Raw genomic sequence first — 129,010 nt, forward strand, 5'->3', positions numbered from 1 at the left:
CATCTAACAAAATGCATGGAGCCCAACTCGATAGATTTAAGCTTGGATTAGATGCCACTGCACAAGTTAAAACAGGGAAACTTAAAGTAGGTTTTTTTTTTTTTTTTGTGAAAATATAGCAGCATATGGTAGATATAGAAGTAACAAGTTCAGTGGATGAAAGGGAGGGATTGGTGTTGAGCTCTGCCAACCACTTAGTTACAGGCCAAGAAATTATGGGCGGATCAGCCTTAGCTAATCTTGTAATAAAATTGTTCTTGACATGCCAAATATAGTAACAAGTAATAATAAACATCGAGAAAAACCAAACATAAGATTGTTTATCGAAACTTTCGAAGAGATCGAAGAAAGAGGCACAAAGATGGGTCATGGTAGGACTAGAGAAGCTTTGTTCTCAATCGGAGTGGGCCTGTAGCCCAGATACGCTTAGTCCAATCACATGATAGGAAAATATGTGTTAGAAAAAGGGATAAAAAGGAAGATAACAGAAAGATGGCCTGAGTCGAATGAGGTCGTTCTGTCCTTAAGACAGTATTTGCACCCTCCTATACCTGCAAAGGGTTGCAGCAAACCTGCATCCCAAGATAAATAAGGCTGAAACAGACTACTAGTTGCAGAATCAATTACCTCTTGAAGCTATCAGAGAAGTTTTTTAAAACCTGGACTGAATAAATTCGTGGCCCATTTATAGGCCCATAAGGCATGTTTGGATGGGTCACACCCATTGGTTCACAAGGCTTGATCCATGACAGGTCATGTCTATTGGGCTGGGCTTGCACCCCTTCTTTGATCCGCTACCAATCCAATGGTCTGATCGAATCTAAGCACCCTTTGATTAGGTACCGTCGATCCAGAAAAGATTAAGGCGACATACTGCGACGATGCGCAGTGCAAAGTGCAAAGTGCGCCATCAAAGCGCCACATTGCGCATCACGCACGCGTGCGCGTCCTTGCTCGCAAGTGTGCCGTACAATCGTCTCCAAACATAACATGTGATAATAGCACACAACCATATATAAACCAAATGAAACCCTTCTCCCTAACCGATGTGAGACTAAAATCCCACATCTATTATTTTGAAATTTCCAACAATATGCCAGATGGATTCACCACAAGAATCACATAAAACACAAGTAGGCTTAACCGATATCCATTTCGAGAGAATTGTTTTATCTAGCAGTCCTGCAGGTAAAACAAGCCAAAAGAACATTTTAAATTTCAGATGAAGATTTAATTTGGGTTGACAACAAGTATTCTCACTAAATCTCATAGGATCCGACTCTTTTCTAGGGAGCTCAACGCCCAAGGAGTGCTCAGAGAGGCATCCAATAGTTGGGTTGTGCCGCACACATCTCCGTACGTGCCAGAAACACTACAACCAGTTACTTCCTATTTGTTTACCATTTATGAAGGAGAAATCTAAAATTTAATAGAAAAGAGAGGTGAGATAGAAATTATCGCTAAGCAAAAGAAACACCAGCGACGCAAACAGAGGGATTCACTCTCTCTCCAATATGGGTTTAGCCGACCCTCCTCAATGAAAGGTTAAGTCTCTCTCTCTCTCTATCCATGTTGGATTTGAGAATTTTCTTTTAGCTTTTTCAATGTTTCTCTATCAAGTTTGTGTGTATGTTTTGATCTTACTAGAGTGAAATAGTACTTTAGGTTCACAAATGGAGTTATTGCAGGAATATGCTATTTAATGTTTCTATGCTCAGATCAAATAATGTCTAATTTGGATTGGAAAATGTTTGAACCAATGCCTGAAAGAAATGTTATTTCGGACATGGCCTCAAGTTTTTCAATATTTCTTTCTTTTTGGGTAAACAAGTATTTATGTACCATTCTTCAAAGTAAAAAATGCTCATTTTGAGGAGCTCAAACTAAGGTACCTTACATTATAATCTTTTATACCTTTCTCTAACTAACTGATATGATGTTGCATATTTGGTATACCCTCTTGAAGGTTTGGGTAGATTATGAAAATGAAGAAGATCAGAATCTTCAATTTATCATGAGTGGTTTTTTTTTTTTTTTTTTGCATGGCAAAATATCAATTCTCATTTGAACTTTCTTATGACAAGTTGAAATCTAAGTTAATTAATCTTGGGGATTGGTCCAAGAACAACCCCAGTAACAATAGGTGGTGTGCCTAATGGCTCCCTGTTAGAGAAGTCAATGAACCACCACTTGATAAAGGAACAAGACAGAAATTAATAGTGAGGGTGATGCTATGTAGGCCAATCCACACTGGTTTTGATCTGAGCTTTACAATGACTGAGGTGGATCCAATAGCAACATTTTGAGTTTTGACTTCAGTTTCAGTAACTTTAGTTTGAATTTGAAGTTATGAAAGAGTTCTAGATGGAATGGGAGACCTCCATCAACGGCCTTCAAATTTGTGTTAGCCATCTCTAATCGAATCTCAGTATGTAGCCCGTTGATATATCTCATAACTCGTTGTTGATCTGTCTCCTAAACTTGGCATCTTGAAGATAATTTGTGGAAAGCTAGTGTGTAGGTATCTATATCCTTGCTGCCTTGTTGAAAATTGAGCAATTTGTGAAACAATACCTTCTAATAATTAGGAGGAACGAATTTCTCATTCAGAATCTCCTTCAGACCTCCCAATTGGTAATGGGTCCAAGTTGCTTGACAAGCCTCGAGTGTAGTACATCATCCCACCATGAACATGCATACCCGATAAACTTGGTGAGAATAGGTTTACACTTTTTCTCGTCCGAAAAAGATTTATAAGAAAAAAATCCTTTCAACCTTGGTAAGTCAATCAAGAAATTCCTCTGGCAATCCCTATATTAATTGGTTGATGGATGATCTGCTTCCGTTGTTACTCTAGGTGAACATGGTTTACGATTCGAGGTGAAAAGCATTGTTTAGCATTTTTCAGGGGGAGAGGGTTTAGAGAACTATCATTGTTTGAACAGAATCGTTGTCCCATCCGTTAAAGAAAAAAGGGTCTCTCCTCCAATGTTGAGTGAAAAAATTGGAAAATTTATTAGTGTAGTACTAGTGCCACACGAATGTGAACTCTTGATCGGAATAATGTTAAAAAACAATCATTGCTGAACTTTGGAATCTCAACTTTGATGTCATAATCCCTATCAGAAAATTGTTCGTTTGATGTCTTGGGGTATAATTGAATTGCGTTGATGCTTTTGTGGTGTATCTTCGATCCGTAAGGTAAGAACTTGAGGAGGAGGAGGTGTAGGCATTCCTACTTCAACTTGTTTGTCAGTTCTCTTCAAGTCTAGCCTCGAGTTGTTGTTATTCACAACATATGAACCGATTGGAAGAAGTAATCCAGGAGATAATCGCCTTGGGGAAGAGAACCTGTGACTCAAATCTCAGGACCGGTTGACTTATGTTAATGATCCAAAGAAACCCTTTTCTTGAATCTGGTAGTACCGTATAGCAGAGAGACAAAAAAAAAAAAACCTAGTAACCAGTGCTAAACCGTGAACAGTGAAAGAAGAAGAAGATGAAGAATGAGAAGAACTTAGAGGTACTAGGGGAGGTACACACAGCTCATGGCAATCATATATCGGTTAATCTAAGCAATATTTTATTCTAAAACTCTCAAATCTATTTGTACGATGGCAACACAAAAGTATATAAAGAGTTAATAACTCTTACAAAAACTTTGAAATTGACTTCGACTCTACTTTGGACTCTAAAACTGAAAGAATTACTAATTGAAACAAGAATAGAGGTAGACTCTTTTATGAACTCAACTGAACAAACTTCGATTTAAACTCTGCTTCTAACTACAACTGAAATAAAGAAAATAAAATAATTCCTAATTTATCCAACGCCTATCTGCATCACCTTTCACCTTTATAATGCCCCTGTTTTCAATTTTGATGAGAATATATTATCTTAATCAAGATAATGAGAGGATGAATTTGGAGTCATTTGTTATTGCAAGAATTTTTTATTTTATTTTATTTTTTATGCTTTTTTAAGTTTTTCAATTACACATTTTAGTAATATAATCCATTTTTCTGAATTATGCTCTTCTCTTCATGGTCCTACATATGGTAACATGCATATTGCAAGATCGATAATTTGTTATGTTGAAATAGACAGTAATTGGTTAGAGGAGCGGTTAATATTAGTGAGCCAATTTCCCCTTTTAGATAGGAATATTCGTGTTTTTATGCATATACCGAATTTATTGATTGAGAAAATAAAATATTAGAGGGAATTGAAATTGGATCGAGTGATTGCCTCTGTCCTATCATATCTTTCTCGTACTGGGAAATTAAAAGAACAACTGATTGGTTAGCTAATCTGGGTTGTGAATCTGCATCTAACAAGTTGTATCACGTTGGAGATAATTTCTCGGTTGATCTTTGTCGCATTATTTGAGAAGACAAAGCTATTTTACCAATTCTCAGACAGTAGTTGATTTTTGTTTTTTTGATATTGTATTTTCTTTTTGTCAAGGTTAGGGTGCTTGAATGAGTTTGCGAGAGTTCTGTTCTTCTCTTGCGTCAAGGTAAGGTGTAGTACTTCAGTCCCCCCTTGTATGTCAGATCGGGTGATGTATTTAATGCTGGGATGGAGAGTGACAGCACATCGAATGAAAAAGAAAATGATGGTCTTATGGTAATAGTAGTCTGGAAGATGAAGAAAACATTTTTTTCCAAAGTGATGATAAAAACACATCTTCTGAAAATGATTTCGTTGATGAGGTTAACGAGGAAGAAGTCGGTCAATTTGAACTTGGAAGGGATGGCAACATGCCACAAGTGAGAAGATCCATTTATGATTTGGAACCTTTCGTTGTCATGAAATTTTGGACAGATGATGAAGCATATAATCATTCTAACAACTATGTAGGGAACAAGAACAGTCGGAGGCTGCCTTGACTTATACTTCGACATTGGCTTCATACTGGATACAAGCCTAAAGAAAAGTAAAGCCCCAACTAGCTTGAATGGGACTCGACAAGTCGCTTATAGAAGGCCGACAACTACTTTAGTTCAGTAAGGGGGGAGGGAAGCGAAGCAACGCGAGCTTTAGTTGGCCAGAATAATAGGCCTTGCATATCTATCCCGCCCAGCTCACTGTCTGAATAAAGCAAAGATCTTTCTATCCGCCTTCAAGTATAAATTACCAAACCTGCCAATAAGTGGCTCACAACCTTCGCTATAAAGAATGGAAGTACTCTCTTTAAGATTCGCTCTATTATTGCCTCCTATTCTTTAGGGAAGGAAAAAAGATTCATGAAAAGCCAAGGAAATGATCCATGTTACGGAACGGATGTTGGGCCTCCAACGCCTATAAATTGAAGCTTCTTTCAGTAAATGAGATTGATTTTTTCAATCCAAAAATTAGGGTGGAGCACTTAAGGGTTGATAATTGTATTGTAGCAAGATACTATGTATGTTCAGATTAGGGTGGAAAATGTTCAAATGACAAACAAAGATGAATGAATTACAAGCCTTGTGTAACTAAGAAAACTAATTATGAGGCTTTAATGAGGATCATGTATAGGAACGGAATATGCATGGTGAATCTTTTGGAAAAGGAACACAATCATCCATTGGTGGATCAAAATGAGTCATTTAGATTTAGATCGCACCAGAAAACTAATAGAGGCACAATGGAACTTATGGAACAGTTGTATAAATATGGAATAAAACAATCACAAATAATGAAAATTCTTAAAGAATTTGTTGGTGAAGAGTAGTATGCTGGTGGAGAGTAGTATGCTAGCGTAAGTAGGGATTTTGATAGGAATCTATTAAGGTCTAAGGAAAAGAATTACATGCGGTTGACTGTCAACAAACAATTGACTACTTGAACAACATAAGGACCTCAGATACATGATTCTTTTATGCAGTATGTGTCATTAAGGAGCAACAATTTATAAGAATTTTTGGATGAATAGTCATGCATAGGAACATTATAAGAAGTTTTAAGATATAATTGTGTTTGACACAACTTACAAAAAAAATAAATACAAGTTCTCATTTGCTTCTTTCGCTGGTGTTAATCATCATAAATGAAATGAAAAAATCATTTATATGACTATTTCGGACATGACTTCAAACTATGCACAATATCCACCCAAAGACAATCTTAACCAATAAATATCCAGAAATAACAAGAGGAATTAGACATGTATTTCCATTGACTATCCATTAGCTTTGTAGATGGCATTTGGAGAAGCACAAGATCAGTCACATGAGGTCATTGTACAAGAGATATTCGAGCTTGAAGGCCGTGTTTAGGAGTTATATTAATAAATCTAAAACACCCCTTGAATTCGAAGAGAGCTGGGATAACATGATACAAAGTTATAATTTAGAGAACTATAAGCAGCTAAAGAGGAAGTTCAGAATACAACAATGTTGGGTGTCTGGTTATTATGATAACATATTTTTTACTGGTATGAGCATGACACAAAGAGGAGAATCAATGAATTAGTACTTTAAGGGCTTTTCACACCATCAACCCTAGTTAATGAATTTATTACACATGAAGAAGCTATTTGAAAAGGTGAGGAAAAGAAGCCAAGGCAGAAGTCATTTGCATCACCTCAACCCTTGCTTTTGCTATAGGTCATAGGATCAAGCATCACACCGCTAATGTTTATACGTCAAAGGTGTTCAAGGTTTTCTTGGTAAAGTGGTATGCATGTTTTGGTCTTGAGGCCAAGCAATGTGATGACAAAATCATAGTTAAGAAGTACAAGATTTGTTCAAGAGATGGGGATCGAGAGATTAACATGAACTACACGTTAGACAACCAAGAAACTGAAATCACTTTTATATTAAGGATGATGATCGGAATACGAGATTTTACCATACTGTTACCAAATCCAATATTAGAAGACGTCGAATTAATTTTATTTGGGATGAACAGGGAAATAAGGTGGAAGATCCTAAGGCAATGGCTAAGGTGTTTGCCGCCTCTCTTCACGACCTCTTCAAAACATCCAGTCCATTAGAGGCTAGTTTTGTCGAGTGTCTCTTCCCATATGTTTTCCCTTCAGGTGAGCCTGACTCTCTTTGCTTAAGTCCTACTATGGAGGAGGTCTGGCGTGTTGTTTTTTCTATTGGCCCTCTAAAGGCACCAGGTATGGATGGTACGAGTGCTAGTTTCTTTAAAAAATTTTGGGATTTGGTCCAGCATGATATCTTTGGTATGGTGTCGAATTTCTTCTCTTCTGGATCTCTACCCCCTGGAGTTAATCATACTCTTTTAGCCCTTATCCCTAAATTGGAAAACACTTCTAGGGTGGGAGATTTTCAACCAATTAGTTTATGCAACGTTACCTATAAGATTGTGGCCAAACTTGCTGCTTCCCGTTTTAAGACAGTGCTACACTCTTTCATTTCCCCCTACCAGGCGACTTTTGTCCCTGATAGGCAGATCCAAGATAACATTATCCTGGCGCAGGAGATTTTTCATTTTTTGGATCATACCAGAGGTAGGGTGGGGTTTGTAGTCATTAAAATTGACATGTCCAAGGCTTATGACAGAGTTGAATGGAGCCTTCTTCTATCGGTCCTGAGTTTTTTGGGATTTGGGGAAAAATGGTAACATCTTATTAAAAATCCCATTTCCACTCCTTCCTTCTCCATCAAATTGGATGGCAGTCCTTTTGAGTTTTTCCATGCTTCTAGAGGGTTGCGTCAAGGTTGTCCTCTTAGCCCTTATCTCTTTTTAGTTGCTATGGAGGTGTTGTCTAGATTGCTCACTACTTATCATGATTTGAATATGTTTCATGGGATTAAAATTTGTCGTAATGCTCATGAGGTTACTCACCTCCTTTTTGCAGATGACATTTTGATTTTTTGTAAGGTGAGTTCTGAGGATTTTTTTAACTATCAAGGCGATCCTTGATCTTTTCTCTGATCTGTCTGGTCAAGAGATCAATCTGTCAAAGAGCAGTGTACACTTCAGTCGCAACGTTCCTTCTGCACTTCACGCCTCACTTTCCTCTCTGGTGGGTATAAAAGAGATGGTTACTGACGCGATGTATCTGGGAACTAATTTATTCCATGGTAGGTCTAAGGGTAAGGAACTGGACCGGGTGCTCACTAGGATGGAGAGAAAACTTGCGTCTTGGAAAGCTAATCTCTTGTCATATGCTGGACACAGTGTATTTAAATAGGTGCTTGCCTCTACTCCAGCCTATCTGATGCAATGTTTCCGCTTTCCTAATCAAACCTGTCTAAAGATAGATTCTTTATGCTCTAGATTTTGGAAAGCGGGTAATAGTGGTTCAAAAAAGAAACTATCTCTTATCTCTTAGACCAAAATGTGCACTCCAAAGAATCAAGGAGGGTTGGGATTCCGTAAAACTGAGTTTCATAACAAGGCCTTGCTTACGAAGTTAGATTGGGGCCTTCTTACAGAACATGACTCTTTGTGGGCCCAAATACTTCGTGTGAAGTATTTCCACCAGAAATCCTTGTTTGATCCCTCAGTTAGAGCTCGGAGAGGATCGTGGGTTTGGAACAGTATTGCATATATTATCCCAATCCTATAATCCTTGGTTTTCAAAAAAGTAGGTAACGGCTCAACTACCTTTTTCTGGTTTGACAGGTGGGTTCCCAATGGTACAGGTACTCTTTCTGCTATAACCTCTCATGCTTTGTCTCCTTTAGATAAAATGAAAACAGTTAAGTCTTTTATCAATGCTGATTGTTGGAATACTCGTCTTCTGAATGCGTGTGTTTCCCATTCTTTATCTAACCGAATACAATCTATTGCTATTTCTGATTCTCATGATAAATGGTTGTGTTGTAAATCAAAAACTGGTTCGTTAACTACCAAGTTAGTCACCAGGCATCTACAATCCTTCTCTTATACTAATTCACCTATTGAGATTTCTTGGTGGATTTTCTTTTGGAAGTTGAATATTCACCAGAAATTTAAGTTTTTTATGTGGTGTGTTCAATGCAAGCATCCCAACTAGAACTATTCTCTCCAAGTGGATCCAGCTGGACTCCAACTGTGCTCTTTGTGAAACTGGTGCTAAATCATCTTGGCACCTATTCTTTTCTTGTGATTGGGTCAGACATATTTGGATGGCGGGACCGCTAGGGTTGAGAACTGATTTCTTGGCCCTGAATGACATGAGATCGTTTGCCTTTTCTTTTTCCTGCAGCTCAAGTCAGATAAACCGCTACTCAATTGGTTTTTTAGTGTTTTTTCTATCACTTGCTATTTTATTTGGGCAGTTAGAAACAAAGTTGTAGTGGGAATGGAAAAGGCTGACCCTCTTTGGGTTCTTAAGCATGTGCATCAATGGATAGTGGACCTAAACTTATCCCCCCCCCCCCCTTCTTTCATCCTCCCTTGTAATGGATAATTTTCTTTCACTTTCACCATCTTTGTTCAATTATTTAATGCTAGTGCTTAATTATCCTGTTCTCATATGTGCAGGATACTCTAGGTCTGGACTAACAAGGGCTGGATGGACATATTTCTTTTCGATTAACGGAAGATTAAAGTTTTTCGCAACAGGGACGATACCCTATTCGTCAGATCTAGTGATGCTTCATTTTGCTATAAAGCAAGGTTGTGAGTATGCTAAAAGGAAGGGGGTGAAGATACAAGAAATATGGGTGGCTGATTGTTTGATTTAGGCTTCTCTTCCTTCTCCTACTAAATGTGCATGACCATGGTTTCTCTTTAAAGCCTTTCTGTATATATTTGATGTGACCCAAGGTGTACGGTTCCCTCGCTCTGGTGACGGGTTGTGTCTATGTACGGCTAGAAATATAACTAGAAAAATATAACTAGAAGTGTGTACTTTAAAGTTAATGATGTACCCTATTAGTTGTTTAATGTTATTTTATTCCATCAAAAAATAAAAAAACAGAAACCGAAATCACTATTTGTGGTTGCAAGATGTTTTAGTAGAAAGAATACTCCACATACACATACTTAAGATTTATCTGATAATGGATATATCTCAGATTCTCCACTACTATATTATGCCCAAATTGACCAAAGATGCCCAATATGACAATAGTGGGTTTGGACTTGCTGAAGGGTCATCTCCTAAACAACCCAACAACCTATGTTGATTCTTCAGAATATTACAACCAGTTAGCAATTAAAGAATCTCTTTCCCAAGAAATGTATAATATTGATCTTAAATTTTAAATTAAGGTCTAAAGGAGGTGTTGAGATTGCAAGTAACTGTTAGCAACTTTAGTTAGAATTTGGGTCCATAGTGTTGTCCACACGTATCTGATTTGTTAGGTACCTCCTTAACATGAGATAGACCGAACACATCCTTTTTGAGGTTAGTCGCCAATAATTTCAATAAAGAAGGGTCTACCATTGCTCAAGTTGCAATGGTTTAGGGTACAATGTCACGACATGCACTAGGGTAATGGTTTTTTCAATTTCATGATTTCATAATTGAATGTTGTAGTTTATTAATTGTAAAGTATATCTTAGTGTTGATTATTAATTGTAGAGTCTCTTATATATATTTTGTCACCGATATTGAATGCGCCTACTAGGGGATACCAATACGTTGTTTTTAGATAATATGTCTAGTTTTGGTTTTTATACTTTTATCTTTTTTTTTTTTTTTGGGGAACAAGTTATACTTTTATCTTAGTAGAGCATAAGAAACCATCGATTGTGTTGCAAAACCTCCAAGTATTGAATGAGAGTATTCTAGTCCAGTTTCATAGATCTTTAACATGGGTGTTTGTTACCAATTTATTAGAAGGGAGAGAATCTTATAGAAATGATCTGTTTTTAATACTAATGAATACACTTTTGACTGGTTTCATGGTCTGAAATTTTAACTACCTCTTAGGTACCATGTTTTCCTGCCAAAACATAAAAAAAAAACAACTAAATATATAATTTTAACTACTTCCATGAGAGGTGCAACCTTGCTAGTAATATTACTTAATTTTGTTCTTGGGAAGCTTGATGTTGTATTTGGCACAAAATGGAGGGAAGAGGATCTGAAGGATATAATGGTCAAAAGGACGAAATCTGGCTTTCCATTCAGGTAATGTTCAAGATAGCTAATCTGCACGCACAGATGTCAAATTTGAAACCATTTAACTTATTGATTTTCCTGAGACTTTGTGGAACTTCGTTTTTTTGTTGTATAGATGTGGAATAATCTTTTAAGTAAACGTGTAATTCCAATTTTAGGGTTAATTTGCAAGGTTAACAATATTTTTTTTATAGGAGGGGGGGGGGGGGGGTGAGGGGAGTATGAATGGAATAATGGATGCTAAACTGAGTATTGGATATATGAGGTGAGATGCTAATCAAGACTGTGTTTGGTATGAATTTCTAGGTCAATTTTGCATTTTTTGACAATAAAAATTACTATTTTTTATCAACTGAAAATGCAAAATCGACCTAAAATGCATAACAAACGCAGCCCAAATCTTGTTCAGCTATTGTTATGCGTTGCAACTTTAGATACTAAATCAAATTTTCGATCTTCGATTTAAGTATGTACCATTCCTCCATTTACATGCTGAAAAAAAACAGAAAATAAAATGGGTTTAACTTGTAAAACTAAATATAATGATAGGATGCTAATGGAAGCTCCATTTTTAGTATTCTGGATGTCTTCCTGTGCATTTTTCATGTGAGAACAAAATCTTTTCCGATTTCAGCTTCATTCATGTACTCCAGAAATTCTAACTTGAAAAGCACTATTCAGTTCGTAAGTTGCAACATAGAGATGGCTAGTTGCAGATGCTATTTTTTTATAATTTAACTTATTTTTTTCATCCTTAATTTTGGTTATTCTCTATGTAGTCCTGGAAAATACTCCTGGGTTTGGCTCTGGTTGGAAGAGCCATCACAATGGGAACTTCGTATTTGCACCTGTCCTTTCCTGAAATACGAAAGGAATCTCTGAGCAAGCAGGGTACTCTACACCCTCTCACATTAATTTTTTTAATCATTATTTGTCTTTTATTATAAAAACACCACAATAATCCAATGCAACGAGGCGCAGTGTATGCCTTGGGCTCAGAGGCCTGTCCCCAATTCCTAATCCTGCCATGCTGACCCAACCGATTGAGAGTCATTTTCTGATGCCTCCAAGACTGGGAAGTGAGCTAGGTGATAATAAACAACCTTCACTTCAAAGAAGCAAGCTTGCAGTGGAAGGAAATTTTCATGCAAAACTGATGCTACACCATAACAGCAAGCAATAGGATGAGAAGGTTAAAAGTAGTAGAATTGGAGTAACTTCTCCATGCTAGGATTGGCTTTACAATATCTCACAATCCCCCATTCCATTTTTTTTCCTTTCTCTAGGTATTAGCAGAGTCTCCACAGACAAAGAAATAAGAAATCTAAGAATAATACCAGGATACACATACATGGGGAAACTTTATCTGTTTGTATCTACAAGGTTTACGTCATCATCACCGTATTGCCCCAAGCAAATTTGCACCATCAAGCTTTGCCCCCAACAAATGCTGAGTATAACAAACACAAAATAGTATTAGAAATCCAAAACAACTTCGCCACATCGCCACTATAACAATGTGGTTAGGACTTATGAAGCATTTTTGGATTTATCCATATATTAAAATTGTTAATGGACCTACTTCCACCAATCTCAAACGCTTTCCTTCCCTCATTAATCAATTATTTATCAACAGAAGATAAAAAGCAAATCCTTCTGTCTCTCCCTCTCTTTTTTTTTTTTTTTTTTTGGGGGGGGGGGGGGGGGTGGTGGGACGGGGGGTGGAGGCAAGAACCCATACATTGATGTCAGTCCATCAGCAAGATAACTAACCACCTAGGAATATTGACATCACAAAAGCCATCAGACTATGTAGCAACTCAGATGCTCTGCAACAGAACTTGACCCTCACTGATGAGGGCAGAAGTGGAGGAAATGCCCTGGAGTCAAAAGGACTCTTGAGACTGTCACTACAGCAGAGCATACAATAACTCACCTAAGTAACAATCTGTGTATCTCTCCAGAGTGATACACTGAATTTTTTATTTTTTTAATAGAAGAGCATTCAAAAGGTTAAAGGTTACAGTCAATTGCACTGACCCATCAACTATCTTGAGTGAGCCCATAATTTCAATAAGTAATTACTTGACTCTTTTCCCTAGCTTACCTAGACACATGGCAAGTTACTGAGCATCTAGTGTCAATAGCTATCCTAAATCATGGGCCTCCAAGAACTATGTAATGTTGAGCTGGGTCACAAAGGACCTAGCCCCAGGCAGGATCTTGAAAAAAAATTTATGCTGATTTGATATTTCTCAATACTAGGCAACAATTGAAGAACTTGTAGCAGATCAGACAATGAAATTGATTGAAATAGAAACAAAGAAGAAAATACAAGAGGATAAGATTGGATCGAGTATCCCACTCTCTCTTGGGTCTCTCACCGTACTTTGGTCTCTCACCATACTTTTTCTCATAGAGCAAAGCACAAGGCTATGTTTTTTTTTCCTCAATCTCATTAATCAAATTTGTGTACAAGGCTGTAGCTCTTTATGAATTTAGAAGACACAAAAATAGACAATCCTTAACTAATAAGGTAACATAAACTGACTAGGAAACTAAAATAATGAAAGAAATAGACTCAAAACAGGACTCTAACTAAACTAATGAAGTAAACTCTAATACCGACACCTAAAGAAATTCAAGTTATAGATAATGGCTGAACAACATCTCAACTAAACTCAACTCAACCTTATCCCAACTAAATGGATCCTTATCCTCCAATCAGCTCTATTCAAAGCCATACTCGTTACGAGGCGTAAGCTATGCATGTCTTTCCTCACAACTCCTTCCAGAATTTAAGGTCTACTTGGCTCTTTTAGCTCCTTCAATTTGAATCAAATCACTCCTCCATACTGGAAGATATAAAGGCCTCTGTTGTTCATAGCCATGCCACATCAAACAACTTTCTCACAACTTATCATTTATTAGAACTACTCGCAAATCAGCTCTAAATTGTTCATTCCTTATTTTATCCTTCCTAGTTTTACCATATCCATCTTAACATCCTCATCTTAGATACACTAAGTTTATTTATATGATGTTTCTTAACTGTTCAGCATTTCTCACCATACATCATAGCCGGTCGTATGACTGTCCTATAAAATTTTCCTTGAAGTTTTAAAGGATAAGTCTATCACACAACACTGAGGACACCCCTCCACTTCAGCCATCCTATTTTAATTCTGTGTAACATCATCCTCTATTTCTCCTTTATTTATGAATAATGATTCAGCCCAAATACCTAAAATAACCACATTGTGGAATCTCCCTCTCATCAATTTTCACCATCTCATTATTCATCCTATTGTAACTAAAGTTACACACCATATACTGTGTTTTCATTTTCAAAGAATGTGACCCTCTCCAGACCCTGCAATGGCAGGAGCCTCATTCACTGGGTACACCCCTTATCTTAAAACTATTTGATTCAAAAGTTGATCTCCATGATTCCAACTTGGCGTTAATCCCTACTTTTGTCTCATGTGCCAAAACAATATTATCAACAAAAAGTATGCACCAAGGGACTTGATCTTGAATGTCTCTGTTTAATTCAATCTATAATAACTTTAATAAACGCAGGTAAAATAAGGGCTTAAAGCTGATCCTTGATGTAACCAATTGTGATTGGAAATTCACTACTTTGTCCCCCCCCCCCCACAGTTCTTAGATTAGTCACGACCATGGTTCAAAATTTCGGTATATTTCGACACTACCGAGATGAGATGGGCTTCCAAAATAAACAAATGTTCAAAATTCAGAATATTTCAGTAAATTTCAATATATTTCGATAAATTTCGGTATATTTCGTTAAACAATGTATATTTAACTATTTATACATCAGAGTCCGACCATATACTGTCAATCAAGGGTGCAAACCCAAAACACCACTTGGAGTTCATGTTTTTGCAATATGAAGGTTTAAATGTGTTTTATTTAGCTTAAATAAGGGTATACATGAAGTATCAGGCCCTAATATGGCCAAAAAACCACTGAGATGGAGTGTCAAAATATGGCAGAAAAAATACCATATTTTGGCAAAATTTCGGTATATTTCGGAAATTTCAACCAGCCCGAAATGGCGAGACGAGACGAGATTTTAAACCTTGGTCACGACACCATTATACATATCATTAACTATGTCCTACATATTTACTTGAAACCCTTCTCTTCTCTAATACTTGCCAAATTAACTCATTAGGGACTCTATCATAAGCTTTTTCTAAGTCAATAATACCATATGGAGATCCTTCTAGCATTCTCTAAATCTTTCTATGAGTATCCTAAGTAAAAGCTTCTGTCATTGATCTTCTTGGCATTAAACCAAATTGGTTATCCGTAATAATAGTTTCTACTTAATAGATAATGGTTGAACATTCCACCAAATTTGTGCCCCTTTTGAACTGCCACATAGAGGTAATTAAGGGCCAAGGGCATGCTGGAAGGAATTCCAGATATGGGCATGTGGCACCCTATTCCCATTAAAATAAATCTTTTTTTTTTCTGGCAACAAAGAACTTTCACCTTTTCTAATCGACAAGCATTAGAGAAGCATAAATTATAGTGCAAAGCAAATCTGAGGTTGACAATTAAAGAGTTACAAAGTTGAAATACAGGCAATATATTAAAACACACAGATAATCCTCAAGGAAAGGAGAACAGTATGACTTACAGTATCACGTAGATCAACATGCCTTAAGTAAGCCCTCTGAAGATTTGCACTTTGCATATTAGCACCACTCAACTTTGCTCCCTGGGGATTTCCAAGGTAAATAAGAAATTAAAGTATTCTGTTGAACGAGTAGCAAAATGCCCAAGTGACCAACTGATATAAGTAGTATGAATTTGAATCAACATATGAAGAAAACAAAAGCCAGTAATTATCAACTGTAAAAGTAAGTCATCAGAAAAGGAGTTTTGTAATCAAGAACTGACATATGTACAAGGATGAGCAGCATGAGAGCATCAAGGCATGTAAAAGAGTACTGACAAACAATATGTATTAATTAATGACAAATGAATTGTATGATATTATGGAAAGTGGTAATAAAGCATAGCAATTTAATCAAGAGATGGTGTTTATCTTTCTTTTTTATTTAATTATTGGCATAATATAGTAATTTCACTAAATCATGTCAAAGATATACAATCTGGTATAAGCTTTACAATTCCATCCTCGTACCAAAGGTTACAGAAAGCTATACACAAACAATGCAGACCTCACTCTCTCAACCAAAGTTTTTAGTATCCTTATGTATCCGCCAATACTAACCGATATGTATCATATCTTTAAGGTACCGATACGATACGGAACTGATACGATACCTAAAAAAATTTAGCATCAGTATATGTAAGAAACCTCAGCATTTATATATAATCAATTGAATGCACTTATTTCGTCGTACTTTGTTCTCCTTTTTTATGTAGATCAAAACATGAAGAAAAGACAAAAACACTGTTCATATTACTGTTCACGTGAACAGTGTCACAGCCCCATATTTGACTTGGTGAGAATATTCCTAGAAGATTGTGGGGGCCAGATCAGTCTTTAATTATTAGTTACTTCAAGTCTTTAAGTGAAGGGTATTACTGTCAATTTTTATTGACAGAATTTAGACTTCAAGTGCTGGCCGAATCTTAGTGGGGACCACATGACTTAGCCACTGAATTGAAGAACATCAAGTGGGGTCCACATGAAGAAGAACCCAACTGCAGCATATTTAGTTTCTATTCTTATGTAAGATTTAGTTTCTATTTTTATGTAAAGTTTCTATTTCTTTGTTACTTGAGGTGACGCATGGCCCTCTATATATTGTAAAGGCTTTTAGAAGCCTCCCACGATTTGAATAGTTGAATGAAATTGCTTTGAAGCATGAAGATTCTGTTATCCCCTGTGTGGATGAAGGGCTGAGAGGCCTGGCTGGTGAGAGCCAAAACCCCTAGGGCTGAGAGAGCCGAATTTCCTTATCCCCTATTTTCTATCTTCTCTATTCTCCTTTTCCTTGCAATCGATCCCTGTACTGCTGCTGTTCTCTGTTGAGCAATCCCAGTGCTGTAAAGACTCATTCAAAAGCTGCAATCAACCCCAAACACTCCAAGACTGTTGCTGCCATCGATTGAAGCCTGCTGCTGTTCCTACAAGGTGAATTGTTGCTGCAACTCTATAACTTCACATCCCTCCATCAGAACCTGTGGATATTTGGAGCACAGGATCACACCATCAACCACCCCACTCAATCCCAACCTTAGCCTATTCTGATGGCTGGATTGCTCTACACCACTAACCTTCTATTTTCAAGACCAACTCAGATCTCCACTTCTGACCATCAGAACTGAACCAAACTTGCAGCAAAGTTTCATCTCATTAAGGCTGATACTCAATCCACTTGGAGCCCAAGCCCAATGCTGGCTTGCACGATATTCCATAACCTTCCAATTTTGCATTATCTTTGTATCTCAGGTTTTAGCCATCGGAATTGGCTGAAATTTGGAGTGTAGCATAACTTTACCTCCATCTTCACTCGACCTAAGTTTGACAATGTTCTACAGACTGGTTAGATCTCTACCTCCTAAGTTACTAATTCTGGTTTTATTGCTATTATGATGTTCTACTACAACCTGTCATCGATCCTACTGTAGAGTGGTTCTTAGCTAAACCCCATCTACATTACTTTTTATACATGATATATTATGCATATTAGTTGTTTATATTATTTTATGCTTCAAAACTGTATTTTGCATATATCCTAAGCGTTTCCATAAGTTTCTTGACCATTTCCACACATATGTACTGTATCTTGCTATACAATACAATACGCCTCTTAAAACCCTTCCGATACAATACCCGAAACTTTAAACCTTTCTCCCAATGTAGAATAGGAAAATCAATTAGTTTCATATGATGCTTGGTTTCTCAAAATCCCAATTGATGGGAGGGAAACTTTGCAATTCCCATGTAGATTGTTAGATCCTTGTGCTTATCTATAGCAAGGAACATCTCATGTCATTGGAGGACAAGGTATAAAACTTATGATGGAAACCTAAAAGCATAAAGGAAGAGATGTCATTCAGATCTTTTAAGGCTAATATTCTTGTTAGCAGACCAGAACTAGGCTGAATGCTTGGATGGTTAATTCATCCCAAGCATACTCTTATTTATAACAATGATAAAACAATAAAATCTGTACATAGGCGATGTGGGACTAAACCACATACACAAACAATAAAATAACAAGGAAAAGTCCAGAGTACCCCCACGGTATTCTGGCCTATATATCAACACTCCCCCTCAAGTTGGAGCATATATATCATGCATGCCCAACTTGACTAGTATAGGATGAAACAGCTTGCAATTCAGCCCCTTAGTGAACACATCAGCCAGTTGATCAGTAGACTTCACAAAGGGAACACAAATGAGACCAGCTTCAAGCTTTTCCTTGATGAAATGTCTATCAATCTCCACGTGTTTAGTGCGATCATGCTGGACAGGGTTATCAGCAATGCTAATAGCAGCTTTATTGTCACAATAAAGCATCATTGGAAGATGGACAGCAACACCAATATCCTGCAATAATCCTCTAAGCTAAAGAAGTTCACAAATGCCTTGGGCCATCGCACGAAACTCGGCTTCAGCACTGGACCTTGCCACAACATTCTGCTTTTTGCTAAGCCATGTAACAAGGTTCCCACCCACAAAGGAGCAATAGCCAAAGATGGATTTTCTATCAGAAGAACCAGCCCAGTCGGCATCAGTATAAGCTTCAATCTTGAGGTAACCATTGGGAGACAAGAGAATTCCCTTTCCTGGAGCAGACTTCAAATACCTCAAAATACGACGGATTGCATCTATATGAGAGGAATAGGGATCATGCATGAACTGGCTCACCACACTTACAGCAACCGCTATGTCAAGTCTGGTGTAGGGAAGGTAGATTAGTTTGCCCACTAACCGTTTATAGCCACCTTTGTCAACAGGTTCACCCTCTTTCTCCATAAGTTTTGTAGTAGCATCCATAGGAGCATCTGAAGGATGACACCCTAGCAGCCTTATCTCAGTCAATAGATCAAGGACATATTTTCTTTAAGAAAGAAAGATGCCCTTTGAAGAGCAGGCAACTTCTACCCCTAGAAAATATTTTAGAGAGCATAGATCTTTGACCTCAACTCACGGCCAAGGAGAAGCTTTAAATCCCTAATAGCAGCATCATCATTACCAGTCACCACGATATCATCCACATAAACTATGAGAAGAATAACCTTGTCACCAACCCGTCTGATGAACAAAGTGTGATCAGCATTGCTTTGCTTATAACCTGCTGAAATCATAGCCTTATGAAACCTGCCGAACCAAGCCCTAGGTGATTACTTCAACCCATAGAGAGCACGTTTCAACTTGCAAACTTTGCCCCTAGTCCTGTCATCAGAGAAGCCTGGTGGAACGTCCATATACACCTCCTCCTCAAGCTCCCCATGGAGGAAAGTATTCTTTACATCTAACTGCTGAAAATCCCACCCAAGATTTGCAACACAAGATAATAGCACCCTGATAGTGTTGAGCTTTGCCACTGGTGCAAAGGTCTCCTGATAGTCAACTCCATAAGTCTGAGTGAACCCCTTTGCAACCAGACATGCCTTATACCGATCCACTAAACCATCAGCCTTCTATTTGACCACGAAGACTCATTTACATCCCACTGGTTTTTTCCCTGGAGGAAGAGCCACAAGATCCCACATGTTATTTTTGTGTAGTGCTCTCATTTCTTCCAACATTGCAGCCTTCCACTTTCCATCTGTATATGCTTCCTGCCAAGTTTTAGGAATAGAGACAGAAGAAAGAGAGGATACAAAAGCATGGAAAGAAGGAGAAAGAGAACTATACGAAACAAAGCGAGATATGGGATGTAAAGTGCAAGTCCTAGTACCTTTGCGATGAGCAATAGGTATGTTGGAAGGAGAGGGATTACCAGGAGATGAAGGATCCGAGTCTGTAGCTGGCAATTGGATGGGTACTGGTGCTACAGTGGGTTGCAGCTGCCTTCTGTTGGATCTACCCCTTGTATAGGTGATGATGTTGGAGTTGTCGATTCTCTTCTGAAATTCACCAATAGTTCTCTGGACTGGAGTCAGCTCCCCCTGGATAGGAACATTAACAACACTATTTTCAATGGTCTCCCCCTGTACAAGATTCCCATTAGGTGAGGGAGGAACAGCCAAAGGAAGTGGGACATCTAAAGTAGGCTGGGCAGCAACTGTGGGAGGTGGTAAAGTAGGCTGGACAGTAGCCGTGGGTGGTGGTAAAGTAGGCTGGATGGTAGCCTGAGGAACCTTTGGTAGAGGAATCTCAAAAGGCACATCTTCACTAGAACTCTCCCCCTGAAGAGGTGGCAAAGAATAATAAGAAAGGGACTCATGGAAAATAACATCCATACTAACCATGGTACGACGGGAAGGGGGATGGTAATACTTGTAACCTTTCTGGGTCGAAGAATAACCCAAGAAAATATAGCAAAGGCCCCAAGGTTCAAGTTTGCCAAGAGATCTAGTATCCCTAGCATAACACACACAACCAAACACCTTGGGGGGCACAATAAAGGAGGAATTTCCCATGAAAATATCGAAGGGGCTACGAGAGTTAAGAACCCGAGAAGGCAGCCTATTGATGAGATAGGCTACAGTGGGTACCACATCCCCCCATTATTGAGATGGGACATTCCTCGCAAACATCAAAGCCCTGGCTATCTCTAACAAGTGGCAATTCTTACGTTCCGCCACACCATTTTGGGCAGGGGTATCAACACAACTAGTTTGATGAAGGATGCCATCATCAGCAAGATACTTTTGAAATTGGGATTCTGTATACTCCGTTCCATTATCACTTCTCAATACTTTGAGAGTAGCCTGGAACTGAGTTTGAATCATCTTATGAAAATACTGAAAACATGAAAAAAATTGATTTTTTGTGCGCAAAAGATACACCCATGTATTCCTAGAATTAAAATCTATGAAAGAGATAAACCAACGATGGCCAGAAATAGACGGTTTACGACTAGGGCCCCAAACATCAGAATGCACCAAATTAAAACAAAAAGAACTCCTTTTATTAGACATTGGATAATTTGAACGTGTCTGTTTGGCCAGAACACAAGCCTCACAAAAAAATTCATCCTTAGTACGAAGGGTGACCAAACTAGGAAATAAATGAGCTAAAATTCCTAAAGGGGAGTGACCTAACCTAGAGTGCCATTGGTAGAGTTCAGAAGAGACTATGGAGTTTTGGTGTAGCGGAGAAGGCAATGGTGGTGGAGAGAAGCGACCATCATCACGCAGGTACAGCCCACCGTGCACTTTACCCAATCCAATCGTCTTCCCAGATTCCAGATCCTGAAACACACAATAAGATGGAAAGAAAGTGACTTTGTAGTTAAGATCACGAGTAATACTACTAATAGAAAGGTTAGTAGTACAGTTAGGAATGTGTAAAACAGAAGACAAGGGAAGAGAAGAAGTGCAGTTGATGAGTCCTTTTCTAGAAATGGCAGAAAGGGAACCATCAGCCACCTTGACCTTGTCTTTCCCAGAAGTGGGGGGAATATCTATGAAACAAACTAGAAGAACTGGTCATATGATCTGTAGCTCTAGAATCGATGATCCAAGGATGAGAAGCTACAGAAGCATAATGACCCTTAAAAGCAATACCTGACCGGGCAAAGTGTGAACCTGAAGGAGTAGAAGAACTGGCAGGAGCTGTTGTAGTAGAGGCAGCAGCAGCGGAAGACCTAAGCATACGTAGGAGTGCCTGTAGATCATCCTGGGATAGACCAGTGTCAGTAGCAGGGGCTGCAGTAATAGTTTCAGACTGATGGGCCTTGGTCTATTGCTTTGTCTTTGTCTTGGCAGCCCTTTTTGGTTCAAAGTCAGCCGGTTTCCCATGAAGCTTCCAGTACTTCTCCTTGGTGTGAAGGTTTGTGACAGTGCTCACAAACGACAGTCCCTGTGGTAGAATCACCAAGAGAAGCAGTGCTACTAGGTGCAGGAGTAGCAGGGGCAACCGCCTTGAGAGCTGATCTGTCTGTAACAGGGTGGTGCAACATAGCAGCCCGACGGTTCTCCTCAGAGGACACCAAGGCATAAGATTGTTCAAGTGTGGGAAAAGGCTTATGGCCCAACACTTGAACACGAATCTGATCATATTCCACATTTAATCCAGCCAAAAAATCGTAGACTCTAATTTTGTCCACATGCTTCTTATAGGAGGTAATATCAGCAGCGGAACTTGGGTGAAAGTCAGAAAAGTGAACCAACTGCTGCCAAAGGCTACGTAAAGTAGCATAATATTTAGAGGCAGTCAATTCTCCTTGAGTAGTGTGCAGGACCTCTTCCTGAGTTCATAGACCTGGGCATCATTGCCAAGCTGTCCACAGGTTTCCTTGCAAGCAGCCCAAATCTTTGCAGCTGTGTCAAGAAGAAGAAAAGTATGCTACAGTTCTGTAGTCATAGAGCCAATGAGGTAGGACATGAGAACTCCATTGTTGGCCAGCCACCTGTCTCGAGCAGCTGCAATCTCAGTTGGCCCACAGCCAGCAATGGCAAAGGAAGCTGACCGAGACCAAAGCAAGTAGTTAGTGCCATCCAACTTGATTGGATTAGGAGTAAAATTATGATAATCAGATTTGCTGTGTCCATCACCAATAGTAGTAGCAGTCGAATCCACTGAATCACCCATGAAAGCAGTAGAGAAGCCCAATCACAGAGAGAGGCTGTTACGAAGAAAACCCCACAAAAACCTGCAGTTTAAGGGTCGATACTGGAGGAGAACTCTCTGATAATGATATAATATGAACCTCCAAATAGCAGCAACAGCAGCAAAGTGAATCCCTTGGATCGATTCTTACAAAGTTTAAAAAAACCCTGAAAGAGCTGAAATCGATGTAAGGGAAAAGGAGAACAAAAACACTGCAGATAGATCTGAAAATAGGAGACAATAGTCTTCTAATAATGCTGAAACACCCTACCAAAAATCTGCAGCAATAGAAATCTGCAAACCCTAGATCGATATTGGTCAGGGTTTTGAAAAAAACCCTGGAAAGCTGAAATCGATAAAGGGTGGAAGATGCCCAAAAAACTGATCTGTTGCAGTCCCAACCAAGGTCGAGTGTGTCTTTATAAATAGAGAACAAGCCTTCAAAACATCAGAATCAATCGAAGTCACCAGCCCCTAGATCGATAGTTGTCAGGGTTTTAGAAAAAACCCTGTTTTTGTGAAAAAAATCGATCTTAGGGGGTCTTGAACTGATCTGATGATAGGAACAGATGTCGGCCTGCTGCAGTTCTTGGTCTTCAAAAGAAGGAGTGATCCCTTACAGCAGAGATGGAAACAATCCCCAAAAACTGAAGAAGCCAAATATCGCAAACAGGTAATGGTCCCTATCGAGCAGAAAATCAAATCATAAAAAAGAGGTAACGGAGGGCAGCAACTAGATCTTGTAGATCACCTCATTAGTGCTGCCCTAGTGGGAGAATGAAGAGCAAGAGAAGAGAAGGCAGCAACCGAGAAGAAATAGAAAGGAAAAAGGCTGAGATCGAGAATGGAAGAGAAGGAGGGAAAGGGGGGAAGGTCCCTAATTCGAGATCTGCTCTGTTACCATGTTAGTAGACCAGAACTAGGCTGAATGCTTGGATGGTTAATTCATCCCAAGCATACTCTTATCTATAAGAACGATAAAACAATAAAATCTGTACATAGGCGATGTGGGACTAAACCACATACACAAACAGTAAAATAACAAGGAAAAAGTCCAGAATACCCCCACGGTATTCTGGCCTATATATCAACGATTCTTATTTGGCATCACCAAGATGGTTAAGGCCTAGATGAGAACTGGCTTAGAAGTTGAATGGCATACTTACGAAAACAAGTCATTTCAATTTGGTTTTGTTAGTTCTTATTAGCTTTTTTTATTGCTAGAACTATTTTCTTTTTTATGTTTTATTAGCTAGAGTCTAATCAGAGTCCTGTAACTATGCAGAACAGGTCAGGGGGTGTGAAATTTTGAGAATTCACAACAGCTACTGTATGTTGAGCTTTAAGTGCTTCCTTAGGGTGTGATCATAGTTGTCATGGTGTCGCCATGGCGTTGCCATGGTGCCGCCATGGCATCCTGGCGTTGGAGAGGCAGGCATGTCGAGCTTCGCCATGGAGGATGTATAAATATCACCCGATATGGCCTCCATGGCGTCGCCATAGCGCCGCCATGGACGCCATGCCACGATATATGGGCATATCGGTCGATATTAGTGTATAAAACTTAGGTTTTAAATTTTTTTTTTTAAACCATTTAAAAGCTTAAATGCTTTTTCCTTGATTTGTATTGGTCACATTAACATAAAAAATTAAAACTATTAAAGATTAAACAGTACAATTTACTACTATACCCTAAATCCCTAATTGGAATTGAAATTTGGGGGATTTTCGAAATCGCAAAGTTTGTCGAGACAGAGGAGAGACTTCGTGAAATGTCCGGAGATCAAGGAGTCAAGAAGACGAAGAAGTGAGAAGAAGAAGAAGAACTACCAAGCCGCAAGTCCGCAACTCTCGGCAGTTCGAACCCCTCCGGCAACCTCCAGGTAAGTAATTTTTTATTTTTTATTTATTTGGTTCTTCTTCTTCTTCTCCAATCTCCTCCCAGTCCTCCGGCGAGTGCGACTCGATCCTGCTTCTTCTTCTTCTTCTTCAGTTCTTCTCACTTCTTCGTCTTCTTCACTTCCAACAACTCTCTCCGTCAGTTCTTCTTCTTCTCACTTCTTCATCTTCTTAACTCCTTCTTCAGTTCTTCTTCTTGCCTTGCAATTGCGAGCTTACACACGATCACGAGAGACACAGACCCCAGTTTTTTTTTTTTTTCTTCTTCTTGCCTTGCGATTGCAGGCTTGCACACAAGGATGAGACCTCTCGCTTTTTCTTTTTCTTTTTCTTCTTCTTGCCTTGCGATTGCGAGGCTTGCTTTCGCCTGGACCTCTCATTTTTTTTTCTTTTTCTTCTTGTTGCCTTGCAGTTGCAAGCTTGCACACAACCTCTCGGTTTTTTGTTTCTTCTTGCCTTGCTGTTGCCGGCTTCCACATAGACAGAGAAGGTGTTTTTTTTTTTCTTCTTGCCCTGCACACAGCCACACATACACAATTACACACAGAGACAGGGAGAGAGTCGAGAGACAGAGGGGGGAGGAATTTATTACAGCCAGTAGTTCTCTGTTTTTTTTTTTTTCTTTCTTCCCTTGCCTTGCAGTTGCAGGCTTGCACAGTCACAGAGAAGGTGCTTTTTTTAATTTTTTCTTCTTCTTACGTTGCACACAGAGACAGGGAGAGAGTCGAGAGACAGGGGGGAGGGATTTATTACAACCAGTAGTCCATCACTCACAGTCTCACACACAGTCACAGTGTCACACACACAACAGCAGCAAGCTCATATTCAACTCCATAATTTCAATATTTTTTTTCCCTTCAGCTTAATGTTAATCTGCTAAAAACCAGTACTTTGATTTTGTGCTTACATGCCTACCATTTGATTTTTTAACTTTATTATCAGCAAGACTATAGCTTTCAATTATTTGATAGGCTAATCTATGTTTTCATACTTTCATATACACTAATGGATATCACATTTTCATGAATTAAACCATAGTATATTAGTAGTACACTTTCATGTTGATTTTTTATGTTATAGGATATATATTATAACATACTAAATGACATTAAAAATAGAGAAAATAAAAAATAAAACATGGTCGACATGCTCGCCATGGCGGGCAACATGTCGATATATCGACGTGACACCCCTCCACCGACTTGGATCGCCGTGACGCCGTGACAACTATGGGTATGATTGTCTAAGTTTTATTATTTCATTCTCCAAATTTATGGCAGTTCCATAAACCACCACAAATCATCAATATTCTTGACTATCCTTTACAATGCATCACTCCCAGCATCCCAAGTTCCCAACCCGAGCCCATCATCAAATTCCATCTTAAAACCTAATCTCTCACTCAACCCTGATTTTGGGAGATTTCATTTGTTATCTTAGAATCTCCTCAAAATCATAACTTTTTTCCAGCGACCTATGTTTATGTTTTTCTATATTTCCTCGCAGATGAGTCAGCTAGGGTTTGATGAGTGATTCCTGTTTACATTGGACATATTCTACTACGTTTTCTGATCTGTCTCTTTTCTGTGCCATTAATGTTCTGTTTTCTTTTCTTTTCTTCATTTTGTCGAGCAATTGCCTGCTCTCTTCCCTCCTTTGAGGGTTTGTAAATATAAGAAGTTGGTCTCGAGAATTCTGCCTCTTTGGTCTTCATTTCTTGGATCTGAGCTGCAGCTGATCCCTATCAAAAATAAATAAATCTCCATTGATGAAATCTACAACTTATACCAACAAGGGCTACGGTTTTTGGGATGGCCCACTGAGGAAGGCCTTTCTATACGGCCCAAATATCTGTCACATGGCAGTACTGATGTGTGGCTGATAATTTGTCAGATAGGTAGACCAAAAGATCTCCCTGATCACATGTCGAATTTCAGCCCAATCAAAGTTGGTCAAGTGGCGAAATAAAGTTTTGAAAATTTAAAACTACCAAAAGGGTGCATGCCAATACATGGACTACTAACAAGGCCGCATGCAATAAAACAGGACTACAAGAAGGTATATGATTGAATTAGAATCTAAAATTTGGCATGTAGCTAATCTAAATAATGTTCTAATAGTTAGAATTGTCATATCATCCTTCCACATGGCACAACAGTCTTGTATCACCTGCTTTCTCAAGCAGGGCTTCTGGTTTTGATTAATAAAATTCCTGGGTAGCTATGCTGCCCTCCCTTGATCAAAACACAACAAAACAGAAGGCCTGAGAAAGTCGATATCTACATTGACAGCTACAAAGATGCAAAACTCGCTTTTTGTCCTTGAACCGTATAGTAATTGTGTACTCAAAATGTACGAAGATGATGCAAATATTATAAAGAACGAGGTTCAAGATTTCAGTTTCAAGCCTGATTTTGATGATGAAGTTGATGATGGACTGCCTAGTGGGTCCAGTCCAAACATCACACATCACAGCCACTCCATAGCTCTCTCATGTTCCCTTCAATGTATTAGTATACTCTTCCAGCTCCTTTTGTTGGGGCAAATAGACATTCATCAATTCATATGTAGTGGGAAATGTTTATAAATGTAACTCAACATAGCAAAAGCCTGAGAAGAATGGAAACAAGAAATCAGTGCCTACATTGACAGCTACAAAGATGCAAAACTCGTTTTTCATCCTTAAACAATATACTAATTGTGTACTCAAGATGTATGCAGATGGTACAAATACTATAAAGACCAAGGTTCAAGATTTTGGTTTCGAGTCTAGTTTCGACCATGAAGTTGATGATGGACTGTCTAGTGGGTCCAATCCAACCATCACACATCATAGTCACTCCATAGCTCTCCCATGTCCCCTTTAATGTATCAATGTACTCTTCCAACTCCTTTTGTTAAGGCAAATAGACATTCAACAATTCATATGCAGTAGGCTCCTTCACTCCTAGGCCAGCCTTCCCCACAATGTCTAGCATGCTTGGTAGTATGGTCCCTCAGTGGCATTAGCTAGGATGCTACGATAGAAGAAAAACTTCTAAACGGCATTGCCCACTCAACCTTTCCAATCAAACCAGACTTGTTTAAGCTTTCTCTGTCTGATATCTTGTGTCCTGTATATGGCAGGATCCTGCTGAAGGACCTCCATAGGATCATCATCATCTGGTATTGGTGGTGAGGTTGCGCTCACACTCTGTGATCTCCTAAAAGGCAACTCCCCCTGCCTCTTCTTCTCTCTCCTCTCCCCTGCCTCTTCTTCTCTCTCCTCTCCCCTGCCTCTGGTGCAACTTCTCTGGAGCCAGAGCTCCTTTCCCCATCACTGCAGCCCTAACCCTACCCATCTGATATATGACTCAACTCACTACCTGTGCCTGCTATATCTGTCTCCTCTGCCTCTGCCTCTACATCAACAGGCATGTAATCACTATCAGAATCATCAAAGTCAACTCCTGCTGCTAGTGGGTGTCTCTATAGCACTACCTCATCAAACTCCTCTCTTGCCCTTTGCTTTTCCAACTTCCTCCGTCTTCATCCCTTCATCAAGGTTGATATAGACTTTTGTACCTCAATAAGGACCCCGGAGCATTTGTCCGCATCCCTGTAGCCACTGGCCAAATGTCTCACCAGTCTAATGGCCCCCTAAATTTATTATCTTGCCACAACAATTACATTGTGATTTTATCTTATCATTCCCTATAGGAACTCCATACTTCAATAATCCATACTATGCCTCCACTTCCACTGTCAGCCATTATGCAATCTTCTTAGTTCTTACATTGTTGCATCAAAATATGCATACATTATTAGCTAAAGGGCATTACCCAATGCACGAGGCTCTTGCCACTATGGGATTTGAGGAGGGTCATAATGTACACAGCCTTACCCTTGGTTTCGCATAGAGGCTGTTTACAGACTCAAAACCGTGACCACTTGGTAACAATAGAGCAACCTTACCGTTGTACCAAGGCCTGCCCTCATGCATACATTATTAGCTATTCTACATAATTTTAAACAGAATTGTTTTCCTATTTTTCAGAATTTCCATCATCATCTTCAATTGTAAATACAACAACAATACTTCATAACTTTTAAAGAATTTATTCACCCCATAAAAAAAAAAATTTTAAGGAATTTTTTAACCAAAGCAGAATTTTTTTCTTACTTTTTTAAATTTCCTATAATATTTCAAAATAATTTATAAAATCCATAAATTAAAATAATTACTTTTTTGACAAAGTAAAAAAAAACCCGATTCTATGAGGCTCAGCAGGTGCAAAAAACTATGCCTCTGACATCTTTACCCTTAGCCATAAACCTCCTTTCCTTTGGATTTTAGATTAACTATACGCTTTAATTTTTGCTTCGGGTGTAACATATAAAAAATTGAGCTCCAAACACTAGGTATTAATCCTATTTTTTCAAAAAATTCTTGCGAGGGAAATTTTTTTACAGAAAATTTAAAAGTATTTCAAAAACAGAAAATAAATTACGGCTCTATGAAGTCATAGATCGAGTTACGGTGTGTAACATATAAAAAAAATGAAGGTCAACCATCCTGTATTTATCCAATTTTTGCAAAAATTAATTTTTCGGAAAATTGATATACCTCCCCAACTTCGAATCTTGTACAAATCTTCCAACAACACGGTAAATCATCGCTTTCAATGTGCCACTCTACTGCCCAAGTACTTGTTCTAACCTTGTATAGCAGTGATTTAGCCAAGAAATCACAAAAACAAGGTTTTTACCCCTTCCCTGGTGAAACTTGACGAACCCGAAATATTTCACGAGACTTTGCACAATCTCGAACCTTAATACAAACAAGTATTAAATCTCTTTTTGGATGGCCATTTTGGCCAGACCAAAATTTTTGAGAAACCGAAATTTCGCCGAAATATTGTATTTTTTATATGAGTTTTCCTTGACTATTTCTGGGTGTAAAATGCCGAAATGGACCAAAATTTTGATGAAACGGTGCATTTTTTAGACCAAAATGTATGGAATTTCCGAAACGAAATGACTTAAATTTCTGAAAATTCACCGAAATTTCGGAAATATTGCATTTTTTCATTTCGACATAGCGTCTTGTTTCAGCCTGGCTAATATTTCCATGAAATTTCAGCGACATTTTGAACTATGGATACAAACCACTTAGCCCTACAATATAGAAGAGGATATGTAACAAATTCAGAGGGAGTTCATACATAACAACAATGAACAAAAATGATGGATGAGGAACTATTGAACTGAAACAGGCATCTGACTATCTGAGTGTGACAATAGATCACCCCTTCATTTATTTGTAACAAAACTCCCCTGGGCAGCTTAACACAAATAGATTCCATAATGTGTTTTTCTTTTCTTTCTTTTTTTCTCTTCCCCCCCCCCCCCTTCAACCAATATTACATCTAGATTACCATCACTAATAACCAATCAACCTTCTCAGACCATGAAAGTTGAATCCCACAAATGTCCAAGCTCCAAACTAACCTAGCATTGCTTTGTGTTCTCCAAGTAATTCCTAGCAAATAGAAATTTTTTCTATCTAACTAAAGTGTCAAGTAGAGGAGGATATCATATCCATCTTGTCACACCCACAACCCACCCCCTGGGATGATTCGACTAGTGACCCCAATACTCGAAGTATTCGAAGACCTCCAGGATCTAGATGCAGTAAATACACGTCACAAGCACAACACAATATCGAGATAACAAGTGTTACATTGATCAAAGTGCACGGAAAGTAAATATTTACAAGTTTCATATATATTAATTTACATTGAAAGTCTCAATAGCCCGATATCTCTAAGTTCACAACCATTGGGCCCACACACTACTATTCTAAAATGTATACAATGGAAACTCTTCTACCAAAAAGGCTAGTATTAAATAAAAAAAAACAAAAAGATAACACCATGTCATCAGTCCCTGTTCTCCAAGTAATCCTCTCTACCACCATTACATCCACCTGCAAGATCATCTAAAAGAAAATATTCCACAAGAGTAAGCTCCACCTAGCCCAGCAAATAAAGGATGGACCACACACAAGCACATGCACACACAAAGCAAAATCCTAGATATATGGATTCAATTTTAATCTTAATTCCACCTAACAAATAATGCCTAAATCTCTAAGTCTGTGCTACGCCAACAACTCGGGAAACATTCTTGGTTCCTTCTTACTTCCCCGAGACGTAACCTCAATTGTTGTAGGTAGCCCACACCAGTCGTAGCATTTTGTTTATTCTTTAATTTTTTTTTTTTTCCTCCCCATGGGTAGGCCCCAATAATCATAGCCTGGACCCCATCCCGACGTACACCACACTCCTCAGTGACAGGGGGCTATGATCACCCAACACTTGAACCCCTGCTAGTAAGGTTGTAGCACCAAGGAATGACATTCTAAGCCATATGCAGACTAAATGGCATAGTATGAGGTGTAAAGTGTTCCCATATCCCATACTCCGGCTCATCATACCACTCATTTCCAAGCCGACTACAATATCTATTTTAACACAAAGATTCACATTTCAAACCATCACATCATCATCACTCCACATTCCCATATTCATAAACCATAACCATCAGTCAAAAGATCATTTCCGAATAAAGACAACATTCATTCATATGCATAATTCCTAACAAACATTCTAAATGAAATAAACTTTCCCAAAATAAATCAAGTCTATCCCCACTTACCTTGTATTACTTGTGTTTACGAAGCCGGATTAGTTCTCGAGTTAATTGTAGATTGATTCAATGGCCAAAGAGCTATGTCCTATCATTAATCAACCAAACATATGAGTTATGAGGTGTCCTAATGTTACTGGAGCCCTAGGGTTGGTTAGGGTTAAGTTAGACTAAGTTTAGAATCAAGAACACACTTGACAACAGCACTGGTCTGTGTGAGACGTCAACCACTAGCACAGACCAGTGACTGCACAGCAGCCGAAATTAAAAGGAAAAATGGGGGGGGGGGGGGGGAGGTTTGTATGGAAGTTTCGAATTACTTAGAGATAGAATTGGAAAATGGTTTCTCCTAACAAAATGAAGCCCTATAAGTCTAGTTTCTAAAAAAATCAAGAATCAAAGCAAATGAAGTTTGGATGATGGAGTTATGCCCTTCTTACTAAACAGAGGTCAATCTGTCATAATAGAAAACAGAATATGTCCACCAACTTGAAGTGGAATTTCAGCCCATTTAAAGACAGAATTGGACAAATCATATTTCTATACAAATGAAAGCCTTATGAGTATATTTTCTAACAAAATTGGAATCACCCAATTATGAGTTAAAAAGAGGGCAATATCGCTTCTGAAATGCTTAAAGGTCATTCAGCCAGAACAGAGTTGACAACATCTCTAGCCTGTGTGAGGTGTTGACCACTGGTACAGACCAGAGGCTGTACAATACTGGAATTTTATAAAAGAAACAGGGTTTTTAGAGGGGGGGGTTTGGGTTGATTTTCACCAATTGATACCATAGATGATAATTATACATGGAATTGGGTTCTCAAGGCTCAAATTGGGTTAGGGAAATGGGCAATTGGAAGAATTGGAATTGGGATTGGAAGTATGCAAAGGGATTTGGTTCCAAATTCATGGATTCAGCCATGCAAGGCAAAATTGGATTTTCACAAGGCCTCAACACAGCATAAAGGATAGGAATTGGCTACCAGACGGTTTAGAACATGACTAAGCTTGGGTTGATAAGTTTAGATTGGACATGCATGAAAGAACTTGGGTTTGCAACAATCCCCAAAACATATAATTTGGTGAGAAATCATTTTAGATGATCAATCTATGAATTTAATTTAAGAAATTGAAATCCATAAGTTTAGGAATGGTTTAGAAGGGAAGAATTGAGTAAGGTTTAGAGTTTTACCTTTTATTTGAAGATGAAATTCGACTGTAGTTCACTTCATATGGCTGGATAATAGAAGAACAATTATGGTTCAGCTTGGTGTTACAATTTGATGATCTGATTTGCTAAGTGGAAAGGAAAGAGTGTAATCTCCTTACAAGATTTCAGAATTTGGTATGGTTTCATGAGTTTCTCCTCCTTTCTTCTTTCTCTTTTTGCTTGTTTTCTTCTCTGCTTCCAACGTATTGAACAGTAGAGATAGGACTAGTGAAATGAGTTTTAGGTTTAGTTTTGGTTTATATAGACATAGGCTTAAGGCCCTGTTTGGCTAAGGCTTATTAGCCCCAAAACAGATTATAAATCTGATTTCCTGTACAAGGGGTGATACGTGGGTTCCGCGTACCCATAATTGTCGAGGAAATACTTCTACTAGGTAATTGGGACGCGGCGGCGAGATCCCCGACTCGAGACACCGGATCCCGCACTCCTGAGACAGAGAAATGCAATGACAGCAGCACTGGTTTGTGAGAGAGGTCGATCAGTGCCATCAACCAATGGATCATTTTATGCTGTCCAAGCGTCGGGATACCCCGGGCATTGGTGTTTTTGCGTGTTTACACATTCCAAACACTTCCCAAGTTTAAAATATTAAATTTATGACATGGGTTTGCCAGCCAGTGGGATTTATCATGATCTGTACATCTGGTGGTGAATTTCGAAATTGCACGGGGAAGGTATCCATCTAATTACCGGCAAGTGGAATCTCACAATTGGGGTCCTTTCTTGTTGCTCAAGCACCCGGTTAATATTCCACAAGGTACTGGGGGCTATAACCTCAGGTTCCTGATCTACATTTGGATTTTGGTTTGGATTTGGGTTAGGCTCTTACAACTAAAGTACAAATTAGCCCGGGTTTTTGGGCACAGGTGTAACATATCTAATCCTACAAGGCCTCTGAATTCTAAACAGAAAATCTCACCTTTAAATTGGCTCCTTCCAGATTTGCCCCTTCTAAATTAGCATTGGTAAGATCAGCAGTCTGCAAAGTCAAGACAGAAACATAATCTGGAATCAGACCACCACACTACCACCGTTACATCAAGAAATGGATTTCAAAGACAAGAAAGAAATCATAATGTCACTGAAAATAATTAAGAAGGTTTTAATTGCCGCCTGAAAATCAAGATGGTGAATGCATCAATGATCTAAAAAGTCCGAAGCAAAAAAACATAGAAGTTAGCCCAGGCAGATTTCAAAATACCATTGGGGAAAACAAAGTTAACAAGATGAGGAAACTACAAACTATAAGCATAGAGATGTCTCAACCTGAAGGTGTGCTGACCGGAGGTCTGCCCCACAGAAGCTACAGTCTTTCAAACAGGCATCTGTACAATGATAAAGACAAACACGTAAAGGTCCAGTGAAGTTTGCAAAATACACACACGCCCATACACAGGATCAATAAACATAGATTGTTTTTATCCTAACATTTGGCTTCATAAGTTGGATGGTTTGACTATATGACTATATCGAGGCTTTCAATATAACTAATTTAATGACCACCTGACACTTCTTGAAAAAAGTCATTGTGAAATCCATCAAGGCCCAGTGAATTATCCCCACTAAATTCTCCAAGAGTTTTCAATATCTCCTTCTCACCATCTAGGCTGATTAACTGATCCACTATACTCAATGCCATGTTCTTACAAACTTGTTGTCTTGACAGTGTGGAGCCATCAAGGCCCAATGATCGACCCCCACTAAATTCACAAAGAGCTTTCAATACCTTGTACTCGTCAAATAGCCTGATCAAACAATACTACATGCTCAAGCAAAAACCAATGCATTTAACTATGAGGAGAATAGGAAATTTTTTATTCAGAGAAGCTAAATCCATGGTGTCAAGTCTTGAAACAATATGGCCAGTACGGTCCGATACGTTAGCCATGTCGACATGATACAGAACCGATGCACAAAAATATGTATGTGCAAAACTATATCAAACCAATATTACCGATACAGTACCGATATGGACCGATGCGGACCAATACAGTAACTGTTGAAGTATGGCGGAAACTGAGGGGGGTGAATCAGATTATTTAAAATCTTTTCCTTAATTGTTGGCCCCAATGTTCCATCACCTGTTTACTCTGTCACTCACAAACAAGGTTGGCAATTCTCTTCTGGCACTTGCAACACAGACACACACAGTCGTGTAACACACCTTTCCTCTCAACCACAAGCACACACACAACCCTGTGGCAAGGTCTACCCAGTGTGCACACCCATCCTGCAAACAATACACTCCATATCCATACAAGCCATCCACAAGACAAGATATACGTGGTTCAGGACATTGCCTACATCCACGGAGTGATGCCACTATGGGCTTCGTATTTGCCCAATTCTCAACTTTTAGTCAGCTGCAATTGACAAGGAATTACAACTCTTGTTTACCTGACATGTAACTAGGAGGGCGCTACAATGCCGGAGATGGCAACTGTTTTAATACCAAAATCTAGACAATCAGATTAGAGAAAGAAGAAGAAGGAGAAGCAAATCCCAAAGAGAGGGGGGACCTGCGGTAGAACTTAATGTTCTGTCGCAGGTTACCCAATATTATATATATTCATATAACAAAACATAACTTAGGACAAAACTGTCCTTACATAAAACCAAGATGACACAGAACAGAAGAGAAAAAAAAAGAAATGGGATAGAAAGGTAAGTAATAGAAAATGAAAGCATGGTATGCTTCCGCCTGAGCTTTGTTCCGATCCCTGAGATCCGGCCATCTAGGCTGGCGTGAAGCTCTGTCCTCTGTTCTTCTCCTTCCTTCACCTTTACTGGTGGGATGTCTACCACTCCTCGGGCTTCCGCCTCTTCTCTGCCTGACTCCCCCTTGCTCAGTCACCCTTCATCTCCTATTGAACCTCCTCTGTGGAGCTCCATCCTTGGCTCTAACTCTGTTCCTTCTATTGAAGGTCTTCCTCTTCACTTTGTTGCTCCCTCCATCGTTGACTCTGAAAAAGTGGCCCTTTGCCCTGCTGGTTTTTTGGAATCTGAAGCTAAACTTTGGGAGAATTGCTTGGTTGGGCATTTCCTTGGTTCTCGCCCCCCTTTTCCTATCGTCAAGCTCTCCCTCTCTAAGCAATGGAGAGTTAGAGGGAATTTTGAAATCTTTCTTCTGGACAATGGTTTCTTCATTTTCAAGTTCTCTGAGGACCTAAACAAGAATCGTGTCCTTAAAGGAGGTCCATGGCAGGTTGGGAAGAAACCTATTTTTCTCCGGCAATGGCATCGTCAGCTCCAACTCAGAAAAGTCGATCCGACCTTGATCCCGTTGTGGATTTCACTGCCAGATCTTCCTCTCCATTATTGGTGTACCGATGGTCTGAGCTCTATAGGACCTATTGTGGGTAAGCCACTTTTCTTAGATGTTAGAATGATGAAGAAAACTCGTTTGGCTTTCGCCCATATATGCGTCGAGGTCTCAGCAGCTGATCCTCTGCCTGCTTTCATCAGTCATCACTGTTAAAGAAGGCCAAGATTACTCCTTCGAGCAGGAGGTCCATTACGAATGGAAACCTCCTCACTATTAGAAGTCATGTAATAGGGGTAGTTTAGGAACTAGTTCTATTACTAGTTGCCTCATTATGTAATTCTGTTTTTCTTCTTTATTTCCCTTATACCTCCCTAGGGAGGTGGATGTAATTCTCTATTAGTTATGATTGAATGAATATATGGTGTATAGAGAAGCCTCTCCAACACAATCGATTACAACCTAATATTCTCTTCTCTCTTCTCTCTTCTCTTGCTATCTTCTTCCTCCTCCAACTTCTTTCTTCTCCCTTCTTATTTCCTAAACCTAGCTAACTTGGTATCAGACCAAGCTCAAGGTTTGAGAGTTGTGTTCAGTCCCCATTTTCATTCTTTCTCTTCTCTTTGAAATCCTTTGTGTCTAAGGATTCCAAAGAGGAGATTTCTGTGCACAGCTTTGCTTAAAGAATATGGAATAGGCTCATTCTAGCCTCTTTTGATGATTGAAGGATCTACTTGAGACCTTTTGAAGCTTCTTTGGAGATTTGGATCTCCCACAGCTGCTGCTCCAAGTTCCGCCAGTCTCAGTTTCAGGTTGTAGCTGCTGCCATTCTCGGATTCCTTTTGTGTCTTGGTTTGGCCCTTTTGAATCGCCCAAGGACACATATGAGAGTGGATATGATCTCCCTTGCTAATTGAAGAAGCTATATGAGCAGTTTTGCTCCTTGTGCGGGATCCTCTGTTCTACCTAGGTAAACCCAAGAGTGTTTACTTCTTTTTTCTTGCTTCGAGCTACAGTTTGATGCTCCCTTGGTTAAGGGATGTGTATGCATAGCCTTTGTGAGGCTTTTTTACTTGTTTGAAGTTACTACACCTTGCAAGCCTTTGTGAGACCTCTTCTTAGGGACTGCCTGTTGGACTGCTGTTATGCACTAGAAGTGCTTGATTTAAGTCCTCTTAGAGATTTGCTGCTAGGACTGCTTTGGCAGTGTGCTATCCTAGGCTGCTTATTGGATTTTTTGCTTGTTTGGGTTGAGTGTGTACTCCCCACTTGTCTTTGGTGTTCTTGTTTATTGTCTTTGGTAAAGAATGGCTGCTTCAGATGCATCTGTGCTTGGTACTGCTGATTCACAGCCCCCTACTGTTGTCCCTCAGTTGGCTTATGAGAGTACTCACCAACAGATTTCTTTTGTGAAGCTTGATGGTACTAATTACCTAGATTGGTCACATTCAATGAGACTTTCTCTTAGGAGTAAGGGAAAACTTGGATATATGACAGGTGCGATCAAGGCTCCCACAGCTGGTTCACCTACTTTTGATAAATGGGAGACTAAAAAATTCTACAATTATGACATGGCTGATCTTCTCCATGAAGCCCGAGATTGGGAGAAGGTTTATAAAGAAGGAAACAGCCAAAGCTATTTGGGATAGTGTCTCTGTGGCCTTTGACAAAGTAGGTGACACTGCCAAGGTCTATCAGCTCCATCAAAGAATCCACTCATTGAAACAAGGTGACAGCACTATTTCTGAGTACTACAATGCGTTCCTTGTGGAAGAGTATGATTATTACAGAGACCTTCATTTGACCAACCCAGAGGATGAAGCCAAGGTATATCTAACTTTTGAAAAGGAGCATGTCTTCTCTTTGCTTGGTGGTCTGAACTCTGACTATGAGCCAGTTAGACTCCAGCTGTTAGGCCGGTCTCCCCTTCCCTCTCTTAGGGAAGTCTGTAGTTACAGAGTGACGAGATCAGGCGACTTACTATGGCACCACCACCAGCATCATCTGAGAGGTCAGCCCTCAATTCTAGTTCTGTTTGAGACACCCGTGGAGGTGGTAGAGGCCCAGGGCCTAACCGTGAGGAAGCTAGTACTGTGGAGACAATTGGTGCCAGTGGAGTTGGGCAAGACAGATTTAAATGTGATCATTGTGGACGCACTGGACACACCAAGGATAGGTGTTGGTCTCTCCATGGTCGTCCTCCTGGTATGCGTGGTCGTGGTGGCCGTAGAGGGGGAGCTCGAGCTCATTCCGCAGCAGCAACTGATGCTGATGCCCCACAGGATGACTCCACCTTTATGGATGCAATGGTTCGCAAGGTTGTGTCACAGTTGAGCACATCTTCTACATCTAGTATGGCTGGATCCTCATCATCCTCAGCTTTGCAGGTCTCCACCTCAGCTTCCACTGCTGCCCAGTCTTGGGTCATTGACTCGGGTGCCACAAACCACATGATTGGTACGTCTCATTATTATGATTCCTATACCATTTGCTCTGGTAAGGACAAGGTTAGGGTAGCTGATGGCTCCCTTTCCTCCATATCTGGTAAGGGTAATATCCCTGTGACATCATCTATTTCCCTCTTTTCTGTTCTTCATGTCCCTAACCTTACACTGAATCTTTTATCTGTGAGTCATTTGACTAAATCTCTCAACTGTTGTGCATAGTTATCAAGGCGGCAAGGTGACCACGATGTTTGAGGGCCTTCCTAAGCGCCTTGGCGATAGGGCGGCCACAAGGCGTCGCCTTGGCAAACAAGGCGTTCTAGTATTCTTTTTCTTATATAACCATTTTATTTGGTACAAATAGCACATTAAAAATTATATAATTCTACTTTGCTAAATAAATATTAATGATTCAAACCAATGCAAGATGTTCATCAAAAAAACAAATTAACAAACTAAGTTCATCATATTATCATAGAAATATAGCATATAAATGTGGAACAACATTATAAATTATTAAATATAAAGATTAGAGGGTTGCTAATACTTACCTCTATGATGCCAAAATGAGTGCCTAGGCAGTATGCCTTAAGGTAGGAACAGCAACATAAGAATTGCTGGTGGGGGTGGAGAAGCCACACTATCATATCATGATTTCGACAAAATAACAAAATGACGTCTATGATATGTATTCACAGGTCCACATTGTCTCAGGATGAGGATATATCATTCAATTTATTATAGGTAAAAGAAATGAGGATGGAAAAATAAAAAAGAAAAGAACATAGTGCGTCACAGGGAAGAAGGAAGAAAAAAAATTGTAAGGAAAAAAAATCGATTATCAGTAGGCCTAGGCAGTAGGCCCTAAGGTAGGAATCGCCGATAGGGGTGGAGGCTGGAGGAGGAGGAGCAGCACCAGCATAAGAAAAGAAAAAAGGAAAAATCGAGGGGGCAATGGGACATGGAGGCACAGCAGCAGAATAAGAAAAATAGAAGAGAAGAAGAAGAAGAGTAAAAGGTTTCTTACCTTGCTGGAAACATGGTAGTCGGAGGAAGCTTTGTCAGAATCAAAGTGGCTGGCAAGAGAAGACCAATGCTGGAATTGATGGAGACTTGGAGTTGTTCTTTCACCGCAGGTTTTTTCTCCCAAACCCAAATAACGAAGATGAAAAGTCGAGGGTTTCAGTTTTGGACTTTAGTAGAAAAAGAAGAAGAAAAAGTCTTTTATACCCTCGATAAAATGTATCTCAGTTTAGATAATACATGCACCAGCCAATGAAAAGTTAGTAAATAGAATAAAACAATAAAAATAAATAAATGGGGTTTTTATAGTATTGATCCGTTGTATCTCAGTGTAGATACTCCATATACACTTTCAAATAATAAGTTAGGAAACAGAATAAAAAGTAAATACATAAAATAAATTTAACAACAAAAAGCGACCGCCTTGGTCACAAGGCGTCCTAAGGCGTCGCCTTGGTCGCCTTTCTTACATACCATAAGGCGCTCCACCGCCTTGCTCCCATATTTCCGCCTAGACGCCTTAGCGACGCCTTAATAACTATGCTGTTGTGTCACTTTTTTTCCTTCTCACTGTCTTTTTCAGGATTTGGTGACGAAGAGGATTATTGGTAGTGGACGTGAGGAACAAGGCCTCTACTTTTTTTATCCGCTTTTGCCCACAGCTCAGTCCTATGTGTGTGGTCGAAATGATAGTAGTTCTGTGGATTCTGTTATGTTATGGCATTGCCGTCTTGGCCATCCATCTTTTGTAGTAACGAGGAAACAATTGCCTCACTTATTTTCATCTATTGCCTCTTCTCATGTTTTTCAATGTGAACCATGTATGTTTGCCAAACATTATCGGTCTTCATATCCTTATCATGGTAATAGAACTGTTGCTCCTTTTCATATTGTGCATACTGATGTTTAGGGTCCTTCCCCTACTACTTTATTTGGCTTTCGTTACTTTGTGTCCTTTGTTGATGATTTTTCCCGTGCCACATGGACTGTACTTTTGAAGCATAAGAGTGATGTTTGTGATGCCTTTCCGAATTTTTATCAAATGATCCTTATTCAATTTGAGACCCGCATCAAAATTGTGCGATCTGATAAAGGGGGAGAGTACATGTTTGGTGGCCTTCAAACCTTCTTTACTACTCATGGCATTATCCATCAGCAAGCGTGTGTTGACACGCCCCAACAGAATGGGGTTGCTGAGAGAAAAAATCGTCATCTACTGGAGGTCACTCGTAGCCTATTGTTTGGCATGCATGTTCCCAAGACCTTCTGGTCCGCAGCTCTTCTCACTGCCTCCTTTCTCATCAATCGTATGCCTAGCAAGCTTCTTATTTTCAAATCTCCCTTGGACATCTTATCTCCCAAGGCCTCTGCTTTTTCTCTTCCACCTAGAGTCTTTGGCTGTGTTTGTTATGTGCATGTTAACAAATCTGCTCGCACTATACTTGACCCCAAAGCTCTAGAGTGGCTCTTCCTTGGGTACTCTTCTACTACCAAGGGTACAAGTGTTATCATCCTTCTTCCCGCCGATGTATCATTTCCAAGGATGTTACCTTTCTTGAGTCTATCCCTTTCTTTGTCCCTTCTCAGCATCCTCTTCAGGGGGAGAATTGTGGGAGTGAACAGGCTATTGATGATTTCTTTCTTTCTCCTCTACCTACATCTCCTTTTATGCCTGACATTGGGAAACACAGGACTATAGATGTGGTTGAGGTTGATGACCAACCACCAAGGGGGCATACAGATTTGGTTGTTGAAAGTGGTTCTAGTAAGGAGAAGGATTACCACCTTACATACAAAAAAGGTGAAAACTTGCATAATACAAAAAAGATGATCTACCAAGAGTCCTCTTCAGATCCAGATCCACATCCTGAGAATCATCCTCCTCAATCAGGTGACATTTCTTCTCCTCCATCTGATTTGGACCTTCCTATCGCTATTAGGAAAGGGAAAAGAACTTGTACTAATCCTATATCCCAGTTTGTTTCCTATGATGCAATTTCTCCTACAGGCCTTGCCTTTATTACTGCTCTCTCTACTGCTTCCATTCCCAAGAATGTCATTAATGCTATGTCTGACCCAAAGTGGAGACAAGCCATGTCTGAGAAGATGATGGCAATTGAGAAGAATGGTTCTTGGCAATTTGTTAACCTCCCCAAGGGACGTGTCCCAGTTGGATGCAGATGGGTCTATACAATCAAGTATAAATCTGATGGCAGTATTGAGAGATACAAAGCAAGGTCAGTGGCCAAGGGGTATAGTTAAGTCAATGGAATTGACTACCAGGAGACATTTACCCTTGTGGCCAAACATAACTCGATAAGAGTTCTTTTATCCTTGGCTGCCAACAAAGATTGGCCTTTATATCAGTTGAATGTGAAGAATGCCTTAAATCAAGAAGTCCTAGCAGCCTAGGATAGCACATTGCCGAAGCAGTCCTAGCAGTAAATTTCTAAGAGGACTTAAATCAAGCACTTCTAGTACATAACAACAGCAGTCCAGCAGGCAGTCCCTAAGAAGAGGCCTCACAAAGGCTTGCAAGGTGTAGTAATAACTTCAAACAAGTAAAAAAGCCTCACAAAGGCTATGCATACACATCCCTCAACCAAGGGAACATCAAATTGCAGCTCGAAGCAAGAAAAAAGGAAGTAAACACTCTCGGGTTTATCTGGGCAAAACAGAGGATCCCACACAAAGAGCAAAACAGCTCATATAGCTTCTTCAATCAACAAGGGAGATCATATCCACTCTCATAAGTGTCCTTGGGCGATGCAAATGGGTCAAACCAAGACACAAAAGGAATCCGAGAATGGTAGCAGCTGCAACCTGAAACTGAGACTGGCGGAACTTAGAGCAACAGCTGTGGGAGATCCAAATCTTCAAAGAAGCTTCAAAAGGTCTCAAGTAGATCCTCCAATCATCAAAAGAGGCTAGAATGAGCCTATTGCATATTCTTTAAGCAAAGCTGTACACAGAAATCTCCTCTTTGGAATCCTTAGACACAAAGGATTTCAAAGAGAAGAGAAAGAATGAAAACAGGGATTGAACATGACTCTCAAACCTTGAGCCTGCTCTGATACCAAGTTAGATTCTAGGTTTAGGAAATAAGAAGGGAAAAGAAAGAAGTTGGAGGAGGAAGAAGATAGCAAGAGAAGAGAGAAGAGAGAAGAGAATATTAGGCTGTAATCGATTGTATTGGAGAGGCTTCTCCATACATCATATATTCATTCAATCATAACTAATAGAGAATTACATCCACCTCCTTAAGGAGGTATAAGGGAAATAAAAAAGAAAAACAGAATTACATAATAAGGCAACTAGTAATAGAACTAGTTCCTAAACTACCCCTATTACATGACTTCTAACACACAGTCCCTTCTCCTCACCCCTCACACTCGACCTTAAGTTCTGCCCCTAATTATCATTCAAACCCTAGATTCCCCATCATTCATTAATTCCCCAAAACCCTAAAATTCCTGAATCAATACTTCCAGCCATCAAAAACCTCCCATATTTGGATCGAACCTTCCCCTCCCTACCTGGAAAATTCGATCCCAACCCTAGCCCTAAACTCCCATTAAAAACTCTGATTTTGACCTAGATTCTAAAACCCAAAACCCGAAACCCTAACCCTAATTTTCTGAAATTTAATTTTTTAGTTAAACGTCATCCAAACCTACATTATTAGACTCCCTAAAACCTGCCCATTAAAACCTTATAAGAATTACCCCCATTCCCCCAAGTCTAACCCTAGAAATTGGCCTAAAAACCCTACTTCTGCCTATTCGAACCAGCAGCCCCCTTTGAGATCCTGTTGCTTGGCCTCTAATAGAACCCTTCTCCTATTTAGAGCTACATTAATTACTCTAATAGACATTGTGAAAAAGTGACATACCCAGTGCACAAGGCTCCCGCCACTGCGGGGTTTGGGGAGGGTCATAATGTAGGCAGCCTTACCTTTCCAGACTCGAACCTGTGACCACTTGGTCACAATGGAGCAACCTTTACCGTAGCACCCGTGACCTAACAGACATTGTGAATTCTCCCCAATATTGGATCATCTAAACTCAAAGGAACTCTTACTTTTTAATTGCGTATAAGTGCTAATTGCATAGAGGGCGGGCCTTGGTCAATGGTAAGGTTGCTCCATTGTGACCAAGTGGTCACGGGTTTGAGTCTGGAAACAGCAACTCTGTGAAAGTAGGAGTAAGGATGGGTACGCCCTACTTGCATCATTACAAAAAATAATTTTTTACTTTTATGCTAGGAAAATGATTGGGGGTAGGTAGGAAAAACTCTGAAACCCTCTCAGATAGGAGGATCCTCCACTCAGATAGAAACCTGAAAATTGACTGAAAACTCAAACCTCTCAGAATAACACGAAACTCTAGGAAACAGCAGTTAATAGGAAGGATAAGAACCCTTCAAAGATGGGAATGATCTGATGAGCGGTTTAGGAGTAAGTTAGGAAACAGTGATTTCACGGTCAGAGATCTCAGAAATAGTAAAACTGAAATTATATCCAATCTGACCAACAAAGTTGAATGAAACTTGGGATGATTTTCTATTTCAGCAATCTAATCCAAACCCCCAAACAATTAGATCAATCAAGTGCATACGATAAAACTAATTTTGAAAACCAAAATTCTGAGATTGAAAATTTTCAGAAAATATTGATTTTAATCTAACTTAGGTCACAGCCCTCAGAAGGGGGCAATAACCAGGTCGAGTTCTAGTTCTGGTCAGCCTTGAAATCCCCAAAAGATGGGGGAGGGATATGATGGATGGATCCTCCAATAAAGGAAATCTCGTTTTCAGAAAAAAGAGGCTCAAAAACAGGGTAAGAAGGTTCTTGCTGTGATTTAAACCCCAGTATGAACAGCATGTAAACAGTATTCAAAAAGATGAAAATCCCTCAAAATCTCAGGTTAAATTGAATTCCAGCAAACACACAGAGAACAGATGGTAACAGTACTTACTTGAGAAGGAGAAAACAGAGTATGAGAAGAAAGAGAAGGATAACTATGGCTTCCCACCAACAAGGTACAGAACCTCACTGCCCTACAAGGTCGTCCATGAGCCTTGGCTCTTAGAAGTTATATATAGAAAACAAAATAAGAATCTTGAACTGACTAGGAAAATCAAATCCTATTGCTAATTACAAAGCATAGTTGAAAAAGGAATTATAATACTAATAGGAAATCTTAAATAGCTAACTAACTAAGCATAATCCTGTATTCTTACCTTCTACCCATATTTTATGCCCATTGAAGTGTGTCATTACAAAGAAAACACATGGAATCAAGGTCCAAGACATATATAACTCATCCCAAGGCTTATTCCCAATCAAATAAGCCCTTTAGGTGACTTATCTGCATCAGAAAATGGTAGAGCGGAATAGATTTTGTGCACCCAAGGATAAAGATGGATTAGATATTTTGCAACTGATTTGGGAAACTAATGTATGTATACAGATTTCATCCTCTTCTTTTCACTTTTTTGTACATGTTTACATTTATATGGTAAACATTCCTGTTCACTTGATTCTGATGTATATTCCTTTTACATCAGTGAAGTTCTTTTTGTTGCTGCTCACAAAAAAGAAAATTAAGGAATAATAAAAAAAATTAACAACTTGATTTGGACCAATTTCAGATTAGAAGTAGATGCTGAATCCACTCTCTCAATTATCTACCAAGTCCTGTGTTTTCTATTATTGTTTCTGATATTTCATTCTTAGAACATTCTTTACTATTCCTTAGGTTAATCAAATTGCAGTTCCCTGCTTCTCTCAGGCAATTATTCAGCTATTTCATCTAAATTTTTTATATTAAAAAGAAAATTGACACTTGAAGAAGTAAATTTGAGTGTTCATCTCAAGGAAATATACTTGTAAAATTATTTACCCTGTAAATTTGCACTCTGGAGATTTGCACCAGCTAATAAAGCACCACGAAGGTTTGCACCCATAAATTCACACCTTCCCTAGGCAAGACAAAAACATTAGGACGTGATAGGATTTATGAAACATAAAAATAGAATGGAAGATGCCAATTCATAAATGAGGACACATACAAAAAAAAAACATTTAGTTCCTGCAACAGTAAAAGATGAATTTTTTCCCTCTTTTTTTCACTCAAGAAGAAACACAGATTCTTGTGGTTGATCAGCCTTGTCCAAAGCATTGGCATTGAAATGGAAAGTAAAAAAGACATTAATTCTGTATGCCCCTGCATCATTTAGAGCGTCTACCATAAATGGTCATAGCAGCAGAAATTTACACAGTTAACAAAATCTAGTAGTTCTTAGTTAAGAATCTTACTCACGCAAATTTGCATTGTGGAAATTGGATCCCTCAGCCTCCACATCCTGCAAGAGGAATAAATAGGTTTCAATATAACCATTAAAAATAAATGGACACAAAAAAACCAAAGCACCTTTATATCCACAACAAGCCTTTTCCAGACACTCCAACATTGTGTAGGCCTCAAATTTAATATAAAAGGAGAACAGGATACAAGATCCATGGGCATAGAAGCAGCCACTTGCAATATAATGAGACTGCACTGGCAACCTTACGAAAATGAACAGAAAAAACAACATAAAATACCCGAAATTTTGCAGAGTGAAGGTTCGCACGTGAGAAGAACACATTTCGGAGGCATGCAGAGCTGAAGTCAACAAATGAAAGATCCTTGGACATTCCAAAGCAATAGACATCAGAATGATATTCTTTTCCAAAGAAAAACAATGGCAGTTGGAACCATGCAACATGAAATTAGGACCAGGTTGCACAAATCAAGAAAATTAAAATAAGCAACCAGCATGAAAGATCTCTTAAATTATGCCTTCTGTTATCTCTTTTCTCCTCATGACATAAAGGAGAGGCAGTGGGAATATCTTATATCAATATACTAATAGCACAATAACAATATTTAGTACATAAGATTAAGATGGTTATAATAAAAACCAGTATACAAATAAGATGGTTTTTCATAAGCCCTTATTTGTTTGTAGTGATCATAGATGAGTTAACCAGAGACATCCAAGATGAGGTTCCTTGGTGCATGATTTTTGCTGGTGACATTGTTTCAGTCAATGAGACAAAAGCTGGAATTAACGCCAAACTGGAGTAATGGAAGAAATCAAGCTTGGAATCAAAAGGTTTAAGATAAGTAAAACGAAGACGGAGTATATGGTGTATAACTTTAGTAACTCCGGGACAGGTAATGAGGAGGTGAAAGTTGATAAGGTGAAGATTCCGCAAGTGATCATTTTAGGTATCTAGGATCAATCATCAGTAAGGAATGTGATATAGAAGATGATGTCTTACAAAGAATTAAAGTAGGATGGATGAAATGGAGAGGTGCATCCTAAGTGGGATGTGATTGATGGACTCCTTTAAAGCTTACAGGAAAATTTTATAGGACAGTCATAAGACCGGCTATGATGTATGGCGCAGAGTGTTAGGCAGTGAAGAAGCGTCATATAGATAAGCTAAGTGTACCCGAGATGAGGATATTGAGATGAATGAGTGGCAAACCAGGAAGGATAAAATAAGGTATGATCATATTAGAGCTGATATGGGAGTTGCACTGATTAAAGATAAGCTTCGAGAAAATCGTTTAAGGTGGCGTGGCCATGTTCAACAGAGGCCTTCGGATGCTCCAATTCGGAGGATTGACTTGATTCAAATTGAAGGTACTAAAAGAGTTAGGGGTAGGCCTAAAATGACCATAAGAGAAGTGGTGAGGAAAGACATGCATAGTCTAGGTCTTGTTTCAAGTATGATGTCGAATAGAGCTGATTGGAGGGCAAGAATCCATGTAGCTAACTCCAGTTAGTTTGTATAAGACTGAGTAGCAGTTTTAGTTATTGTGTACCTTCTCTTTTTACTTTTATTATGTATATTTTGACTTTGCAAGGATCCATGTAGCCGACCCCATTTAATTGGGAATTGGGATAAGGCTGAGATTTTTTTTGTTGTTTTTTGCATATTAGAATAGAACCTAATTATTTTTTTCTTCAACTATCTGCATTGGAAAAGTGAAGTAGATGCATATTTATCAAAATATAAAATATAAAACCCCCAAAAAAAATTGTTATGTTCAAATTTAGGCAGCATTTTCTGTTAATCATTTTTCTGTGGTGAACCTCAAGGTAACCACAACTAAGGAGGACAAGTAGTTGACATTTGCTACAGGAAATGTAGGTATTTAATCAAAGAATCCATACATACAATAACGGGACTTTCTTATTGCCCTTAAGGTGTCAAATAATTTGTAACCCTACTTTTTTCCCCTTTTAGTATAACACATTTTTTTCAATGAGGGTAAATCATGTCATTTCACATGTGTACTTGAAAAATTGGCAAATACTGACAGCTTTTGATAATATCGTGATGATAAGTTACTTCAAAATTATTTTTCAACAGCTTTTGTTACCCGACTTAAAGAACTTTGGGGAATAAAATAAGGGACAATCAAAAGAAGGTTACAAGTCCTAAATACACCTATAGGTGTCATTTAGACAGTCCCTACAATAAATGTTTGCACTTAAACAAACTAAAGCCCCTTGGAACTAGGAGATCTTACCAGTTTAGAAAGATCAAGGCCAGAAAGATTCACCCCTCTAAATCTGACTCTCTCAAATTGTATACATTTGATGATATCTGTGCGAGTCAATTCAGACACTTCAGTTTTAATATTGGCATCATCATCCTTCCTCCCATTTAAAACTGCATGGATTTCCGTAACTAATCCCTGAAAGTATGTATGCAAGACTTTGTTAACAATAAAGATGACAATGCCCAAACACATCAAGAAACAAAGGTACCCTTTTCTAGCCAGATTGCAAATTTTTTTTCTAATACAAAATATATTTAAAAAAAAAAGATAATTTCATTTCCCATTCTAAGTATGTGCATAAAGATGTTTACATCCCTGAAAGAAACTGCAGTACCAAATGGATTATTGAATAGTGAACTTGGACGATTGAATTCAATGTCATGCACAGCTAGAAAAATCCCAAATGCAATTTCAGCATTCTGCAAACAAAGGGCTCACGAAAGGTGGACCCTGAACTTGGCAGATGGCAAAATCAAACAAAAATATTCTAGATAAGCATTTTCATATTTTCACAGACAATCAAACCATGAAGTCAGCAGCCAGATTGTTGACCACCATGCCCTTAGGGTCGTACTAACAGTAACACCTTAACTGCGTTCACTTGGAAACCCCTGAAAATGTCAACAGACTGTCTTGTTTGAACCAATGTTTATAGTATCTTTCCGTATCCGCCAATACCAACCGATACGTATCGTATCTTTAAGGTACCAATACGATACCTGAAAAAATGGTATTAATACACGTAAGAAACCTCATCCTTTCTATAATCAATTGAATGCACTTTTCTCATCGTACTTTGGTCTTCTTTTTATAAAAACTTTTAAAAAAAAAAGGACCGTACCCTGTGTACGAGGCTCCCACCACTGCGGGGTCTGGGGAGGGTCATAATGTACACAGCCTTACCCCTGTTTTCGTAGAATTTGGTCTCTTTTTATGGATGATATATTTTACATATTATTTATTTATAGTGTTTATGCTTCAAAACTATATTTTGCAGATATCCTAAGCATTTCCACATGTATCTTTAGTGTATCTTGCGTCTCTCTGATACAATACGACACGTCTCTTAAAATCACCCTTTCGATACGATACCGATACTTTAAACCTTGGTATCTTTAGCGTATCTTGCATTTCCATATGACTTCTCAGTGAGGAGCTCTCTATGTGAATAGCAGTAGGTATCCTCCGTCTATGATTTGAGGCAGAGACGCGCTGGAACCTCCTTCACGGCGCCATGGAGGAGATGAGAAAAACCTAGGGTTTCTAGAAGAGGAGTGAAGAAATGAAGAGAGGAAGGAGATTAAATAGAAAAGAGAGTTCTCAAACAAGCTAATTCAAAAGGTTTTGTTTCCCTCCTGATATTCTAATTGAGCGGACTCAAATTATATAGCAGGCATGCAGAAACATACACTGGTTTATGTTGAAAAGACCTCAAACTCATATGGCCTACAGTACAGGACAATAAGATAGAAACGAGAGACCAAAAAAAATTAAAAAGAAATTTCACAATCTCCACCCTGAAATCAACTAACAGACCTTAGAATAACTTGTCGATTATTCTTGACACATGCAAACAATGGACTGTAGCATGATCAAAATCAACTTGCACTAAAATCCACCCATAGCAGGGAACTCAAAAAACATGGTCATAGGTTGCTTCTTTACAGCATTGTATCTATACAAAAACAGTCTCAAACTAGGTTATGCCTGAACTTATGTGGATGCTAAAAGAAGGCCCTCCAGAATCAAGATGAACAAATCTAAAAAAAACATTGCAAGAGGTAAATATTAATTTTATGAAAAAAAAATTGAACAATTAAATCTAACGTTCTAGGGAAACTTTTTGTCTCAACTACCAGCAAGTCTGAATTCTCAAGCTATGCTTCAACAATTTGTTTTCAAGAGCAATCAGACAACGAATCAACAAAAAACTTTTGATTGCGCAGAAGAAATTAAATTCAATGAAAACCAGAAACATTAGAATTGTTCTAAGCATCTCAACTAAACTTTGGGAAGCGATACAATTCAATTAGAAGTTTAATTGTCAATAAATAATTGTTAATAACTTATCCAGAGAGAACCAACAGCACCAACTAAATGATCACTATTTCAAAGGCAAAGAGAAGTGATTTACAAGTAGTTGATAATATTCTGCTTCACGCAGAAGCTCTGGATATTCTGAATCTTTAAGTGTGGGAACAACACCATCCCTCAACCAATTGAGAATATGCCGAAAATGCTTCCCATCCCTATCAACAAAGGCAAACCCCTGCAAGAATTCGGCATGATCAAAGGATACACGCTGATTCAAGTACTTGACAGCACAGAACATACTCAAAAAAAAGAAAAATTGAAACATATGCACATAACTTCAAATTGACAAATTTGTCTTTCAAAACTTCAATCATAATGAAAATACATTGAAGAGTGAAAAACAAGGACTATGGAAAGGCAAATGAAATTGATGCACATTCGTGGGCGAACCCACTTGACCAGTCTGGCTATACAGACCAAGATGAACCGGGTCCCAACCTTGTTCTGGTTCAGTAGCATATTTAGGATATTAGTTTATTAACTATGAATTTATTTCCTTTATCTTGTTGGGTTACTCTGTGAGAGTCCAATTTGTAACAGATTACTCCCATTACAGCATACTTATGGATCCTTAGTTGGGTTAAATTGATTTTCTTAGTTGAGTTAATTTTTGTTTTAGGCCTTTAGTTTCTTATTTATATGGATGTAACGCAATTGAGAATTTTCAGAATTGAAGAATGGAATATTGAGTTTTGTTTGGAAGTAGCTTGCATGGCTAGCATAGTTTGAGGCCTCTGTCTCAGGCCTGATTTTGGCCAGCCCAAAAACTGAGTTGTCTCGCCGAGATACCAAGATCTTGGCCTAGATGATGCTTTTTTTTATTTTGGCCCCTGGTTTTGGTGGCCATATGACTTAATTAGGTCATGAAACTGGCAGGACAGCCTATTTTAGGCCCTATAAACATAGTGGATCCCTTACTTTTTTTTTAAAATCACATCCAAAATGGTAGTTTCACTTAGGGCCCTCGGTTGGTAGTGTCTGCAGTATATATATATATTTATTTATTTATTTATATTTATATATATCGAATTACTGATCAACAACCAAGTTTTGATCATGTTTTTTTGCAAAAATTACTTTTGGAGAAAATTGGGTTACCATCAAGTTCAAATCTCCTTCCAAGGAAGGTTGTTGGGCAGCAAATCTACTCATTGTTGTTGAGCAACATCCTCTTGTTCCAAGCTTTTTTGGGTAAGTGGGTGGGTTTTCTTCAAAAACTGATGAAACCAGTCAAGTTCACCGAGAGGAGGTCAAAATTTTGGGATGGTTATTTATATAAGGTGGCTTTGTAGCATTTCGACCAACACGAAATCTTGGACCGAAATTTCAGCGAGATACCGAAATTTCGGTTGAGATTATGTTGATTTCTTATTTCATGGGTGGTGTCGCCTCAGTACATGAAAATACCAAGATATTTACTGAGATCTCAGCGAGACCTCGAACCTTGGAGGCTAGGGCAGCTTGGCTGTTGACCCTTCATCCGTCCTACCCTCTCTCGATGAGTTCTTCTCCCCTCTCTTCTTCCCTTATTTCTTCTTTGCTTGTTGCTGTTACCCCTGTTCACTGCGATTGGCGGTACAACTGGGCTGAGAAGAAATTGATAGAACTCTGAAATCTCAAATCAGGCTTGATACTTCGGGTGTTGCTTCCTTTCCTTAGGGCAACTCAAGCTCGAGGTTTTATTTCCCAAAATCTTCTTATGCTGTGAGAAACAAGTTGAGGTTCACTGTTGTCCCTGTTCTTACCGCCATCTGCTATTTCAGAAAGTTTCCTTCAACTGGTTGCTTGCTGTTTCGCTGAATTAATACTTGGAGTTTATAGAGGTTGGGAGTGAAACCCTGCCATACAATCTCAGATTCAGCAGTCCCACAACGAAGGAGTAGTCTCCTCCAAACCGAGAATGTCTTCCGCCGCTGGTGCTGTTAGACCAAGGTAGAAGACGATCCCTTTTCTCCACCTTTCTTCAATTGTATTCTATAATTACTAATACCTTTATGTCTTTAGTCCTTTGTTTACCAATCGACCCCTGAAGAATGTGGTTATTATCAGATTGCCACTCGCCCTATACGAACCTCAATTTACTACTGTTTTGCCACTAATGCTCTTGATTTGAGCATTGAATTACTTGAGTGAGCCCATAGCAAACCCAAACAGGATTTCTAAACCCCGGGATCGCATCAGATACTAGACTAAGAGAAGTTGATGAAGATACAGATTTGAGCAACAATGTGAGGATTCTAATGATTACCCTGTCTATGTTTACTAACCTAAAAGAACTAATTTTATTCACTTTAATATTTTCTTAGTAGTAAGCTTAAAGGAAAGTTCTACAAGAGTACAAGACTGTTGTCCAACCTGCTATGATGTATGGGGCGGAATGTTGGCTAGTTAAGAAGTGTCATATAGCGAAGCTGTGTGTTGCAAATATGAGGATGTCAAGATGGATGTGCGGCAAAACTAGAAAGGATAAAGTGAGGAATGAACGTATTAGAGCTGATGTGGGAGTAGCCCCAATCAGCGACAAGCTCCAAGAATGTTGTCTGAGGTGGTTTGGCCATGTGCAATGGAGGCCTGAGGATGCCCCAGTAAGGAAGAGTGATCTGTTTCTGATTGAAGGAGCTAAAAGAGCCAGGGACAGAAGGCCCAAAATAACCATAGGTGAGGTTGGGAAGAATGACATGCATAGTCTAGGTCTTGTGCCAAGTATGACCTCAGATAGAGCCTATTGGAGGGCAAGGATCCACGTTGTTGACACCATGTAGCTGAGATTTTCCTGAATTCCTAGGTTATCCTCTGTCCTCTTACTTTCATGTTTCATTTCCATTTCTCACTTTCCTTATCTCATTTCTTCATTTTTATTTTCCATTCCTCTTACTTTCCTTTCCCTTTGTGATGAACTCAGTTTTCCTTACTTTAGGATCCATGTAGCCGACCCCATTTAGTTGGGATAAGACTGAGTTGTTGTTGTTGTAGTAAGCACCATAGCTATTTATGCCCTCAAACTATTGTTCTTTTTCCCCTCATTTTTCTGACTTTTATCAGGTAATTGGTCAAGCTAAGGTACATAATTTCACCCACACAAAACTGTGACATACAAAATATTTGATAATTATGAATTCATACCAGCTTCTTATAAAATAATTGTAAGATGAATATATGAACATTTTGCAAGCATATTATTCATATTGTTCTATTAAAGGAAGAGATATTTTCTTGAGAAATTAAACTTTTTAGAGGGATATGTAATCAAAAAACAGAATCGGTACAGCTAGCTTCAAATATAATGATGCACAGATCTGAATTGGCCATTGTTTTGAAAGGAAGAAACCTTCCTATTCCTTTTGATGTCTACACACGGCAAGACTCATGCTTTTAGTACAAAATGTGCCCCATAATGGACAAAGATCACCTCTTACAATTGGCAGTCAAAACATGGAATTGAGAACAAAACATTTTATTAGTCATTAGATCAATCACCCCATAATAAGAAAAAAAAAATTTACCAAATATTTCTGTTTCGACCAAGGTCGAAACGAATCGGGCCTCGAGTCACTAACTAGGCTCTGTATGGCAACGTTTCTGTTTCCAAAAACTGGTTCTGAGCCAGAAACAGTTTTTTTTTTCCTACTTTTGGAGTAATGTTGTACCAAAAATGTTGTATAATGAACTTGGAACAAATTTTGTTTCTGCTGTTACAGAAAAACAAAAACATGTATGGAATGCATCTTCACAGAAGTATATCTTCTGGTGCCGGTGGTAGAGATGGTGGTGGCATTGTGGTGGTGGTTGAAGTTGCATTGGAGGTGGTGCCGGTGGTGGTGCTGGTGTGCTGGTGGCGGCGGTGGAGGTGGTGGTGATGGTCGTGTCATGCGCATTTTTGTCCTAGCTTTCTGTTTCTGTTTTTTTGGTCCAACGTTTTTATGTTTCTCAATTCTGTGCCAAAAACTCTTTTTTTTTTTTTTTTTCCAGTCCAATCCAAAAAAATGGACCGGGCGACATAAAGGTTTTGTTCCATTTCTGTTCCAAAAAACAAAAACACCAAAAAAGAGTTTTTTTTAACTTTACCATACAGAGCCTAGGTATGCAAGATTTCAATAGAAACTTACTGATTTCAGTCGAAATCTCAGTTTTAAGTTTCAGTTCGACCGAAACGTTACATTCATGCAATATAAAAACCAAGTTTCAACCGAAATGTTACATTCATGTATTTCGGAAGTTTCGCTTGGTTTCAACCTTGGGTGTCAGAAAACCCCAATTTTTGTGTTCTTTGCCCAAATCACCTACAAATCTTGGTAGAAAACTAGAACTAATATGTTGGAAACTACTAAATTATGTGTAGCATAGGCCATATTTAGATAGTATACAGCAAGGTATGCCATACACTACAAACCTAGGGTATGAAACTGAACTAGCATTTAAGGTATATTTTTTAACAATCTAAATGTTCCATTATGTTTAGAAATGCTTAATTAATGTTGCCCTAAAATTTCGGACCAAAATATGGCCATTTGACCACTGAAATTGTCAAATGAACGCAACCACCGAAACATGCAGGGTATCGGCCAGGTTTCGAACTTTGCCTTTACAACTTCTTCTATAAATAAGCAATACACCACGAACATGCTGGTGCCTTGCTTAATCAAATAGAAAAGTCAAGAATCACTCATGTCACTATCCTAAAGCATTTACATACATTGACACTCCATACCCTTAACCTCACACAGATAGTTTCTTTAGCCACTGAATAGTTGATGAGCGTCATGGGTCCAGTAACTCTTTAGGCAATGCATTAGCCATATAAGGGGTGAGAAGGGAGATAATGTACATTGAGCAGTATCCATTGTGTAATGTGAATTCTATTTTCCTCTTGTGAACAGTGTTCCAATGAAGCGCGGGTTTTTACAGAGACAATACTTGTATAAGTATTCCTGGCTATGTGCCCAATAAAATTCCTTTGTTCTTCAGCCCAGACAGACAGAGAAGACATAAAGAATGAGTTCCACGACAACCAAGTCAAAACAAGTACCTTTTCAGGATCTTGAAGCATCGTCTGGCGGCCACTGAACATCGTTGCCAGCATTGAATCAGGATCACGTTGAGTCAATGTGTCAACTGTAGTACAGAATTTCTTGCCTCCTACAAACAATCAAGGAATGTTAAAAATTGGTAAAGATCATATTATTTAGTGGAAGACATAAGATAGCTATGAGATGTAACAGAAATTAAATAAGACTTTTCCAGTAAAGTAGTAATTTCAGATTCTCTTCACTGAATAGAAATTTTCTGATCAGTCTACGGAGGAAAATAACAACCAAACGGGAAATTTTGAAAAGAGCAGAAGGCCGGGGTTGATATTAACCAAGAAATACGACCACCACTCAAAAGGCGCGCATTTACTCTCGACAATGTAAATTCGAAAAGATTCAGATTTTAGCTTCAACCGACTAAGGAACTCAAATCGAAGATTTTAGGTTTCTACACCCATGAAACTAGACAATCTCAAATATTTGTTCACTGAGACTGAAAAATGAACAAAAGGCAGACTGGCAGAACGCCAAAACGAATATGAAAATCCAACAGAGAACAAAATAAAAGACAACGGAGATTAGATGTTCGAAGTTACCAATATTAAGACGAACCAGGGAATCAGAACCAGAGCTCATTGTCGTAAGAACACAAAAGCGTAACACAGCAAAAAAAGATGACCAGCAGGCGACTTGGAACGACTCTGGCACTTGTAGCAAAGGCAAAAAGGTGTACTTTATTCCGTCCAAATATCTACATAAGACCTCTAATTCAGGGAAATTTTTATCACTTTCCTATATAAACCTATATTTACTCAAACTCCCCTATTCCCGCAAAAGTAAACTTTTCTACCTGTCCTCCTCCCTGGGGTTTTGAAATGGCCAAATTACCCTTCATCTTCATCTTCATCCGTCTATTTTCTCTTTTTTATTGTTTTTCAATTGCTTCTTCTACGGACACAAAGAGCAAACCTTGTCCCTCCCCATTTTTTCCTCCCTCCTCAACCTCACCCTCACCGAAGTTGAGATCCTCACCCTGGCCCTATCCCTATCCCTTCCCTGCTATCTTACATTCACACTTTCAAAGAGAATGAATTGAAACAAGTCAGACTAGAAAATGATTGCTTTCGTAGAGAGGAGAAGCTTCTCTGCGACATACACCAACGGAAGGTCTCATCAGCGGCAACCGCATCATCTATGACAGCAATTGCAATAGGACCAACAGTTTTGCCAAATTCTCCAACAAACTTTGGTGAGAATAGGTCTTCTCCTCGAACACAACACCAACAAAGTTTATTATTGCTTGTCATGTTTCGAGCTGCAACACCAACATCTTGGGTGGTTCAGTCATTAGTTGGCACATTATGAGTTGCAATGTCAACCTCTTGGCGGTTCAGTCATAAGGTGTATTAGGACATTATTTTATCATTATTTGCTTATGTAATGAGTGAGGGAATTGGGGATTGATATTTCTATTGTACAGACCCTACAGTGTTGACTCTGTGGGTGTGGGGAATAAACCTGAGTTATATGGTTTTAGTGAAGAGCGTTGAGCAACGCACAAAACCGTGAGGGGTATTGTTCCATGGGCGTAAGCCATTATGCCGAACCACGTATATGCTTGTCTTGTGATGTGTATACTTTTATATTGAACTACTTTGATTGCAAAGTGGGTTAGGATCATTGATAGACCTCAACTACACTTGTAGTGTGCGGTGGGTGACCATACGCTTGTGTGTGCTTGTTGAATTTGACTGTTGGGAAATGATTTTTAAATATACACAGATTCACCCCCTCTCTATGTCTGGTGTCATTCATCAGTTGCATAAGTAATACCAGTTTCCTTTCTTTTGCACCCCATGAAAACCTCACATCGTATACATCTTCAATACAAAACGAATTTAAATTAAACATATGTTTCATATTTTACCTTTGTATTAATCACTAAAGTTAGTAGACATCATGTGAATATTGCCCACAATTATGCAACCTTGGCTAGACTTATAAAGCTCTTTGATAGTCATACTAATGTAGTCCTCTATGTATTTCCCCTTTTTTTTAATGAATTTAGTTTTCTCATAAAAAAAAATTGGGATACCAATTTTGGCATTAAAAACTAGGGATGTAAATGAATCTAATATGAATTGGATCTGATCCAGATAAGTCTTGATCGGATACGGATACACCTAAACGGATACAGATACGAATCAAATTCAGACTTTCAACCATCCGTTTATATTTTTGACTTGTGTAACCCAGGCTTTCCTCCCCTGTGATACGATTCACTCTCAATCGATGTCTCTCAGTTGAGTTTTAATCTCATGATTCTTTTTTCCTCATTCTCTAGAACTTGCCGAACCTTCAAAAACCCTTAAGATTATTAGCTACTTAATTTTTTTATTTTAGTTGGATATTTATTAGGATCTTACAAACCTTGGAATGACTATAGGTGAGGTTAAGTCAGAGTTATAGATATCGACCTTGGAAACAAGAGGTTTTAAGATTAGTTGATCAAAGATAGAGTATATGATGTGTAACTTAGTCACACTATGACGGATGATAACATGGTGAAAATTAAGGAAAAAGAGATACCACCAAGTGACAATTTCAAATATCTGAGATCTATTATACACAAAGAAGGTGACACAGATGATGTTTCACAAAGAATTAAAGTAGGATGGATGAGGTGGAGAGGTGCGACCAGAGTACTGTGTGACCGATACATTCCTTTAAAGCTTAAAGGAAAGTTCTACAAGACTGTTGTCCGACTTGCTATGATCTATGGGGGTGAAATGTTGGACAGTTAAGAAGTGCCATTTAACGAAGCTATGTGTTGTAGAGATGAGGATGGTAAGATGGATGTGTGGCAAAACTAAAAGGATAAACTGAGGAGTGAACGTATTAGAACTTATGTGGGAGTTGCCCGATCAGTGACAAGCTTCGAGAATGTCGACTGAGGTGCTTGGCCATGTGCAACGGGAGGCCTAGGGACACCCCAGTAAGGAGAAGTGATCTAATACCGATTAAAGGAGCTAAAAGAGCTAGGACATTCCTAAAATGACTATAGATGAGGTTGTGAAGAATGACATGCTTAATCTGAGTCTTGTGTCAAGTATGACCTTAGATAGAGTCTATTGAAGGGCAAGGATCCACGTTATCAATGCCATATAACTGAGATTTTTTTGATTTCCTAGGCTATTCTTTTTCCTCTTACTTTCTTTTTCATCTTCCGTTGCTTACTTTTCTTATCTCATTTCTTCATTCCTCTTACTTTCCTTTCCCTTTGTGAGGAACTCATTTTTTCTCTACTTTATTTTTGAAAGGATTTATGTAGCTGATCCCATTTAGTTGGGATAAGGCTGAGTTACGTAGTTGTTATATATAGATTTTTTTATTTTTCAATTCTCCAAACTCAAATCTGAATAGCCCTTAATGAATTCAAATTTTCGACTATCCACTTACATCCTTATTAAAAACCATGCAAGGGAGATAGAAATTAAAAATAAGGAGAAAAAAAACCGCTACCTGATTGTGTGGCTCTTGCAGATAAACATAGGAGCACATGAATTTAACACCCTGCCCCTATAAAATTAAGAAACATATCCATGTTGATGCTCCTGTGTGCTTTTTTGTCAGTAGGCACTATAGAACTGGACAACGATCTCTTGCACTGGAAAATAAATAATGTTTGAACATAATCAGATAATCGTTTTAAGAGATAAAAAACAATAACCGGTTGTGTAGCCCCTGTACCAATGTGATAGCGAATGAAAACATGCATGGAGGCAATGACTTTACTAGGAGTTGAATGGTCTATGTACGGATCCACATCCTCTACTTCCTCAGCCCTACTTCCATCCTACTTCCATGCGTTCCTAGCGCGCCACGTGTCCTGACAACCATCCAACGGTGGTTATTTCAAAAATTCAAATTTTTTTGAAATCCTTTATGACATCCATTTGAACCACTTTAAACGCTAAACCAACCCCATCTGACCGGTTCGATGAAAAACCAAACCGGTCTTATCTCCATTAAACTAAACCAATCCACATCCCATATCACTCGATTTCCCAAATCTAGACTAGTCCTCTCTTGAAACCCTCTCTTTCTCGCTCATCCCTCTCCCAACTCCTCGGTGGCGACGGCTACTGCGACGGCGACCAGCGAAGGAAGGCTATGAGCTTCGGTCCTCTCTTACTCACTACTGCTCCTACTGCTGCTCCTACTGCTGCTCCGGTCCTCTCTTACTCACCCTTGACGGAGCTTGATCCGAAGAAGCATCGTGTGGGAGGTATCACTGCTTCGCCGAATCACCTTCGCTGTTTCAATCATATTGGTGGGTTGGAGAGAGCTCCAACAGTGGTGGTAAGTCAATTCTCAATTCCTTGATTTTGACTATGAACTGCTCGATTCTTCTCTCCTTTTGGTATGTCTCTGTTTATGGGTATCTCTAATCGATTCTCCGATTAGTTTAGAAATGGGTTTTTAGTTCTTTTTTATGTTGTTAGTGGAGATTATAGTCTGGGAGCTGTGTTGATACTCCTTTTGTTGGGATATACAGGGAATAGAAAAAAGGATTTTGGGTATTTGGTGTGGTTCACTTCTCTAAGATTTCGTTCTTGACTTTCGTCTTCTTCTTTTGGGGGATTTCGATTCTGATAGTGTTTGTGGGAGATCAGTATAGAGCCATGGTTTTTTTCCTATGCTTTTCTAACAGTTGGGTTTTGCGGAATTTGTTGTAACTTAACCGTACAGATTCTGAGTTTATCTTGACAAAGTCTGTTATTCAACCTTCCCACCTGAAGGAAAAATATAACGAATTTCTTCCTAAAATTTCCTGTACCCACCAGGAAGGTAGGGAATGAATTTCTTCCTAAAATTTCTGCATATTAGTTAACTAGTTCTAGATGAAAAAATGCACATCCAGAGTAAACCTTTAGAATCCATAAGAGCTTGGTTTGCTTGAAGCATGTTAGAAGGTGAGGAGCCATTTGATTGTTTGGTAGGACTAGGCTTCCTAGGATCTGACTTAATAGTTAAATAACCTTGCTCACAGTTTTAGGTCTCCTCACTCATAATCAAGTCTACTGATCAACTCATGATAAGAAATTTATATGATCTAAAACACTTCAATTAATATGCAGATGAGTGCACTTGATGATGATAACAAAATATAAATTTTTTTTATTCCAATGCAAAAGCAATCCAGAGCCATTACATCTCATTTGGCCCCCTCTACCTAGCTTTGCCATAGTTCTTTCTTAGAAGGGTTTTGGTTTGTGTAAGATAATACATGTTCTCCTTCTTCTACAGAACCATTGCCCTACTATAGAAAATTATTCAAAAACTGAAAATCTCCATAATCAAATGTTAATTCCAACACCTCTTAAATTATTATAACTTTTGGGCAAAACACATCAGAAATTCTCATTCCAAATGTGATGGTTTGAGATAACTTATCAAATAAGGAGACTAAGAGCTACTCCGTTTTTTTCCTCTCCTTAGTGATACATCTTTCAACATATCTTAATTTGTATACATTCCATTGATTCCCAAGTGTCGTGTAAAGCTACTCGTGTGGACCAGATAAGATAAGATTTCGTTTTCTTTATAACAACTATCACCTCATTCGCCCATTCCTTCCCTTTTTTTGTTTTTTTTTTCCTTTGCCTTCTCTTCTTTGTCTCTCCCTTTTTCCTCTTTACTAAAGAGATGTAATGGGTAGTTGATGGGAATTCATTTTCATCTCATTTTTTTTTTCAAATGCAGAAGTCTTCTACCATCATTAGTTTTTCACATTTCCAATCTTGACCCTTCACTGGTACACTTGTTACCAAAATGTTTTGGCTTTGGTTCTCAGAATTTGCATCTAGTATTTATAATACAGTTGGATAACACAAGACAGATTACATGGCAAATGTGGGTGCTTTTAAGTAAGTGTTGTACAATGGTCTTCAACTCTTGGCATAAGCATTTGCTTTTTCAGTGTTAGATTCCATACAAGAAGTTTGATCTGGAGGTTATTTGCAAAAAATGTGATCCAGGAACACCTATGGCAACTTTTCTTGCAATTAGTAGGAAAAAGACAAAAAATATTATTTGTGTATCACTATGTAGAGATAGGTGTAGAATTGGTTTATGCAACTGGTTTGGATAACACTAGAATCCATGGAACTTTAGCTCACTTTTTGTAACTACACCAGCTAATCCATGGCACTTTAGCTCACTGTTTCAGAATAATCATTTGATGTTTCAAATTAACGTTAACAACAATATCCATTATTCTCTTGAATTCTTGGTTCTTTCTTCCAGGTTCACTTTGGTGTCCTAGTTGAACTATCAAGTGATCTAATCCAATTTTTTTAATTTTACAAGGACAATGAACTCTACAAAGCCTATGTGTTCTTGTGGACAAGGTGAAATGGTATTGAAGCAAGCATATACTCAACGAAACTATGGTAGATGGTTCTATAAATGCTCTGCAAATGAGGATCATCCAAATTCCTTCATGTGGGTGAGCTACTACAAGCCCAATGAATCTGCATCATCCACTCCTGATCGTGATATTGCCCATGCTCGGGCACCAAGATATCAAGCATATCGGGACGATAGTCAAAATTATGTGGTGTGCCATATTAGAAAAATGGATTTAATAGTCCTATGGCGTATATGTGTTTCTGTTGCAATTATGTATCTTTTATTTCGGGGTTAAACTTCTTTTGTATTATTGAAGTTGAAAACATTACCCCCCTATAATCTAACTTGCAAATGGATTTTCAATGTCATCTCCAACATTTCCTATTTTATATGGAAGCATAGGAATCAGGTTGTTATTTTGAATCTTTCTCCTAATCTAATGCAACTCTTGAACAATATCAACAAATGGATTATTGACTTGGAATTATCTCTTTACTCAGTCACATTGGCATATCTAACCCGTCTTATTCAGATCTTAAGACTCTTTCATTAACACAACCTAATTTGATTTGTGTAAGACAATCTAACAACGTTGTTTTTTGGGAAATTTACACATACCCCCCTGAGGTTTAACGAAAGGATATTTTTAACCCCCAGGTTTGGAAAATTCTGCGTACTCCCCTGAGGTTTGTAAACGGTAACAGATAGGTCCATTCCATCAGTTCATGACTAACACTGTTAAAAAATAGACTTGAACTGACGGAAATGCCCTTGCCATTGGGGATTGAAAGTGAACTGACGAAATTGCCCTTTCCATTGGGGATTCACAAATGACTAATTCGTTATGGGATTTTTAGGGTTTGAAATTGAAGAAAATCCCAAATGCAGAGCTGCAACTCTTCTTCCTCCCATTCTTGGCCGAGAACCTGCTTGAGCACTGTGTTGTTCCCTTAATCGAGCCACACCGGAAGAGAAAAGGGGGTTAGAGCACCTGCAACTTCTCCAAGAAGGGGGTTAGAGCACTTGCAACTTCGATAAAGCTCGGGGAAGAGAAAAGGGTTCTAAGACTGCAACTTCTCCATCTTCTCCAACTTCTCCAACCTCGGTTTGACCTTCGACTCCAACATCTGTAAGTATTTCCTTGAATTTCTTCATCCATTCTCAAACCACCCTATCCAGAAATTTGAAAAAAATAGGGGAAGCATTTAAAGTTGAAATTTCTGCCATAAGAAAGTAGAATTTGATAACACGGAATATCAGACCTGCTGACCTTTCTGGTTTGCTCTGAGCTGTAACAGCCTTCAATGTAATTAAAATTCTTCTCTTCACACCTTAGCAGCCCCTTTTCCAATTTAAATGTGTTCTCATGTTAGGTAGTCCTCGAGATGATCGTTCTCCCTCTACCGATTCAATATTTACTTGAAGCAAATCCAATGCTCAACCTAAAACCACAGAATCACAGTACTTCACATATTTCAAAGTTCCAACCAATTTGAAGGATAATTAATCATCCACATGTTTGAAGAGCAATAGACACTCTTAAAGAGATCATTCCCATCATGGAGAAAATTTCAAAACCTTCCTTGGTAAGATTGAAGTCCTATAAAAGAATAATGTGTTATTGGTAAAGCAGGATTTGGGTCCAAAATAGGAGAAAGGCAGTTCCCTAAATGGTCTCAGTAGGAAGAATGCAAAGTAAACATCAACCACAAGCATGAACAAGAAGTGACTTTGATATAAGTACAAAAGAAAATGAGTGCAAAATTATTTAGAAAATCCAAAATAGGAGAAGCCAGCTCTTGACCAAAAAAGGAGTAAAAGGACTTAGATTTTTCAGGAGGGAGGGGGAAATAAAAAAGGCAGAATTCAGAACTGCATGAGAGAGAGAGAGAGAGAGAGCTAAAAATGGTAGAAACATACCATTCAAGCTCAAAATGAGAACTAAACCAGAAATCAAGTTATAAATAAACCTTACGTGAATGATCTCAAGAATAAGTTCAGATAGGATATAATTTAGTTATATGATGTAACAAGAGTTGGAGATAATTTAGAATTATTTCTCCCTTATTTCTTTTATTATTCTTTGGTTTTCTAAGTTGCAGTGTTCTATTGAACCAGTATAGTGATAGAATAGTCAATAAGAATTTGTGACATTGATGCATTATGTTGCAAAATTGTATAAAATATTTGGGTTGTGAATGTAACTTTTGGTGTATGGAATTGTGACCAGTCTCTTGATGTGCATCTATCTTCTTTTTTGCACTAATATGTTGTGTTTATGTATTTTGTACAATGTTGTTGATTGCAGGACAGGATTTGAATAATGGAGAACACTGTATGCAAGTTGATCTATCATTATGTGAAGTCTGAATCCAAAATTGTAGATGTGGACAGATTTGGGTATTTGGACATGATTGGTGACATATATAACTTATTGTTGAGTTATATACCCAAAGGAAGGTCTGTGAGTTTTAATTTGAAATACATAACACCTGATACGGGTGAAAATATAAATTTGGACAGAGATGAAGATGTGTTGAAGATGTTTCATGTCTTGAAGGAGGAACCTGAACTGAACATATATGTTTATGATGTGCAAGTGGGTGATCCAGTGTTATATACTTGTGAATGGACACACACTTGAAGTGATTGGCGGTGATACTGCCATTGATAGACCAGGAAGTGAAGAACCACTACTCACCTGCAGAGCTATTTGGTGGTGATTTACCAAGACAAATTGAGACTGCTCCAACAGAAATTGAGATTTTGCCAAGAGAAATTGAAGAAAGTAGTAGGAGATCTAAAGCAACTGTAAGGAGGGGTGGTGGTACTTTAGGTTTACCCAAGTTAATGAGTGGTGCCATTGGTAGTGCATCCACTGGTACTACATGCATTGGTACTACACCCCTTGGTAATACAGCAACTGCAAGAAGGAATGTTGGTATTAGTAGTACCTCAAAAATGAATCCTGTCGTGAGAAATGAGAATAGTAACACTTGTGTTCTCGAGGCAAGAGATGGAAGTACTGCTGGTGTGACTGTTTACAGCAAGAGTACTGCCAATATGAGTGACTGTGGTATGACATTGCAAGAGGTTGGGATGTCTACTAGATATGTAAGTAGGGGTCGTGGATTTCTTAGGGCATCTTCCACAAGTGGTACCAATATTGCATTTGAACCTGTTGCTTCACCTACCAAGCTGCCTGACAAGGAAGTGGAAGAAAATCAGATCATCAGTGATACATTTGATGATGAATGGAAAGCTGGAGAGTCAGATGAAATAAGTGAGAGTCAAAGCAGTAGTGAAGATGATGTTAGTGAAGAAGAGTTGGAGAAAGAGGATGACAGTAATGATGACCAATCTGAATGTCAATCAGAAGAAGGGGATAATATGGGTGATGGAGAAGGGGGCGTGGACCAAAATGTCACATTTAGAGTTGGTCAAGAATTCAAGAATATGTATCATTTCAGGGAGGTCCTAGAGGATTATGAAGTTCAAGAGGGCTTCAAAGCTTTGAGGCACAAGAATGATAAATCAAGAGTAACTGCAATATGTGCTAGGAATGGGTGTGCATGGAGGATCCATGCTTCAGTACTGCCTAGTGATTGTATCACATTTGTGGTCAAAACACTTATAGACAAGCATACATGTAGGAGAGAAGTTAGCAACTTGAATGTAACTTCAAAATGTATAGCAAAGAAACTTGCTTCCAATCTTAGGGCAGACCCTGCAATGAGCAACAAGGTAATGGAAAATATGTTGAAAGAGAAGTACAATGCGGATACAACTAATATGAGGCTGTATAGAGTAAGATGGAGAGCCAGGGATGAAATTGATGGGAGCCATGCAAAGTCATTTAATAAGTTAGAATCATATGGGGACATGATAAAGGCAAAAAACCCTGGCAATTCATATGTTATCCAATACCATAATGGAAATAAATATGGAGAGGAGGATGCATATGGGGTGGTGAGAGTAAATTCACAGTTCAAACGTATGTATATATGCTTTGATGCATGCATACAAGGATTTTTTAAGGGATGTAGGCCATTCATAGGCCTTGATGGGTGTCATCTTAAAGGTTTATATGGAGGAGTCTTAGTTTCTGCAATTTCAGTTGATGGAAACAATGGGATATTTTCAGTTGCATATGGAGTTGTAGAATCTAAAGGAAAGGACAGTTGGCTATTCTTCCTCCACCATTTACATGAGTCCATTGACAAATGCATAGAAAAGGTTTACAATGGAAGACCAACCCTTCATGATATACTCACATTCATGACTGACAAACAGAAGGTATAATATTTTCCTTAAGATTAAGTTCAAATTCAGAATTTTTTTCTTAACATCCCTCACTTAAACAAGTCCCTTATTAATATTATATAAATCAATATGTTTTGTACAGGGTCTTATTGAAGCAATTTCAACCATTTTCCCAGAAGCAAACCATCAACACTGCAGCAGACATCTATACAACAATTTCAAGAAAGTTTTTGGAGGTGGAGGTGGGCTTGTATTACGAGGTTATTTCTGGGCAGCCAGCAAAGCATACAATGTTTTTGAATTTCAAAGGGCCATGGATGGTATGAAAGTAAAAAAGAATGAGGCATATGTATGGTTGATGAAGAATCCAATTAATATGTGGAGTCGACATGCATTTGATCACAGAGCCAAAAGTGATCAAATAACCAACAATATGACTGAGTCATTCAACCAATGGGTTGGATCATGCAGGGCTAAGCCAATCCTTACCTTAATTGATGTAGTCAGATATAAGTTGATGGGTAGGTTACAGAAAAGGTTTTCAAAGGGTTGTAACTTTGAAGAAGAGCATATCACTCCAAGAATGAAGAAAAAACTTGATGATTTGCAGAGAGGTGTCAGATATTGTAGAGCAACATTTGCTGAAGGAGATAAGTATGAGGTACAGGATAACAGTGGTAGGTATGTGGTGGACATGGCAAATAACTTCTGTGAGTGTGGGATCTACATAGCAACTGGATTGCCATGTAAACATGTGGAAGCATGCATTCAATATAATAGGGTACCTCTTCAGCAATTCTGTGATTTATACTACTCAAAACAGAGGTATATACTAGCTCATGAGGGGATGATTGATCCAATGTCTGATCTAAGCACTTTAGCAGACAGATCCCTACTTCCACCACCAATGAAGAGGTCAATTGGCAGACCAAATAAGTCAAGGAGGAGAGAACAAGATGAGGCACATAAAGAAGACATTAGGAAGAGGTCTAGCACTTTGAGATGTAGCAAATGTAAATCATTTGATCACAATAAGAGGACATGCAAAGGAGGTCCAGTTGCTGAGAAGAGGAAATCTACTTCTAAGAATAAGGTACCTTAACTGATTTTATCATTCTACAATTAAACTCCTTCCCCCTTTTATGCATTAATATTTACCACTACAATTCTTTGTTTTGTTCATGCCAGGGGTCCTCTCAACAGAGGACACCTAAGAAGGGAACCAACTCTTCTCAGCCCAGCTCCACTCAGCAAAGCTCCCCTTAGATGGTAACCAGATCTTCTCAGGCCAGGTCCCCTCAGCAGACCTCCCCTTAGATGGTAACCAGATCCTCCCAGCAGAGATCACCTCAGATGGTAACCAGATCTTCTCAGGCCAGGTCCCCTCAGCAGACCTCCCCTCAGATGGTAACTAGATAATCCCAACAGAGATCCCCTCATATGGTAACCAGATCTTCTCAGGCCAGGTCCCCTCAGTAGACCTCCCCTCAGGTGGTAACTAGATCCTCCCAACAGAGATCCCCTCAGATGATAACCAGATATTCTCAGGCTAGGTTCCCTCAGTTGACCTCCCCTCAAGTGGTAACCAGATCCTCCCAGCAGAGATCACCTCAGATGGTAACCAGAGCTTCTCAGACTAGTTCCCCTCAGGAGGTAACCAAGTCCTCTCAACAGAGGTCTCCTCAGCAGAATGTTGGTGTCAAGGTAGCACTATTAACTGAATTATCATTTTCATGTTAGAGTTTTGTATATAAAACTTAAAATTTTACATATATGTTTTGTTGATGTACATGATTAGCTAGTTTAAATAAATGCCTGAGTTCCTACATTGGTAAACTGATATTTATTTTTGCCATGTACAGTTCAGTTGCTGTCTAGGAGCAGTCCATGGAGCTAATAAGTTACTGTGTTGGAGGTGCAGTGTTTTGGAGCTGAAGGTTGGAGGAGTTGAAGTGGAGTTGCAGTGTTAGAGCTGAAGTGGAGGCTATGGGTTGATTTATGGTTCAACAAGTTCTATTGGATTTAGTTGGAAAACATTTTATAACTTAATGGTTTGACTGGGATTTTTACTGGTTTTACTTGGATTTGGATCAACATTTGGTATTATGTTTGCAAATTCTGTTTTAAATATGATGTATGGACCAATGTGTTTGGAAAACAATTACCAATGTAATGGTTAGAGAATGGTTTGACTTTTTATCCTAAATTTAGGTCATTGAGCATTGTAGATCACTACTTTCCACCCCTACTTTTTATCCTAGATTTTGGTAACTACATATTCATTCTACTCAAACAATAGGAATATTTCTGGAGAGAAGAGGTGGCATTTAGTCCTTGTCTTCTGGTGGATCTTTTCCTGTATTCTCAGTACTTTCCATGCCTTCATCTACCTCCTTACCCAATTGAAATCCAGAACACTTTCCATGCTTAACTGAATTAAAATATGCAGCTTATAGTAATGACTTCTACATCTTCTACTTTTCACTCATTACATTACCAGACAATCTTGTGTATGTGCTCAAGAGTAGGCTTTCAAATTCAAGCATGGCTGAATCAACTACTGCTGTATTAAACCTAACATAAAATCTATTGAAGTTGGGGTTTTTAACCACAACAAAGTAAAGTGTCAAGAACACCAACAACCATAACATTCCAAATATAATACACTAAAATTCCAAATGCATTCATTGAAAGCAAATTGTTCATTCCATGTTTATGAACACCCCCTTCCTATACATTAGGTGAAACTCCCCTTTCCATACATTAAGTGCCCTACCCCATACACTCCATCATATTTTCATAACAATTACAACAAAGTTCAAGACGAATAATGCAACCATCATTTGACAAAACATCTTCATTGCAGCATTTGACTTTTCCAGCTCAATCACTCTATTCTTGAACCTACAAAATTCTTCCTCCTTCTGTTGCTCCATCCTCTGTTGTTCTTCTACATTAATGACACCCATAGTATTTGTTGGACGTGGTTGTGGAGCTGGGACATTGGTGAGGCTACATTGACCTGGTTCACTCATGGTCTAACACCATTGGAAGAAGTTGCAGCCACCATTATTTTTGTCTGCACAGTTATAACATAGCCTATTTGGGTTATCTGTTGAGTTTGAGATCCTCACAGCAACTTTTTTCCTACAAAAACACAGCTTGTTCTCAAACTTAAGGTATCCTGAATAGCTCTCATTGACACTACCAGAAGACATTATACCTGCAAACATAACATCGAATCTAAGCATTAATAATAGTTCCATCAAGGAATCAAATGATCTATTCCATGAAGAACTGAAAATGAATTACTGGAGAACAAGGAGGGAAAAGCATATTAAGCAAGTAGAACCATATCCCTACAATCAAGACTCCAGAACTCCACATATGTTTTAACTAGTCTCTCTTTGAGACCACTATATTTTAACTAGTCTCTTGTTTTGTGTCCTGCAATCCTATCTGCTGGGCAAAATCTGAATCCTATTTCTATGTTAAACCAAATTCTTATACATTCACTAACTGTTTTCTCTAACCCCAACAATAGGGCTGTAGGTATTCATTTGGGGATAAATTAATAGAAGTTCTTGGAAGCATTACACATTTGTTTGACTCAAAGAATTTCCCCTTGGATAGAGAAGAAATCTTTTATACAAGAAGATCTCCCACAAAGCAAAATAGAGTAGGTTATACTGAAATCATTTCAGGATGACAAAGAATTTTGCCTTGAGATCCTTGAAAGCATCACACCACATTTGTTTCAAAGATCAGATTAGCTTCATGGTGGATGAAATGCTTAACAATCTTATTATGAAAAATAATTGAGGTATGGTTTTATGTGCGGTCCAGTTAGGGAGGCCTCCCTGAATGGCTTCAATATCTACCATGTGTCAGATAAAGTGGTGATCAAATTTGGTGACAAATATGGCACCATACCCCGCACTCATATGTCAAATTCCAACCAAACAAAGTTGGCAATATGAACAATCCTTCTAAAATTTATTCGAAAATCAAAATTTTGAAAATTGTTGCAAACAAGGGAACATCAGAAGAGATAAAGAGAAAAATGCCAATATATGGGATACATAATTGAATTTTCTATGATATTACACAGCCTTTTTTCTGCCAGGTGGCAAATTTAGTGGTGTCGAACATTATGGATGGGCAATGGTAAGGTTGCTCCTTCAGTCTATTGTAACCAAGTGCTCACTGAGATGCAGTCACATTTTTGAGTTTAGAAACAGTTTCTCACTAAGACGCAGTCACATTTTTGAGTTTATAAACTTTCAAATTCCAAATTTTTGGATAGGGTAGTTGAGTCTTAAGGAATGGAGCACCTAGTTCCCTTCTAAGGCTGTGACCGAAATATATCGAAGGCTGCAGTTGGGCTTCTCTTAGAGCCTAATGTTGCTTACAGATTAAGAAATACTCCCTTCAAATTTTCAAATTTCTGGATAGGGTGGTTTGAGAATGGATGAAGAAATTCAAGGAAATACTTACAGATGTTGGAGTCGCAGGTCAAACTGAGGTTGGAGAAGATGGAGAAGTTGGAGAAGATGGAGAAGATGGAGAAGTTGCAGTCTTAGAACCCCCTTTTCTCTTCCCCGAGCTTTATCGAAGTTGCAGGTACTCTAACCCCCTTCTCGGAGAAGTTGCAGGTGCTCTAACCCCCTTTTCTCTCCGGTGTGGCTCGATTAAGGGAACAACACAGTGCTCAAGTAGGTTCTCGGCCAAGAATGGGAGGAAGAAGAGTTGCAGCTCTGCATTTGGGATTTTCTTCAATTTCAAACCCTAAAAATTCCATAACAAGTTAGTCATTTGTGAATCCCCAATGGAAAGGGCAATTCCATCAGTTCACTTTCAATCTCCAATGGCAAGGGCATTTACGTCAGTTCAAGTCTATATTTTAATAGTGTAAGTCATGAACTGACGGAATGGACCTATCTGTTACCGTTTGCAAACCTCAGGGGGGTACGCAGAATTTTCCAAACCTGGGGGTTAAAAATATCCTTTCGTTAAACCTCAAGGGGGTATGTCTAAATTTCCCTTGTTTTTTTTGCTTTTTTATAGTCGGATAAGCTAGAGACCTTGTTTTCAACTTATCCAGGAACACCTATGGCCCTACTCTCCTGGGCACGGAAGATACTGTCTCATATGCAATGACACCCATCAAACATTTACTATTATCAAAAAAAATCACCAAGATTATATAGTCCTCACCAAAAAAATAATCAACCATGAGGAATTCCTATTTTCACTTGGGCTTAGTTTCCTTTATGAGATTACTCAGAAGCCATATCTGATTGGAAAGCAAAGAAGCTTGATAGTACTACAAGGGGGAGAGCGAAAATAAATATCATCAAAGCTTCCTAAAAATTCAATTCAAGTTTCTTAAAATCAAATTCTTGTCATGAAGAGGCCATGCACCAACCACATAAACACATTACCCATCTGTTTGGTTGTTTTTCAAGTAAAAGAGTACAATCATAGACTATTCAAAACAAACCCAAATTACAATGTACTTCAAAACAAGCTATTTTTCATAACACTATTCTTCATTGTCCAAGCTTTCTGGAAGCGGTCTCCATGCTGCAACAATAAATACAAAAAATAATCAAAAATTGAGAAAGTTATTATCACAGTCATTAGATTAAAATTAAAAAAATAATTTAGCAACTTATTATCAATGTCACAGTTTCACCTATTTCTTGTTCTGGAGATAGATCAACTTAAGCTGCTGTTGTTGAACTCTGCGAAGAATCTATTGCTTGCACAATGCAAAAAGGGCAAAAGAAATTAATATTAAAAAGTAAGTTAGTATCACATATTTTTATTAAATATAGGTTTATTTGATTATACCAATAAAAGTGATCTGAAAGGCCAGTTCTTCGTATATTGAGATACACCACGAACATCTGATGTAGCAAGGCTTTGAGATGGTTCTTCTAGTGTTTCCATGCTAACAGAGGTTTGGCTTCTAACTGTTTTATTAAGTTTCTTCTGCTTTCCCTTAGTTTCAATGAAGACCTTATGTCTTTTGCCACCACCTTTCCTACCTTCTTTTCTTTTTAGCACTAAATCCCTATAAGCTTCAGAGCATTGAACTGAGTCTTTTGTAGTAGGACATGCTACAGTCAGTGTTGCAAACTCTTTACCCAAAATATCAGCATTAATGTTGGCCATCTCAAAATCAACGTCTATATTAGCTGCTTGGTTTACTAGCTTAACATATTTAGGCATAAGATGCATAAAAAGCTATGTGCGACTCAGATGGACATCTTCCACCACTTCTTTCCCCTTACTATCCTCCACCAAAATGTCTTTTGCTACTCGTGTCCATCTCCTCAAAATGTATTTTTCAGGAATACACTTTATCTCGAGCACATCTAAAACTTTCAAGACATGGCAACATAGGATGCCATATGTCTCAAATTTCCTACAACTACATTATAAAACCTGCTCATGTATCTTATACAAGACTGCATGTTCTCTTTCCATAAAGTCACCTTCCTCATCAACCATTCCAATATATGATCTTTTACAGAGCAAGCAAGAAATATATCATGCTCCTTCCTAAATTCATTAAATATGTAAGCGGTATAAACTCTTCCTGCTTGTCTCAGCATTGGTGCGTTGCAACCCATGGTCCTAGGAAGTGTATTTCTTGCTTCAAAGTCAGCCTTCAATTCATTAGCACGTTTATCCTCAACAATCCATTCAAATTGCTTAAAAAATCGTACAAGATTCAATGTGGGTCTCAAATAAATTTTCAAATCACTGTTAATACTTTCAATGAGTTGTGTGCTCTTCACACCAAGTGTGATAGTGTATTTCATATAACAACGTGCCCATTTATGTTTAATACTATAAATCTGAGTTAACCATGAATTATTCTCAAGTTGGTAATCATCTAGCAAAATTTTTCATGCATTCTCAAATTTCTCTTCATTTTCATAGTGGAATATGCATTTATTCAAATCCTTAAGAAATGATGATCCATGCTTCATCAAATTACCAAGATGTTTTATCCCATTCTGCATTGTATGCCAGGTACACAATCCATGTCGTGTTTCAGGTAAAACCTCACCTATTGCCCTTGCCATTGCAGCATCTTGATCAGTAAAAATGGTTTTGGGCTTCTTCTGTCCATGAGCTTCCAAGAATATCTCAAACAATCATTTAAAGGAAGGAACTGTCTCATCATACAGTAGTGCAGCTCCGATTATGGTCACACCCTTATGATGGTTGAATCCTCAAAAATTCCAAAAGGCTTGTACTCCTTGTTTGTGCAAAACGTAGTGTTAAAGATAACAACATCACCAAACAGTGCATAGTCAATGAGCATCCTCGGATTTGCCCAAAATATGTTTGTTATCTGTTCTCCATTATCCAGTTGCAAAGAGTATGTAAATGATGGGTTCTTCCTTGTCTGGTTTTTAAAATACGCTAGCAAACTCCCAGCTTCACCAAAGGCTAGATCACGCTGACGTTTGGTTTGAAGGTAATTATTAAGATCTACCCTGGTGCAACCTAAGTTTTCGCTACCACCTATTTGCATGCCCATCAAATCAAAAGTAGCCTTGGGCCTGATACCGGAATCATACTATTCCATGGGCAACTATATTTGAGACTTGGCGTTGAGACCGCATCAAATGAACAGTTGCTGGTGTATGCAAATCATGGTTGTGGTCATCAAAAAAAACCTTACATTCATATTGACCATCCTAGATATACACAATCTTGCAAGACAATCAATTCTGCTTTCTGCACGAGGTTCCTTCGTGAACATATCTCTCTTGTCGTTTTTTTGATGTCCATGTTTATTACATACAAATCTCCTCTGTTTAATGATTGTCGGATCTTGCTTGCTCCTATGTGCATGATCTCTCCTAACACTAAAACCAACCTTTCTACCATACTGATTATAAAACTCATATGCAGCATTTTCAGATTCGAAAGTCATGCCAATCCGAGCTCTGTCCTGGACAGACACATCTTCAACACTATTATCAACCGGTGAAAGCAGTAGTTTGGACATAGGACCTACTGCAATAAGGGGGAAATTTTAAATAAATACCATGATTCTCTTCAGTTAATAAACTTCAATTAATATGAAAACTAAAAAGACCGGATAGTAGAAAATGAAGGCGAATAAATGGAAACCCCGTTATATTAAATGGACAAATTACTCCATTATGCAGTCACTTGAACCAGGGACCTCTCAAGATTATGTACACAACTCACAAGCATAGGCTGCCAAACTCAATCATAGACCCATGACTAGCACAATTACCTAGTATTAGCTTTTGTTTTTTTTTTGGTGAACATCTGAAGCCCAAGAACAGCCAAAACCTCATGATATTGATAAATGTGTTGCAAAATAAAAACTCTGAAGAAGATACAAAGAGAAAAATATATATGGTAAGGCTATAAAAATTGTGATAAAGTGTTACAAAGAAAGCTGACCAGAAGAGGGTGGCAGGGAGAGGGAAGTTGATGCAGGACAGATGAACCATAGTTTCGCAAATGCCCTATTGATTACAAGAGGGGGGGATGAATTTAAAATTTGAAAATTTGTAATCTGTCATATTGTTTACTAGGGTAACAGTGAATAATCATTTCAAAACAACAGAAAGCCAAATTAGTAGAATAAACCAGCATTATGGCAAATAAGTAGAACAAAATCTAGAGAAGTTCGTAGTTCATCATGTCCTTCTCTAAGAAAATGCACATGTACCGTAGGTATTACTTCTGTCAAAGGAAGCATCACCAACATAATAGTAAGTACCTTTTTTCAATTTTTTGTGGGGTGGGTGCGGGGAGGGGAAGAGTTTATGCTCCCAACCAGTAAAAATGCCAATGGTAAGATGCATAAAGTACCTTTTTTTTGTCGAGGTGGATGGGTGGGTGGGGGGAGTGGGTGTGCACAAGTAGAAAAATTCTGTCCAAAACAGTGTGTTCTCCCAACCAACTATTTGCCTTTGAATTTCAGTTTGTGCATTCCTAAATCTTCTATTACCACAAAAAAACATACAAAAGCCATATTATGGATCTTGTCTTTTATCCACTTCATATACAGCTTCCTACCGGCATTTCAGTTTCACATTGCTAAGTGATGTAATCTGTGGGCAGCTGTGGATGTTGGCTAAAGAAGAAGACCAAACACCCAAAAACTAACAACATAAAAAGAACTAAAAACCCATTTCTAAACTAATCGGAGAATGAATTAGAGATACCCATAAACAGAGACATACCAAAAGGAGAGAAGAATCAGGCAGTTCATAGTCAAAATCAAGGAATTGAGAATTGACTTACCACCACTATTGGAGCTCTCTCCAACCCACCAATATGATTGAAACAGCGAAGGTGATTGGGTGAAGCAGTGATATCTCCCACACGATGCTTCTTCGGATCAAGCTTCGTCAAGGGTGAGTAAGAGAGGACTGGAGCAGCAGCAGAGAGGAACGAAGCTCAGCCAGATGAGTAAGAGAGGACCGGAGCAACAATAGGAGCAGCGGTGAGTAAGAGAGGACCGGAGCAGTAGTAGGAGTAGCAGTGAGTAAGAGAGGACCGAAGCTCACAGCCTTCCTTCGCTGATCGTCGTTGCAGTAGTCGTTGCCGTCGTCGTCACAGTAGCAGCTAGATATCACCGTCGCCGTCGCTACCGAGGAGTTGGGAGAGGGATGAGCGAGAAAGAGGGGGTTTCAAGAGAGGACTAGTCTGGATCTAGGAAATCGAGTGATATGGGATGTGGATTGGTTTAGTTTGATGGAGATAAGACTGGTTTGGTTTTTCATCAAACCGGTCAGATGGGGTTGGTTTGAGGTTTAAAGTGGTTCAAATGGATGTCATAAAGGATTTCAAAAAATTTTGAATTTTTGAAATAACCACCGTTGGTAGGTTGTCAGGACACATGGCGCGCTAGGAATGCATGGAAGTAGGATGGAAGTAGGGCTAATGAAGTAAAGGCACATCCTCTACTTCCACTATATGTACTTCCATCCTACTTCCCTCGCTTCTCAGCTTGCCACTTGTCTTTTTGAGCATCCAACGACTGAGATTCAATGAATTCAAAATTTTTTGAATTTCAATTTGGTTCTATCTGAACCACTATAAACCCACTCAAACCAAACCAACCCATTCAGTTCTTATCGATCAAACCAGATCAATGTCCATTTTCAAAACCCTAACTTAAAATCTCATCTGCATCGTTTTGTTCACGTTCAAACCCTTCTTCCCAAACGAAGAGAAGAACCGCCGTTGCTGCTCCCTTCTCCCATCAAACCACCGTTCTATGAACTAAGACGATCGATGGGGAAGAAGGTGAGTTTTGAATTACCTTTCTTCCCAAATCCAACACAAACTGTCGTTGCTCTGCTCTCACACCCTTCTCGTTCCTCTTCTTCTTCCCACAAATGGTTGCCAGCCACTTTGCTTACTGCTACCACACATCTTTAGGAATTAGGAACCAATCAAAAGCATTCAAATAACGAAATCTAAAATTGAAAGAAAAGGAAAACAAATTTATTGTTGCTAAGACAACGATGACATCAATCGAAATTCCAAACAGAAAAAAAAAATCTGTTAATCACACCTCTTCTTCCCTTTCCTTCCACTCTGTTCATCGCTTTCTTGCCCTAAATCACCTTCTTCTCCCTTCTCGTCTCATCCGAATAAGAAAAAAAAATCGAGAGATATACAACATAGGTTAAAGAAAATCTCAAATTACAATCTCGGATCACACCCAAACAAATCCTTCTTCAATGACCATGAGGATTGGGGATGAATCAACTATATATTAAGTGATAATTAAATTTTCCATCTTCAATCGAGAAACAAGTGGAGAAAATTTCCAGAAATTAAACTCAATCTCATTACGTAACAATTTTGTCAATTTCTTTTCGTTACTTGGGAGGTAAAATCTGTACGAATCCCCTAAAAATTCTCAAACTATCCAACAGTATCAAAAAAAAGAAGATGATACCCAAGGTAGAAGAAAGAGAAAATTTATCAAACACTACAGAGTATTTCTGTTTTCTTTACACAGATTTCTTACAGAGCTAATTCTATAGTTTTCCACATCCGATTTCATCCACTCTTTCAACCCTCAACATCCGGAGAAAAGGAAAGAAGTGTGGGTATAGAGGTTCAGACGATAAAGAAGTTCGACACGGGTTTGAAAAAGAAACCACCGGCAATGGCTGTCAATGCCAGGAAACTCGACGGGGCGGATGTGAGACAAACCATACAGAAGGGACGGTTGGCTAAGAAGATGAGTTAGGCCGATCCGGCTAAACAGATCAACAGGAAGCTACAGTTGGTCGAGAACGGGAAAGTTGTTCCTAACCAGGGTGTGTTAGCGAAGATGGAGAGGGTCTTGGAAGTTACGCTGAGAGTAAACTCAGGGTCATTTTCGTTCTACTGCCGGAGCTTTAGCTGCTGCTACATTCTGAACCGCCGAGACGGCCAAGACCATGAGGATCACAACGACGAAGAGTCTCATCTTCAATGACTCCATTTCTGTCTCTTGGACTTTGGTTTGATTTGATTGATAAGAACCGGTTGGGTTGGGTTGGGTTGGGTTGGGTTGGATTGAGTGGATTTTATAGTGGTTCAGATAAGACTAATGTGAAATTCAAAATATTTCGAATTCATTGAATCCCAGTCGTTGGATGCTAAAAAAAACAGGTGGCGGGCTGAGAAACAAGGGAAGTAGGATGGATGTACATATAGTGGAAGTAGAGGATGTGGATCCCTTTGTATAAGGATGATCTATGTCTAGCCATAGGTCTTGCTTCTCTTGTGCCACAAAAAAAAAAAAAAAAGAGCTTTGATTTTTGTCTAGATGCAAGTACCAAGCTAACCACATGACCAACCAGCATTTTTCCCACATTTCAATTATCATTTTTCTGATAGAATGAAAAAAGGCCAAATAGTAGCCGGTGATGAAGGTAGGACCCGGATCTTGTCCAGCACGCATCCAACGGCTGGGAGCATCCTGGCACATACCCCGACTTCCTCCAGCCATCGGATATGCGCTGGAGAGGATTACTTTCGGATAATAGTATGAGCCAAAGACGGTTACTTCCGCGGTTCCGGACTTCCGCCCATAATAGCTCCCACTTCTTCCACTTTTTTAAGTAAAGAAGTCAAGTGACTCGGTAGCCGGTGATCAGGTAAGGTGGCAATGGGATTCATGCAGATGCGTTCACGAAAACGTGCCAAGTGTCTCATCGTTTTTACGTGTCGTAGCGGGAATCACTTCTCCATCTCATCCCTCTCTCCCATAAATGTAGTTCTGAAATCGTCTTCTCTTTAACGTATTAGCCTCGACTGTACTTGATCCCTCCGGCCAAGAGAAAGAAGGAAGAAAGAAGCTAGAAAGGAAGGAAGAAGAGAAGAGAAGAGAAGAGAAGAGAAGTGAAGATATGTATAGGAAGCATCTCTCCTCCATTGCCAACGAGGTCCTCCAGAGATGTGCAAAGTACTTCCTTTCTCTCCTTTCCCTATCTCCTCTGTCTTGTCTCTGGCTTGCATGAATGTTAATCATCTAATTATGTAATTAGATAATCAAAACCTTATAGATTTGTCTGAAACAATCACCATCAGATGGGATCTCTCTCTCTCTATTCCTCTGCATGGGTTGCACTTGACCGGTCTCACTGCCGTTCACGGTAAACTCTGAACCATAGGCTCGGTGGTGGTACTGTACGGATCCGAGTGCTCTACTTTCACCTGCCTAGTACTGCCGTGCACCCCTACACACAAGCGTTGCGAAAAGTACCACGTTAACTCTACTTGGACAAGGTGTTCGGACAGGGGTAAGGTGGTACATTCCGTCTTGTGTGTGGGGCATACACGACACTAGGAGCAGACGGAAGTAGAGGAATCGAATTGGGTACCGAACGTTCTCCTGATCTTTTATTTGGCCAATGAAGAAAAAACTAATCTCACTTTGGTGTGTGTTTAAGGGAGAACATGAGTGAAATTTTTGTTTTGGATTGATCACATGGAAAATTCTATATTTATATTTAATCATTTTAATTCATTTTTAATATCATTCCCTACTGTGTGCCTTGTATATTCAGTTGGTCGGTGGTTCACATTAAGGATGTCAAAACCAAACTGAGACGTTTAAACTGAAATTGTAAAAATCATTGGATAAATTATAGATCACCTCTTAGTTTTCAATCGAAACTCAAATCATCCCCTGGTTTTAGAAAAAACTCAAATCAACCCCTAATTTAGACCCTAAAATGATAAATTAGTCATTAACTTTAGTTTTATGCTGTTAAGTGATGATATCAGCCAGTTAAATAAATTAAGATTTCTAAACTACCTTGATCAGTGTAGAATTACTATTTACCTTAATTTAAAAACCCCAAAATCAATCCTCTTCCTCACATGACCTGCAACTCAAACATCACTTTCATCTTCAACCTTCTTCTTAAACAAACCCCTTTTACATCGGCCAGCTCTTCGTCGGGTACATCGTTGCCGTGAAGAAGCTCCACAGCCAGCAAGCGATGGCCGCAGCGGAAGAAGCTACCACAGACGGCACCCCAGACTTTTGAACGATGAAAACGCCAGAGGAAGGGATATTGCCCACATTGTTGCATGTGGGCTTGTATGAATCAATAGTAACAATCTTGGTTTCCATTGATGATCAACTAAGATCTAATCAATGATCAAAACAAGGAGAAAGTAGATCAAAGAAGATGGTCACCAGAGAATAAAAATTAATGAAGATGGACGACATGGGTATTTGAGAGAGTCAAGTGAGAAATGGTTTTGAGAGGGTTTGGATGATTAATTTCTTTGACATCGGAGGGATCATTTTAGCGGGGGAATCTAAGAATTCATGTCTGTGGTTTGTGAAATGGGAGTAAAGATCTGGATGATTGGATATATTTATAGGTTGTTTTATTAATGAATGTGAAGGGAAATTAGAAACCCAGGGCGGTTTTCTGGGTTTAGGTTTTCAGTTTTACGGTGGAAATAACACAGATTTGAAAAAGAGGCTTTTGGCCTTGGGGATTAGGGAATCTATCGTATTATATAAGAGGGAAGAGTCCTTTAGGATTTTCAGTTTTGTTCGCAATGTCTCAATAGGAACTTGGACAGAGTACCCAGTTCCCCAGTTCCGTTAAGTCACAATGTTCACCGATACCAGGATCTTTATCACCTCCAGTTGGCTGACCGGCCCAGTTCCCCAGTTCCTCTAACAAAGGGGGGCTGAAATGACCTCTCTACCCATGCCCAAACACCCTGCCCGAGTGGGGTCCACCATCCCCTATTAGAGGAATTGGGGAACTGGGCCGGTCAGCAAACTGGAGGTGATAATTTTTCCCGATACCATGGCCTCTTTCTCTCTCCCTTCTCTCTTCAACTTGAGCTAAGCGGTTAGTAGGATTCTGGTTTGGGGAGAAAGAACAGAGGAGGGAGTTCACCGAAGAGAAGAAAAAGGATAAGAGTTGCCAGTGGCGATGCTGCCAGCGGAGTTGCAGGAAAAGGGTGGGATAGTGTAGGTTACAGATGAAGGAAGGGTAGTATTGTAAATGTAATTTTAATATTTTAGTACAAGGGTAAAATAGTCATTTCACATCAATAACTAACAGTAGACTAACACCGTTAGTGTAGAGGGGGACATTTGAATTTTTTCAAAAACCACGGGATGATCTGAGTTTCGATTGAAAATCAGGGGGTAATCTATAATGTACCCAAAATCATTTAATAAATGTTTCGAACCAAAACCGTTTTGGTTAAACTGTTTAAGTAACCATTTAAAATCTAGATCTAGTAATGATGAATAAATAATAAACAATTATAACTTTACAATTATTAAAATCTTATAAACAACTATAATTTAAAATTATTAAGAGAAAATAAATTATAATAAACAATTCAATTCAATGTTTAGTTCACATCTATTTCAATAAAAGGGAAAAAAAAAGCCATTCGGAAAATTACAAAATCCCTAATTAAATCGCTTTAGTAAACAATTTAGGTTTCACCTTTTTGAAATGTTTGGTTTTGGTTTTGGTTTCTACCCCTAATTAAGCATTTTGAATCGAACTGAATTGGACCGTTTAACCAAGACTTAACACCCTTAGTCCATACAGCCTCTTGGTGAGTCTTAGTTTTGCAATGCATTGTTGTTTTCACTTGGCCAATTACATTTGGACTTAAGCGAGAGCCTTATCTGGCATTGCCATATAGCAAAAATCTTTGTCCAAAAAATCATATGAACAATGTCCCGAGCTATTGGTGATCATAGGTAGGATGTTAGGTGGTTATTGGCAAATTAGTTAGGGTCCAAATTTTATGTACAAGATGGTACTTTGATTACTTATCAAATTTGAATTGAACTAATGTGGCAGTGTAAAATTTAAACATTTATTACATTTTAAAAATAAATGGATGGCTAAAATTATTAGAAAAGATGATAATACATGAGGGGTAGGTGATTGAGTTCTACTATAAAATTGGTGTTTTGTATAGATCATACCCTTTTTATTTATGAAGAAAGTTTTCCTTCACCATGTCATGAAGGCTCTCTACACCATCCTAGGGTTCACAAACCCCTAATGTGTTTTAGTATGTTCCCCAAAATACTCTCCTGCGCATATCTGAAGCCCCGTAGTGAATGGATTCCCATTCAGGCATTCACCATGGCTCAAGGAAAACTCGGTCCTTTATTTATTGTTGGATTTGTAAAATCATCTTTTAATGTTGCAAATAGGGTAGTGTAGAGAGGCTTCCATAGGTAGATTGAACATAAGAAACTTTACCATTTTTATTTTCCCGCTCTTATTTTATTACAGTTGCGATGATCAAAACACATTGATATTGGAGTCATAGTGTTTCTTCCTGAAGTTTCTGGTGAGGCAAGCAAAAACTGAGTTAGTAGACCCCCCCCCCCCCCCCAAAAAAAAAAAAAAAAAAAAAAAAAAAAAAAATTTTTTTGGAAGGTCAAGGGTTATGGATGAGAATAGGAAATGAGTCATGGAAGATAGCTTGACCAGTGGAAGGATGAAAATTCATCCTTCCTATGTCATAGACATGTCCACACATATTTCACTCCCATGTTATCCTTAGAAAATGGCACTTGGCAGTTTGGTTGGGGTCAAATTTTATCATTATTTATACATAATTAAAATTTCTTACCATCCCTATGTCTTATCATAGAGTTTGGGATCAGAGGTACAAAAATTTAGACATAAATATGAGTTCAATGCAATCCCCGCAAAAAAAAGAAAGAAAGAATATACGTGTTAGGTTATACAGTTGAGATAAACCATCAAATTTAATGGGTGAAACTCTCAATCTATCCAGCTGTTAGCATGTCAAATTTTATGTACATAACTGGAGCTTAGCAGGTTTGAATGAACCTTTCTTTTCAAAAGGTCCAAGTAAAAATAGGAACAGGGAGGGATACCAAGATTAGAAATCATGAGGAGAGCAACAAAGGGCATACCAGTGCATGAGGCTCCCGTTACTGCTGGGTCTGGGGAGGGTCATATGTATGCAGCCTTACCCCTGCTTTTACAAAGAGGCTGTTTCCAAACTCGAAGCCGTGACCACTTGGTCACAATGGAGCAATCTTAGTGTTGCACCAAGGCCCGCCATGAGGGGAGCAACAATATGGATATATTATGAGACAGTGGGAGGAAGGACCAGAGTGCACTAATTGCCTCCATTGCCATCTCATTTAACCAAAATACCTTTGTTAAGTATCATTTTACATTTTGACTGATTACTGGACTCAAACTAAATCCAAATCTAATGGATGCTAACCAGTTAATACCCTTAGGGAAGAACTTGTTGGGTATTCATTTTGTCACTTTGTCAGTCGTATTGTGTTCAACATAAACACCGGAAAGAAGGAACATAGGTTACTCTACATACTGAACAAACTGCACATCTAGAGGATGTCTACCCCATCCTTGTTCTGCAGGTCTCTCCCTCCTTGAACAACTAGAACTCCTGTGTCTTATTATTGGTGAGATAGTGTCAACTACTTATTAGGTAAGAAAATATTCTTGCCATGGCTCGAAAGTGAAAACCACTGGCTGAAGTTTCAAATGATTGGTTCCCGGTGGTTTACAGGAAAATGGACATGCAACTATGTTTTACATAACTCAATCAAGCTAATCCCAACTAAATTCCATAAAAATCTTCTTTAGCTATTCAGTTCTATTTTAAATCTTATTTCTTGTTTTTTCATTTCTAATTGTATCTTACATTACCACTCAACCACCACCCCTTCATTTTCAGTTCATCACTGTTCTTTTAGCTCAACCAAGCATGAAATTACATTTTACATACCCCCAAGAGTCAACACTATATAGCCTCTTTTAATGTCTCCATTCAGATCAGAGCCAAGAACTCTGAATTCTAAACTTGACAAACAGGCAAGTGACTGTTCAAGATGGTTTCAGATCATTGATACTGTTATTATAATAGCAACAACATGACATATTGACATTTAGTACTAAATGAATCATGATAATGGTGATGTTCATAACTAACAATAAAATTTTGCAGGACTCTGAACACTTCCGGAGAAGGTCTAATTGAAGAGTTCGAAGTGGGATGGAAGCCAGAAATAAATGATTATTCAAGAAAATTGGTGGAATTTTGCAGCTCAAAGGCTCTTATTAACATTTGTTGTAACTTAGAAAAAAATATTGTGGATGGGTTATTCAGCCGGGTCACCTTTGATATGATGCTTGCTTGGGAGAGACCTACCTCAGCAGATGAAGAATCATACTCGGTTTATACTCTTTCCTCTTTTATTTTATAAGTTTAGGAACACTGTATTGTTACATTCTTGTGGACAGAAGTTTGCAATTCGTGTTAGTCCAAGGTATCTTCTGCATTTGCAGTGCTTTCATATAGAGCCTTAAGTAACTTCTCGAGTAACAGAGAGAGAAGCAGGGTTTTTATTTAGATCTGATGCCTATTAGTCACTGCCAGCCCTGCATCAAATCATACATTTTATGCAATTAGCCTCCATTCACAGGGATGAAATAATCTACAACTTCAGTAGTTCAGTATTTGCACCTAGTATGTATTTTAATTTCAATTTTATTTGATGAATTCATACACTACAAATGACCTAGAAGTGTTTACTTTGGATTACTTATGAAGATAGATCCACTGCTTTACCTCTTTAAGTTTGTCATTCTTGTTGGCACTAACAATATTCTTAACCTCAACTACACCCCCCCCCGCGCGTGTCCTGGCAGGAGAGTGTGGCAAAGGAGACGGAAGATAAGAAGATAGCTCCAGTAGGGAGTGAAGAAGATGATGATGTACCTCTTTTCTACTCTGATCTCATGCCTCTACTTGTAAGTTGATTTTCTCTAGCTACATATCTAATGTAAAATTATATTTCTTCTATTGGAACACTTGCGAAAATCTAATCTAAGCAATGCAATTTTGTCTTTTACTTATAACTAAAATGTGAAAGGGTGAACTGAAAGTATTCTGTATTGGACCTCAATCGTTTTGCATTTGTATATGATGATGATTGGTGACTCCTAGAAGAATTATTCTATTTAAATGCTTCAGTGCAAATTTTAACTGCTTTTAATGTGAGTTATGTGTTGGCTTTGGAAATCCACTATTTTTGTGTTACTTTTTTGGTAGGTGGGAAATGAACCAAGCGTTGGGGGGGATTCTATTGTGTGGTTAGGTTCCTTGGTTCCTTTAGTCGTTGATGTTGCAAATGGGCGATTTACTTTTGAAGCATTAACAGCATCTACAGCAAACCGGCTCCACTATCCTGCTTACGATAGATTCATAACAGAAGTCTACAAGTAAGTTATTTCCCCATGAGGCTAATATTCATGTTCTAGTTTTTCTTCCAAAGCTCTTATATACATTTTATTTCCCTAAGTCTCTTATATACACCATTCATAGTGTTCAGTGTTCTCTCTGTTGATAAAAAGCTTAGCTATGTGATTGGTCTTTCTTTCACTTCCCTCCCTTTTTTGGAGTGGGTGAGTCCGCTAAATGTTTTGGGGGGGGGGGATCCTCATCCTCTATGGCTGGGCAGCCAAGCGGCCGTTGTGCGGCCTCACACATGCAGGGGTGAAATGACCGCCCACCCACTGCTGAGCATTCTGCCCGGATGGGCCCTGCATCTGCGAGGCCGCACAACTGCCGCTCTGCTGCTCGGCCATAGGGGACCCAAATGGGGTGGGTGGGTGGGAGTGGAAATCTTACACGTGCATTCTAACCTTAAAAGTACTTCCATTTTAACTAGAAACCACTCTTTATCTATTTCTTTTTTTTTGGGTACTCAAGTTCCCATGAATACATTATGGAAAAATAGGAGGGCTCAACAGTGAAACATACCCGAGGGCCAACCTGGGAGTTCATCACAGGTACAAGTAGTGGCCCTTTTGGCAAAAAACTTGGGGTTCAATGATGACAGAAACTGCCAGTGTGCATGTTGAGCCTTGTACATGCTTTGGGATTTATTGTTGGGCAATTTGAATTTAAGGTGAACACACACCTTTGGGGGGGGGGGGGGAAGGGGGGCTGTCAATCCTTGCAATGATAAAATCTCGGGCTGCTGGTGTGAAGACATGGATTCAAGTTAGAAGTCGGCCACTTTGTGGAAAAAAAATGTTGGAAGGCTGAGACTGATCCTGATTTACCCTTCCCAAGACACTATGAGAACAGGACTTATGTTGAGTAATGGATATTTTTTTTTGAGGAGAGGGGTGGGGTGGGGGTTATATGCATAGAGAGAAAGGGAGGTTACCTCTTATCAAACAACATTAAATTCTTACCCAGGGATAATTTCATTTTGTAGATGCAGCGAGTATTTGAAAAAACAAGCTACACCAAACGGCATAAGCCTCAGAGATGATGAGTTTATATTGCACGTAGATGGAACTGCAACAACACAAAGAGTTATACGACACATTGGAGGAACAAGTTGGCCAGGTTGTATCGACATTTATTCGATCAGTCCACTGAATTTAATGGAAGTTTGTCTAACATATATTTACTTGTTCCTTAGATTATCCTAACTGAAGTTGTTTTCTTCTAGGTAGACTGACCTTAACAAATTATGCTCTTTACTTTGAGGCATCGGGAGTTGTATCTTATGAAGATGCACTCGAGATTGACCTGTCAAAGGATGTTGATCACAGTGTGAGACCAGCTTCCACAGGACCTTGGGGTGCTCCGCTTTTCGACAAGGCTATAATTTATGAGTCCACCCAATTGTAAGAACTACTGAAAATCATGGCCTATATGTACTGCCTTATTTATGATCTCCTCACAAAATTTGTTCCCCTAAACCCCCTCTTATTTCTTGACAACTACATAGGTTTGGGAATTCAACCTAATTAAAAGGGCAAGCTTGGCAATATATGCTGCTTTGGTGTTGAAGTATATGGTGTTAAAATCAGTTCCCCAGAGCCCTCTCCATATGTACTCCAAGAGGGCTGAGTGGAGGGCTCAAAATTGAGTTTCTTATGCTCCTATAGGGCTTGCCAGGCGGAATGTATTTATGATCAACCAAATATATGGCCTACCATATGTTTCAAATTGAATGATTTACTGGGATACATTGCTAAAACTCACTGCAGTGGATTAATTGAATCACTTTCTATTGATGTGAACCTTGTTTTTCCCCTTGGCAAGTCAGATGGGGTTAAAATTTTATGGACAGGTAGACCCCAAGTTCCCATTGTCCACATGTCATGTTTCATCCAAAGAGAGTTTATGTAGTGGTAAAATAAAGCATTCAATTATTCAATACTATGGAGAGTGCATGTGCATACAGAGGGCATGGCAATACATCAGAGGATATAGGACTAATTTGAGTATGAAATGCGATACTTGGCTAATCCAGATCATTTTCTTTCTATTCAAAAGTTGAATTGGTGGATGTCTATAAGATCTTTTGTCAAAAATAATTATAAGACATACTCCTTTTTTTAATACGCTAGAAGCACTCACCTAGTTAAAATTTTATCTCATTTTGCTTATTAACTTTGCAGGAAAGACAATGTGGTGTTGGAGTTCCCAGAGATGACGAGCTCTACCAGACGTGACCTCTGGCTTGCATTGATCAAGGAAATTATCTTACTGCACCGGTTCTTACTGAAACACAAGATTGAATCTCAAATACAGGCATGGGAGATGCATGCAAGAACAATATTAGGAATTTTAAGGGTCCATGCAGCTAGAGAGATGCTAAGGTTATCACCGCCTGCTCCAACTAGTTTCTTAATCTTTTCCTTGTTTGATGAGTTACCCAAGGGGGACTACGTGTTAGAAGAGCTAGCCAATGGTCTGAAGCAGGTCAATAACATCCACCCATGCAGTCCAAGCTCTATCCTCAGGCAACTGAACATGTTAAACCCCTGTGTCTCAAGTACAGAGGTTAAAGAGGGGGTTGAAGAAAGAGTTCAAGACCAAAGTGAAAATCTTTCATCATTAGATACCACAATTAATCAAGTAAGAGAGGAGGCGAAGGAAGTCAGTATTGCAAAGTCTTCTGTTGAGGGGTTGAAAGAGGAAGGAATCAGTGATAGTTTCTTAGTTCTAATGGTAAGTATTGAAGTCCATATCTCCAGGTGTTTAGGGGACGAAATCCTTCTAAAGAATTGCTTACAGTTATATATTTTAGGTTGTGACAGGCCTCAACATTGTTCATAGATATGCTCTTTAGGATTTGAAGAAAAGTTTATGTATATTTTGAAGAGAGCTTTCACTGTGAATCCTGTTAAAACAAATTACTTGGAAGTTTTTTCTTCTGGATGATTTATAACAATGTGACATGACAGTAGATCTAATAAATGAGTGTGATGGGAGCAAATATAAGTTATCAAGTCCTACAGTTTAATGCTTCAAATTTTATTTAATCAAGCTAATGGGTCTTTCACTTGGTTTCGTTGTGTAGGAGCTGTTAAGGCCACTTAAAAGCATGTTATTGCAGTGTCAAGGAGTCCTCAGATGGGAAAGACCACTAGTTACCTTCTTTGTACTTTCTGTGACTCTCATAGTCATCTACAAGTAAGTTTAATGGTTTTTTATGATAAAATACAAGCAAGTCTGATTTGCTTATTTTTTATCGATTTCAATTAGCTTATCAAAACATGTTTATTTTTTCTTCAACACAAACAATTAACAGTGTACTTGGCAACACAGGGAGTGGATAGGTAAGGCGATAGCTGCATCCTTGGTATGGGCAGCTGGTAAAATGCTCAAGGAAAGACATGAGAGAAGAGGAGACGAACGTACCAAGATTGTGGTTCGCACCGGCTCTGACCAGACAACCATGGAGACCATTGTGTCGGCACAACATGGATTGAAATCTGTCCAGGAAATGGTACAAACTGCAAACATCACAATATTGAAGATTAGGTCCATATTAGTCTCAAGGTCTCCTAAGGTAATTGGTGCCTTTGTGAACTCATGGCTCATATCTTTTCTCTCTATGTTCTATTCGGTTTTCCTCACTCCACGATAAAATTATCTTATGGCTAGTATCTCATCTTTCAATGTTATCTTCAACATATGAAAAAGGGTTTCTTGACTAGAGCTGTTGATGCAAAGATACATATGACTATTGTCATGCCTTGAAGTTGAAACCAATACTGTACTATCTAGCAAACAACCGGTAGCTCGGTTGGTTGGTGGCTTGCAGTTGAGTGCATGCCCTCCAAGAGGTCAAGGGATCGACTCTCCTGGATTGCATATTGTGCCAAAAAGGCACCCCTCTCCCGCACCCCAGTTGTAGATTGTTGGCTTGTCTTAGCCTTCCCCCTTAGCTTGTAGTTGGCCTATGGACCCTTGAGTAGGATAGATAAAAAAAAAAAGAAAAAAAAATCTCAACTCAAAACTGTACCAAAAAAGGGGGAGGAAACAAAAACCTTAATCTGAACTCATTTGGCTAAGTTGAGTTAAAAATGTATTATAATATGCAGTGTACAGGTCCTGAAACCAAGACTTAACAGTTAGCTAACCAGAGCCTTTACCAGTTCACCACATGCATTATCAAACCATGATACTCTGAAGAAGAAACAAAAAAGGTGTAAAAAACAAACGGTTTAAACTGACAGTGAACCGTTTATGTGAACTGTTTAAAACCGATTAATAAATACATAGTAAGTTAAATCATTCATAGTTAAAATAGATAAATTATGATAACAATAAACAAATCCACTGAAAAATTAAGTGACGTGAAAACATATAACCAAAACTAATTCAATTGATGCTAAGTTTACATGTATTGTAATAAAAAATTAAAAGAGAAAGAAGGAGTTCGAATTAAAACTAAAAAAAAAGTTTTAAATCATTTAGCACCCTTAGGGAGGAATTCATGGTCAGTAATTTTGCAAATAAAAAGTAATCTTAAGCTGGAGGCCATAGGTGATTATCAGATGATCAGTACTGCAACCAAACTTGTTTCATTCCTGATAAACTAAATAATTTGATTTTCAATCCTTGTTCCTCCAATGGGAGGATCATTTTTATTTATAGATAATCAAATACAATATAGAATAATAAGACATGATTTGTACAAATGAGGAAACTCAGTATGTGATTGAGGATTCCCATAACACAAGTCCAATATTGCAATATGTGATTGAGGATTCCATGCAATATTGCAATGTGTGATTGAGGATTCCTTATGTTATGTACCATAATGGGAAAACACATGTGTAAAATTTGTTTAGAGAGAGCATTGCCAACCGGTGCAAGAAATCTTAGTGACTCTAGATTCTAGATTCTTCTATTGATACACCCCCTCTAGGTGGAGATTTGAGGCATCGAATCTTCAACTTGTCCCAGAGATATTGGAACCGGTTGGAGAGGCCCTTGGTAAAAATGTCTGCGATTTGATCCTTTGAGGAAATAAACTGAACATTTCGTTCTTTCTTGTTTACCTTATCGCGGACAAATTGATAATCAGTTTCGACATGCTTTGTCCGTGCATGGAAAACCAGGTTGGTGGAGAGATATGTAGCCCGGATATTGTCACACCATGGGATTGGGGAGAGAGATAGTGGTAGGCAGAGTTTCGTATATAAGGACCGCAGCCAGGTCAATTCTGCACAAGTATCAACAAGAGCCTTATATTCAGCCTCGGTGGACGAGCAGGCAACAATGCGTTGCTTTTTGGAGGCCCATGAGATGAGGTTAGGACCAAGAAAAATGGCATATCCACCAGTTGATTTTATGTCATCATTGTTTCCAGCCCAGTCAGCATCACTGAAAGCTTGAAGACTGAGATCAAAGGACTTGTGTAGTAGTAAGCCATGATCTTGTGTTCCTTTGAGATAGCGCAGGATGAGCTTGACAAGTGAAGTCCTTTGTTGGTGCATGCATATACTGGCAGGCCCGATTTATTGCATAGGCAACATCAGGTCTGGTCAAGGTTACATATTGCAAGGTCCCAACAATGGAGCGGTACTGTGTGGCATCGGACAGAGGAGCACCCCCTTGAGCAGATAACTTCATGGTTGAGGACATGGGTGTTGTTACAGGCTTACAGTCCGTCATTCCTGCTCGGGTGAGAATATTTGAAATGTAACGGCTTTGGGAAAGAAGGCGGCCAATGGGGTGAGATTGGACCTCAATTCCTAGAAAGAAATGGAGCAGGCCTAGGTCCTTTATGGCAAATGTGGAGGCTAGCTAGGCGAGGAGACTAGTGATGTGGCGGTTTTACTGCTGGTGACAATAATGTCATCCACATAAACTAACACATAGGTGAGGGACCTGTTATGGAGGATGAACAAAGATGGGTCAGTTTGAGAGGCAGTAAAACCGGTTTGAATGAGAGATTGGGACAGCCGTTGGAACCAGGCACGAGGAGCTTGTTTGAGACCATAGAGGGACTTATGTAATTCACATATAAAATGAGGTCTAGCAGGGTCCTCAAAGCCAGGGGGTTGAGTCACGTAGACTTCCTCTTTCAAAATTCCATGAAGGAAGGCATTATTAACGTCCAATTGCTGAATAGACAAGCCCTTAGAAACATCAATAGAGAGAACCGTTCTAATTGTGGTTGGTTTGACTACAGGGCTGAATGTTTCAGCATAGTCTAACCCTTGTTGTTGATGAAAACCTTTGGCCACTAATCGAGCCTTGTACCTTTCCAGAGAATCATCAGCCTTACGTTTCACATGATAGATCCATTTGTACCCTACCAAATTGCGTTGTGGTTGTGGTGGAACCAAAGACCATGTATTATTTCAGAGTAAGGCATTGAACTCCTCACTCATTGATGCATGCCATTCAGGTATTTTATTGGCTTGAGAGAAGCAGGTGGGTTCGGCTAGGGGTGGGGCATGGGTGAGATGGGCTTGAGGGGGTTTTCGAGGTCAAAGTTGCATGTGGTGAGTGCGAGTGGGTGGTGTGGGGTACTTTTTTCTTGATATAGGTTGGTTAGGAGCCGAGTTCGTTGTATTGGAGAGGGGGGAATGGATAGGGTTGATTGGTGAAGGTGTCGTGGACGGAGAGGAGGGCGGTATGAGGGTTGGGGTGGGGTTGGTAACGTATGGGGTGGCAAGGGCACCAGTTGAAGAGGTTGGGTAAGGGTTAGTAGGGCTAGGCACAATAGTATTGGGCACCCTGGCATAGGGAGGTGAGGACGGGTTGGAAGGTAGAGGGGCTGGTCCCAAGATAGATGGTTTCGAAATGGGAAAAATATCTTCATTGAAACGAACATGCCGTGCAATATAGATTCGATTACACTTGGTGTCAAGGCATCTATACCCATGATGTTGGGGACTATATCCTAAGAACACACAAGGGGCAGATCTAAAATCCATTTTGTGTTGGTTGTAAGGTCTTAAAAGAGGGAAACAAAGGCAACAAAAGATTTTAAGAAACATGTAGTTAGGGGTGTTGCTTGTGAGTAGCTGAAATGGAGAGACATTCTCCAATGTTTTGGGATGGCATTCGATTGATTAAAAAACAGCCGTGTAAAAAGCAAATTGCCAATAAATATGAGGGACACCACTATGAGCAAGAAGGGTTGAGGCCGGTTTCAACAATGTGACGGTGATGTCTCTCAACCGTCCCTTGTTGCTGATGAGTGTGAGGACTTGAAAGGCGATGTAGAGTGTCGATGGATGTGAAAAAATGAGGAAGGGTGCGGTATTCACCACCCCAATCGGTTTGAACCATTTTTATTTTTCTGGAAAATTGCTTTTCAACAAGATTTTGAAAATCTTGAAATGTTGAAAAAACTTCAGATTTGTTTGTGAGGGTAAGACCATATAAAACTGGTATAATCATCCACAAATATGATGAAGAAATGATGTCTGTTAGAGGACACATGATGCGATGGGCCCCACACATCACTAAATATTAGATCAAGAGGAACTTTACTATAGGTTGATGAAAGCGGTAAACTAAGATGATGTGCCTTTCCAAGTTGGCACGCAGAGCATAAACCACTACTTTTTATTGAATTACATGGCAATTTATTTGAACGCAAAATAGAATTAAGACTTGAGAGTGAGGGTGACCCAGGCGGTGATGCCATCCATCAAGAGAAGTCCGTTCAGCTACGTAGGCAGTAGGAGATGAGTGGATGGGCAAGGTGTAGAGGTCGGCATTACTCCGCCCGCTCAGAAGGGTATTCTTGGACTTGAGATCCTTGACAAAAAAAGTGGAAGGGTGAAATTCAAAAACATGTTATTATCTTTTGCAAATTGTTGAACAGATAATAATGGTTTAGTAATGGAGGGGACTTGGAGGATATTATTTATATGAAAGTTGCGGGGTGGGGAAGAAATTGTGGAATTACCAATGCTTTTAATGGAAAGACCCTTACCATTATCAATCTGGAGTTAAGATTGCCCCGAGTACGTGTCATAGGATGCTATGGAATGAAGATTCGGAGTAACATGGTGAGAGGCCCTTGTGTCTGGGTACCAAGTGTAGGCCAGTGGGGGGTAATGCATGGGTTCGGATGGAATGTTCGATGGGTTTGGAGGTGGGTAATGGCTATAGTGGGCGGATGGAACAGGTGGGTGAAGGGGTTGCTAGTGATAGAAGCAGGTAGTAGCAAGGTGAGGAGGAGGTGTTGTTCGGGGGAGAGGTGGCGTTTTGTTGCACAATATTAGCAGTAGGTGCAGGGTTTGGACCTTCATCCTTGATGGTGAGTTGTGCCATAGAGGTGGCATTGAGAAACTCTTGACTGAGAAGCAGGCTAAATAGTTCATCATAATCAATGGCATCATGGCGGGCCAATAAAGTAGGAATCAACGGCTTAAAGTCTATGCGAAGAGCGCAATAAATATGGAGATTAAAGTCAGCCGGTGCTATGGGCTTACCTGCAGCAGCAAGTTCATCTGAAATGGCCTTGTCTCGCTGGAGAAATTGTGAGATGGCTTCATCGGCCTTTTGTGATAAGTTCTGAAGGGCCATATGAAGAGAAAGAATGCGAGTGTTGGAGGCCAATCCATAAGAGGCATGAAGTGCCTCCCACAACTCGCGGCTGGTATTCATGCCGATGGCCAAGTGGATAGTATTTTCAGAGAGTAATGCTACCAGGAGACTCAATATAAGATTCTCTTGTTGGAGCCAAGTTGCAGCAGCAGTTGGATCAGGGGCAGGGTTGAGTGTCGTCAAGATAGCCAAAGAGGTTTTTGTCCACGATGATATGGAATGAGTTGCATTTTCCAGTAGAGAAAGTTCTTAGCGGAGAGCTTCAAGGATAGAAAATGTTGGGCTCCCAGGAAGGAGTGATGATCCATGGAGGGGTTGGTAATGGTAGGTGGGATGGGCAATAGAGAGATAGTGGTGGAAGAATGAAGGATGGGTGGTGGAATGGGCAATGATGCCTCCACGTTGGTGGGGTTTGGGGCTGCTGCTTCATTGTTGGAGTGGTGCTCCAACGGTTCTTGGTGACCCTCCAGGAGTGGAGTGTGAGAGAAATAAGAAAAAAAAAATGAATGTAAGGATCACTAGTTGGAGTGTTAGCTCTAAGATACCATGATAAACTAAATAATTTGATTTTCAATCCTTGTTCCTCCAATGGGAGGATCATTTGTATTTATAAGATGTTCAATACAATATAGAATAATAAGACATGATTTGTACAAATGAGGAAACTCAATATGTGATTGAGGATTCCCATATCACACATGCAATATTGCAATGTGCGATTGAGGATTCCATATCTTCTGTACCATAATGGGAAAACACATGTGTAAAATGTGTTTAGAGAGAGCATTGCCAGCCCGGTTCAAGAAATCTTGGTGATTCTTGATTCTTCTGTTGATAATTCCCAGCATATTTTTCGAAAAAAGAAAAGAATACAAATGGAATGAGCATATACAAGGCCATTAATACTTACTTTGCTTGTTCCAGGCCCCATAGATCACAGCTTTTAAAGGCATTTTGTGATAATGCTGAGTTGCTCTTATTATTGTATGTATCAAGTGAAACATGCAATTTATGTATAGTATGGTCTTCAGATTAAGAAAATCTTGCTCTTGTTTTTGTTATTTCTGTTTTACCCAAAAATATTAACAATAAAACAAAATTCAAGTTCTGTTCTGTGATCTGGAAATACATTAATGTTGCAGCACACCAATCAAGTGATGATGGCAATGATCGGATTAGCAGTCTTGTTAGGAGTGGTCCCATTCAAGTTATTTCTCATTATCCTGACATTGCATTGTTTTATTATGAATTCAAAGATCGGGATGTACCTTTCGAGTGACCAAGGTAACAGGCGACTGAACGAGTGGTGGGATTCAATTCCGGTTGTTCCTGTGGAAGTTGTAGACAAGAAAGATTAGATTTTTTTCTTCTGTAGATCCATCTGAATTCCGTAGATTCACAGCTGTTTTAGCTTCTTTTTGTCTGTACTGTGAATACGATCCCAGATTTTTGGTGGGAAACAGGTTTCTATATTTTGGTTGCATCAGCCTTATGAGACCAACATAGCTACATGGGTCAAACTAGATAAGGTTTATGATGCAACCAAAAAGCATGTTTGGTTATTGAATGTAATTTTACTTCATCAGGTGATTGGAGAAACTAGACAAGTATCAGTTACACAGATTCCAGTCACTTTCTGTACTACTCCTCTCTCTATCTTTGAGAGGCAGGGCAGTGCTTCAGAGAAAACTAAGAGGGGGTTAATGGAGTGTTGAACAACTAGTCGTTTTTTTGAAGCTTCCAGGGGTATTCGTCAAGGTTGTCCTTTAAGTCCGTATCCTTTTATCTTGGCTATGGAAAGATTATTTGGGACTTTGATTTTTTTAGGGAATAATTTTTTCAGGGGAATTGAAGTGTCCAGATCAGCCCTTAAACTTACTCATCTGTTTTTTTATGAGGATCATTTGTATTAAAGATAAAAGAAAAGAATGGGATACAAAGATTAAAGTGGAAAACTGGCCACAAAGGTCATACACATAAACAAAAAAAAGTTAAGAGAGAGACACCCACCTAGGAGGGATAGACAGCTACCAGACACTAGTGGAACCGATATCTCGATCTACTCAATGCATCCAGTGCTAACTCCTTGATGGAAGGAGGAAAGGAAAGCTTTACTGCAGACTTGGTAAGAAAATCAGCAACCGGGTTACCCTCTTTATAGCAGTGGGAGATCTTTCACACAGCAGATGAGTAACATTCAATCCACAACTTGGAGATTCCCATCCTACATGCATGTTTCAACCCCAAAATAAGGGAAAAGAACTCCGTCTGAAAGTTAGTTTTAACACCCAAGTAATGTCTAGCTCTGTCATTGTGGAAAACCCACTAGCATCGGCTCTTCTTGGGTTTCCTAATGAGCAGCCATTAATATTTCGTTTCACCCAGCGACAGGAAGGGACAACCCAAAAAAACTCCAAAACCTTTGAGGCCTGCAGGGAGAGTACTGAAGATTCAACCTTCTTTCCTGAATAGGGCCATTAACCGATGATACCCGGATAGCAAAGACAGAAAAAAAATATTTTCTTCCACTCTTGGCAATGCCAAAAGATCTTTTTTCTTTTTTTCTTGAAAGCTCCCGAATAAGCCTTCTTATAAAGGCACTAAACATGCAAGAAAATGCTCTTTTTTAAGGCCTATGAGTGAATTCAAATATAGCACAGTCTAGAGCAGCAGTGAATCCATTATTATCTCCTGCTACTGCTACTGGTAACAGGAATCTGTCCAACCTCTATCAGTCATCTGGAATGGGTCATCCCATGCAATTCAATTGGGACAAGGGTCTCAGACTCTTCTTTCTTCTGATCTGTCAGCAAGGCTCTATCTTCTTTCTTTGGTCATCTGTCCGCGAATTTGTTGGAAAGGCTCTTTCTCTTTGCTGTCTCAATCGGTCCACGAGTACCCTCTCTTGCATACTTGTTTACAAACAAAATCTTTATTTTATAAAGTAAAAAAGAGGACTGAGCGTTGAGCTCTCTTCTCACCATATTCCCCTCTTGAGCCTGATTATATGATTTGTCATCGAAGCATCTACGATTTCGTTCCAACCAAATAAAGTAAGGAATGAGAACCAGGCCAACCAATCAAGCCCCTAAATTTACTCATCTCCTCTTTTTTTATGACATTTTTCAATTTTGTCGTGCAACGGAGAGTGACGTTCTCACCATCAAGTCTAATCTTGAGCTTTTTCAAAATCTGGTTGGATAAAAAATCAATTTTGAAAAAACAGTGATGATATTTTCAATAAGAAAATAATCTTAAGATTAAAGCTAAGATCTGCTCTTTGTTGGGAGTCAAGGAATTGCTTCCTAGCTCTATGTATCTTGGTGCTCTTTTGTTGAAATCTAAGTCTAAAACCGCTTGCCTATCCAGGGCATTAGAGAGAGTTCAAAGTAAGTTAGCATGTCATCTTTAGCAGGATACAAAGGAGACGAACTAATCTACTATTAAGAACTCCTTACCCAAGTGTTGCCATTTTTTTGATCGATCCCATCTCTAATGAAGGTAAAGGAGATGGAAAACAATTAAACAAAACACTGAGTAGAGTTGTAGGGTGGTTTGGTCTTTGACCTATATCTACTATCAATTTCACTATCGATTGGTTTTTCAATGGCACTAATCAAGCCCTTACAATATTTCTTTTGGGCCTACAATTAATCAATTTTATTGTCGATTGGTTTTTCAATGACACTAATCAAGCCCTTACAATATTTTTTTGAGCTACAATATTTAATCAGATTATTTCTTGGTTTACAATCAAACCTAGAGTTTCCAAAGTTTGCAAACCTTAATCTTATTCTTGAAGTATTAATTCTTTCAGAATACATGTCAGATCAAATCCAACAGTGTAGACACCTCATTTTATCTTTCTCCCGAAGGTTTCCCGTGACGATGATGAGCACCCTCCAAAACCTAGAGTCGGTGTATCTGTGGATGTAGCGTCAGTGTGCACTGCCCGAATCCGTTCACCAATCGTCGATTCCCCTTGCCGGAGCTCAAACCAGAGCCTCCAAGCCCTCTAAGATCCCTTGGAAAGGCTAGACCTAACCCAGACCCCTTGGAACCAGCCTAGCCCAGCACAGATCTGGCCTAAATAGCCCAATCCATCCCTATCGACACATACTCAAAAGACCCCAAGTTGACATCGACCCCACCTTCCATCGACATCGAGCCATCTCATTTGACTGTCGGGCAGAACACTCCTACTGTCTAAATTACCTCGACATTCAGAGAATAACCTTCGAGAGCCGAGTCATTCCCCTCGATGTCAAGTGCTGTTCATTGACAACTACTCAATGTCAATCTCACCCCATCTCGATGTCGACTCGACCTTAGTTCACTGTCGAACCTATGCAAATTCGAGAAGCCAAAACGTATCATTTTTTACTCCAATCTCGATTCCTTTCGGGACCCAACTTGAATTTGGCAACTTGGATCTCAATCTTGGTTCTCTTAGGCTCTAAGAAACCTCTCCTAAGGCAACTAAACACTTTCCCACCTTCATTGGCCATAACTTTGATTTTACACCCACCGTCGATGCAAAGACACCTCTTTTTTAAACGATCTGGATCAAACCTAGCATCCCTACATGAATTTGGAAGTGCACACACCCCTCTACATCTATAAATACACCCCTATCACGTTGAGGAGGGTGACACTCACAAACAATCAATCCTTGAATTTTCCTATGCTAGTTTAGTGCTTGCATGCTCTAAGCTTGGCTCCCCATTCAAGTGCCTTGAGTCCTTAGTCTTTGGTCCCCACTTGGCCTTAGCCTAATACCTCTCTTACCTCTTGAGTGTTTGAAGCTTCAAGATTCAAAGCCAAAAGACATCCAACCGGTGATTTCGGCTTGGACAATGAAGTGTTGCTTATAAGGAGATAAGAGAAGCCACCACAAACGGCGATACTTGCTCCTGGTACGAATCCTCTAAGTCACAAAAGGGAAGCCTCCACATCTCCATTTTGATCTTCTTCTAACTAGGTAGGTGACTATCTCCTCTCAAATTTTTGACTATTTTATTATGTTTTATTGATTTAATTCGTTTTGCATCTCCTAGGGAGTGTGATCCCATCTCTCTAGACGGTGATCACGCCCCTCCTTTTTTCTCTTCTTCAAGTCTTTTCTCTTTCTTCACATGTATCTTTTACATGCATGCATCCTTCATGATCCCCATCCCCCGTAGTCTAAGACTCTCTTATGTCGGCATTTTTAATGTAGACTTTTTTGTATGATTATTCACATGCCATGTATGAGTTTCCCATACGTCTTCTCAATCCTATTTTTTATGTTTCCCCCATGTATATGTACCTAAATGTTATCTTTGGTTCCTCATACTTTCACCATTCTACCATGTTTAGCTTAATGAAGATCATGCTTAGGTCATCTAGGTCTTGAGTCCTTTACTTTACCTTCTCGTATACTAACCCCTGCCTTGCAGCCAAACCTCTAGGTACGTCTTTTCACTCTCCCTTGCATTTCTATTTAATTTCTTGTATTTTAATCCTTTCCAAAAGCATGTTATGATCCAACCTTGTCTAGTAATACAAAGACCGATAAGTCCGGGCGGACTAGGGTGCCTAATACCTTTTCCAGACCATAACTTGACCCGTACCCAGACCAACGGACCATCTGTCCCTAAAAGGGCATAGCATGAGAGTCATTGTAGTATAATTTTCAAGTCCTAGATGCTCCTCTAGGTTATGACTTCCTACATTCAATTCATCTCTCTCTTCTCCCCAAAAGAGGGATGAGGTGGATGGCGCGTGGCGATCCCCCGCCATGTCATTTGTCATCACAATGGCGACTCCACTGGGGACACTTCTATTTGTGTAATTTAGGTCAGACTTTTGATGTGCTTGGCATATATGTTGTACTGTTATAACATGTTTTTTTTTTGGGTGCTTTTGGATGCTAACTTCTATACACTAACTTGCATCATGATTTGCATACACTATCACACACCGTTGGTCATCCAACGACGCATGGTTTAACTCAATTACTTACACCTCGTAGGGTAACCCTAGGCCTGGTGTGTAGACACTCGGCTTACCCTTGGTGAAACTAAAACTCTTAGCACCGTACCATTTGGTATATCAAAGAGGCTTGCACCATTGTACCACTTGATCATCTTACTCATAGGAGTGGCGATCGTCCATTCCCCTTACGTACTGGAGCCCAAACCAGAGCCTCCAACCCTCCAAGAACCCCTGGAAAGGCTAGCCCTGATCTAGAGCAATGGGTCACTTCACTTAATTACGTGTCCTTACTGATTGAGATTTGAGAAATTGCATAGGTGATGGTCGAGATCACTGGTGTGTCGGGTCAAGGAGAAAGCCTTATGTCATCAAAAAAATTCTATGGTCGATGGAATGAATCATGAAAGCCGAAAAAATTCTTCTGATCTAGTCATACCATTATATTATATTGAATCTGTTCCGCCCAAAATGGGAATGGGCTGGGGTTATGAACTTATAATCTGATGATCGAGTCGATTCCATGATTATAAGTTCATTCCATACCGGACCAGGTCTTATCGAGTTGCTTTATTTCATTTGATCACCCATGCCTATTCTAAAGCATTATTGTTTTTAGGGTCTGGATCCATTATTCATTCAATGGAAACTGTTGTTGGATATTCTCCAGAGAAAAGGCAGAACATGGTTTTTATGGGTGGTTTAACAAAATATGTGCCAATTATAAAAACTGCTTTTTTATTAGGTACATTTTCTCTTTGTGGTATTCCGCCTCTTGCTTGCTGAATTATGTCAAAAAAGGATGGTTACCAATTCGCTTTATTCATGGTTACACGAGTAATTCAACAACATATGATTCGCCAACGGCCGAATACCCAAAATCTGATTCACCGGCATACGATTAGCTGTCAGTTCCAGTTTATCCTGAGCTAGGAGCTCCGGTTTCTTCCCAACCAAAAGACTCTGAAGTTGCAGCTAAAGCAAGAGGTCGTAGATAAAACGAATCTGCATCAATAGGCCCAAACAGCCCATTTCTCTCTTGTCGACATTGGAACCTAGGTCGACACTCAAGACCCCGAGTCGACATTGAGCCCACCTTCCATCGATATCGAGCCCAACCCTTTCACTATCGAACAGACCATCTCTACTGCCTAACTTCCTTCGACATTCAGAATTCAATTTTTGATGGCAAAACACCAACCCTCGATGTCGACTGCTGTTCATCGATAACCACTCGATGTTGACCATACCCCACTTAGATGTTGACTCGGATGATTTCAATGTCGAATCTCTGCAAATTCGAGAAGCCCAAACTTGCCATATTTTGCTCCGATTACGATTCCTTTCGCCACCAAGCCTATTTTTGACACCTTGATCTCAATCTTGGCTCCCTTAGGCCCCAAAAAACACTTCTTAAGGTAACTGAACACATGCCACTCACCCATTGGCTCTCCCCTTGACTTTACACCCACCGTTGATGTAAAGACCTCCCATTTGAACGATTCGGATGAACTCAATCATCCCCTACATGAATTTAAGAGTGCACACACCCCTCTACATCTATAAATACACCCCTCTCACGTTGAGGAGGGTTACATGCACCTTCTATGAGCCTTGCCTAAGCTAATCACCCATATATAGCCTTCATTCAAGAACATTGGAGCTTTGGCCTTAGCTTACCACTCCCTCCACCTCTTGAGCACTACCATCCCATTTGAGACTTTAAGATCAAGACTTGGAGACACCAATCAAGTAATCTTAGCTTGACAACGAAGTGTTCGCTTACAAGAGACAAGAGAAGCTACCACAAGTGGCGAAACTTGCTCAACGTACAGAACTCTTGAGTTACAAAAGGGAAACCTCCACACTTTTGTTTTAGGCTTCTTCTAATAGGTAAGCCTTTCTTATTTTTCGTTTATACGATTTATGTGGTTTTTACCCTATTTCATTTTGCATCTTTGGAAGTGCGTGATCCCATCTCTCTGGATGGTGATCACACATATTCCTTGACTTGCTTATCATCTCACATGATTTTTTTTCTTCCTCCTAATCTTTGCCTATGCATATTTCTATGAATCTCTTGTCCATTAGCCTAAGATTACCATGCTTGTATTCATACCATGAACATCTCTCATTTTCACATTTCATGCATCTGCCTCTCATATGCCCTTAATTTCTATCGTATATTCAGTCTCACCTATCTCACATTTCCTATGCATGCATTTAGACTAGCATATTTCTTTTAATCTCATGCATCCATAGCTGCATCATGTTACAACTAATGTCACTCATGCTTAGGTCCCATAACTTTTGAGTCCTCTATTTTACATTCTACTAACCTTTGTTTTGCAGCCGAACCTCTGGGTATGTGCCCCTTTACTCCTCGTATTTTACACATCCCTACATTTTTGTGCTTTACATTATCATTAAAAGCATGTTATACCATTACCTATGCCTAAGAATAGAAAGACCGGAAACTCCGGGCAGACTGGGGTGCCTAATACCTTTCCCGGATCGTAACTTGACTCCTACCCAGACCAACGGACCATTTGTTCCCAATGGGCATCGCATGAGAGTCATTACATTTACATTTTAGGTCCTAGACCCTCATCTAAGTGAAGACTCCCTACATTTCAATACACCCCTCTCTCTCTTTTCTTCGCCCCAAAGAGGGACGGGGAGGAGGACATGTGGCGGTCCACCTACCATGCGGCTGTTTGTCCTCACAGTGGTGACTCCGCTGGGAATACTTTTATTTGTGTATAATAGATCATACTTTTGATGTGCTTAGCATCTATGTTGTACTGCTTTAACATGCTTTTTCTTTTATTTTATGCTTTTGGATGCTAACTTCTATGTGCTAACTTTGCATCACATTTGCATACACTATCTCAAATCGTTGGTCATCAAACAACGCATGGTTTAATCCCATTATTTACACCTCGTAGCATAACACTGGGCCCGGTGTGTAGACACGCGGCTTACCCTTGGTGAAGCTACAATACTTAGCACAATATCGTTTGGTATATTAAAGAGGCTTGCACTGTCATACCGTTTGATCATCTTACTCGTAGGAGTGGTGAGAGGTATATAGGAGCACCTTGCTAAGGGAACTCTTTTTTAGTCCTATTATCCTCTAACCAGCATGCATCATGTAGTGATCTAGATCCCAACGCTTAGGTCACGACACACTAACTATAATATTATTTGAGAACTGAACCAACACTTTGTTGATCTTATTCTTAACTAGCCCGATCAACCCTGATCTTGTCTTGGGTCCGCTTCGCCAATTTCCAGCCCTTGATGTGTGGGCCAACATAGAACTTGATCAACTTAGTACCTACACTTACTAACCCTTATTTGGGATTGGCATGCTTGTTGTGAACTTGTTTGTGCATAATGTTGCATATCATACTTTTCGTAGGATGATATACTAAGGGTACGAGGTTCACCATAGGCCTAGGTCCTTCCCATTTTCCCCTTTTGGTTTAATCATGACCCTACTTCTACTAGGAACCATTACTTTGGGATGACAGGATACCAGTTCTACAACTAGTTGGAATAGGATCAGAAGAAGATTAGTCTGTGTTTCAAGTCCCCTTGAACCAGAAATGGGTGACAAAGCCGTCCACACGGATATTGAGGAATTGAAGATCCATATGCAATTTCTAGTGAGCCTAGTGACCAAGTTGACAAAAAGTGTCCCTACTCCAACTCTGCCACAAGCCAATTTAGATCAAAACCGTACAAGACTTCATGGAGGGTCTTCACAAGTCCCAAATTTTACCTTAGAGGATGAAATCATCATGTCTGGGTTGCAATCCACCATTGATTCGGTTGAAACCCGACTCCTGAAGCAAAAGGTCGAGAAACTAGAACATGCTATGAAAAATGTGAAAGGGGTAGAAGACCAGATGATTGACGCTGAGGGGCTTTGTTTCTTCCCTGAAGCATGTTTACTTGAGGGTTTCAAGTGGAAATTCAAAAAATTTGTTGGAATCGGTGACCCATGAGCCCACCTTAGGGTATACGTAGGCTAGATGAGATTCTACAACTTTTTGGAACAGCAGATGGGCCAAACATTCCAATTGTCCCTGATCGGGCCCGCTTTGAGATGGCTCATGTCTTTAGACTCTTCTCAAACCTGCACTTGAGATGACATGGTGAAAACCTTTAAGAACCAATACTTGTACAATACTAAGATGGAGTTGACCTGTAGAGACCTGGAGACCACCAAGCAAGAAGCTAATAAGGGGTTCACTCAGTACCTAATGAGGTTTAGATCCAAGACTGCATTGATGTAGGACCGGCCCACGGAGAAAGAACAAGTCAATATTGTCACACCCCGAAACCCCCCTGGGAGGATTCGATGGTTGACCCGAATACCCGATGTATTTGGAGACCACTAGGATCCAGATGCAGTAAATACACATCACAAGCACAACATAACTTCAAGATAACACGTATTACATTGATCAAAGTGCAGGGAAAGTAAAGTGCTATAAGTTTTATATATATTATTTATATTGAAAGTTTCAACAGCTTGATGTTCCCAAGTTCACGACCATCAAGCCAACACACAACTATTCTAAAATATAAATAGTGGAAATTCATCCACCAAAAAGGATAGTATTAAACAAAAGAAAATAAAAAGGTAACGCCACATCATCAGTTCCTATTCTCCAAGTAATCCTTTCTGCCACAAATGCATTCACCTGCAGGATCATCGAAAAAGAGGAAATTCTATAGGGGTGAGCTCCGCTGAGCCCAGCAAGTAAAGGATAGACCACACACACACAAGCATGCATCCTAAATGCATGAGTTCAATTTTAATATTAATTCCACCTAACAAACAAATGCCTAAGTCGGGTCTGTGCTACGACAACAACTCGGGAGACGTTCTCGGTTCCTTCTTAACTACCCCGAGATGTAACCTCAACTGTTGTATAGAGCCCACAGTGGTCGTTGGTATTATATACCTTCCCGTGGGTAGACCCCGATAATTATAGCCAGGACCCCATCCTGGCGTCCTTCAAACTCCTCAGTAACAGGGAGCTATGATCACCCAATACTTCAACCCCTGTTGGTAAGGGTTGTAGCACTAAGGAATGACATTCCTAGCCATATGCAGTCTAAATGGCATAGTACGAGGTGTACAGTGCTCCCGCATCCCATACTACGACACACCATACCTCTCGTTTTCAAGCTGACTACGGTATCTAATCTATCACAAGAATTCATATTGCCAATCATTCCACATCATATCGTTCACAACCATAAGTTATAAACAATGAAATCAATAAATATCATAAATAAAACATGAATTTAAATATGCAAATGATTCCTGACTAATACATCTAAGAATGAAGTAAATACTCTTAAAAGAAATCAAATCCTACCCCCACTTACCTTATGATCGAGATAGTGATGTTAGATTTTGTTCGGTGTTGGTGGTCTGCACGACTTGACGAGCGAATGGTAAGGTCCTGTGAATGTTTAATCATATCCAGTGTTAAAAACATCAAAAACCCGTGTGGAGTCCTAGGGTTATCCCGTGGTACAGTTGGACAGGGTCTAGGGCGTGTTCACCAGTGAAACAGCATCTCATGTTGATGAGGCAGTCAACCGAGACATTAACCTAAGATGGTAGTGTTTTAAAAACTAAAATAGTTAATCTCTAGTTGATGAACCAGTTAACTGGGACACCAACCTGAGATGACAGTGTTTTAAAAATTGAAACAACTATTCTTTGGTTGATGAACCAGTCAACTGGGACACCAACCTGAGATGTCAGTGTTTTAAAAACTAAAGTTGCATTCTCTAGTTGATGACCCAGTCGATTAGGACATCGACCAGAGATGCACAGCAGCCCCAAAAATGCAGAAAATAGAATCTTTAATGGTGTTGGGCTGAATCCTCATTCAATTGATCATGGACATTGTTTTCGTGATCATTTTTATGAATGGAACCATGATACGATCGATTTGTACGAAAAAATCGGGGTTTTGAAGATGTGTACAGCCATGAAGGTAATTTCATAAATCAGTCTTTGGATAAAACAGCTCTATGTGGCTGAATTTGAATTATTTATTTTAATTCAATCCCTAGAGCTGTGAATAGGTTAGTGCTAAGGTTAGCATAGAGTTAGGGTTTATATATACGTGGGTTTTAGCTTCTAATTCCATAAATTAAAACCCAATCTCATAAACTATAGGAATCGAAAGAACATGGTTCATTCCAATACTTTGAAATTCAACATGGGTTTAGTAGGGTTCACTATGATTAGATTAGAGAAAAGATGAGGAGGTGCGGATTTTACCTTAGGCTAGTAAATCCACTCTAATCCGGCACCCTTCTCCTCCCTTTCTTCTTCTTCTTCTTTTCTCTCCTTCTCTGTTTCAACTTCTTTTGCTAAGCTAAAACATTAGTCGGTTGGGTGGGGCGTTAATGGGTCTTAGTTTTTCTTTAATTGATTAGATTAGTATAGAAGGTTGTAATGGATAGGTATAATTGATTTCTTTGTTAATCTAGCATAAGGCAGTTGTGAATTTGATAGGTGTCATGTGAGTGTTTAATAGGTGTCATTAACCTAATAACTCACATAATCCAAATTCAATTCTCATTCCAAATTTGTCTTTTTGTAAGATTTTGTTTGTTTAAACAATAAGCCAACCCTTGCGCAGGTATTTGGATTTTGTGGGCCCCATGAGTCCTAGAATGTTGGGAAAAACATTTCAATCCAGTATTCGGGGTGCGGCGGTGAGATCCCCGACTCAAAACACTGGGCCCCGCGCCTCAAGGAGTAAAATTCGCGGTGGCACAATTCTCTGGTTGATGTAGCAATCGACTAGTACATCAACTTGAGATTTCTGTCTTTATTTCCTTCATGTCAGAACATCTAAAAGTCGATGTGTTTCGTATGCGAACCCACACGGACATATTTATAATACCAAAAACACCTAATACGAGGTTAGGATCCCTTACCATGAGTTGTACATCTGTGTGTGGATCCCACAACTGCACGGGGAAGGTATTCGTCGTTTTATCGGCAGATGTCGAATTGAAGAAAAGATTCCATCTTCCTCTTCTACCCACTCGAACACCCAACCAACATTCCATAACGAACACGGTGCTATGACCTCGGGTTCCGGACCTACATTTGGATTCGGGTTAGGGTTTGGATCAAAATATGCCAGGCCATAACAAATATGATCATTAATAATCTCCAAATGTCTTACAAGATTCACTTGTTTGCTCAACCCTTAACCACTTTTGAGGCCCTATTCGAAGCAGACCAACAAGTTAAGGATGCCTTGAACCCTCTCGATCTAATCCAAGGGAATCCTAAGCCAAGCGTGACATTAAACAACCAACGAACTGGGGCAGGTAAAAAGACCTTCCCAAATAAGAAAATTGAGGTAAATATGGTGGCACCAACCATAGAGGCTCCATTTTTTTATTGAGAACAATGCCCCAAGGGCGGAAGGAAACTGGCCAAGAAGACAATTTACAGATGCAGGCATGCCATTAAGCCTAGTCCTTAAGAAGCTGATCCAAAAAGGACTCTTGACCAAGATTTAGCCGGCTAACTTGCCGAATCCATTATCAAAATGGTACAAGCCCAACCTCTTTTGCGAGTATAATGGACATTCGACTGATGAGTGCTACCAACTAAAGCATGCAGTCCAAGATTTACTTGATGAGGGGAAGTTTGTAGTCCAAACAAACCAACCCAATGTTCAATCCAATCCCCTTCCACCACATGATGGAAACTCTAAGTCCATTAACAACCTAGAAGAGCTCGGCCAATTAATCTCCAAGCCTTGATCACACCGGTTGAGAATTAGTAGGATCCCCCTGTTACAGAATGGACTGAAGAATTGGTCCAAGCCTTGACTACTCTTGTTCTAGAGGAAGCCCTACTTTGATGAAGAGCATCCCCATCAAGAGGAAGAGATTCTCATTGAATCAATACCTGAAAGATACCAAAAGGAAGAGAACCAAGAAGGTTATTCTATTGATGTGACTACCAATGAGCAATATTATGACCCACCTCATGGTCCACCCAATAGCCCGATTGAAGATAATCAACCACTTGATCATACCCAAGAAAGAGACGTGGTCGCCACAACCGTCCAACATTAAGACATGCAATCATAGCGCTTGGGCATGACCATTAAGAACAAGATGGAAGTCTATACAACATCCTAGAGGAAACTTACCACATTATAAAGGATTAAGAACAAGATGGAGATCTATACAACATCTTAGAGGAAACTTACCACATTATAAAGGAAGCTGATTCATCCCTCTAAGCTCATGTTGCAAGAGGCCCTCACCCTTTTGGACATCACAGTCGAAGAGCATATTAGCAATATGAACGGGTCAAAGATATAAGGTCTCTACCAGGGATAGCCCGGGAACTCAAAAATCTGGCCCAATTCATCCAAGGGCATACTAGGGACATCGCCAATGATCAGCAGAACATGCAAACATTTCTTAGAGCGCGTCAAGATCAAGACAGAGATCTGAACCTCATGAGCCGGAACATAATAGCGGCCTAGAAGGAGCAAGTTGAGACTCTGCGAAACAAGCTTCAAAGATCAGATGAGTGATATTGGTGGATGTGGGACAGACACACAAACCTTTGGAACAATGTCCGAGATCAAGTTAACGCCATCAATGAACTAATCCAAGGGTCCAATGCATACATTCGTAGAAATGTGCCGGGAGGACTTAACCTGAGCTCAAGATGACAAACTAGCTTGCCTTTCCCATGCCATGAGGATGAGATGCGCGAAGAAAACTACAGGGTGGTCGTAGATCAGGGCTTCTGTTTTTGTCGCTTGAGCATACTTCGGCTTTTCAGCCTCCGCTAGCGTGCTATGACTTTTTTTAAGCCAGCTGAAAAAATGGATGCGCGCGTTACGCGGTGGGGGAAGGAGGGGGACACTGGGCAGGATCTTTCAGCACCGAATTCCCCATACAGATAGAGGCACCTATCAAAAAGATACTTTAAAGGCTTCGGGATCGAGGTATCATTAGCCGAAGAAGACCCTGGCCAATCCACGCGGCTTACTTGACGAACGTCAATGATGGAGACATTGTAAATTGGTCCATGGGCATCGTGATAAGTCCTCTGTCCTACTATAGGTGCCGCGATAACCTTTGCCAAGTCCCTAACGAACTGGGGCCACATCACTTGTTTATCTCGAATCCTCCGAATCAAATGTGGGGAAAGGAGAAGGAGTCGAAGCTTATCAACCATAGGAATGCGTGATCGACTTTACTTTGCGAGCTACGAGGTCTCTTTTAGCGCACTTGACTTATCTTATTGCGTACACAATCAGATCTTTGACCACCTTAAAGAATTGGATAAAGAGACCCGAACCACTGAAGCTCTAGTGTGGGCGATGTGCGACAAGCTTTAAGAACTCAATGTGGCCACTGATGAACCCGAAGCCAACATGATCATCATAAGTGATGGGGAATCGGATGATTCAGATCAAGATGTCGATCGCCTCCTAGCTCAGTTCGATTCCAAACTCTGCTTCCCATCTGATGAAGAGTGCAACAATGTAAACCCAAGCAGTGGAAAGAATTTCAAACTGGACCGGCTCAATGTTGACAACCTAGCTGAGTTGACAAGGAACTAGAACTAGAACCAGAACCATGCTACCATCAAACCAGAAATGAGGTTCTGAGACAACTCAAGAAAACTCAAGCAAATATCTCAATCTGGGATTTGTTAACCGGTTCTCGAACCCATAGGGAAGAAGTCCTAAAAGTATTAGCTAGTATACACATGCCGATTGAGACAGAACCAACCCAACTAGCCAATATAGTGGTAGCTCTTTATGCAGTCCAGGCAGTCATGTTCTCAGACAAGGATCTTCCCCTTGAAGAACCAAACCATACGAAGGCACTCTATGTCACCATCGACTACAATGGAAGTCGAATCACTCAAGTCTTAGTGGACAACGGTTCAACCCTAAATGTTTGCCCACTACGAACCATCCAGCATATAGGGATTGACCCATCAAAGCTACAACCCTCCATACAAGGAGTGAGAGCCTATGACAATACCCGTTATTGGAATACTAAACACATAAATCATCATAGGCACGACCAAGTTCCAGGTCGAATTCCAAGTTATAGACATCCCTTCATCTTTCAACATGCTCCTTGGGAGACCATGGCTTCATGTAACCGGGGCAGTACCATCCTCTCTCTAGCAGAAGCTCAAATTCATAGTCGATGAAAAGGTCGTCACTATCTTGGCCGATCCTGAGGTGATAAGCATGCTTGCCAACGTGGAGTCCAGCAAGGAATCAGACTTTCAGCTAGCCGGTTTTTAGTTTGACACAGTATGTGCCACATACCCGACATAACCCTTAAGGGAGAAGCTTCCCCTTACCCACCTGAACAGTTACAACGTAGCAGTCCCAAACATGCTCAATGGGGTATTTTTTGGGTATGGGCCTTGGAAAGTCGTACTAAGGAATGTCAGAACTTATACTACCCTCTCACAACAAAGAGTACTATGGTCTAGGTTATGCCCCAACCAAAGAGGATCTCTTCAAACGGGCCCAGAAAGAGAAAAAAAAATGAAGCTTACATGAAGAAGCTACACAAAGAGGACCCCAAGAAGTACAAGAGGGTAAAGAAGGCAAAGAACCCAAAAGATGAGGTGAGCATCACTACACCTTACTCTACAACTCTTAATGGATATTTCATCAAAGAAGGGGATACCCTCCCTTATTATGGATTTAATGAACCATGGTATGATGAAATTTCTCAAAAACTAATGCCAAGTCTTGAAATCTTCTTTATAGATCAAATGGACTGGTTGGAGATCCATCAAGAAGATCGTGTGGACTCCAATAAAGACTGGCAAGATGAAGCGGGTTCTTTCCACATTGAAGACCTATTCGAAGGAGTGATCGCTGCAGTAGACGACCCTAAAGATTGGAATCCAAACCCGAAAGTAATGATCTACCCAGCTGAAGGAACCATACCCAATTGGACCCAACTTTGGAGTATTGTTTCTACAAAGGTGTCGACAGTCCTAGCCCTAGTTTAAATTTCAGCTCTTCTAGTTCCAGTTCTGAGTCTGAGTTTGAGTCCGAGTCCATTTCTTCTTCTAGTTCTTCTGAGTCCATGTTTAAGTCCGATGTAAACCTTGAATTTGATTTCAATGAATTACTCTCTTCTGGTTACATTGTGCCTCATCTTGCTTACATAAATGAGGACAAAATGTTTCGTGATCCTCCATCCGATCTCCTAAAAATAATACAAGATGAAGAAAAAAGAGCTCAACCAATCCCTGAGAGCTTTCAAATCATCAATTTAGGATCACCAGAATTTGCAAGAGAAATAAAAATCGGCTCAACTTTGAATGAATAAGAGGTTCAACATCTGATTGAACTCTTAAAGGAATACATGGAAGTGTTCGCATGGTCATACGATGACATGCCCGGAATTGACACTAACATTATTATACATTGTCTACCTTTATACCCTGGGATGAAACCAGTAAAGCAAAAACTCAGACGGATGAGATTGGAATGGATCTTGAAGATCAAAGAAGAACTCACCAAACAACTTGAAGCGGGGTTTCTAGAAGTAGCGGAGTACCTTGATTGCCTAGCCAACATTGTGCTGGTACCTAAGAAAGACGGACGAGTATGAATGTGTGTAGACTTTAGGGACCTGAACAAGGGAAGCCCAAAGGATGACTTTCCCCTACCTCACATGATATACTCATAGACAATACAGCCAAGCACGCCCTTCTATCTTTTATGTACGGGTTCTCAGGGTACAACCAAATCAAGATGGCACCCGAAGACATACAAAAGACATCCTTTATAACTCAATAGGGAACATATTGTTACATGGTAATGCCGTTTGGGCTCAAGAATGCCGTGGCAACTTATTAGAGGGTGACAACCTCCATTTTACATGACCTAATGCACAAAGAGGTCAAGGTCTATGTTGACGAAATGATCGTCAAGTTAAAAGAACATGAGGGACATGTTGAAGCCTTAAGAAAATTCTTTGAAAGAATTTAAGACATACAAGCCAAGGCTAAACCCCCAGAAATGTGTATTGGGACCACAACTGGAAAACTCTTTGGATTCATAGTTAGCCACAGGGGTATTGAAGTCAACCCCACCAAGATCAAGGCAATTATGGACATACCACCACCTAAAACCAAAAAAGAAATTAGAGGGTTTCTCGGAAGAATCCAATATATCAGTCGGTTCATTTATCGGTTAACCATGGTGTGCGAACCAATCTTCAAGCTACTCAAGAAGAATGAGCCAAAGGAATGGAATGAGTAATGTTAGGCTGCATTCGAAATAATCAAAGAATATCTAGCCAACCTGCCGGTATTGGCACCCCCGATATCTGGCAAACCTTTGTTGCTATATCTGTCCATAACAGACATAGCCATGAGAGCAATGCTAGCACAACATCAAGAAAATGGCAAGACAGAATAGGCCATATACTATTTGAGCAAGAAATTTGTGGACTATGAGACTAGATATACACCACTAGAGAAAGTCTACACGGGTCTGATCTGCGCCAAAAGGCGATTACGACATTACATGATAGCCCACCAAGTGTTCTTAATCTCAAGAATGGATCCAATTATGTAACTATTCGAGAAACCCGCCTTAACAGGAAGGTTGGCACAATGGTTGCTCTTATTATTAGAATTTGATGTCAAACATGTGACAAAAAAATCAATCAAAGGATGAGCAATCATTGATCACCTATCTACACATCCAATCCTTGAAACTAGACCATTGGAAGATGTATTTCCCAACGAGGACATTGCACAATTAGAACCAAAAGACACCGATACGGTCTAGCAATTACTATTTTATAGAGCAGCCAATCACAAGGGTTGTGGAACCGACATACTACTAATCACACCCGATGGAACCCATATGCCCTAGGTGTTTAAGCTAAACTTTGAGTGCACCAATAACATGGATGAATACGAAGCTTGCGCCATAGGACTTGAGGACACCTTATCAATAAGACTTAAGAGACTAGAAGTCTACGGGGATTCTTCCTTGGTCATATGTCAAATGCAACGAAAATGGAAAACTAAGGGTGGGAACTTACTTCCCTATCAAGAATGCGTTGAGATACTATCGAGGGAATTCAAAAAGATCACCTTCTCCGACCTGCCAAGAGATAACAATCGGTTCGCCGATGCACTAGAAACTTTGGCATCCATGTTGAGATGGAATCTGAAGCAAAGTTACATTCGTTCTTGATCAATCTAAGACATCAACTGACATACGTCAATCACATCCATGCCTTGATGATTGATGGAAGACCATGGTATGCAAATACAGTGGATTTCATTAGGGAAGGGTGTCGATGCTACAACCAAGGAGAAGCTTTTCTTGAGGAGATATGCAATGCAGTTCATTCTACTGGAGGACATTTGGTACAAGGGGTCATATGACTGTATACAACTATTACATGTTGATGAAGAACAATCAAAACTAGTCTTGGATTGAATTCACTAAGACATATGTTGGCCTCACATGAATGCATGGATGATGGCCAAAGAGATCGTTAGATTAGGGTATTATTGGAACACCATGGAAGCCAACTATGCGCAATACGTGAAGAAGTGTCACAAGTGTCAGATATTCGGCAACCTCATACGTACACCGACTTCAGAGTTGCACACTCTAAGCTCACCCTGGCCATTCGCCACTTGGGGCATTGATGTCATCGGCCAAGTGGTCCCTAAATCCTCTAATGGTCATGAGTACATTCTAGTAGCCATTGACTACTTAACTAAATGGGTGAAAGCACAATCATATGCCAGACTAACGGCATCTAAGTTGGCCAAATTCATAAGCAACAATATTATGTGCTGATACAAAGTCCCTCATGACCTCATATCAAATCAAGGGTCCCACTTCGGAGGAGAAGTGAAGAAGCTGTGCGACAAGATGAACATTCAAAGACATACATCATCACCCTACAGACCTCAAACCAATGGTGCAATGGAAGCCACCAACAAGAACATTAAGATGATAATACAGAAGATGGCCGATAAACACAATGGTTGGGCCGACAAGCTATCCCACTTTGGGCATACAGAACATCTATCTGAACTTCGACTGGGGCAACATCCTACTCACTAGTCTATAGAATGGAAGTAGTCCTTCCAGTCGAATTAGAGATACCCTCTCTTCGGGTCATGATGGATAGTGACATTCCAGAAGCAGAATGGATCAAGATTAGATTCCAAGAGCTAAACCTCATTGATGAGAAAAGGATGCTTGCCATCAACAACATGAAGAAGTACCAACAAAGGATGATACAAACATTCAACAAGAAAGTTGTGCTACGCCAACTATCCATTGGTGATTTGGTGCTTAAAGAGCAACGAGCACCCATACATGATCCACGAGGTAAATTCAGGCCCAACTGGAGTGGCCCCTACATGATTGAGGAAATACTACCTGGCCGAACTGTTCGAGTAGTGGATCTAGATGGGATCGAGCTCCCTTACTTGACAAACATGGATCAGCTCAAGAAATACTATATCTAAAGTTTCCTAAACAATGGAACTACTTTCGACCTGATCCCTTAAATACTTAAGGGTACGTAGGCATCTTGGTGAAACAACATCAGGACCGGTCACATAAAAAATATAAAAAAAATCAAATCATCAATCAGGTTCAAAGTTCAATCAGAAATTCAAAGCCCAGTCCCATAAATATAATAAGTACTTGCTCAAAAAATAAAAATAAAAAACAAAAAAGAAAAAGAAAAATACTCTTGGCTAGGGGTGTCAATTCCAAGCCTGGCCAGCCAAGACCGACTGAGCCCGCTCGATTAAAGCTCGGCCTGGCTCGGCCCAATTACTAAACATGTCTGGCTTAAGCCCAACACGTTTAGTAATTGGGTGGTCTCGGTCTGGTGTCCTAGCCCGTTGAGCGCCTGACCGGACCGACTGATTCTAGGCCTGACCTAGACCGCCTGGTTACAGCCCGACCCAACCCGACCCTTTAACTTATAAACTTCCCCTCCCCTTCCCTCCAATTTCCCTTTTTTTTGTTTGTTTCTTTGTTGGTCTTTGACATTTATTGGTTAGATACACTTAACATAGGTGAGATGAGGCGTAGTTTTGGTTTTTAGATCTTACTTTGTTAGATGTGCTTCTATTCGGTGTTGTGCTACTATTTTTTTATTCCCCTCTACTTACTTTGTTAGATGTGTTTCTATTCGGTGTTGTGCTGCTATTATTTTTTCCTCTACTTATTTTGTTAGATGTGCTTCTATTCGGTGTTGTGGTGCTATTTTAGTTGGGATAAGTTTTATTTGACTTTGAGTTGAGGTGTACCGTTACTGCCCAACGATGTGATGGTTTGAACTTAAAATTCAGGTTGCATGCCAATTAGTAAGCCCACACCGTTTCAAGACCATTTAGAGTTAAACGAAACATTAGCCCGTTTTGGACCTGATTTAGGCCCGTTTAGCCCGAATAAGGCTACCCCGATTAAAGACCAAACATCGACTGACAGAAATGAAACCGTACCATGCCCACTCAAGACAAGCCCGAATGCCTAAACAGTTGGACACGGTGTAGCCTGTAAAATTGGTGAGGCCCAACTAGGTTCGACCGAGACTGACCGAGCCCGACCGGTTGACACCCCTACTCTTGGCAATCAAACATCCTAATAACTCAAATCTTCCACCTTCTTATGCAACTTCGCACTCCTCTCCTTTAGAATGATCAGGTCATCCGTGTCTTCATCATCATCTTCTTCTACTTCCTTGGAACGCTTGGAACTTGAAGAGCTTAAAGCTCCCTTCCGTTGCCATGCCAACCTCCTTCTTGCGGTCTTTTCTTTCATCTTTCCTTGAGTCTTCACCAAATCTTCAGACTCAATAGTCATTCTGACATCATCAACAACCCCCACAGTCTTCAGTATTGTCTTGGATCAACACAAACTTACAATCCTTGCCACCAATTCCTTGTCCAACTGTTCTGGTGGATAAAAATTCACCAAGTCCTTAGGCACATCTTGAGTCAGTCCATATTGTTGACGCAGCTGATTGGGTATATAGAAAGAGGTGTGATCCAACCCCATCAGGCGTACATAGTTACACCCTGAAGAGTTCAACACTAGAGCACCAATGGCCCACCGTGAGCACTGCCAATGGATATCATCAGAAGAAATACGGGAAAGAGCACACTCGCAAGTGTCCCAATGATGGTACTCCATCACTACTGAACGGAGACGATAATGCTTAATCTTGAAGTCACCTCTCATGGGATTCATGAATTGTAACCTTTCACAAAGCCAAATCTGCCATACAAATAGAACAAGGGTAGTTCTAAACGCATGGCAAAGGATTAAAAAAAAAAAAAAAAAGAGAGAGAAAAAGGAATACCTGCAGCAAGTAGGGGCTACCAGCAAAGTCTTCACTATGAGGAGTGTGACTCCCACTCAAGATATCTAGCCCTCTCATTGTTTTTGCCAAGACGATAGGAACAATATCACCACCTTGTTGGATTTGCTTAACAACCTCCATCAGCACAGGGGAAGTCCCACGAGCATCAGAACGAAGAAGGAACTGAGCAATCACACAAAACAGAAAGGCTCTCTTCATACACTCTATGAAACTATGGTAACCCCTATGTTGACCCGTAAAAAGGCGAATAATCGCCAAAACATCAATGCGGTGACCATGCATAAAATGGGGAAGACATTCCTTTTCCAATCCAAAGAAGGACATGATGTCCTTGGAATAATTGTCCTTCAAGAGGGGACGTATCATAGCACCATGACGAGGAGAGAGAAAGCATGCACGAAATTTCTCATAAATCAGACATACCTCAGCTAAACAAAAGCGGAACACTTGTACCTCCGGGATCCAATAGCGAGAAGCACCTCGAAGCAAGTCCCATGCAAGCGTCATGTTCTTCATACCTGCCAAAGGTTGGAGATACCCTCTTCCTAAGGCTTCATGATCATCCTTCAACATGGAGTCAATCTAAGAACTCAAAGCTTTGTCCATTGCTTGAAGAAAAACAAGTAAAACAGCAAGAGAAAAGGAGAGAGGGAAAATCCTTGAGAAAACACCACAAGGGTAAAGAAGAGCAAGAACAAGGGATTCCACACTCCCTAGGCCCCCTAATATAGCCCCAAGGACGAACAAGGGCTCAAGAAGGGAAGGGGAATAAAAAAATCTCACAACCGAGCATTTCGAAAAGGAAACAAATCAGATTTAGAAGCCCAGAGTCGACAGTAAAAGGCCCCGATTTGACAGTGAACCATGGTCTCATCGATATCGACATCCTGTCGAAGAACTCACTTCGATGTCGATCCTAACTGGTTCACTGTCGAGCAGTGCATCTTTACTGTCTAAGACAGTTCGACAGTCAGTTAGTGGTACTCGACACTCACAGTATCCTCTTCGATGTTGAGGGATAGTCTTTCACTATCGGTCGATAGCATCTCGATGTCGATACTGTATTTTTCATAGTTTAGGCAATTCCTTACATTTTGGGCAGTCCGCACTGCATTAGCGTGTCCCTGCCGCCCCAACATGGCATTCTACACCCTAGGGTCACGATGGACCATCTCATACCACACATGCATTCACACATCAGATTCCAACTATCCAATACATCCAATTGATTAAAAAACCTAACAATGGATTAAAAATTGATTAACCAAAATCATCTAAAATTATTCACAGGGCTTAAAGGCCTGAAACTGTTTCTCATCCACTGCATTTTCAAAAAAAAAAAAAAAGTAACTATTGTCCATTGCCATCCTCCTTGTCCTCTCTAGACCCATCTCCATCGCCATCCTCATCATCGTCACCATCCTCTTCGTCGTCCTCGCCATCATCGTCTTCATCAGTCTCTTCTCGCTCGTCCTCAATCCATGCATCTTGACCATCCATGGGATCATCGATCTGGAGCACGGGAGACCCTGGCATTGAAGCCTCTACAGTTGGAACAGGCTGGGCAACAGCCAAAGCCTCCTCCCTTTCCTTCTGGAGCTGGTTGGCAGCCGCCTCGTACCCCAGAATATCACCCTCCTGCATCACATGATAAGCATCAGCATCCATGAATTTTTATACTAACCATGTAGGCATTAATACAATACAACTGGTCACTTACTAGTTGGAGGATCCTCTCGCTCTGTGAGGCCACAAGCTCCTTTAATTCGGTGACCATTCCCAACAGGTCGTCGTACTTATAACCAGGGACCTAAACCAACAATAATGGTCAGCCATTATAAAAAGAAAGAAAATGCAAATGCAAAGCAAGATCAAAATACTTACGAAGTCGAAGCCGAATGGAAAGCCGACGACGGAGGAAGAAGGATGAGGGATAGGCACCTCCCTGCCCTGACAGATGAATGACCACCCTGGCACTGGGAAGAAGGCATCCGACACCTTGTATGAACAAGAAGGCACCGAAGATGATCTAGCGCTAATATCACCAGCTGGGGAAGGTGCCACCCTAGGAGTGGACTCGAACGAGGTGGCCTCACGAGTCGAGGTACCAACACCAGCAGCAGTAGCACCAGTAGCTTCACCAGCCTCATAAGGCTCGATACCAGTTGGGGCCTAAACATACAAAGAGACAGTTAGCAACCAGGAAGCAAATTGGAAAGAACAAGAAGAAAAGGAAATTCAAGATTTACATGCGGACCTGAAGGAGTGAGCCTGACGCACATCAGCTCCTTCGCTCTATACCTGCAGTAATGGTCCCATGAATTTGGCTCAACGTAGGACTGTGCATCAACGCCCTTCATGAACCGGTGCATCTCCTTCTTCGAGAGCCTCTCTGGCTTGAGCATGAAGCGAGGAGGCCTTATAGGAATACAAGGCCTCTCGATGCCGGGCCATTATCTATAGGCCCGATCCCCCAAGTACCAGGCGTACCTAGAAGGCCCAGCGAAGACCATGTGCCTAGGTGCAAGCCTCCTAGCCGCCTCCTAGCCACCTCCAGTCAAGACTGTATACCCAACTCAAGAGATTCGAACGGCTGCCACACCACTTGTCAATACAAATAGATCAGAGTCAATGGAAAAACAAAACAAACCAAAACAGACTAAGCGAGATGGATTTTACCTCCTATGGGAGAGCAGGTCTAACATTGCCCTCACCACTGACACTGGGACCTTCCATTCCTTGGGATAGGTGTTATCAGCTAACCACATCCTCGCCCTAAGAAAGTGTTGCCTCGAGACCTCAATCTAGGGCCACGTACCCTCAGATGGTCGTAACACCAGCACTGCAGTCAAGATAAAAGGCATCAACACAGCTATAATTCAAATCAAAATACAAGAAAGGAAAAGACAATGGATTACCTCTGGTACGAACCAAGTGTTGCCGACACACTGGGTGCGCTGTATGGCCAAGGAATCCATCATCCTTAGCATATAGGTATAGCCCGCTATAGCCCAGTCGAAGGCCTTCACCCTCGACAGATCCCTGAGGTACCACACCATAGAGATGTGGATCCTCATGCGCTGGTACTGAACAAGGTGTTCCCTAATAGGTAGAGGATGAAACACCTCGCCTACTGATCCAGCTTGTCGCGACTGGAGGAATCGATCATTGTCTTCTTCTCCCACTCACGACAGAACATTGCACCGCCACTTTTGAATCAAGAGGAAGAGACCCAAGCTGCCTCTTCAGCTCCTCCTCATTGTACTCCCACCGCTAGGGCGCCTTATCACTACCTCGCCACCTAAGAGAGACTTGTGTACAACAAATAGCATAGGGGCGTGATCATCATCTCACCCACAAGCAGATGAAATGTATGGATAGTAGGCTACCACCTCTCCGCCAGGGCTTGCGCCAAAGACTTGTCAAAGAACCTAGTTTGGAGAAGAGCTAGATCCTAAAAGTCTGCCGTCACGATCCATTGCTTGACAACACCACACAACTGGCTGTACCAACTCAGAACTATAGTGTGTGACCCATATTTGTGATAGGTCGCGGGTTCCTGCAAAACAAGACAATGATTCAAGGATCAGTGCAATGCATCCAGTGGGTCAGGAAAAATCCTATCAAAGCAAAGGTTCCAAGCTGGATTAGTCCTCAACAATGGAGATCCACAGAATAACCTAAGCTAAACTAATCCAATAGCACACATGAGTATGACAAGTGCTATCAATTCCTTAGTGGATCCCAACAGGACAAGCTAATTGAAATTCAGGGCAAAACTAACACAGGCCAAGGACTACATAGCACTGGTTCAGGAATGGGTCGTCCCATACACAAACCTAAGATAAAAATAAACCAATCCCTAGTGGATCCTAACAGGGTCAAGACAATGGAAATTTTCACATGATCAATACAAGGCAACACAGGCAATCCAAGATTCACAGCAAGCAATGGTTCCAAAATGGGTCAATCCATACATGAACCTAAGCTAGGGTTGAATCAATCCACAACAAACATAAGAGGGTGACTTCTAGGCATTGTTGCAAATATAAGAGGGTGTGTCCTTGAGTAAACGATCCTCATACCCTAGAGCCCTAGACGATTCCTCACAATCGATGTTCTTCCTTCCCGTATCACTATACTCGAACTCCGCGGCCTCTTAGGAGGAGGAGTACCACCAGGCACCATGGGCCTATTGCCCGTATCTCGCCCATACATGATAGCAAAGTGAAACAAGAAAGAAATAAGAAAACGAAAAAAATCCAAGAAAGCCTTGGGTCCTCTCAAAAATCCATTCAGATGAGAACAGAGAGGGAGGAGAGGTGTTCGATTCAAGCCCAAGATTGCGAGATTTGATCCATAAACAAGGTCACACGGCCTCAAATAGCAAAAAATCTCTCTTAGAACCCTAAACTCTCAGAGAAAATCAAGTTAGTGACGTCTTCATAAATAGAATTTTTCGCCCAGAATCGACATCAAACAGGGTCACCCTCGACATCGAACCACTGTCGAATGAAGCACTTCGATATCGACATGGGCTTTCACTGTCGATGAAGCATTTTGTACCGTCGAACAACATATTTTGCCACCAAATTTCAAATTTGAGCAAGTGGGTCCACCCCCATGGTGACTTGACACCCCTACCAAACCAATGCCCACCTTACACGTGGCCCGTGCCTATAATTAAGAAAGATTCCAATCTCCAGTCACGCCCGCACAACTGGAGATTGCCAACTTGGGATCTTAATCAGCGTACCTTGCACGCCCTTGCATCGATAAAATTCCTAGACTGCCCTCACCACGGCCTGAAATACACAGTCACTTGTGATAATTACAAAAATACCCCTTCATCTCGCTTTGTTAACAGAAAATTTATCCCCAAGAGTGCTCAAACTATTGACAACAGTTTACAAAGCATCACGCCCTATCAACGGTGAATTACTCAACACAACGCCTGAACTATTTCCAATCTTCACAAAATGCCGCGCCTCATTAACAACAATATTTCCTAATATGCTTATATCATGGCAGATTGTCATGCCCCAAACTACTCCCTGGGAGGACTTAGGCAAGTGACCCGGATATCCCACGACATCCGCCAATCCCCAAGGATCAAGAAGCAGTACTTACATGTCACAAATCACACAATGAGGAAAAAGATAGTAAATGAATATTAGAGTGCAACGGAAGATCGAACTACCCACAAATGATTTCTATCATCAATAATAAAATCCCAAATACCTATGTTATACCATATAGATATCCATTTATGTTCAATAAGTACATTATATTGGTAATTACACTTCTTGAAAGAAAGAACTTAAATAATAACAAAATTGTCGCTAAGCAACGAGATGAGGAAGATCTATAACTCCATCGACAGCTTCCTCGCCCATTGGCAAACCAGTGATTACAAAATCAGATAAAAGAGACTATACAAGAGTGTGAGCTCCACCGAGCTCGTGAGTAAAACATATCATCATGCATGCATATACAATCACAACCATATGATCCTACATGATGTGCAGTTCGATTATTTATTAGTCACCTAACATCACAACTAAGGCAAGTTAGTGCTACTACAATCCCCAATACATGTATCCCCGGTGCGGGCTTTTACTCCTTCCTACGATACACCCATAGAGTTGTCAGAGAAGAGCAGTCGGCTTCAGCATCCCTTCCAAGGTCAGCCCGACTGGCCCTCTGTGATTAACCTGTGAGGTAAACGTTGGCATTTAGCTCAATAATTATATTTCTTTTCTTTTGAATTATTTTGTGGCATAAAGCCCGGCATATAGCTCATAATCACATTTCTTTTCTTTTGGATTATATTGTGGCATAAAGCCCGGCAAATAGCTCATAATTACATTTATTTTCTTTTGGATTATATTGTGGCATAAAGCTCATAATCACATTTCTTTTCTTTTGGATTATATTATGGCATAAAGCCCGGCATAAAGCTCATAATCACATTTCTTTTCTTTTGGATTATATTATGGCATAAAGCCCGGCATATAGCTCATAATCACATTTCTTTTCGGTCGCTCCCACAGGCATCCAACACCTTAAGCCCTATTGGTAAGGGTGCGTTGCACGGGTGATGAAACTCTAACCCCATGTCTATATGGCATCGTATGAATCGGGCGGTGTCAACCGTATCCCATTCTACGGGCTACCACAGGCCTCATTTCCAAGCCGACAACGGCATCTAGTTTAGCAATCACTATCAGCATAAAATATTCAAACAGAGTTGATCAACAGTTACACAGTATTGCATTGTATTTATAAGACTTGAATTAAACATGAATCATAGTATTAATATTTATGTGGATTAGATTTTGCATATTATTCATGTTATATGTACATACACGATGACATTTCACTCACCTTAGTCTGATCCTACTAGTTCAGCTGTTTGTTCAGTTCCGGCCGGTATCTGGCTGCGCACCCCGAGCATGGAATCAAATCCTAAAGTGTTAGATCAGACATGTGTTATTAACATTTAAAATTGTTCTTGGATGTCCTAGTGTTGATCTAGACTCACTGGTCTGACTCGGTGCTCAGTCCAAGATCACTTGGAATTCTCTGGGCCTTGCACTTGGCCATAGGGTCTATGTCCCGGTGCATCATCCGAAGATGTGGATCAGGGTCAATAGGGTATTTTACCACTGTAGTACATGGTTCTAGGTCACAATAGTCTTACAACACAGTCCCTAGGTCAGCAGTGCTGCAGGACCAACACAAACAGGGTTTCCAAGCCTTGCGGGGCCAACTTGGGTAACCAAGGTGTTCATAATTATGGACAGATGTGAGGAGGGGTATTTTGGTCATTTTTCACCTCTTACACTATTTATAGTCCATATGTGGAGGTCCTCAAACTCAGATCTGCAAAATAGTCTACTTTAATTCTCTGGGTGCTGTCTCTGGGTGATGTGTGCATCGCCCAGTGCTATCACCCAGAGAATACTTAGAACGAGAAAAGGCTCATTTTCTTGGGTTTTACACCATAGGCAGTGCCTTGATCGACCCTACATGCATGTTAGGTCATTGTGGATCCCATGGGGAGTGGTTTGTAGTTGTCCACTCGGATCTTGACCTGGGCCCACCACTTGGCAGCCAGGAGCTACCCAGACAGCCCAGTGAATAGTAACCCAGCTGAGTTCCAGCTTCAGGCCACGGTTTTGGCTGCATGCAAGGGCAGATTTACATGTATAATCATGGTAGTAGGCTGCCCCTACCAAGATCCAGGTAAGGGCTAGCCTGCATGCACAGATCCAAGCCTAAACTGCTAGATTTGGGTGCAATAAGGCAGTGCAGCCATGCACAGAGACTGATCTCAGTCTCAGGAACAAAACAGCAGTAAAAACATCATTTAAAAGCTCAGATCTTCCATGCAACAGGTTTGCATGTTAGATCTGAGGCAGCACAAGGCAGCCCCCAGGTATTCTGGGCTTTCCTTGGCCAGATCTACCTCCATAAAGCAGAGATCCATATGAGGAAACAGAGAACAGCAGCAACAACATATTAGGGTAAGGATTTATACCTGAGAATGGCCTGGGTAAATTGGGATCAAGGCTGCCAAGATGATCCTCCTTCCTTCCTCTTCTCCTCCTTCCCCTCTTCTTCCTTTCTCTCTCTTTTCCTTTTATTTTTCTCTTCTCTAATGCTAGGAACAGTAGGGAAAACGAAATAAGGGCTGGGCCCTCCTATTTATAGACTCTTAAAGTACTAGGGTCTGTTTGGCCCAAGCTGTCCTAAGGTCAAAATGCATTTTTAGGCTAATTCTCCCTCATTTTAGCCACATAGGTGGGGTCCACAGGAGTCCAGGGGTATGTGGTGGTTCCCATGACTCCCTTCAACCTATGGAGGGTGGTCATGGCCAATATGGGTGGTCCCCATTCATCTGCTGATTAAAAATCATATTTTTCCACTCTGGGTGATGTGTGCATCGCCCAGTGCTATTGCCCAGAGAATTCATTTGCAGAATTTATTTGGATTGAAATGAAATTTCAGTTCATTTAGAGACATAATTGGATCATGGTTCCTTCTAAGAAAATGAAGCTCTATGAATCTAGTTTCTAGAAAAACTTGAATCAAATAAAATGAAGATTGGATTATGAAGTTATGTTATTTTTATTATATAAAGGTCAATCTGTCAAGACAGCAGGATCCGAATTTGATAGCAACTTTAAATGAAGTTTTAACTAACTTAGAGACATAAATAGGTAATGTTGTCTTCTATCAAAATGCAACCCTATGAGTCTAGTTTGTAAAAAAATTGGAACCAACACAAGTAGAGTTTTGGTGGTGGAGTTATATCATTTTAACTAAGAGAAGGTCAATCTGCAAAGTAGCAGAATTTGTCATTTATGTTGGGATTTAAGATGTATGTATGGAATTGGGTTCTCATCATCAAATCAATCATGCAAATTGATGTTCGAGTCTTAAAAGGATTTATCTAGAACATTTAAGGTGATGAGGGTCATCATTAGTTTAGCCTAGAACTAGGATTAAGTCCAAGGGCCCTAGAATCAAGGGATGGTACCTTCCTCAGGCTGTACATTTGGTGGTGAGCTGTACAGTCACAAGGAGTTGGTGTTTGCCTTCTTAATCATATGTAGGTCCTCACCAATAGGGCTACCTCATTAAGTTCAACCACGGGTTCAATGCACCACGGTGTACTGGTAGCTTTGACCTCAGATTCTGGACTTCCAACAAAATTTCAAATTAGCCCGTATTTTTGGGCACAGGTTTAACACAGATAGTATTCACAACCCCAATGGAAGCGCCCGTGCTATTGGCCAGTCTCATCACCCCAGACAGTGCAGCCCAAACTTTTGGTAGCCCTAGCATTACTACAATCAATCAATGGAGCCATCTACGCAGGTACGCCTCTATCCCCTACACTCTAGTGTCCCTGAGCAAGGCACTGGCGAGTTTTCGCTCAATCTGACGAAACAAAGTGTTCGCAAAACACTTCTTTGACCTAGAACTGTTGCACAATCTCAGTCAAAGAGGGGCATTCTATAAACACCTTATTTTGTCTTTCACCCGGAGGTTTCCCGTAACGATGATGAGTACCCTCCAAGGCCTAGAGCCAGTGTATCTGTGGATGTAGCGTCAGTGTGCACTACCCAAATCCGTCTACTGATCGTCCATTCCCCTTACTGGAGCCTAAACCAGAGCCTCCAAGCCCTCCAAGAACCCCTGGAAAGGCTAGCCCTAACTCAGATCGAACCAGCTTGGCCTTGCCCAAGACCTGGCCCAAATAACCCATTTCTCTCCTGTCGACATTGGAACCTAGGTCGACACTCAAAGGCCCCGAGTCAACATCGAGCCCAGCCCTTTCACTGTCAAATAGATAATCTCTATTATCTAACTTCCTTCGACATTTAGAATTCAATTTTCAACAGAAAAATACCAACCCTCGATGTTGAGTGTTGTTCATCGACAGCCACTCGATGTCGACCATACCCCACTTTGATGTCGACTTGGGCGATTTCAATGTCGAATCTCTGTAAATTCGAGAAGCCTAAACTTGCCATATTTTGCTTTGATTATGATTCCTTTCACGACCAAGCCTATTTTTGGCACCTTAGATCTAAATCTTGGCTCCCTTAGGCCCCAAGAAACACTTCCTAAGGCAATTGAACACATGCCACTACCCAATGGCTCTCCCCTTGACTTTACATCCACCGTCGATGCAAAGACCTCCCATTTGGACGATCTAGATGAACTCAGCCACCCTACACGAATTTGAGAGTGCACACACCCCTCTACATCTATAAATACACCTCCTCCCATGTTGAGGAGGGTTATATGCACCTTCTATGAGCCTTGCCTAAGACAATCACCCATACTTAGCCTTCATTCAAGAACTTTGGAGCTTTGGCCTTAGCCTACCACTCCCTCCATCTCTTGAGCACTACCATCCCACTTGAGACTTCAAGATCATGACTTGGAGACACCAATCAGGTAATCTTGGCTTGACAACGAAGTGTTCGCTTACAAGAGACAAGAGAAGCCACCACAAGTGGCGAAACTTGCTCAACGTACAAAACTCCTGAATTACAAAAGGGAAACCTCCACACTTTTGTTTTGGGCTTCTTGTAACAGGTAGTCCCTTCTTATTTTACATTTGTACAATTTACGTGGTTTTTGTCCTATTTCATTATGTATCTCTGGAAGTGCGTGATCCCATCTCTTTAGATGGTGATCACACATTTTCCTTGACTTACTTATCATCTCACATGATTTTTTTGCTTCCTCTTAATCTTTGCCTATGCGTTTGTATGAATCTCATGTCCATTAGCCTAAGATTCTCATGCTTGTATTCATACCATGAATATCTCTCATTTTCACATGTCATGCATCTGTCTCTCATATTCCCTTAATTTCTATCGCATATTCATTCTCACCTATTTCACATTTCCTATGCCATGCATTAGACTAGCATATTTCTTTTAATCTCATGCATCCATAGCTCCATCATGTTAGAACTAATGTCACTTATGCTTAGGTCCCCTAGGTTTTGAGTCCTCTATTCTACATTCCTTTATACTAACCTTTATTTTGCAGCCGAACCTCTGGGTTTGTGCCCCTTTACTCCTCCTTGTATTTTACACTTTCTTACATTTTTCGTACTTTACATTATCATTAAAAGCATGTTATACCATTACCTATGCCTATAAATAGAAAGACAGGAAAGTCCAAGTGGACAGGGGTGCCTAATACCTTCCCTGGACCGTAACTTGACCCGTACCAGACCAACGGACCATTTGTCCCTAATGGGCATCGCATGAGAGTCATTACATTTACATCTTGGGTCCTAGACCCTCCTCTAAGTGGCAACTCCCTACATTTCAATACACCCCTCTCTCTCTCTTTTCTTCTCCCCAAAGAGGGACGAGGAGCAGGACATGTGGCGGTCTACCTGCCATGAGGCCACTTGTCCTCACTGCGACTGATGAGTGTTACCAATTGAAGCATGTGGTTCAATATTTGCTTGATGAGGGGAACTTTGCAGTCCAGTCGAGTCAACCGAATGTACAAACCAATCCCCTTCCACCACATGATGGGAACTCTAAGTCCATTAATAACCTTGAAGAGGAGGATCGACCTGTTAATTTACATGCCTTGATCACACCGGTCAAGAACCAACAAGATCCCCTTGCCATAGAATGGACTGAAGAGCTGGTCTAAGCCCTAACTGCCATCACTCTAGCGGAAGCACTTTCAGATGATATCATCAAGATAAACATAAGCATTGATGAGGATGAAGAATCTCAGGACTTCGACGACGATCATTCCAATCATGAAGATACTCTCAGGACTTCGATGATCACTATACAAATCATGGGAAGAATCCCATAATAAATAAACACTACCAATCCACGGGAAAGAATCCATAAAAATCTTGATCTCTCTCCAAAAGAGATCAAGAAACCATAACCATGCCATATCAAAAAGATAGAATCTTGAATTCAAGGAATGAGATCCCATGCATTATTATGACAACTTGTAATAAATTATGTGATATCCATGGGTGGGAACGGTGTCTCTGATATCACACTGTAGGCAGTTATAGGATCATCTCCATGGTTAACCATGGGAAACCAATAAAAAAACATCATGGGGTTTGGTTTAAAATTTATCAAACTCTTCACTTTTCTTGTCCCACAAAAACTAAGGTTTCACAAGTAAAGAAAAATCATATCTTTTCCATCCCATGAAAAGAGGGAACCATCCCATACCCAGATGCGCAACGGAAAGAGATCGATTCGGGTTTCTTTCGCATCCCATGAATATCAAATAATTAAAACCTTAATGAATGATAATAAAAAAATATCAAAATCTACTAACCTGTAGAGCCTCAAGTGTTGCTCCTCCGCCAGATAATGATTCTTCTCCTAATGAGCACTTCAAGAAAGCCCTAACTTGAATCTCTTGATGCAATAGAAGATCCCCAAGCTAAACCAAAAATTCTTCTCAAAAAATAGAATCCAATCCAGCTAAACTAGGGTTTTTTAAAACCCTAAACTACTTCACCTCTCAAGAGAGCAAGAGAGAGGAGAGAGAATTGGGTTCCAAGGAGGGAGGGAAAAATTCGGCCAAGCAGTGCTGGCCAATCCCCCCCCCCTTAGGTTTATATAGTTGGGCCTCTAAAGAGCTGCTCCTCTAATCCTTGTGAGAGTCTGACACTCTCTCCTCCAGTTTGACTTAAACACTATTGGGCTTTCTTAATGGGCTTCTAATTAGTGAAGAAGCAGAATCTAAAAGGGATGGAAATAATTATAAATTTAATTTTAATGGATAATAAATTAATTACATCACATCCATTAAAATTAAATAAATCAATTATTAATTAGCAAATCCGAGAAATAACCTTCCATAATAATAAACCATTATGCACCAAAATGGTACAAGATCCTGATTCTAATCCAACCATCCAGAGACTATCTCTCCTTGATGCTCCTCAATCAAGCAGTGGAGACCATGTTGAGTGACTCTTTCACTCACACAACATTTGCTCATTCCCAGAACATCGACTTTAGTTCTCTTGAATCACAGTCATTGATGAACCAAAGAATACACACACATCATGTAGTGACAAGACCCTCTCAAGTACTGGGTCTCGGTGATGCATGTCTATTCTAAACCTACATCTGATAGTAATACATGAGGGAATCGACAAAATAAGATTATTTTCTAATGCACACCCATGTACATTTTCACATTCTTACCCTGCCATCAACATGTCTAGGCATACCCAATGCGATGACCGTATGATAAGGGTGTTCAACCCAAACCTTAGTCGTGAGTATCAATTTAAAGTATAACTTAAGGACTACATTGCTCAAAAATTTTATAATGCATGTGATCATATTAAACCAAAATGTATAAAAGGTTCAATAAATAATAAACCAAAACGAACTGGGTTTGAAAGAAATACATATCCAACATAGCGTTCCTTTCCCATTTTGAAATTGATATTGTTTTCTAAACTTAATTTTTTTTTTCCTTTTTAACTTTATATAATTTAATATCAATTTTCAACAAATAATAAACTGGAACGAACTGGGTTTGATAGAAATACATATCAAACATACCGTTCCTTTTGTTTGAGGTCTTATAGCACATTGATTTGATTTCTTTTGTAGTAGATGCAACCAAGGATCACCCCTGTGTCTATATACATTATTAGAATTTAGAGATTATATGTTATCCACTAGAAAAGTAGAAAATGGTGTTAGTTCTTGTTATTGATATTCACTAGTTTCCTCTTGATTAACCATCTGTTCTAATTGCTTACCAATAGGTTATCAAATGACATCTAGCTCAAACCATACTCCAGCCACTTTTAATTTCGTTATTAATTTTTATTAGCTAAAGTACATTCTTAAAGACAAATGCATT

At 39.8% G+C, this 129,010-nt stretch overlaps 3 protein-coding genes across 3 annotated transcripts; 1 reads left to right on the top strand and 2 right to left on the bottom strand.

Annotated features, from left to right (window-relative positions):
• Positions 1 to 12,220: 12,220 nt before the first annotated feature.
• Positions 12,221 to 55,719, bottom strand: LOC122649838 (FH protein interacting protein FIP2-like). Its single transcript, XM_043843085.1, has 11 exons — positions 55,648 to 55,719; positions 55,051 to 55,160; positions 50,065 to 50,199; positions 47,898 to 48,065; positions 45,914 to 45,997; positions 45,626 to 45,672; positions 45,210 to 45,283; positions 33,844 to 33,902; positions 33,497 to 33,556; positions 15,687 to 15,767; positions 12,221 to 12,464 (listed from the first exon to the last, which is right to left on the bottom strand). The coding sequence occupies exons 1-11, from the start codon at positions 55,685 to 55,687 to the stop codon at positions 12,411 to 12,413; spliced, it is 912 nt and encodes a 303-aa protein (XP_043699020.1). The 5' UTR covers positions 55,688 to 55,719; the 3' UTR covers positions 12,221 to 12,410.
• A 15,529-nt stretch (positions 55,720 to 71,248) lies between these two features.
• On the bottom strand, positions 71,249 to 73,763 carry LOC122650759 (protein FAR1-RELATED SEQUENCE 5-like). The gene is made up of 6 exons (XM_043844145.1): positions 73,632 to 73,763; positions 72,960 to 73,100; positions 72,741 to 72,867; positions 72,232 to 72,635; positions 71,585 to 71,947; positions 71,249 to 71,314 (listed from the first exon to the last, which is right to left on the bottom strand). Exons 1-6 carry the CDS (start codon positions 73,761 to 73,763, stop codon positions 71,249 to 71,251), a joined length of 1,233 nt encoding a protein of 410 aa, XP_043700080.1.
• Positions 73,764 to 78,110: 4,347 nt separating this feature from the next.
• LOC122652496 lies at positions 78,111 to 94,654 on the top strand. Its single transcript, XM_043846251.1, has 10 exons — positions 78,111 to 78,209; positions 83,273 to 83,501; positions 83,977 to 84,078; positions 84,380 to 84,549; positions 85,554 to 85,687; positions 85,794 to 85,971; positions 86,752 to 87,304; positions 87,657 to 87,769; positions 87,905 to 88,148; positions 94,303 to 94,654. The coding sequence occupies exons 1-10, from the start codon at positions 78,154 to 78,156 to the stop codon at positions 94,516 to 94,518; spliced, it is 1,995 nt and encodes a 664-aa protein (XP_043702186.1). The 5' UTR covers positions 78,111 to 78,153; the 3' UTR covers positions 94,519 to 94,654.
• The last annotated feature ends 34,356 nt before the right edge of the window (positions 94,655 to 129,010 follow it).

Source organism: Telopea speciosissima, chromosome 2 (assembly GCF_018873765.1).
Source record: "Telopea speciosissima isolate NSW1024214 ecotype Mountain lineage chromosome 2, Tspe_v1, whole genome shotgun sequence".
Lineage (NCBI taxonomy): Eukaryota > Viridiplantae > Streptophyta > Magnoliopsida > Proteales > Proteaceae > Telopea > Telopea speciosissima.

What these genes read in the sequence shown, in the direction of transcription:
- LOC122649838 (XM_043843085.1), bottom strand. Translation starts at nt 55,687, where the DNA reads ATGAGCTCTGGTTCTGATTCCCTGGTTCGTCTTAATATTG. An exon ending in CCTGGTTCGTCTTAATATTG is followed by an intron (nt 55,161 to 55,647) that starts GTAACTTCGAAC and finishes GATTGTTTGTAG; the next exon opens with GAGGCAAGAAATTCTGTACT. An exon ending in TTCACTCTGCAAAATTTCGG is followed by an intron (nt 45,673 to 45,913) that starts GTATTTTATGTT and finishes TTCCTCTTGCAG; the next exon opens with GATGTGGAGGCTGAGGGATC.
- LOC122650759 (XM_043844145.1), bottom strand. Translation starts at nt 73,763, where the DNA reads ATGTCCAAACTACTGCTTTCACCGGTTGATAATAGTGTTGAAGATGTG. An exon ending in AGGATTCAACCATCATAAGG is followed by an intron (nt 72,868 to 72,959) that starts GTGTGACCATAA and finishes GCTCATGGACAG; the next exon opens with AAGAAGCCCAAAACCATTTT. An exon ending in CTTTCAGATCACTTTTATTG is followed by an intron (nt 71,315 to 71,584) that starts GTATAATCAAAT and finishes TTATTGTTGCAG; the next exon opens with CATGGAGACCGCTTCCAGAA.
- LOC122652496 (XM_043846251.1), top strand. Translation starts at nt 78,154, where the DNA reads ATGTATAGGAAGCATCTCTCCTCCATTGCCAACGAGGTCCTCCAGAGA. An exon ending in CAGATGAAGAATCATACTCG is followed by an intron (nt 83,502 to 83,976) that starts GTTTATACTCTT and finishes GTGTCCTGGCAG; the next exon opens with GAGAGTGTGGCAAAGGAGAC. An exon ending in ATAGTTTCTTAGTTCTAATG is followed by an intron (nt 87,305 to 87,656) that starts GTAAGTATTGAA and finishes TTCGTTGTGTAG; the next exon opens with GAGCTGTTAAGGCCACTTAA.